At 45.9% G+C, this 102,077-nt stretch overlaps 2 protein-coding genes across 2 annotated transcripts in view; one reads left to right on the top strand and one right to left on the bottom strand.

The window, feature by feature from the left end:
- Nucleotides 1-34,970: 34,970 nt before the first annotated feature.
- Nucleotides 34,971-98,887, top strand: SMIM35 (small integral membrane protein 35). The gene is given in 7 exon segments (XM_038005148.2): nucleotides 34,971-36,009; nucleotides 36,011-36,054; nucleotides 36,056-36,092; nucleotides 69,486-69,633; nucleotides 86,535-86,651; nucleotides 87,578-87,611; nucleotides 88,387-98,887. Coding segments are annotated over 7 exon segments (513 nt in total). The 5' UTR covers nucleotides 34,971-35,976; the 3' UTR covers nucleotides 88,487-98,887.
- A 2,477-nt stretch (nucleotides 98,888-101,364) lies between these two features.
- The window catches only part of IL10RA (interleukin 10 receptor subunit alpha), a 15,345-nt gene continuing 14,632 nt past the window's right edge, over nucleotides 101,365-102,077 (bottom strand). The window contains exon 7 of the mRNA XM_008021031.3: nucleotides 101,365-102,077. This exon is cut by the window's right edge and continues 2,067 nt beyond it. The gene's annotated coding sequence lies outside the window, so the exon portion shown is untranslated.

The following is a 102,077-nucleotide window of genomic DNA, read 5'->3' as shown; positions in this document are numbered from 1 at the left end:
CTCGGGGAGGAGGCAGACACAGATGCCAGTCCAGCCAGGTGGAAGATAATATATGTTATAATAGAGACATCTTCAAAGGTAAACTGGTGAAAGCCTCCTCAGCAGGTGGCACTTAAGTGCAGGTTGGGAGGGAGGCACTGGCTCAGCTCAGTCAGAGGCATGGAGGGGGCTTGTAAGCTGCCTGGTGTGCCTGGCGTACCAGGGGAATAAAGGCAAGTTGGAAGGCAGGATGGGTGAAGGCAGCTGTGGAGACTCTTGAACACTATGCTAAGGAGTCTGGGTTTTATCCTGAAGGCAGTGAGGAGCCGTTGAAAGTTTTTGAACAGTGGAGAGACAGGATCAAATTAATTTTAGAAAGATGGATCTAGTTGGGTGTGGTGGCTCACGCCTGTAATCCCAGCACTTTGGGAGGCCAAGGTGGGTGGATCGCCTGAGGTCAGGAGTTCAAGACCAGCCTGACCAACATGGTGAAACCCTGGCTCTACTAAACACACAAAAATTAGCCAGGCATGGTGGTGCATGCCTGTAATCCCAGCTACTCGGAAGGCTGAGGCAGGAGAATCGCTTGAACCCAGGAGGTGGAGGTTGCAGTGAGCAGAGATCGTGCCATTGTACTCCAGCCTGGGCGACAAGAGCAAGACTCCATCTCCAAAAACGAAAAGAAAGATGGATCTTTCATCAGAGAGGAGATGGATTGGAACAAGAGAGTCTGGGGTTAGGGAGACCAGGTAGGAGTTGATCACTGCCTAGAACAGAGGTGATAATAACTACATTGTCAATTGCACATCATTATCCAAGAAGAAGGAACTTGAAAGGGAAAACGTAGACAAAATTAATATCAGTAAGTGTCAGAGATACATTCTTTTAAGTCCCCCTCTCCTTGTGGGAAATAAGCTGGGAAGGTGCCATGCGGACTTCTCCCCTGGGGGAGCTGGGGCAAGAATTCTGGAAACCCTGGAAAGCAATGGACTGGCTCTCCTGCCCTCACCTCCACATGGCTGGTTCCCTCTCCTCCTCCCAGTCTTTCTTCACTGTCACCTTCACAGTGAGGCCTACCTGGATTTCCCTATTTAAAAAGGAGCCTTCCAAACTTTCCTATCCTCCTTTCTTGCTTTCTTTTCTTCCAAAGCACGCATCGCCTCTAACATATGCTATATTTGACATATTTTCTGTCTCCTCCCACCCTTCCATGAAATGAAGACTCGTTGAAGACAGAACTTGTCTGTTTTGTTCACTGCTGAATCCCTGGTACCTAGAACAGTGCTTGGTCCATAGTAATTGCTCAACAAATATTTGTCACATGAACAGACGAATTTTTCTTGGCTCTGTTCTCTTAAGCACATCCCTTCTACTACCTACTTCTTTTCTTTTCTTTTTTCTTTTCCTCCCCTCCCCTCCCCTCCCCTTCTCTCTCTCTCTCTCTCTCTCTCTCTCTCTCTCTCATTCACGGAATCTGCTGCCCAGGCTGGAGTGCAGGGGCAATGGCATGATCTTGGCTCACTGCAACCTCTAACTCCTGGGCTCAAGCCATCCTTTTACCTCAGCCTCCTGAGTAGCTGGGACTACAGGCATGTGGTATCACACCCAGTTAGCATTCATATTTTTTGTAGAAATGGGGTTTTACCATGTTACCCGGACAGGTCTCAAACTCCTGGGCTCAAGCAATCCACCCACCTTGACCTCCCCAAGTACTAGGATTACTGGCATGAGCCACCATGCCCGGCCCCTTCTACCTTTCTTACAGGTCGCATTTTATTCTGCCTTGAATGATGGCTAATCACATGTCTGGCTCTATTTCTTTCCTCAGCTCTTCAAAAGCAGAGAATGGTATCCTGCCAGAGATTGGTACCCAGTGAATGCCAGTACTAATGAATCTGTTGACAAAGGAAAGCTTAGGACACTTTGTGTTTCCCCAAAAGAGAGTTTTAACTTCAGACACAGAAGCCAGGCAGTGGGGTGTGGACTGGAATGGTGTTGCCCATAAACTATGACCTGGCACAAAGTAGCTTATCAGTAATATTTGCTGATACTGTTTTTAAAGTTCCAGCAGCCAGTCTTCAGAATTGTCCTCTTTCCTGTGGCCATGACTATGATGACATTTTGTTCATGAATTCATGCATGATTTATTTATTGAGCACCTACCTCTGGGAACATGAGATTGGTTTGTTTTCTCCAAGAGTGAGTGACCCATGGGGAGTCCTGGGTTCCTGTGTCCAGGGCCAGATACTCTCGGGGAGCATCTGCTTCCCCCACTAGGAAGGAAAGAGCTTTCATACCTAGTTTAAGTTAACGAACACAGTGAGCTATGAACAGCCTCTTTGCCAGCTATTGTTCCTCCCTCCAGCCTGTCCTATCCACTGCAGCTAGACAGAGCTTCCTAAAAGCTTGCTTTCATCCTGTCGCTTCTTACTCGAGGGCCTACAAGAGACTTCCGCATCTGGATTATGTCTTTCAAAGCCAGTGTAATTTGGCCTCTCTCTCTGAGCCAAATGGACTTCCACTGCTAGTCTTCGCCAACCCCCAGTTCTGCATAGGCACGTTCACTTCCTGGTCCTCGAGCAAACTCAGCCTTGTTTTCTGGTTTGAGAGTTCTCAGGCTTGTTCAGGTGGTGGAGCAGCTGGCACCCTGGTGTTCTTTGGGGACACCATGGCCTACTCTTATACTAAATTCCAAAGTATCAACTAGGCACCATTTTACTTGCTAAAGATTACTTCGTCTGTGGTCATTGTTAACTCATGACCCAGAACTGGGAAATAAATAACCTGTCAAGCAGGATTGGCCATTTTCTCACTGATCTGTTCATATTAACGTGTTCCTTGCTCGTCTGTTTTGCTGATCTAGCAGGCTATCAGGAGTAGATATTAATGGTTTAAGAAAATGCAATGGAAGAAAAACACCTCCTTAAATTTGGGATCATTCTATTTTTTAACTTATTTTTCTTTCCCTGGAAATCAGGCAAGCACTGCCATTTTTCATGAAAATGCTTCTGGCCAGCTTGTTCCTTGGCAGCACAGTGGGACCGTGAACTCCATGAGACCAGGGACTTCGGCAGTCTTAATTACTGTGATAGGCCAGCGTCCAGCCCAGGGCCTGGCACTTGGCAGGTACTTACAGTTTTAGTGGAAGAATAAGAGTAACTGAATGAATGAATTGGAGAATCTTTGCTTTGGTGATTTTAGGTTCGTTGGTCTTGTTTCCCCAGAGACCAGGCCTCCTGCTTCTAGAATGAGTCCTGGAATGTTTGCTGAGTGATGGATAGACGGGTGGCTGGATGTCACCCATGGCACTTATCATTTTGGTAGTGAGGGCCAGGCGAGAGTGGCTTAGGATCTACTTGGTAGCTGAAACTCAGAGGCTAAGGTGGACAAACGAAAGCCGGACCTGAACTTACCGAGGCTGTTCAGAGGTTGATCACTGTCAGGATCCTGCAATTGAAGGAAAAACAGTCAGTGAGTTGAGGTGGGAGCCTCTCAGGCTGGGGCTAGCAGCCTAGGGGAGGTTCTTGGGTCTTGTCTATATTCCCTTCTCCCTGAGTCTAAGTAGGGGTCTCTGTGTTATCCAAATACCTGGTTCAACAGGAAACATTCAGTCATACACCTATTTGATCTATTTCAATTAGTTTACTTATTAATTTATTTAACCAGTAGCAACTGATTAGCAATTGTAGAAGCAACTGGCTGCTGGTTTGTTGTGTAAATTGCTGAACTCCTTAAGATGATTCTGCGCTACTCTCTGCTTTTGTCAAGGATTTGTCTATGTTTACAGATAGTATATTTCTATAAAAACTTGAATAGATGTTTTACAAAAGGGAACACCCAACTCGCCAACAAGTACCAAACAATGCTTAATGCCATTACTTATCCAGCAAATGCAGATTCAAACCACAATAAAATATCTCTACATAAACACCAAATGGCTAAAATGTAAAAGACTGACAATACTGTGTTGATGATGATGTGGGAAAACAGGAGCTCTCAGACCTTGTTGGTGGGAGTGTAAATTGGTACAAATACTTTGGAAAATGGTTTGGCTGAATCCACTAATGCTAAACACACAACTATTTTATGATTCTATGATCCAGCAATTCTGCTCCAGGAGATAGCCAAGAGAAACGAGTACAAACGTCTAGCAAAAACCCTGTGCATGAAGGTCTACAGTCACTTCATTTGTAATAGCTAAACATTGGAAAAACCCAAACGTCAGTCACTGGTAGAGTAGATAAACTGGTATTTTCATATAATAGAATATAATTCAGCAATAGACAAGAATAACCTAATTCAAAATGCAACGATATGGATGAATTCCACAGACATAATGATGAAGGGAAGAAAATAGTCACAAAAATTACGATTCCACTTATATAAAGTTTAAAAGGCAAGGTTAATCTATAGTGATAGAAGTCAGAACAGTGGTTACCACTGGGGAAGGGGGGCAGTTAGTTATTAGAAGGAGCACAGTGGAGTCTTCTGGAAAACTTCTAGATCTTATTCTTGACATTGGTTACAAGGGTGTTTATATGTGCAAAAATTCACTTTAGACTTGAATGCCTTACTACATATATGCTACCAACACTATGACATTTCTGAGCGTGGTCTTAGGCCACCATTGATGCATGTACACAAATACACGCAAAGGCATTTATACTTACTCACACCACTTCACGTGTGCACTCTTGGGTCTCGTCTATATTCCCTTCTCCCTGAGTCCACAGCCACATAGAGTCACATGGAGGAGCCACTGACACAAAGGCTCAGATACAAAATACATGCACACCCTTTCGGCCAGACAAATGTGAAAGGGAGGATGCTGTCTGGGTTTACGCCCTCTGAACCCTGTGGTCTAGGTCTCCACCCAGGGACTTGCCTGCCCTATTGTGCTGAAGTCATGACCTGCCTTGGTGGTGGTTGGAGGAGTCGCAGGACCTTGTACATTTCCGGCTGGAGATTTTTTCTGTTCCTCTTGGGAGTGAGAGGGCCCCTTTTCATCCCTGAGTGGGTGACCCTGATTAGATATGGAGGGAGGGTCCCTGGGTGTTGCCTGCTCCACGGCTAAGCATGGTGGACACAGCAGTTGGGAGGAGCTCTTCCTTTTCCTCCCAAACGAGCCTGTAGTCTGCTGGAAGGACATGCCTGGCCTTGCCCTTGGGTGACACTAGTCCATGGGTGGCCTTGTGGTGTAGCACACAGCTTGGTTCTGCAGTCTGCAGGGGTCGAGTCAGAATACAACCCTGGCCTCCTGTTAACTGTGTGCTTTCAGGAAAGATCCTTCACCTCTCTGAACTCCAGGCTTACCCTCTGTAGAGTGGGGACGATAAAACCTGCTTCAAAAGACTACTGTGAGGATTACATGAGTTGTCTGGTGGGAAATGCTGGGCTCTCACATGGGGACTCTCTTCCCTCTGCCCTCCCATTGAAACTGCCTTTGCAAAATGATGACTGAGACAGTGAAAGAGATCTAACCTAACCGACTCCATCTTACTTCTAACCTCCAAGCTGTCCTTGGTCATTCCTGGGCATAGGCTGAACTAACTTTGGGAGAAACTCAGCTTATAGTTTAAGCAAAGTTGGTAACAGCTCTTTCCCAAAGCAGACCTCCTTCTTGTCTGGGGACTAGATTAACATTAGCCCCGAGATTAGAAATTATGGTTTAGGAATCATACAGCTGGAGGTCACAAGACTCTGACCCTCCCCAAACTGCTTCTAAGATCAGTGCTTGAGATATTTTGCAGACCCTGCACTTGATGGATCAGCTGGCACCACCCAGATCGATAAACTGGCTTATCTGATCTGTGGCCCCCAACCCAGGAACTGACTCAGTGCAAGAAGTCAGCTCCAGCTCCATATGATTTCGTCCCTGACCAATCAACATTCCTGGCTCACTGGCTTCCCCCACCCACCAAGTTATTCTTAAAAACTCCGCCCCCTGAATGCTCAGGGAGACTGTTTTGAGTAATAATAAAACTCCGGTCTCCCGCATGGCTGGCTCTGTGTGAATTACTCTTTCTCTATTGCAATTCCCCCGTCTCGAAGAATCGGTTTTGTCTAGGCAGCAGGCAAGGTGAACCCCCTGGGCGGTTACATCATCCTCTGCATTTCTATAGCATTTGGTACAGGAGTTTATCATAGGACTTCTCTCGTAGGGTGGTCAGCGTTTCCTTTTGTTTTTTTTTTCTTTTTGGTTGATTTTTAAAATTTAAAATTTAATTTTTCAGTGGCCACTCTTTCTCATTGCGTTTGTACCCTTGGTGTTTAGCACCAGGCTGGTACTGAACTTTGAGTTCTGCATTGTAGTTCATTCCCAGCCGTCTCTCCTCCACTATCACTAGGGCTGGATACAGCAGACTGTTTCCAGGCTGAAGGTGAGACCCAATTGGGCAACTCTGCATTGTTGTGGCTGGAGTCAAGGTAGGATAATATCAACAGTAATTCACACCCAACTGGCATGTGACGGTTTACAAAGTCCTTTCATCTAACTCTTGTCTAGTCAAGTCGATATCAATTGTCTGCTAACCAGGATGGGCAGCATTAAAGAATTAATTATTAACTAAACAAATGCTTGTAAAGCATCTACATTGTACCAGGCACTACTCCAGGAGGATTCAGAGGCAGATTAAGAAACCACCCCAGCAAGATGGGGAAAATAGTGCCCAAACAAGACAGCCGAGAGTCTGTCCCTGAGAAGCTTGTTTCTTGGTGGAGAGGAGGGCTAGGGGAAAGGGGAGGACAGGCCATAAACAGATAAACCAGAAAAGGTCAGAGAGGGGTAGGTGCTATGCAGAGAGTAATCCAGGGTGAGAGGAGACAGTGCCTGGATGGAGACTGAGAATGGGAGCTCTAGGGAGAGGCTCAGGATGGTTGTGGAGGATCTCGCTGGTCTCCCTAGAGGAGATGACAAGAAGGAGCCAAGTGGCAAGGAACAAGCTTGGGGGGTTGGAGGAACTGAATAGAGATGGGCATGGCTGGGGCAAGGCAAGGGCCTAAGGAGAGAGGAGGTTGGTGGTAAAAAAACGCCATATGTGTTTGGAAGATACAGGCAATAGGCCTCGCCGATGGACTGGGTGTGCTTGGGTTTAGTTTCGTGGGTAAGAGGGTGCTTGCTGAGCTGTGGGAGGCTAGAGGAGCGGCTGGTGGAGCAGGGAAGTGGGCCCTTTCGTGTCGATTCATTCCCTTCCACTGAGTCTACTTGTGCATGCATGCCTGCATTCATTGAGGTAGGTAGGGCAAATTTCTTTTGTTTATTGTTAATTTGACAAATATTGACTATACACCTTTGATGGACCCGGAATTGTGCTAGAAGCTGATGCACAAAGGAAGCTTATATTCTGCACTTTCTGGGGCCTTGGATTCCTCATCACTGGACTGAACAGTGGCTAATTGTGTGTGTGTGTGTGTGTGTGTGTGTGTGTGAGAGAGAGAGAGAGAGAGAGAGAGAGAGAGAAAGGAAGAGAGAGTCTCATTCTTTCGCCCAGGCTGGAGTGCAATGTTGCGATCTCAGCTCACTGCAACAGCCACCTCCTGGGCTCAAGTGCTCCTCCCACCTCAGCCTCCCGAGTAGCTGGGACTACAGGCATGCACCACCACGCCCAGCTATTTTTTATTTTTTCGTAGAGATGAGGTCTCACTGTATTGCCCAGGCTGGTCTCGAACTCCTGGGCTCAAATGATCTGCCCACCTCAGCCTCCCAAAGTTTTGGGATTACAGGTGTGAGCCACCATGACTGGCCCTTAATTGTTTTCAATTGCTATTCACTGAGTAGTAGCTGTGGGAAAAAATTCTATACCTGTTTGAAACCAAAAGAGAGAAAGAAAAAATGAACTAAAGCAAAACTGTAAGCTAGAATGATAGGAACTGTGACTATCTTGTTAACCGTGGCATCCCTGATGTCTCCTACAATGTACAGTAGATAACGAGTGTTGAAAAAATATTTGTTGAATGAAAGAATTAGTGAAAATATCTCAGTTTGAGGACTCAATCTCAGGTCAGTCTTTACGAAGCTGACTGTGGTATATTCACACAATGACATATTAGGCTGCAGTCAAAACAAATGAACTATAGTGACACAAAATAATATGGATGGGGCCAGGTGTGGTGGCTCACACCTGTAATCCCAGAACTTTGGGAGGCCGAGGCGGGTAGATCATGAGGTCAGGAATTTGAGACCAGCCTGGCCAACATGGTGAAACCCTGTCTCTACTAAAAATACAAAAATTAGCCAGGCATGGTGGCAGGTGCCTGTAATCCCAGCTACTCAGAAGGCTGAGGCAGGAGAATCCCTTGAACCTGGGAGGCGGAGGTTGCAGTGAGCAAGATAGTGCCACTACACTCCAGCCTGCGGGACAGAGCGAGACTCCATCTCAAAATAATAATAATAATAATAATAATTATAAGGATGATATTAGAATGTAATATTAAGTGAAAAAGTTAGTCCCAAAAGATTACATATAGCACAGAATCTTTTCCATAGAGAAGCAAAGGAATGATGAATATGGGGTTTGGGAAGAACTTACCTGGGCAGGGAGCTTGTAGCATAGTCCCTGGCCTATCAAATATGTACAGCCAATATTTGTTGAATTAATAAAGGAAAGACACTTGCCCTACCCACCTCAGGAGGGGGATGGATATGTGTGTGCAGGAGTGGGACCTCATGGTTAGATGTAGGTTACTATTAAGTCCTAGCTTTTGCTGGGAATGGTGGATTTATGGAGGCTTATTACATTGTTAAAACCAACTAACTAGCAAGTTACAAATGGGCCCTGCATGGACCAATAGTGAAAAAAGTCATGAAGCAAAGATTCTAGTTCCCCCAATGCTATGCACCCAAGCCTCAAGGAAAACATACAAAAGCCATCACCTGGCTATACGGAGTGGCTTCAGGTCAAACTCGTGTCCTCACCATGCTCTGCCCTTACTGTTGTGCTGCCTGAGTTTCCCCATGAGCTCTTGGCAAACATCTCTGACACAGAGCGACTAGAGGTGATGGACAGATACACTTCTGGAAGAGGAGCTGCAGAAAGTCACGAGTACTGGGGCTGATGGGCAGAGAGGTAGGTGCATTTTAGGCCTGTGAGTGTCAACTGGGGTCCATCAATGTCGATGACATCCCTAAGCAGGATAGAAATAGGGACTTATGACCAGCTGCATCTCCTCTGAGCCCAGAAGCAACAATCCTGAGCTAAGGAAAGGAGAGAATGGGGCTGAGAGATGTGGGTACCAGGTAAAATTCAGAGATCCAGCCAGACTCCCTCACCATGGTGGGTCCCTGCCATGATCAGAAGATGCAAAGCTGAAACAAGGCAACTTCCTTATTTTCAGATGAGAAAACAGAGGTCAGATAGAATTGTCTTAACCTGGAGTTAATAGAGGGAAGGACGAAGTTGAGACGTCACCAAACAACACATGTGCTTCCTTCTGCTTTGCTGGAGATGTATTTATTTACACTCAACTTGAACTCAGCTTCTGGCTACAACTGTTGCAGCCCCGGCCCAGCCTGGACCAAGCCAAGGCACTGGCCTTTCCCTTTCTATTTGGGCCACTGGCTGGGCCAGGCCTGTCTGCTCTGTTGATTCAGCCTGCCGCAGAGCCCTGACTCACGGGTGCAGCCCAGCCAGTGTCTGACCTGGGGCTCATCCGGGAATGAAGCTCCTGCTGTCTGCAGTACAGTGGAAGGGCAAGAATGCCCAGGCCCCCAGGGCCCAGGTAGGGGGTGAGGTGGGGAGGTGGAAGTGGGTGGGTGTTCGATCTCTGGAAAACCTGCCATTGCCTGATCAACTCAGAGAATCTTCTTTTCCTGTTTCTCGGTTTGTCACCGGCAGCAGGAAGACATTAATCCAAGCCCCAAATATGGAGGCAGAACCATTAGTTATTGTAGTGGAGTATTATTATATAATTTACAATGTCTTTCTTTCATAAATGCTGCCCTCTATAATCCGTGGAACAACCCTGAGAAATTGTCCCCATTTTACGGAAGAGGCAGCTGTTCCGGCTTCAGAGCAAGTAAGGAACAGATCTAGTCCTTTAGGCCCGGTTTCTGGGCTTGGTGGACTGTTGGTTTCATTTCCTCGTGGTTTTAGGAACTCATCGGGGTAACAGTCATTAGCTGGTGCTGGGCCCTTTTGAATCACTCCTCCCTTGCAATGCAGCCTTGTTGGATATAATCAGCATGCAATCATCATGCAGAGATTGCCCCCAGCATCTCCCCAGCTCTTTCTTGGTCTGAAGGTAGAGTGACTTTGCTCAGTTCTGGGCTCTGCCATGTCATCTATGAATGGGGTCAAGATACTTCCCTCAAAGAGCATGTCGGGAAAGGGGCCTATTGTAGGGCTTGGTTCCTGGGAGGGGCTTTATTGATATTAGCCTTTGTTCTTCCCTTTCTTCCATTAAGTTCTCACCTTTTTCATCTGCCTCTTCTTCCTTTATTCCTACTCCTCACCCCTACCACTGTTTTAGATCATGGGGAACCTCCTGGTTGGGCTTAGCTCAGCTCCAAAAAGCAAATGGACATCTTAAGGTCCGCTTCCTTTCCAGCTCAGAGATGATGAACCCAGATACAAGGCAGCTCTTGTTTTTAAATAGAGTGAAGATTAAGTGGCTGCAGAGAAGCCACCAGCCTGGGGAGTATGAGTTCTCATCTTGCCTTGTCTTCTGACTTGCTGTGTGACTTTGGGCACGCTCCTCAATGTCTCTGAACCTCAAGGTCCCTTTGGGTAATTGGGAACTGTCTTTCAGAGATGGAATGAAAGGGTTAATAACCTCACAATGAAACAGGCAAGTCCACCAGGCTAATAAGGAGGGGAAGAAGAGGCGGCAGCTCAAGGAGGCCAAAGGAACAGAAAGTTCGGCCAGCTCCTGTCTGCTTCCCTTGCCAAGCAGCCTGTCCCTGGAGCCTTATTTCTGTCTTCCTCTCTGCAATGCTGACTTGGCATTGCCTTGCTCTGGAAAGAAGTCAGTAAGGGCAGAGCTGGGATGACTGGAGTGTGGACAAAGAAGGAAAAGTAGGGGCACATAGAAGGGGCCTCCTGTCCCTATTCCTGTCTACGGCAGCTTCAGTCTTCCCTGGAGTCCAAGGCCCTGGCTTCCCATGGTCTCATAGGAAAACCTAGAGCCAGAGATGCTGCTGTTGCTAGGTGATGGGATAAACAGGTCCTTTGAGGCTTGGGCAGGTGGCAGTAGGTTGCTGAGGTCAGTGACAAGCAGTGGGGAAAACCCAAGGGAGGGGGTGGGGAAAGTTCTTTGAGTAAGCCAAGAGACCCAGAGGTGCTCACCATCAGCTTGCAGAGTGGGGCCTGGCCACAACGCTCCTCTGAGGGCGCCTTACTCTGCTCTCTGATCCCGGAACCTGCATCCCTCCCCCAAACCAACGGTGAACAGCTGTGTCCTCGCCACTTACAGCTGGAATAGGCAGTTTGATGCCTTTGCTGCACTGGAAACAGGGCTCTCTCTCTTGGATGTCTCAGCCATGACAGGTAAGGGGAGGAGAGGGTCACTGAGGGCTGGAAGATCATAGGGCAGGAGAGGAGGGAGTGAGTTTCTTGAGATGAGCCTGGTGGTGATGCAGCAGCCCAGAGTGCATGGGAAGTCCTCAGAGATGATTGATCGTGCCTGCTTCCAAGTATCCTGGGATCTCACCTGTTACTCTGTCTCCAGGTGGGTCAACTACCAGCCCAGGCCATATGCAGCTGGGCATCTAAGCTCACGTGCAGAGATTCAGGGAGCATCCTCACAAACACTGCCTGGCATTGAGGCATTCTTAGAGCAGCACTTTTTGCTTTGGGTCTACCCTCAGCCCCCGCTGCTACATTAGAAACCATTTTGCCTTGTTCTAAGCCACATAGGTGCTGACCTGTGGGCAACTTGAGCCGAGCGCCTCAGCCCCTATCTTAGCACATAATGGCTCCAGGGCAGGGCCTGGGGCCGAAGGGAGGGGTCAGGCAGCCTGCCATTGTCCCCTGCCAGCCTGCTGTTCAGCTCCCATCGTTTAAGAATCAGCTTTTGTGTTTGGGCGTAGCTCTTAGGTTTAGTTAGGGCCGGGAGGCAAGGAAGATGTAACTATCCCTATTTCACAAATGGAGAAACTGAGGCACAGCAGTTCTGCTCCTTCCCCAGAGACAATGTGAAGGGCAGGAGTGAGGTATTTGTACATGCCCATTGGGCTGAATTAAACTGAAGACGGACCTGGCTCCCACTGGAGAACCCTTGCTTCCAGGCGATGCTGCTGTTGACTGCCATACTTAGGAATCCCTCTGCGGTCTTCTCTTTGTCCTAGGGGAAGCAGCTCATTCTCTCCCACCTTTCGGAACTCTCAACAATTCTACTTTGCTCAGCTTTCCCTCTGTTCTAGGGTGGTGGGTCCATCTGAGCCCACCTTCCCTTCCTGGAAGGGTCTGATAGGAAGGAAGGTGCCACCATCTTTGCACACCTGAGGACAATGCCTGGACAATGGCTGGAGTGGACTTGAGAGGGCCTTTCAGTTCAGCCTTTCAGCCTGACAGGGACCCTCCCGGGTTTGCCGTTGGGAAGGGCTGATGGATATTGAAGCTTAGAGGGGTTCTCTCAACTTTGCTATTTACCTGAACTGAGGAGCTGCTGTCCACGGAGCAGTCTGACGTTAATTTTAAAAAGTTCAAAGACAGTTTATACCACCTTTCAAGAATCGTACTTACTTTTGCTTGTCCTGAATTGTCCTTGAAACTTTAAGGGGAAGGGAAATGGCTGGGAGGGAAAAGGAATTGACTGGAACTGACTCCAGTCAGGAGTTTGAGACCAGCCTGGCCAATACAGTGAAACCCCGTCTCTACTAAAAATACAAAAAATTAGCTGGGCATGGTGGTGGGCGCCTGTAATCCCAGCTACTCGGGAGGCTGAGGCAGGAGACTCACTTGAACCCGGGAGGTGGAGGTTGCAGTGAGCCGAGATCTTGCCACTGCACTCCAGCGTGGGCAACAGTGTGAGACTCTGTCTCAAAAAAAAAAAAAAAAAAAGAAGAAGAAGAAGATCTGACTCCTCCATCTGTAGAAAAACTTTGAGCAAGTCACTCAACAGCTCCTGGACCCAGTTTCCTTCTTTGGAATGTGGGTACAATAAAAGTGACTTCACAAGATGGTAGGGAGTAGGGTTCTGTAAGGTGTACCACCTGTTCAGCACCATGCACTTTTCAGCACCTTTGCAAGGCCCCGGGAGCCCCATCTGGTCCTTGCATGATTTTACAGACTTGCTCATAGTCCCCTAAATTGGTCTTTGCAGTTTGAGGGGTCTCAGCTACCTTGATCAGAAGGGGGTTGTCCCTTGATCCTGCTCCTCCTGAACTCTGAGGCAGGCACACTGGCCTGAATCCAGCTCTACCTCTTCCCAGCCAGGTAGTCCTGGGCAAATTAATAAATTTTTCTGAGTCTCAGTTTTCTCATCTGTAAAATGGGGAGAATATGACTTACTTCACAGGGTTGTTGATGAGAATTAATGATGACACATGTGATGTGCCTGGCTTGGTGCTTGAAATATAGAGGAGTTTAGTAAGTGAAAATTAGTGCCCTCTGCCCCAGTCACCCTACAGGCATGGAGAGCAGAACTCCACACATGCTCAAGGAGGGCCTGCACTGTGGTTCCGTACAGGGGCAGGGTTGAGGATTCTCATTTGTTCTGGAGGCCCCAGTGATAACCAGCCTTGGTGGGCTGGTGTGGCTGCTGCAGTCAATCTCCTGGCACAGGTTTCAGTGACCCTAGGTCTGTTTCCTGTGAACTCTGAGCTCAGGATCCTATAAATAGTGCTTTAATAGTGCTTCAGTGTCTTCTCTGCATCTCCGACTTTGTAGTTGCATAACCTGAAGTTCCTTTACTGCTTTCCTGCCCGCTCACATAACTCGTTGAGTGCTTCATGAAGTTTTTCCTTGCTGAGATTTCATTTGCTAGGAGAGGCTGTGTTTTACAGTGCACAGAGCACAGGCCGTGGAATCCTGCAGCCTGGGTCTGAATCCTATTTGCTCATCGGCCTGAGGCTTTAGGCAAGTTATTGAACCACCAAGAGCCTCAATTTCATGTGTGTTGAACCACCAAGAGCCCCAATTTCATGTGTGTGTGAAAAAGAGGGAGAGAGAGACGCAGTAAATCTCCCTCCTAAGGAGCCCCAGATGTGCATAGCATATAGTACATTGCCTGGTGCATGGTAAGAATACAATAATTGTTTTTTTGTTTGTTTGTTTGTTTCATTTTGTTTTTTTTGAGACGGAGTCTCGCTCTGTTGCCCAGGCTGGAGTGCAGTGGTGCGGTCTCGGCTCACTGCAACCTCCACCTCACCTCCCAGGTTCAAGTGATTCTCTTGCCTCAGCCTCCCGAGTAACTAGGATTATAGGCACCTGCCACCACACCTAGCTAATTTTTTGTATTTTTAGTAGAGATGGGGTTTCACCATGTTGGCCAGACTGGTCTTGAACTCCTGATCTCAGGTGATCCACCCGCTTTGGCTTCCCAAAGTGGGATTACAGGTGTGAGCCACCACGCCCAGCCAAGAGTACAATAATTGTTAACTGTAATAATGATAATAATACCAATAATAATAGTTTAGTCATTGAGTAAGGCACCTTTCTGGGCCCTGGAGATCTAGCAGTGAATCAGAGGTAAAGCTCTTTTGCCCATGGAGTATATTCTATTATTTTTATTAATTATTACTAACAATATTAAAATAGAACCTGGGAAGTTCATGACATAGTAGATACTCATAGTCAAAAATTATTTACTGTTAATGGGAAGGAGATTCATAGAGAGCCTGTCATGTATGTAATGGGAACTGAACAAAGAAAGAGCTACTTTTATGATTTCATGGGCCCCGGGGCTTGGCTTCAGCAGGGTATTCTGTGGACTAAGTGCATCTGGGGAGAGTGACCAGGGCAGTCAGGGGACAGGAGGGGATGTCATGTGACCTATGTGAACCCTCTTGGAAGAGAGGGTGGGGGACGCAGTTCAGAGAAGCAAGGACCAGTGGAAGCAGGAAAGCTTCAAGTGTGTGTGGCCATCTGAGAAAGGCAAAAGACCATTCCAGGAGGAATGGGGGAAGTTACAGAAAGTCTTTTCTCCTGGCAAAGGAAAGATTGTTTTCAGCAATCGTAGCTTCTAGAAACAGATGTGTGAGCAAAAGCTGGACTGTGAAGGTTTCTGTGGCAGACAAGGGCCAGGGTCACGTAAGGGCTCTGAGCACTCCTGGAGGATTCGACCAAGCCCCCCAGCGGTGCGGCAGAGGAGCACTGAGGCAGGGCAGAAGTGGTGGGGGTGGGGGACAGTCCTTCCAAAACCTGCAGCTCTGTTTTTCCCTCTGTGTCCCGTATGGGAGTTCTGCATTTGATTTCAGTGGAGCAACCGGCTCTGAGGCCAAAGTACGCTTGGGGAACCCACTCGCCAAGAAGACCTCTAAAGTTTTTCCTTAGGGTCTGTGATTCTGAAGAGCTCACTCTCAGTCTGAAATTTCTCTTGTTTCCTCTCACCGCTAGGATTAGTCCTAGGCCTGATCCACTTATAATATTCTCTCTTTGTATCAATTTTCTATCCTTAATGGTCTCCTGGTAATTTGGGTTTTTTCCCTGAGCAGCATCGGGTATGAAACTTTAGTCTTCTTGAAAGTCTAAGTTAGTTATAGCTACTGGTTTTCCCTTTGCCCTTGGCTGAACGACCCTTTTCAAGTCATGAACCTCTTTGAGCCTCAATTTCTTTTTTTTTTTTTTTTTTTTTTTTTTTTTTTGAGATGGAGTCTCGCTCTGTCGCCCAGGCTGGAGTGCAGTGGCCGGATCTCAGCTCACTGCAAGCTCCGCCTCCTGGGTTTACGCCATTCTCCTGCCTCAGCCTCCCGAGTAGCTGGGATTACAGGTGCCCGCCAACTCACCCGGCTAGTTTTTTTTGTATTTTTAGTAGAGACGGGGTTTCGCCATATTAGCCAGGATGGTCTCGATCTCCTGACCTCGTGATCCACCCGTCTCGGCCTCCCAAAGTGCTGGGATTACAGGCTTGAGCCACCGCGCCCGGCCTTGAGCCTCAATTTCTTTCTTTCCTTTTCTTTTCTTTTTTTTTCCTTCCTTCTTTCCTTCGTTCCTTTTCTTTCTTTCTTTTTTTTTTTTTAACTGAGTCTTATTCTATTGCCCAGGGTGGAGTGGTGTGATCTGGGCTCACTGCAACCTCTGCCTCCTGGGTTCAAGTGATCCTCATGCCTCAGCCTCCCGAGTAGCTGGGATTACAGGCCTGAGTCACTGTGCTCGGCTAATGTTTGTATCTTTAGTAGAGATGGGATTTCACCATGTTGGCCAGGCTGGTCATGAACTTCTGACCTCAGGCGATCCTCCCACCAAAGTGCTGGGATTACAGGCATGAGCCATCACACCCAGCTGAGCCTTAATTTCTTCGTCTACAGAATGGGGATTACAATGTCTCAGAGAGTTGTATCAGACTGAAGGGAGATTTTGGATGTGAAAGTGCTTCTTGAAGCACAATATGGTGCCTTCGTTGCATTTGGATAGAGACATGATACTCTGCCGCTGTAGCTATCATTCTCTTTAAGACCACCAGTGACACCTATGTGTCCAGGTAGGTTCTCCTGGCAGCCTGGCAGGACCCTCCTCTCTGGGGACTGGACATGTGATGGTGGGTGAAGTCAGGGTGGAGATGGGAGGAAGGTGAGGGGCTGGCCTCGGCTCTATAGTTACCCTCTTCTTGTGGACATCAGTGAGTAAGTGAGTGTCAGGTTCTGCCTGGGGTGTGGGCAAGCGGTGTCCCCTGCTCCTGTTCCCTCTATGGAGTGCACAAAATTGAAGGCCTAGATTTTACATGGTCTCTGAATCTTCCATGGTATCTTGCCAGTACCTACCACAAAGTAGATGCTCAGGGAACACATGCTGAATGAATGAATGAATGAATGAATGAATACAGATTTAGAGGAAGAGACTGAGACAGCAGGATATGCTGAAAGCATTGGTTGGCTCAACTGCACCAGTGGGCAAAGGCCAGCCAGACTGATATGCAGGACATTTTGTGACAGGGGATGCCACTGCCACCCCTGGACAGGTGCCCACTCCTGGACAGGGGCCATCATGTCTCTCACCCTCTTCCTCAGTGTTCCTTTCATCTGCTACCCTTCGAGAGTTTCTGGTTGCGTGTGGATTACACGAGGAAGCTGGAGGGTGCTCTGGGGGCCATGGGCAGGGGAGGACTGTTGCGGTTTTCCGTCTCGTTTACACATGTCTCTGCTGCCGACGTGCTGGTTAGTCAGAGCAGCAAGCTGGGAGGTGGCGTTAGACGTGTCACAGGGGATTGCCACATTGGCTCTGCCCCACTTTTCCCCTTCCCTATCACCAGGGTATCCAGGCAGGCGCAGACCTGTGCCTCCCTCACACCCAACCGCCGCTGGGATAAAAATACTTTAGTAACCCCTCAGATAGAATCTGGCATGCTTTCCAGTTGGACTTGGGGTGAGCCTTGTTTTCAGTGTCAGATAAATCAGACATTGGTTATAGGGGATTCCGTCTTTGATCATTTATCTGTCATCCATCAGTCCACTCATTCATTCATTCACATTTACTAAGTGCCTAGTCCATGCCATGGATGACACGCCCTGTGCTAGGTTTACGGCTAAAAACAGAAAAGACACAGACCCTGTCCTCAAGAAGCTTCCCTTCTGGTGGCAACAGGTTTATAAGAAAATGTGGCAGATGAATGCACTTTAGGTTTGGAGGAGTTCACTATCCTGGGGAATCCTTGCTTGGGAACTTGAAGCGTTTTATTGAGGCTGTTGTTTTCACCTGAGCAGGAAGGAAGGCTGAGGGCAGAAAAGGCACCTGGGAAGGCTGAGGCCATGCAGATTTTCAGGCCTGAGAGCATTTGTCTCCTGCTGCCCTGGGGCTGTTCTGGGGCTTTGGGAAGCTTGTTAGCAGTTCCCCAGCCTTGTTTTCGGTCTGTTTTTCTCATCTGTCCCCCTGCCCACGGCCCCCCTGAACTAGTCTCTCCTCATTTCTTTCATTCAGTTTCTCAGATCTCTTGGGCTTTGGCATGGGTCTGGGCTAGGGGGGTGGCTGCTGGGTCCTCAGTTGCACTGAGTGAAGACTGAGAGGAGGAGAGGCCTGGGGGCACACAGGAGCCCTGACATCTAAACCCCTTCTCCAGGGAAGCACCCAGGCACAGAGCTTGACCCCCAGGGTCAGGCGGGAAGCACCTTGGGAGATGGACAGGGCCTGGGGATGCAGCTTCCACCTCGGCAGGTGCAGCTCCCACGGCCTGGAGTGCCAGCACCTTTGCTCCAGCCGCAGCACGAGACCCTCTTGTCCCTACACTCCCACTCTTTCTTGCTGTTCACACATGCAGTTCCCTGTGTCTGGAGCTCCTTCCTGCTTTCCCTGCCTGGAGAGAGCCTGCTCATCCTTCAAAGTCCATTGCAAATCGTTTCTCTTCCAGCACAATTTCCTAACTGCCCTAGAGAGAATCTGTTGCCTTGTCAGCTCCAGGGGTACCTTATAACCACTGCTGGTGTTATACTTGTCACACTCTGTGTTGAGCACCTGCAGGGTGAAACCTAGGTATTGTGTCCCCCAACCCCCAGCCCCATTTAGAGACTGGCCAATGACAGGGGCTGATTAAATGGTAGCTGGCTAGAGCTTCGGGGTGGGGAGTTACAGTAACACCAGGCCCCGTCACGCAGGTGGCGAGGGATCCAGGAGAGCAGGCAGAGCAAGCAGCCCCTCCTTGCCTGTCTTGCCTTTTAGGACCTTCCCACTGCCCAGCGCAGTTTACTACCTCAGAGCCTAGGATGGCACTGCCAGGGCCGAGTGGGCTTCTGGATTCTGTGCCCCAGTCAGGGGTGGACTCCACAGTGCTCCCAGCACCCCACTGCCCGCAGGCTGGCTCCTGACTGCCACATTTCTGAGCCCAGCCAAGCCCAGCCAAGCCCCTTGGGTCTGTACCAGGCTGGCACAGAAAACAGGAGGTGGGAGGGAGGATCAGCTTCCTCCAGAGCAGCTGGAAGCGTCAGGGGTTTGACCTCAGGTGTTAACACCCATGTCTGGTGGCTCAGGGTGCGTTTGGGTCTCCGAAACAGTAATGAGTCAAGGCCAGGAGAGCCAGTCCCAGGGTCCCTGACTTCCCTCCAGGCCTCAGCTACGGAGTAGTTAGCATGGGACACACTTCCTTCGGGGACAGGGCTTGGGTTCTGACCTCTGCCTGGGCCTGAGTCCCTGCTCCAGCTCTCCCTAGGAATACCCGGCTTAATGGGTTCCGGGGAGAGCAGTCGTTAAGACGCAGCAGCTCAAAGGACCCTGACTGTCACAGAGAGGGGCCTGTGGGGATGGAAGGAGGTAGGGAATGGAAGGGAAGGGAGGGCTGAGCCTGGGTGAGGAGATCTCATCCTCCCCTCAGGGCTGGGAGCTTTGGCTGTCTAGGGTTGTTAAGCACAGGCTTAATGATAGGGTTATTAAGCACAGGCGGTATAATGGCTAGCTCTGGGGCTAGAAACTTCCTTGACCATACCATGGAGATTGGCCATGCTGCTGCCTTGCCTTTGGGGCCCCAGGCCTGACCTGACCCCTCCATCAGTGTGCCCACCTGCCCTCCCCTGCTCCTGCAGCAATGCCCAGCTCCTTCCCTGGTGGCAAAGGGTCTGTGTTGGGTGTGCTACCCAGCTATCATTTCCTAGCGCAGACTCCTCTTTAGTCCTAAGTCCTTACATTTGTGTGGGGCTTCATGGTTTCCAGAACCCGCTCACATGTATTAGCCGTGTAATCTCTGCGGGTCCTGTGCGTGTGCGTGGAGGTGTTGTGGGTGATATCATTTCCATGGACAGGGGAGAAGGTGAGTCTCAAGAAGATGAATGACTCAAGACAGCACAGCTAATCAGGGAGCTGGCCTCAGCCTTCTGATTCTGTAGTTCGTGACCTGTCCTAGAAATGATTCCCTTCTCTGTTGCTCCCCCAAGAGACACCCCAGGTCTCCTCGGTGCGGTGCCTGCCACCCAGAAGCAGCTCACAGCTAGGTAGGCTCCACAGCTGCTCTCCTCTCCTGGGAGCCCCAGGGGATGCAGCGTCTCTGCACACAGGCCAAACTTTGGGGCACCTCCTTGGATGGGAAAGCAGGAAGCTTGTGCTTTGATCCTGGCTCAGAGGGAAGCCCCTTCCCTTTTCTGATCAGCAGCCACAACCGCACTAGGAATTGTTCTTGCCAGAATTTTCAGAAGAGTGTTGTGGGAAGTGCTCAGGTTGGGAATAGGAGCCAATCACTCGAGGGGCCCCTGCAGGTCACATCCTTCCCCCTTGGACAGTGGCTTCTCCTTTCCTCTCTTCCCTTCCCTTTCACGTTGGTATCCGGGCAATTGCTGCCTCTTGGCCAAGGACTGGAGAAGGAAGACCCCTGGACCCAGCGATGATCTCTTCCCCTCCCTGGCCCTCAGCTGTCCTCCTTGAAAGGTGGGGTTGATTCTCTTTGCCCCAAGACAGCGAAGACGCTCCAGGTGTTAAGAGGAGAAAGAGGAGAGAGGGTGAGGGCATGAAAAGAGATCAAGTAAAAGATCTCCACAAACACCCTAGATTGTTTGAAGGCATTTCTGCACTGTTTTCTTTTCTTTTTCTTTGTTGTGTTTTTTTTTTTTTTGAGACAGAGTTTCACTCTTGTTTCCCAGGTTGGAGTGCAATGCGTGATCTTGGCTCACTGCAACCTCCTCCTCCCGAGTTCAAGCAATTCTCCTGCCTCAGCCTCCCAAGTAGCTGGGATTACAGGCACCTGCCACCACGCCAGGCTAATTTTTTATATTTTTACTAGAGACGGGGTTTCACCACATTGGCCAGACTGGTCTCGAACTCCTGACCTCAGGTGATCCACCCACCTCAGCCTCCCAAAGTGCTGGGATTACAGGTGTGAGCCACCGTGCCCGGTCTGCACTTTTCTTTAAAAAGAAAAGGAATCAGTTTTCCCAGGGAGTGGCAGAGGGCCACCGTGGCATCAAAACAGCCCCCTGCCTTGGAAAAATAGTGCCAACCTCTAACCAACAGACCTGGAGACACTGGGCAAAAGAACATTCAGGATTCAGGAAAGAACAGTCAGGAAGGACAGCCCTGGCTCTGTGCCTGAGGACCATGGCAATGGTGGGAGAGAGGAAGGCGGGTGCGTATGAGATGTGTATGGGACTAGGGTGTGGGGGGATTTGGGTGTGGCCTCTTTTCTTAACCTAGAAGGTGTCACAAAATTCTCAGCTGATGAGCGCTTAGGCTGGTTGAAGGGCCTTTTTTGGGGAGACCCACCCTCCCCGTGTCTTGGGAGCAGAGGGCCCCCACACTCACCATGCTGGCTCTGTGATCCTCCCAGTCTCCCTGTAGCCTGGAGCTGAGATTGTCACCCCAAGGCAGCAGGAGGGCCTCCCCACACAGGTCCTGGGTGGCCAGCAGGTCAGAAGTCCCTGGTCAGCACTGGCTGGAGGAGGCCCGAGTGCAGGGCGGGCCTTGGGCCCTCACGCCCAGCATCCTTGTCCACTTAGCAAGCTGCTGCCTCTCACCGCTGTGTTCCAGGAGTGATTGGGGGACTGTGGGCAGCTTGATTAAAACAGCACTACAGGTGAAGTTGCCAAACTGGAATGATTATGTGTCTTGTAACCTGACCCCTGTCTTAGGGGCTGGAACAACACCTGAAGTCATTCATGGGCCCTTCGGCCTCAGAACAGGTGACACACCTATGTCACAGAAGCCTTCCTGCCTGAATGACTTCCACCCAACCGTGTGTTGGCTGAAGGTGATGCCAGGAGTTTCCACCCTTACTCCCCCTACCTTGTAGGTGCATGACTTCTCACTGTGTGAGTGCTTTGGTTTGGGGTTGTGGGAAGTTGGAGTGGTCTGGGAGTTGGGCGACAGAGTTTGCAGCTCAGTGCAAAGGGATCATTGACAGGTGTGGGGCAACAGGATTGGAAAGTTCACGGAGAAGGAGGGAGTTTCTTCTCTTAGGGAGATAAGATGTGCCCCCTTTCCCTGGATCCCAGAAGCGAGTCCACAGAGCCAATGTGCTTCCTGCCCCTGCCTCAGCGGCCATTCAAAATTCTGAAAATCACTATTGGTGCTCTGGCTAGAGCCCACGTCTCCTCGTCCACAGGGTCATTTCTTTCTTTCTTTCTTTTTTTTTTCTTTTTAAAGACAGGGTCTCTCTCTGTCCCCTAGGCTGGAGGGCAGGGGCGCAATCTCAGCTCACTGCAACCTCTGCCTCCCAGGTTCAAGTAATTCTCATGCTCCAGCTTCCCGAGTAGCTGGGACTACAGGCATCTGCTACCATGCCCAGCTAAGTTTTGTGTTTTTGTATTTTCTTTTCTTTTGAGACAGAGTCTCACTCTGTTGCCCAGGCTGAAGTGCAGTGGTGTGATCTTGGCTCACTGCAACCTCCACCTCCCAGGTTCAAGTGATTCTCCTGCCTCAGCCTCCCGAGTAGCTGTTGGAATTACAGGTGTTGTGCACCACCATGCCCGGCTAATCTGTATTTTTAGTAGAGATGGGGTTTCGCCGTGTTGGCCCCGCTGGTCTCAAACACCTGGCTTCAACTGATCCACCTGCCTCAGCCTCCCAAAGTGCTGGGATTATGGCATGAGCCACCACACCCGGGCCCACAGGATCATTTCCGATTCATGCTCTGCCACATCCTGATAGATGGAGCTGCCCCCCTGGCCAGGGGATGTGCAAGGTGAAATCTTACAGCCACAGACATTTTGCTGGGAGGGACTTGGATAATTGTCCACACTGTTCCTCCATTCTGTGGGTGACAAAACTGAATTCCAGAGAGGCAAAGTCAATGACCCAAAGTCACATAATGAATTAGTGTCTGGTTCCATATGAATCCAGATCTCCTTCCATTTCTGACCTGACCCTCCCAGGAGACCAGCCTGGGTTAGACGTGTGTATTAGTCCTTCTGTTGATAATGTGCTTCTATGTATCAGCCCTTTAATTCTCCAAAAACAACAACCCCAATATTTTGTTTCCATTTGTCAGCTGAGGAAACTATAGCTCATGGACATGAGGTAGTTTGGGGCAGAGTTGGGGCTGGAACCTGGTTCTCTTACTGGCTCACATTGCCAGCCTTGTGAACACGCTGAATGGAACACAAGTGTCTGAAAGCTCCGGGTTTGTGGTTTGGGATAATATGGCCCATGGAGGACCCCAGTGATGTCGAGCAGGAGGAATACCGGGTCAGTGTAACGGATTGTTGGCCAAATCTTGGCTGATGAATGCAGTGTAGCCTTGTACTTATCTCTGAGCAGCAGAAATCTGAAACTGGCCTGAAGGGCTCTGGAGCCAGCGCAGTCCCAGCCCTTCCTTACTCAAGGCTGGTGGCCTTTAGAGTTGGAAGTCTTGGGCAGAGGCAAGAGCCTGTGATCTCAGGTGACCTCAGGGTCAGGGCTGTGATGATCCAGGCAGGTACCTCCCCAGCAGCAGGGCAGTGAGAAGCCAGTGGGCCACTGGGAGCCACGTTTTCAGTTGTCTTGGTTCCTCTATGTGCCAGGCTAAACATCTGGTCCTCAGGTTTGCATTGCTTCACCTGGTGCTCAGGTGATGAACCAGGAAAGAGGCAGCTGTCTGGGCATGAAGGCTGCTGGGCATGGCTGGTTGGAGGGATGATGACTCAGCCTTCCTGGCTTCTGCTCCCCATTTGGTCTGGGAATTTGTGGAGAGGTCTGGGAAGAAGGTACACGAGCAAGACTGGGCAGGGTGGTTGTGATGCCTGCAGGTGGGGGTGAAGGTTTACAGAGGGAGGCACAGGGGCCTGGAGAGAGCAGAGGCCCCCCTCTCCCAGGTGCTGGGGAAAACCAGCTGGACCAGAGCCCACTTTCTTTTTTTTTTTTTTTTTTTTTCTGAGACAGGGTCCTACTCTGTTGCCCAGGCTGGAGTGCAGTGGTGCAATCTCAGCTCACTGCAACCTCCACCTCCTGAGCTCAAGGGATTCTCCTGCCTCAGTCCCCCAAGTAGCTGGGATTACAGACTTGAGCCACTATGCCCGGCTAATTTTTGCTCAAGCCACCATGCCTGGCTAATTTTTGTAGTTTTTTGAAGAGACAGGGTTTCACCATGTTGGCCAGGCTGGTCTCGAACCCCGTAGCTCAAGCAATCCACTCGCTTTGGTTTCCCAAAGTGCTGGGATTACAGGTGTGAGCCACCACACCCGGCCCAGAACCCCCATTCTCCCAGAGGAAGCCTCAGCTCCCTGTCAGCTCTGTCTTGCCTGCCTCTTTCTCTTGCCCATCCACCTCTTTAGATTCTCCTCCCATTTTTCCTCCCTTCTTTCCCTCCCATTACTACCCTTTTATCGCTTCTTCTTTATTTTTGACATTTTTTTCTCTTCCTTCTTCCCTTTCCTTATCTGTTTCCAGCGTGTGTGTCAAGATCAGAGGCAGAGTTATCATGAAACTCCTGAATCTGAAGCTTCAGAGCCCGTCAAATGCATGGCTCCTTCCAGGGCCCTGGGAAAGGGACCAGCAATATGTTCACACTATCATAGGTTTTTGCAAATTTTGCCGAATATTTCTTTGATATGCTTTTTTTTCAGGAAAGCCCCTCAAGAAGTGGCCTATCCCTGTGAGTGAAGGCCAGAGCCTTCCTCACCCAGGCTGGTCCCATATAGGTGACCTCAGTTTTAGGACCAAGAGGTCTTGTCCAGCTGAGAGCTCCATGCACACCAGATTCTGAGAGGTGTCAGCAGCGCTTCAAAAAACTTTGTTGTTTGTTTTCTGTGAGGTTTCTGGACCATGGACTGAGCTCAGACACATCCTGTAGGAGCATATTATTTCTGTAAAGATGGTTATTTAACCCTCCTCCACCCCATCATGGCGGCGCTGCTGAGGGCTGACCCAGAGGCCAGGGCAACTCGCTGGTGTCCATGGAGGAGGTCCAAGGCTATTGCCACAGCCCTCCAGCCTTGCACAGCACAGAGGCAGTCACCCCAAGGACAGGCAGGCACCCGGCTGCTCCTCTCGCCCTTCCTGGAGGAGGCGCTGCCTTCTGTCCCTGCAACTGCCTTCCTTATGGGCCAGCCTGACGCTCAGACTTGTTTGAAGCTGCACCGGTAGCTTTTTTGTCTCTTTTCAGCATTCACAACAGCCAGGGACTTGATCTGAATGTATTTTAAATCACATTAAGTAAAGAGTCTGTTGCTCTTTGAAAAAAACCCAAGCCCCTCAAAATGGATAAGCTTCAGGCCTCTTAAAACCTGGATCCTCCTTGGTCAAGAGCATGAGCTCTAGTGGCCTGGGGTCCTGCCTCCTAATCTCAGCCACGAATGATTTGTGTAACCATGGGCATTTTATCTAAACTTCCTACACGCCACCTTCTTCATCTGTAAAGTGGGGATAATCATAGTACTGACTTCATAGGGTTGTTATGAAGATTAAGAGATAATCCTGGCTGGGCGCAGTGGCTCATGCCTGTATTCCCAGCACTTTGGGAGGTCAAGGCAGGCAGATAACTTGAGGTCAGGAGTTTGAGACCAGCCTGGCCAACATGGTGAAACCCCTATTAAAAATACCAAACTACTCTACTAAAAATACCAAAAAAATTAGCTGGGCGTAATGGTGGGCACCTGTAATCCTAGCTACTCAGGAGGTTGAGGCAAGAGAATCGCTTGAACCCGGGAGGTGGAGGCTGCAGTGACCCAAGATTGTGCCACTGCACTCCAGCCTGGGTGACAGAGCAAGACTCTGTCTCACAAAACAAACAAACAAACAAACAAAAAAACAAAAAAAAACACAAAAACCAAAACAAAACCTTCACTTCCATGTGAAATGTTTGGTGCCTAAGAGAGAAGTTGTAAATGGCACTCTTATCCCCATTCATTTCACAAAACATGTGTTTATGTAGCTCATGCTAGGCCTACCTCTTGTGTTAGGGTCTGTGGATTAAGAGATAAAACACAGGCTCTGAATACACACACCCCACAGTCTACTGAAGGAGACAGGAGACATCCATACATCATAGTAAGCTTAAAAAGATGTTCTAGTAGAGATAAAAAGAGAACATTTGGGGGTTTAGAAACCCTTTTTCATTTTTACAGTTCTCTCTGCTCCCTTCCTCCTTCCTTTCCTCCCTGCCCGATTTCCTTCTTTCTTCCTGCCTTCATTTTTCCCCTAGATATTTTTACTTAGCTACAGTAATTTGTAGGATGGTATATCAATTGCCAGTTGTTTCTTTTTGAAGACGGAGTCTAGCTCTGTCACCCAGGCTGGAGTGCAATGGCATGATCTCGGCTCACTGTAACCTCTGCCTCCCAGGCTCAAGCATTTCTCCTGCCTCAGCCTCCCAAGTAGCTGGGATTACAAGTCCCTGCCACCACACCCGGCTAATTTTTGTATTTTAGTAGAGATGGGGTTTTGCCACATTGGCCAGGCTGGTCTTGAACTGCTGACCTCAGGTGATCCACCCACCTTGGCCTCCCAAAGTGCTGGGATTACAAGTGTGAGCCACGGTGCCTGGCTGCCAGTTTTTTTCTGATTGTACATTTGATCTCAGTATCAGCAGTCACCCACTCATCCATCTATATGTGCCTGGCCATCCATTCACCCATTCATCCAGCCAGCCAGCAAGTATTTTCTATGATGATACCAGACAATGTGATTAGACACTGTGGTTGGGGAAAGCAAAGTATCTCCTGCCTTGAAGAGCTCAGTCTGCCCATATACTGCACCTCCCTTCTAGGAGCTTCTGAGAGCAGCAAGCCCTGCAGATCCTTCCTGCTCAAGGTACGCGTGCCCATGGACCCAGCAACGCCACCAGTGCTGGAAGCTCGTTGGAAGCGCAGACTCTCAGCACACCCCACTCTTACTCAATCAGAGTCTTATTCAATCAGAACCAAGATCCCCAGGTGATTCGAATTTACCTGAAAGTTTGAGCAATGCTGTTCTAGGTCTCTTCCCATGCGCAGGAGTGGGTAGAGGCTGTTATTTCTGAAGTGAGCTGAATTCAGAGACTGGAGCTTGACATAGAAGAACCCCTGAGGTTCCTTCCAGCCAGCAGAGCCTATGGTTCTTCCCTTTGAACCCAAGTAAATTGAGATCAGTTTCAGTGACTGGCTCATTTGTTCACATCTCTTCCAAGAAAGTAGGTAGAGGAGGGTGCAGTGGGTGGGCATGAGCTGGCAACAGCCCAGGCTCACTCATACCAAGCAGCTCTGGAATGCGGCGTGGAGGGAACCCAGTGTCTCTTTTACAGAGGCCAACGGGGGCACCTTGGCTCACTGTGCAAGCAGGCTCCCTGTTGATTCACTGGTTTTCTAGAAAGGATTTTTACTGCTTAGCAATGCTTCTCCTGAGACATTGTTTAGGCTCAGAGGTGGTTGAATTGAGCCTCAATTATCTGTACCAAAGAACCGAGGCAATTGAGAATCCCAAACCTGGATCCCAACTCTGAGCACTAGTCACCTCTGTTTGGTGGGAGCTGACCTTCCTCTGGCCCCTGCCAGGATGAACAGGTGTTCCCTTCCACATGCCTGACTTAAGGCTGAGGGTGGGGGTGAGGGGAAGACAGGCATGAGCCTGACAGAATGGCAGGACACGTTTGCTTCAAATAAGCCACACACGGTAAGGAAACAGCTACCACATAATGTGCGCTCTCATGTGCCAGGCTCTGATGCCTGTGTGAAGTCTCGTTGTCTCATTTTGTCTTTGCAGCCACCCTATAATGTGGGTGCTGCTGTTACCTCCGTTTCACAAGAGAGTAAACTGAGGTTCAGGCAGGGTTGAGATCCAGGTCGCTGTAACCCAGGATGCCTAGGTCCTTTGCCCTAGACCATGCACTGTGGGCCCTGCACAGATCCTGGAGGGGTCCTACACTGGCTTCTGCAGCCCGCCAGGGACCTCTGGAAAGCACTCAGGTTCCTGTAGCACCAGAGTCCTGTCTGAGTTTGCGTCTGTTCCAGGGGACAGTTTCCATATTGTCCATGTAATTTGCTAGCAGTCTCCGTGAACATCTTGTTCACTCAGTCCTCTCCCCTTTTAATTAGGCAAGAAACTAATTTCAGATTTTTTGTGAGTCCATAGCGTTTCTTTTCATCTGTCTCTCCAGGATAGTCTTAATTTCATCCTGGGGCAGCCCAAGGGTTAGAAGACACAAGAGGGACAGTGGAGCTGGGACATACTGCTTTCCATCCTACATGCACTGTAAACTCCAGACCATGAACATACAGTGCTTTGACAGTGTTTTTAATAAGAATCTGGCTAGAGGCTGGGTGTGGTGGCTCATGGCTGTAATCCCGGCACTTTGGGAGGCGGAGACAGGTGGATCACCTGAGGTCAGGAATTTGAGACCAGCCTGGCCAACATGGTGAAACTCCATCTCTACTAAAAATACAAAAATTAGCTGGGCGCGGTGGCGGGTGCCTGCAATCCCAGCTACTGGGGAGCCTGAGGTAGGAGAATCGCTTGAACCTGGGAGGCAAAGGCTACAGTGAGCCAAGATCGTGCCACTGGACTCCAGCCTGGGTGACCTCTGTCTAAAAAAAAAAAAAAAAAAGAAAAGAAAAGAGAAGAATCTGGCTAGAGAGTAAACAGCATAGATTTGCTTTATCCCATTTATTTTTCTCAGGATCTGGATAATGAACAACATGTACATGGAATTACCTCCGTGCATAGCTTTAAATCTTAGCTCTGTTGCCTCCCAGCTATATTGCCTTGGTGAGTGGCATGATCTCGACTCATTGCAACCTTCGCCTCCCGGTTTTGTGCGATTCTCCTGCCTCAGCCTCCCGAGTAGCTGGGATTACAGGAGCCTGCCACCATGCCCAGCTAATTTTGTATTTATAGTAGAGACAGTGTTTTGCCATGTTGGCCAGGCTGGTCTCAAACTCCTGACCTCAGGTGATCCACCTGCCTCGGCCTCCCAAAGTGTTGGGATTATAGGCATGAGCCACCATGCCTGGTCTCATATGAACTTCTTTCTATCCTTTTATAAGAACCAGTTCCCAAGATAACAGCATGAATCCATTCACTGTGCCCTCATGGCCTAATACCCTCTCCTTAGGCCCTACCTCCCAACACTGTTGCATTGGGGATTAAGTTTCCAACACATTCTTTTGGGGAGAGACACTGAAACCACGGCAATATTCTAGCTAAAACTATCTCCAGAGCGTATATGGAGCCCCTGTGCTGAGCTCCTTGGGAGATCTCCCCTTTATATCTGTGGCACCAGCACAGTGCCTGGCAAACAAAAGGTGCGTAAATGCTGGTAGACTGAATTTGGTTTAAAACATAATTCCTGCCACAGAGGAAGATAATTCTGGCAGTGGTGTGGGGGCGAGACAGGGAGAGGGGATTAGAGACAGTGCCAATAGTTCAGGCGAGAGATGGAGAAGATCTTAATTAAGGCCTGATCCAACGGCATAAAGACGAAGAAAAGGAAGATGAATATTATTTACTGACATTCTACTCTGTGTTGTGCACATATAAGATATCTAATAACCTTGCAAATGAAGTCTTAATGTTCCCATCTTACAGATGAGGGAACTGAGGGGGTGGCCCGATACCTCACAGCCTGTACTTGGCAGGCAGACCCAGAGCACAGGTGCGGTGTGGGATGCTGGGGTGCTGGCATTCACAGATGCTGCTGATGCAGAATAGAGAGGACTGGCGGGGGGGAGGACCTGGGGATGATTTCGTTTTCTGTGAGGGTGATGAGTCGGTGGTGGTCCATTAACAAATGAGTTCTTTGGGTTGACCCTGTTGGAAGAGAGAATGCTTTTAGATCGTCGTGGTTGGACCTTGCCAAATCCCACGGATGATAATGTATTGATAATGCTGGTACCTCTGGCTCCACTGAGTGCTTTTGGCCATGGAGTGATGTGTGGGGAGAGACCATGGCTCCTGGATGCCGCAGGGCCTCTGTGGGGTGGCCGAGAATGCAGACACAGCGCCACCAGGTGGTGGAAGGTCACTCCGCTACCCCGGGTTTCTCCCTTTTCCCAATAGACCATCTGCAGCCTGAAAGGCCAGCAGGGAACAGCGCTGTGAGGTTCCATGTGCAGGTACCATCCTGGCTCACCCTCCCTGGCCTCCCTCCTTCATCCTCGCCCCAACTCATTTCCCAGGCTGCCTGCAGAGGGGTGGGTTCAGGCTGAGAATGAAAGTACTTGAAACTGAAATCCTTGGGCTCAGACTGTCCCTTGGCCTCACCCCTGTCTCTGTAAAAGCCTCTCATTCATCCAACGTTTACGAGCACCTCTAGTGTGCTGGACACTGAGGACACAAAGATGAATAAGGCGCTGTCCGGAGCTCTTTCACAGGCCGGGAGGGAGACTCGACACAGAGATCGTGCTGTCATCCTGCTGGCCAACTCTAAGAGGAAAGAGCACACAGAGTCGGAGGGCTCCTTCCCCAAGGAGAGAGCATTTGGATTGTACTTAGGGGAGGAGCAGGACTTTGTCAGGTGGAAAACCGGGGGTGCAATGGGAGGAAGAACATCCGGTCCAGAGAGGAGGCTGTGTGTGCTGGGGAAATGGTGACTGACCCACAGATACTGAGCATCCTTTCTGTGGCAGCTTGGCGCTGGGGCCAGGAACATGAATCATACATAGCTCCAATTATGAGAAACTCTTGCAATAGACATTTTCTTTTGAAGGATCTGTACACAAGTAAGGAATTTGGACACAGACCTTATGTACTGGAAGTCTGTGATACTATATATATATATATATTTTTTTTTTTGTGAGATGGAGTTTCACTCTTGTTGCCCAAGCTGGAGTGCAATGGCATGATCTCGGCTCACTGCAACATCCATCTCCCGGGTTCAAGCGATTCTCCCACCTCAGCCTCCTGAGAAGTTGAACTATAGGTGCGCCACCACACCTAGCTAATTTTTTGTATTTTTAGTAGAGACGGGGTTTCACCATCTTGGCCAGGCTGGTCTTGAACTCCTGACCTCAGGTGATTGGTCTGCCTTGGCCTCCCAAAGTGCTGGGATTACAGGCGTGAGCTACTGCGCCCAGCCAATTTTTTTAAAGAGACAGGGCTATGCTGCCCAGGCTGGAGTGCAGTGGCTATTCACAGGCACGATCCTACTACTGATCAGCATGGGAGTTTTGAGCCGCTCCATTTCCCACCTGGGCGAGTTCACCCTTCCTTAGGCAACCAGGCGGCCCCCTGCCCCTGGGAGGTCATCATATGGATGCCGAACTTAGTGTGGACACCTGATGAGCATAGCAAACCGAGGCCCAGAACTCAAGTGAGGACTCAAGCGATCCTCCTGCCTCAGCCTTCCAAGTAACTGTGACTACAGGCATGTGCCACCGCGCCTGGTGCATTTCTAATATTTAATGTACAGATTGGCCTCATGTCTGCACTTGGTCCCTGTTCAGTGGTCCACATGTGCGCATCTGTGAGGGTCTGAGGAGGTTAGCATATTGTGACATGTTTACACGTGGTCTGTGAGGTGGATTTATCGGTGATCTCATCTGGTTTTAACTAAATTAGTCCTCATACAATGGACAAGGTATTTAGCAAATTTCCCAAAAAGATATCAGGGATTAAGAGAAGGCCAGTAATGCGGGTAGGCACAGCAAATGGCCAGGCTCTTGCTCCCCTACTCAGAATGGGCTCTCATTATCTTTCTGTCTTGAGTATAAAATTGTAACAATCTCATTTTGCTTGATAGAAGCTGGCCAAAAGAAAAAAATCCAGAATTATCAAGATAATGTTTTGATTTTTTTTTTTTTTTTAAGTCAAGGTCTCACTCTGTCACCCAGGCTGGAGTGCAGTGGCAGGATCACGGCTCACTGCAGTCTTGATCTCCTGGGTTCAAGTGATCCTTTTGCCTCCTGAGTAGCTGGGACTCAGGCATGCCACCATGCCCGGCTAAGATAATTTGAAATATAGTCTCAAGTCTCCTGATGTTAGTACTACTCTGTCTCTCAGGGTGTATTATGCCTTCAGATATTGGCTAGTGATGTTAATGTACATAAATATAATTTATACATAAATAAACAGACATATATTAGAGATGTGTGCTAAAATTCTTTTGTTATTGACAGAGATCAAAGAACTTTGGAGACCACAGCTCTAGGCAATAAGGAGCCAGCAGGAGTTCTTTAAGCAGGCAGATGAATTGTTTTTATTTTATTCTGAAAGATCACTCTGGTAGCTGTGTGGATGGAGACCCTGGGGTAAAGAGAATAGTAGGGAACTCATGCAGAGGTCCAGGTGAGAGATGAGATCCCAAACCCATGCATGGTAGGGCAGCCAGGAGGGCAGAGCAATTTCACATGCACGTTGGACTTGGTGACTGACTAGATTTGGAAAATAAGGGCGAAGAGATCCGATCCCGGGGTACTTCCAGGTGTCTGGGTGATTAGGCAAATAATGGCACCACTTACCAAGGTGGCAGAGGTGGGTTTGGGGAGAAAGATGAAGAGTCTGGGACTGAAAGCTTGAGTCAGAGGTGCCAGGGAGAGCCCTGGGTGGAGGTCATACTTCCTGGGGTCCTGTGGCTGGTTTGGGGCTGCAGCCACCTCTTCCCCAGCAGGGTCCGGGTGAGGGAGCGGGCTGGGTCACGGTCATGATGAGTAAATCAGGCAGTAATGGTGTCCTCTGTCCAGACCTCCTGATTCTAGCCTGGTCACTGGGGGCTGCATCCCAGGTATCAGACCCTGATTGTTATCAGTGAGGGTGTCTAGGTTCTTGGCGCTTCGAACAAAGAATTGGACAAAACACACAAACAAAGCAAGAAAATAATGAAGCAACAAAAGCAGAGATTTAATGAAAACGAAAGCACACTCCACAGGGTGGGAGTGGGCCGAACAAGCGACTCAAGGGACTGGTTACAGAAGTTTCTGGGGCTTAAATACCCTCTAGAGGTTTCCCGTTGGTTACTTGGTGAACACCCTATGTAAATGAAGTAGAGGATCACAGTCAGTCTGATTGGTTGTGGAGAGGGATCAATCAGAGGTTGAAGTGCAGTTACAAAGTTACACCCTATGTGAATGTCTGATTGGTCGTGGAAAGTGACCAGAGGCTGAAGTGAAGTTACAAAGTTATACTCCTATGCAAATAAAAACTTGGCCAGCGACCAGCCTGATTGGTTGCAGGAGGGGACCAACTAGAGATACTTCACAGAAAAGGTAGGGTGGGGGGTCGTTACAAAGGGAGTAGCTTCTGGTCCTTTTGTTACTTGAGTGTGAAAGTTGAGGTTTTCCTTTTGATTTAGTTCTAGGAAGTCAGCATAAATTGGCCTTAGGTTCCCTGACTCCAGGCCCTATTCTCCTGCCTCATGATCACTCTGTATATTTCACTTCTGCAAAACCACTTAAATGCAGGTACCCTGTCTTCCTCCTCCTCTGAGCCATCATGGACGTGACAAAGTTACTTCTTCATGGTGCTCTAGGCCAAAGCATTGGGAAAGCCGGGTTAGGTTGGGAGTGTCCTTGCTGTCATCAGATCTGAGATAAGCAAAGTGAAATGCAGTGGAGAAGTGGGTGGGGCAGGGCAGGTTTGGGTGCTGTGCAGCTGTCTAGGTTGGGGAGGGACAGGTGTTTGACCACTTGTAGATCCAAGCTAATCAGTGTCCAGCAGCCCAGGTCGCAGGAAGGGCTGTGGGGAGCATGAGCAGGTTCTGCCTAACAGAGGTTGCCTCTGTGGAGGCCAGCGGGATCTGTGGGTTTTTCCCAGGGTTCAGGTGAAGTATCCTCCACCCCTCCCACTTCCTTTGATCCGACTGTGTTCATCTGGTAACCTAGTTACTGATTCTGCTTCTCAGGAGCACTAATGCCAAGAAGAAGGTAGCTCCAACTGGGGACCTGCCACTCTAGTCCCTGAAATAATTTACTACTTAAAAAATGCAATACATTGGCATAAAAGTAGCTAGAAATGCCACTTATTGAGGGAACACTTGCTAAATGCCTTCTGTGAATCGATCATCCAATCTTTTCAGTCTTGTGAGGTGGGCATTATTTTCTCCATTTCACCTACAGGGAAACGCACTCAGATCTGGGGTTTGCAGCTAAGTCTCTCTGCAGCTGAAGCCTGGGGTCTTAACCACTTCCCTTCTTGGAAGAGGCAGGGTTGAAAATGATGCTGGGCTTGCGTCTTGGCCTGTCTAGAGCCTCTCAGTCATTCCCACTGTGGGTGTCATGTGTCTGTCATGAGTGGCAGTGCTCCCGTCCTGGAACAAGCAGGGCCACGACCATATGCTAGAATGGGTGACTCAGCAGAAGCGGTGCCTCTGGGAGCCTCTGCTGGCCTGGATGCCTCCCACTAGAGTTCCTCAACCTGCAACCAGGACCCTGTGATGCGAGGCCACGGGGCTGGAGAGGGGCAGCATGGAAGTGCTTTCTCTGTCCCTCTCTTACTTATAGATCAAAAAAGGAAAATTAAAAGGGGGCCAGGGTGGGTGTCTGCCTGGGGATCCAAAGGATGAGGGCAGCCATGTGGGAGGGGTGATGGGAGGACCCATGTCTGGCTGGCTAAGAGAGACTTGGAAGCCAGACTGGAACTAGCATTCCAGAGAACCTGGAGCCGGCAGGGAATTAGAGGAAGGGGTGGGGAGGGGAACAGCCATAGGGATACCCTGGCTTCTGTAGAAGGGGGTCCCAGACAGCTGTTTGCAGTTGCTCTCCCAGACCCCCGGGGGGCCCAGAAGAACACAGGATGCTAAGCCTAGAAGGGAAAGGCTGCCAAGGGCAGTCTCCCAGGTGAGCATGGCAGCTGTCCCTGGGTTTCCACCACTAAGGCTTCCCGGGGCTGCCCTCCGCTCCCAGCCTGAGAAGAAAAAACTGCCTATAACATTGGCCGAATGGAAACAGACGACAGCAAAGCTCTGACTCATGCCTTCCAATGCCAATAGACCTGATTTTGTATTTCCCAGCGCTTTTATGAGCACCAAGAGCTATTAGAATTGCAAGAGGTGTGTGGGGAGATGGGAGTGGGGGCTCACACTCACAGCATGGGAAGCGGGGCTGAGACTCTTGTCGGGGGAGAAAGACCTCAGCCTCCCACCCCATCCCCATTCACCTGAGAGGTGGTGGGAAAGGGAGTGGTCTGGGCTCTGGGCAGAGGCTCTAGACAGGCCACACGGGTGGGGGACCTGGAGGAGAGGCGTGTGAGTGGATATGGTTTGAGGGAGCCCCTAGAGCATGGGAATTGGGTTGTGAAAAGAGGACTGGGCTTGGGTATAGCCCTGGCTGCCTCCTAGCACCCCACTCAGACTCCTCTCCTCCCTGGGCCCTCACAAGGGGGTCTGCAGGTGTGTCTGCTGGGTCAGTGCAGGCTCCACTCGCTCCCAGGCCCAAGGCTACGAGATAAAATGCGAATCATTCCCTGCCTGTAGGCTCCTAGCTTGCTTCAGTACTTATCTTCCCTGTCATGGAGGGAGTGGGAGGTCTCCAATCCCTAGGCCGGCGTGGGAGCCGGAATTCTAGACCAGTTTATCCAGTAGGATTGAGCAGCTCACTCTGCATCTCAGATATGGGGGGTTGTAGCAGCAGTTCGGGTTTCATCTGGGCGCAGAGTGAGGCAGAGCTCTGGGATTCCAGGCTGCTTTTCCAGGTGAGGTGGCAAACGAATGGAGGTAGAGCTACGTGGGAAGACCTGCCAAGACTGAAAGATCCTGACAGACCCCAGGGCACCCCAAGGCTTATCAGTTAGTTGCTTGCCTGGGCCCCATAGCCCCTGTTGCATGTTGCATGCTTTTGGGTTTTTAACAACAGCAGCCAACTTGTGTGTCATGCTTCACAGTTGGCAAAGACCTTTCACACATTCTGCACTCTGAGGTGTGTCTATGAGGCTGCTCATGTTCCACGTAAGAGGTGAGCCCTCAGTGAGTGGCAGAGCCCAGACCCCTGCAGGGCTGTGGGCTCCACGCTGGGTGCTCTTCCCTCCTCTCAGCGCCTGCATGAGGAGTGAGGGGCACCACTTTCCCTCCCAGACTGAGAACTGCCCCCGCCCCCATGCCTGGGCATCACAGGTGACAGCATTCTTCACGTGACCTCACCTCTTCTAGAGACTTCTCACGTCAGGGCAATGTCATGGGATGATATTTACTGTGAATAGGAAGTCCCACACCCCCCTGGGTTATAAATCCTCTACAGGATGGCCAGGGGCTTGAAGATGACACTCTGGCTTCTGCAGACCCTAATGCTGGATGGGGTAGGTGCCGGCAGTGCCTGGTGACTCAGACTGAGGCTGTGTGTAGACGCCAGCCTGCGACAAACCCAAGTGTGGAGGAACTGGGAAGGCCCCTTTCTCTGGACAAGACCCTGGCCTGGTGGGAGGCCTCCCCACCAGCTTTGCCACCGTGCTCTGGGGATGTTTCTGATGCATTTGTCGCTTGCCCCACTTACCCTTTTTGATCTGTCTCCTGCTTCTCTATAGTTACCAGCAAAGCCTCAGAAGCACTCACTGCTTTAGGGATAGGAAGGTGGGGAGAGGCTCCGAAGCTGCAGCTTCCTCTTCTGCAGAAAGACGACTCCCACCCCATTCCTTCTCCAGGTCCCCCGAGCTGGGCTCTTCGTCACCTCCCAGAGCAATTTGGCCTGGAGGCAGGATGTGTGCAGCACCACAGCCCTCTGGTCCTGGGTGGACTTAGATGGGTGCCCTGGATTTTTGGTTCCCAGTCTGCACTGCCTCTGCTTTGATAGAGATGCACCTGCCCTGAGTTCCCTGAGGATTTTTCTCTTGTGCTTACAACTGGATTTCTGGTTTTGCTTCTACTCCAAGCCTGGTCCCTGGCATTTGCCTCTCACCTGTGGTTTTGCATCGCATTCCTCGCCCCGTCATTTCTTCTTGTGCTGAGGCTGTAGCTGCTTGCTGGTCCCTCATCCATAGCTGCCCACCTGCCCAGGCGTGCGCCTCTCCCGCCTTGGATTCATGTGCAGCGCCTTCCCCACACTCCTGGCCCTGTGGTGAATACTGAACCTGAGACTGGGATAGGAGGAGAGAAAGCTCAGTGCAAGGAGGGGCGGGCCCAGGAAAAGGAGACAGAGATCACTTTGGGAGCTGCAGGGATGTCCTGAGAGGTACATGGCAGCCAATGCAAGCTCTGTTTCAGGGACCCTGCTCTCCTGGCCCAGCAGAACAGTCCCACAACAGGGTGACTGGCCCCCAGGCCACGGGGACCGGAGACAAATTTTTAACACAATTACAAAACTTGCTCTAATTAGGCAGGACAACTAATTAGCTGTCAGTATGACCCTATGTCAACTAGGTCACAGGGTCAGTAGAGTTTAATCCCCTGCCTGCGGTTACCCTACCCTGCAGCCAGGCTGGATGAACTGGAGATGAATGTCATCGTTTATTTTGAACAATAATGTCTGTCTGTGTTTCATTCCACAAAAATTGCCTCTTGGCATCATGAAGCTCAGTCTCTGGTCAGTCATCCTCCAGTCCTGCGCTGCCATCCTTCCAGCCTTCTCACCCTCATGCCTGCATTCTGCCTGCTGTCTGCCTCATAAAGAATCCCAGTTCCCAACCCGTCCAATTTCTCTCATTTCATCCGCTCCTTCCTGGCGTTGCTTTCAGCCCCCAAGGTGAATCCCCTCAACATACCATTCACTTGCAAATATAATACCTTCATCCTCGTGCTTCTCCCACACCTGGCCAGCAACACTGCAGTTCTGGGGCAGGCCCACCATCCACCGACACCACCCCTGCACCTGGGTGCTGAAAAGTCCTTCAGCCACGGGGCGGTGACCACAGCAATGGCACTGCCTCCAGCGCCCAGCGGAGTCTCCCACCCCCAGCAGTGTATCACCTGTGGTCCAGAGGAGCCTCCTGAGCTCTAAATCTAGATCTCCATTGCCCAGTGGACATCTCCTCATGGGGTCTGGCAGGTGCCTTGAGCTCAACAGGATGGTGGAACTGCCTTCCTGCATGTCCCCAGTTTGATCAGTGGCACTGCCCTCCACCCTGTTGCCTAATCAACACCCAGGTCTCCCTTCTCTCCCTAACTTATTACCTCCAATTGATCACCCAGTTCTGCTGACCCTCCCTTCCAGATGTCCCATCCTGCTCTCCCCTGTCCCTTGCCCTGGGTCAGGCTCCCACCATCTTTCCAGGATGACCCTTCTGACTGTCTGGAGGGCCGCCTTAGCCTGGGCTCGCTACTCCCAGCATGTCCCAACCCTGGCCGAAGTGAGCCTCTCAGGGGCCAATGGAATCCCGCCTCTCCTCGAGGAGCAGCAACGCCTCCATGACCTGCCCCGTCCACCACTTGATCCTCGGCCGCTACCTGGTCACATGGAACCTTCAGGGAACTGTGATCTCTCCTGCCTCTCTATCTTAAGCCCAGATCCTCTTCCTTCACCACATCCTCTGCTGGCAACTGACTACTGACTGTCCTTCACAATTCATCACAGACCTCACGTAGCCCAGGGGTGCTTCCTTGACATCACCCTCAAATCTGGGTTTTGGGCTGTCCCCCAGTGCTCTCCAAGCCCCCACGTTTACCTCTTACAGCACAGATTACTTGTCAGTGTGTGCTATCTCAGCTCCTCTTTCTCTCCACCAGAGGTCTGTGGCTGTTTCTCTCATTTCCAGATGCCTGGCCTATGTGGGAAAACAGTAGTATATGATTATCGAATCAATAATCAAGGAGGACTTCCTAGAAGAAGCAGCTATTAGGTGGTGTTTTGTAGGCAGACACAAACTGGTGTGAAGAGGAGGATGAGAATGACTTGCATAGAGTAGAGTCTCTGACTCAGAGTCCTTCAAGAGTCAGGGGAAACTGAGGGAAATGACTAGACATATTTGATAAGGAGTGGGGGACACCAGCAGAAAACATGCTCCACCAAAACACATCACATTCAGGTATGAATTCAGCACTGCAGAGGCCAAAAAAGCACAGACAAAACATGTCTTGGTTGGAGGTGGCAGGGCCAGGGTGGTGGCGGCAGGTGTGGCATAGAGTAAGGCTGCAGAAATGGAACAGCTGGTGGGGTCCTTAGGAAACCAGCAATAGGGCATGACTTCCTGCAAGATGGGATCTCTGTAGTTCATCCTGGCCCTGGCAGAAAATCCAGGTATCTTGGAGGCCCTGGAATTTGAGGGATCCACTCAGAGGCTGCCAAACTGGCCTTGGCAGCCACAAACAGGAATGTCATACCAGAGACATAGGAGGCAGGGATGGCCTTCCGTTTTTGGAGCTTATCATAATTCCAAAAGACACAATCCTGAATGTTGAAATCCTGAAAGTTCAAAATCCCAAAAAATAGGCCAGGCGCAGTGGCTCACGCCTGTAATCCCAGCACTTTGGGAGGCTAAGGCAGGTGTATCATTTGATACCTCACCTGAGGTCAGGAATTTGAGTCCAGCCTGATCAACATGGTGAGATCCTGCCTCTATCAAAAAATACAAAAATTAACCAGGTGTGGTGGTGCACACGTGTAATCCCAGCTTCTCAGGAGGCTGAGGCGGGAGAATCTCTTGAATCCCGGAGGTAGAGATTGCAGTGAACCAAGATCATGCCACTGCACTGCAGCCTGGGCAACAGAGCAAGACCCTGTCTCAAAAAACAAAATCCTGAAAATATAATTCTGGAAAAAATAATAAAAACATTCATTAAAACATATTTATTTATATTTAAAAGGGGATTTATATTGGAAACATAAAAACACAACAGAATACTTTATAATGTACATTACCCAATAAAATAGGCAGTGATAACATATATATTTTTGCAAGCATAAACACTCAGGTAATGACGGTTGCATGGTTATAAGAGTCATCAGCAGATGAACCATATTCAGAAAGAAATAGGTCAAAAAGAGCAAGACATAAATGCATGTCACCAAGGTTGGTACTTGTATGCACCCAGCTTTATAACTGTGGTCATCTGAAACAACAGGATGAGCAACCAAAGTCTTTCAATGAGTTTGATCAAAAACTTCAATGGATCACCACCAAAAATGCGGTTGTTTATGCATGGAGCTGCATTCCAAGCTACGAGGAGCTGAGATTCCAAGAAAGTTTAACTTCACAAAGGCAGATGTACAGAAAGGACATCTCTGTAACTACTGAGAAAATTTCAGTGTTTTTTTGTGCATACACAATGCATCCACAAAAGTTGACATTGTGATAATACACTTTCAGGGAGCCAAATTTGAAAACAAACAAACAAACAAGAACAAACAAACCAAAAATCAAAAACCAAACCAAACAAACAAAAAAGCCCAAAACCCTTCATAAAACAAATTAGAACTCTCTAAAAGTCTATACAACTTGGCCTCCAGTCTTGCAAATATCGCAAAGATGAAATACCTAGAATAGGGAACTGTGAAAAATAATGTTCAAAATTTAAAATAGTGAAAAAGAAAAGAAAAAAACAACAAAAAAACTATCCTGTGATTGTGATTTTGGGGATTTTAGATGTTAGGGGTTTTAGACTTTAGAGATTACGATCTTTCAGGATTTTAGCATTTGAGGTTAAGCGTTTGCGATTTTGTTTTGGTCCAGCTCCTCTTTTTCCTCTCTGAGACCTTATAGGCAGATGTGGAGACCACATCACTGTCAGGGGAGCAGGAGCTGGGGTGGAGGTCTTTGGGACCTTGAATGAGATGAGTTCTCAAAGCTCCTTCCAGGCTAAAGAATAACAGAAATTGTAGGACTTAAGCCTCCAAGTGAATAAAAGCCTCATAAACACATTGCTTTAGGAGGTTAAAGAGCTACGCTGGATAGCCCAGGAATGCCCCACCTGTTGCCTCTAGTTTTTGGGGTAAGACACCATTTCAGCCACCAGAGGGCGCTCAGGTTGCAGGAATGGTTTCTCAGGCCTGCTGCTTGGAGGAGTTGAATAAGGAATCTAAGGAAGGGTGGCTGGAGCATGGGAGCCATGCAGATGGGACTCCAAGACTGAGTCCGACCTTTTCAATCACTCTGCCATTGTCCCCAGCTAAGGCCATTAATTAATTCATTTATTCAAGGAACATTTGCTCTGTACCCGGGAGCCCTGAGCTAATAAGCTTTGTTTTTGTTTGTTTGAGACAGAGTCTTGCTCTGTCACCTAGGCTGGAGTGCAATGGCATGATCTTGGCTCACTGCAAGCTCTGCCTCCTGGGTTCAAGAGATTCTCCAGCCCAGCCTCCTGAGTAGCTGGGATTACAGGCGCTCTGCCACCATGCCTGGCTAATTTTTGCATTTTTAGTCAAGATGGGGTTTCGCCATGTTGGCCAGGCTGGTCTCGAACTCCTGACCTCAGGTGATCCACCCGCCTTAGCCTCCCTAAATGCTGGGATTCCAGGTGTGAGCCACTGCACCCGGCTGTGAGCTAGTAGGCTTTGGAGACACAGAATCAGATAGACCTGTCTGGACCCTGGAGGAACCACAGCCTGGGCTGGGAGGTGGACCTTCAACACTGCAGTCCCCTGCGGGGTATTTGTGCTATGACAGAGGGACATGCTGAGCATGGTGGCAGCGCCCAGGAGGAAGTGTTGATTCTATCTGGGACCTGGGGGAAGGCTTCATATTGTTGGAAGTATTTGCTGTGGGTCTCAGAGGGTGAGCAGGAGTGCCCCAGGCTGAGAATTCGGGGAGAGGCAGGCAGGGGCACATTATAAGCCAATGCCTGCCTAAATTTGGATAGATAGGGAAATGCCCAGGTGGGGCTCATGAGGTGCGGCTGGAAGGTGGGGAGCATAGGCGATCAGGTTAGGGAAGAGCTGGGGGCTTATCTCAGAAGAGAGAAACATTCTATGTGGGAGCCAGGGCAGACTCAGGTTCTGTGGGGACCTGAAGCTTACATAGTTTTCAGGCTTTCTTAGATGAAGAATACAAAATTATAAACACAAACTTAGGAAGAGGGGCTTGGAAGGGTCCGTGCAAGTGAGCAACTTGAGGCTTAGCTTCTTGGCCTCCTGGCGAATCCTCCTCTGCGTGGGAGACACATCTTCCACAATCTCCCTGCTTCCCTGCAGGGGCCCGGCCTGCCCTCAGCAGCTCCCTGCTGGCCGCAAACCACTTCCCTCTCACTCCTGCCTCTCGCCCTTCTTGGGACCCCTGGAGTCTTGAGTAGCAGTAGAAGGCCAGACGCAGAAAACTGGAGTCTGAGGTTTCGTCTGGGGAAAGGGAGGCAGAAGCTGCACAGCTGTTGCCTGAGGTGGTGGGTGGGAACGACCTTTCCTATGGTGTCTATGGAAATAGCACCCCCTACCCCCATTGTTCCAAGAGCTGCCTTTGAATCTGACCAGCAACTCTTATTCACGCTTTCAACAACGCAGTGTGGAAGAGTTTCCCCTCTTTGCCAGGCACTTTCACGCCTCTCATGTCATCTGCGCCATGTTCCAGGGAGGCAGGCAGTACTGTTCCCTCTGCAGAAGGTTCACGATTCAGACACCTGGCAGGTGGGACCTCACACCTAGCACTCTCCCTGCATCACCCGTGTCTCTTGTTCACAATCAACCCAAGAGTATTAGTATTAGTATTAGCATTAGCATTAGTATTAGCATTAGCATTAGTATTAGTATTAGCATTAGTATTAGTATTACTATCAACCTAAAGTAAGATTGCCCTGCTGGGGCACCAGTGCAGGAAAATGAGTCACCGTAGATGTGAAACCACAGATGACATGGCTGGCTTTGTTTTTCTCCCCTTCCTGTGGCGTGTTTTGATGGTAAAGGTGTGCACAGGTGGGGTGGAGCTGGCAGCCCTTGTTACATTGTCTGCACTGTAGTGAGAGTTCTCACCTTTACCCCCTTCTTGGGCTGTTGGGAGAGCTCTCGCCTGGGTTTAACCTCAATTTCAGGCTATCACCAGTGCAATGGATCGCTGAGACTCAGCACTGATTTGCAAGATTGCTGGGTGTTCAATTTGATGTCTCATCCAGGGCATGGGGAGCAGACAGGTGACTGCTAATTTCAGTAGCCTTTAATCAAATAAAGAGAACTGAGCATCCACCTGTGTTAGACTGTGCTAGGATAGTGCCCAATCAGGCATGGCCTTGTCCTCGTGGCTCACTTCAGCATCCATGAACCGCTCCTGTGTGCCAGGCAGTGAGCTGGCCTGTGTGAGACCCAGGGGTGGGTGAGCAAGCTGTGTGGCTGCGAGTGAGAAGTTCCCATCTGTTTCAGGATGTCAGCCTTTGTTATACATCCGCAGAGAACAATTCAAGGCATAGCATCGTCTGTACAAAACTGGATAGGATAGTTTCTTTGCTTCTTGTGCCACCAGTTAGAATGGAAGACAATGCCTCTGATATCCACTGGTCCTTTCTTGACTCTGCATACAGGCAAACATGAGCCTGCCTCTACCTCCCTCATACATCTTCACAAAAGCCCAGAGCAATCCCTTGTGTCTCTCCTGCTTCACTAAAGGATGAGAATCAGAAGTAGGGGAATGGAATGAGTCAAAGCATCTTCCCTGCCCCCAGAGAAGCTCTTTTGCAGATGGGGTGGGGATGGATTGGGGGAGGTCACTGGAGCCATCTTCTACAAAGGATGCTCAAAGGTTTGGAAGTCCTGGGTCTGGGATTCAAGAAGCATCCCAGTGGCAGAGGTGACAAAGGAGAGAGAAATCATCCAAATATTTAGGTGTTTCAATGCTTTGGGCAGATCTACAAAACCCCAAAGCTTCTGAACTTGCAACCAATCAAAGCAGCCCTGATTTATCTTATTTTCTGCAACATGCATGCATTGGCCGGCACTTACAGTGAGGAAGCAAGGACGGCGGCTAGAAGAGTGAGTGAAATAAGGCTTTGAGGCAGGAGGACTGCAGGGGTGCTCAGGATGGGTGACCGCTACTTTGTATGTGTCAGTTGTTTTTGCTCCTTGCCTTCCTGCCCAAGGTCTGGTGGGGATAAACGGAGAGCCAAAGCTGCCTTGGGTCTGCAGATGGCAGGGGCGGCTGACGGTTGGTGTCAGTGGCTGGGTGCTGGAGCCCAGCTCACCTGGGCTGTGCATGACTCTGGCCCACGTGAGCCTCTGCTTTGTCTGGGCAGGGCCCTTGGCCTAGGTTCCCCCAGCTGGGAGCCCGTCTTTGTAGACCTAGGAGCCCAGGAGGCCTGTGGGGCAACCTGTGCCTGGGATTCTGCCTGGGTGAAGGAAGATGTTCTACGATTCCCCAAAGGCCATTTCTTCTTCCATTACTTCATGTGACTCTCACAGCAATAGCACAAGGTATACACCACTCACCAGCCTCTTCATTTTATGGGAGACAACCTGGAAGGTCGGAGTGGCTCACCTGAGATTGGACAGCTGGTGTGTTCCAGGGCTGGGGCTGTAGCACATGCTCCTCTGAAGGCAAACCCTGTGCTCATTCCAGTACTGAGAGACTTCAAAGAGCCTCTCTATATCCGTTCCCCACAAGGATCCTGGGCCCCTTGGTACCTTTTAGGCTCCAGTGACTCCACCACAGCATGAGGTGGTTTGAACTCAGTGGCACAGGTCTCCACAACACCTCCCTGAGTATCCTCCCTCAGCGTCTAGTGTGGGAGGCACAGTTTGCAAGGCAGACACACTGACAGCAATCCAAGGCAGGAGTAGTTAGTGAGGAATGTGGACTTACCCTTGCCAAACTCTTTCGATCATGCCTCCCATCAATAAACAATTTTGCACGTGCACTCTGATATTTATGTATTTATAAGGTATATTTGTACTTATACTCGAACATATATGACCATTAAAAAGCACACATGCAAAAAAATAAATTAAAAACATTAAGGATGGGCCAGGTGCGGTGGCTCACCCCTGTAATTCCAGCACTTTGGGAGGCCGAGGTGGGTGGATCACCTGAGGTTGGGAGTTCAAGACCAGCCTGGCCCACATGGCGAAACCATGTCTCTACTAAAAATGCAAAAATTAGCCGGGCATGGTGGTGGGCACCTGTAATCCCAACTACTCAGGAGGCTGAGGCAGGAGAATGGCGTGAACCTGGGAGGCAGGGCTTGCAGTGAGTAGAGATCGCGCCACTGCACTCCAGCCTGGCTGACAAAGCGAGACTTCGTCTCAAACAAAACAACAAAAAAAAAAACAAAACAAAAAATTAAGGATGGAACAAACATGTGAGAATTGCAGCTTCCCTTCAAATCACTCCCAGACAGTTCTGGGGTCCTCAGCCAGTGTCCCAGATTCAATGTTTGGACCAGCCTCCCGGCCACTCTTGGCAGGGGCCATTGCCCCTCTCTGGCTCTGTGCAGCAGTGTCTCCTGTGGCCCCTGGTGCCAGGGCAGTGGCTACCCTGTGGAGGCCTGGAAAAGAGCCCTGGCCCCTGCCCACACCCGGTGTTGCTGCTAAAGCTCACGCTGGCAATGTCCCTGGGAAGTTTGGTGAAATAGCACTCTTACTTAAAAATATATGTTTTTGGTTGCGAAAGTAGCACATTATGATTATTGGCAAAATCATCATCATTTTCACTTGCTCTTTTACTTTATTTATTTATTTTTTTTTGCATTTCTTCAGCCTGTGCCATAGGCATGAGGCTGCAGGAGGAAGGAAAGCTGAAGGGCAGGCTTTCCCCTTCCCCATCCTGGCCCAAGACCTGTGACACTTCGTTCCTTTAGGTCATGTCCTTTCCAGAAGACACCTCCATCTCTTCCGGGATGGCCTGCTGTTTGGCTATTACTCATGTGTTTAATCTAGAGCCGTGGTTTTTTTTTTTTGGTTGTTGTTGTTATTGTTGTTGGTTTCCCATACTTTATGACTTTTGCCTCATTCCTGAGCCAGTTGTACCATTATTTACTTAATATTTTTCTTTCTTTCTTTTTTATTGAGATGGAGTCTCACTCTGTCGTCCAGGCTGGAGTGCCATGGCGCAATCTTGGCTTGCTGCAACTTCCGCTGCCCGGGTTCAAGTGATTTTCATGTCTCAGCCTCTCGAGTAGCTGGGACTACAGGAGCACACCAGCAGGCCCAGCTAATTTTTTTTGTATTTTTAGTAGAGACTGGGTTTTGCCACTTTGGACAGTCTGGACTCAAACTCCTGACCTCAGGTGATCCGCCCACCTCAGCCTCCCAAAGTGCTGGGATTGCAGGTGTGAGCCACTGTGCCCGGCCTGATATTTTTCTTAAATCTGACTCACTTTTTAAAATTAGTTACTTCCTTTAACCTTGTTCTGAGAAATAAAATCCACAAAATCAAGATTTGATATGCTAGTTAGGTCTCTTGTTAAATATGTGAAAATAAATGCATAGCTATTTAAACAATAAATGGCTCCTGGGTACCACTTCCCGTGTTACCAATGGAGGCACCCCCACTCTGGGGCCGGTGATGGGGAGGCATGCAGAGAGAGGCCTTGGTGAGATTCCATCTGAGCCCCAGAGGCACCTCCTAAGAGACTGTCGATAAGCCACTTGAAACACGCTGGGCTGCTACCTGCATCTGCTTCTTCCCAAGACACAGACCCTGCCTAGCAAAACTTAGGCACTCAAGCCAGTACCCTGGGACAAATGTGGAGGGTCACAGAGATCCCCAGCCCACAGAAGGCATTTGCTTAGGCCGCTGTAAAGGAAGCTTTGCCTTGACTCCCCTCAAGGTGAGTGGCCACAGTTTATACTCAAAGTCTCATTTTGGCTGCTGAAATAACTTATTTGCTTCTCTGTCCACGGGGCTTCTCCATCCACTAAATCCTTCAAACAGAAGCACTGTGTTCTCCATCTCTCCCAGCCCTCAGTCTCTGGACAGGACAGTCTAAGGTCTGGGGTATACATCACTCACCAGCCTCTTCATTTTATGAAAGACAACCTGGAAGGTCAGAGTGGCTCTGAGATGGCTGTGGCTGGCTGCGGGTGTATTGCCCATGCCTGCTCCTAGTTGACGTCTTGGCCGTCCTGAGCCACCATCAAGACTCTGTTTAGGAAAAGCCAGGACAGAGGAGCTGAGCTTCAGGGTGTCATCTGTCAAGAAGGCCCCAGAATGCCAAGCTCCAAAGCCCTGACTGGGGCCAGGGTTCATTCTTTGTATATTTTCTCTGTCTCTGTCTCTCTCCCTTTCTCTCTGTTGTCAGACACACAAGTGTGTGTATTCTAGAATCCTTGTTAATTGGTTAATTTAGTTAAAACCAGATGAGATCACCGATAAATCCACGTAACAGAACACATGTAAACATGTCACAAAATGTAACCCCCTCAGACCCTGGCAAGATGTGCACAACATGTGGGCCACTGACACAGGGACAAAGTGTGTGTCATTTCTCCCAAGGTCGCCGCATTGGGGTGGTGGCTGACTGTCAGCAGCCGGTTTACTCCTAAACTCAGTCAGTAGAAGGGAGGCTCACTTCTATTCCTTGACTTCATCTTGCTTAGGGAAGTAATAAAACTGAGTATTTTTGGGACTGGCTTCTACAAAGAAATTTAACATGTTTATTTATCTTAAACTCCTTGACTCAAAACAATACATTTTCAAATCTAAACATCCTTCTCTCTAAACTTAAGTATATTCAGTATGACTCTCACTTTCTTCCTCCTCAATGTGAGATAATCAGAACTAATTACTTTGGGAAACTCCCTATACCGACTCTCATATGAATGGACTTTGATGGACCCGTTCCTCTGTCCTCCAGACCCAAATGGTGTCAGTCTGGCTGTGAAAGAATCCCCTGGGGAGCTTACTGAAAATTACAGATTCCTGGGCCCACCTCTGGAGAGCTTCCTTGGATAGGTCTGGAGTGGGTCCCCGGTGCTCCATTCTTTGAAAGAACCGTAGGGAACTCTGAAGAATTTGGGAACAGCTGCTCTACACCTGCCCTGACTTGCCTTAATTGTAGGGACAACTTGGCTCAGACTCAAGGCAAGGTTCTTGATACCCAGGGGTCTGTTGAGATGGAGGGCTGAGCAGGCAGGAAACTACCTGATGTTAAGACTACATTTCTGACATAGCCAGGCACCAGGACTTACAGCTTCTTGAGGCTTCCTGGTTCTTCATAAACCCTATCATCAGTGCAAAGGTTGATGCCAATCTTCCTGTGTGCTTGGAAGGAGATCACACATCCATCTAATCTAATGTGGTATCAGACCAATGTGGCATCGTCACTTAAAGAGAAAGGGGCCCAACTCTGAGCCTTGTTTTATGTCACAGGAAATTGTGATCTGTCAGGGGCTGTTTCTATCCATCTCATTCTTGTATTAGAGATCAAAGGCAGACTTTTGGTTGTCAGTAGGTGGAGATCTCTATGGGCTCATGTAACTTGGTGCCTAACTGGTCTCTTTCCAGAGGAGGACAAAGGCTACTGATAAATTAATGAAGAGCTGCCAACACTCTTATGCTGTTCTAGAAAATTTCACTCTAAGTGAAGGAAAATAACTTATCGAATATCTACCACGTGTCAGGAACCATGTAACTCTCCTTTCACACACACGTCTCACTTAATCTTCACATTAACCTTGTGAAGTTAATATTTTAATTCCCATTTCAACATAGGAGAGGATTAAAACTCAATCTTGCCTGGAGTAATGATATTTTAGCTTCCAGATGGCCTGGCTCCAGGTCTCTTTCCATCATCACACACTGCTAAGGCACATATCCCAATGGTCAAGAGTTACAAAGATCTGCCTGAAATCTGCTGTCTGTTCATTCATTATACTGGGTTGAAAGATTCAGTGCTGTACATTATCAGAGAGAGAGAGTGAGGGTAAAGTTTAGAGAACAGTCAACAAACCAGTGGGTCCAGTTTCAAACAGGAGATACTCGATTTTGTATTGTTATTATGTGATTGGTTCCCTTTACTTCAGCAATATTCATCACACGAATATTTCTATTGAAAAAGACGAAAATCATACAAAATTGATGATACTTGTTTTGACCTTTAAAAATGGCAATTTTATATGGTTCAAGCTAATACTAAGGCAAAACTTGAAAGGCTCTTTTTACTTCTACTCCCTACCCCACTCCCCTGGTTCTTCATAAACCCTGTCATCACCTGCTTTACACCTGCCCTGTCTTACCTTAATCATAGGGAGAACCACAACTTGGTGAGACCCTCTCTCTCTCTCTCTCTCTGTGTGTGTGTGTATGTGTGTGTGTGTGCATGTGTGTATATCACAACTAGAATTATATGATATCTATTCTTCTGCGACTTGAACTGATCTTTAAAAAATGGAATTGATGAGCAACAAATGAGCAACAAAGGAAGGATTCTTGATTCCAGCTGAAGAAAAGTGTAGGCTCCATAAAACCTGATGTATTGAGGGTGAGGGGGCTTAGAAGCCAATGGAGATGAAAATGTTCCGTTTTTCTTGCCAAACCTGGACCTTGGGCAATATCATCTCCACATCTGCCTCCACCATTGATCCTAATAGTAAACCTAGGGCCTCCCACTAGGGTTTGTTGTACTCAGGTTTTGAGTTTTAGAACTTCCTTCTGGTTTTGTTTGATGTATTGCTAATCTTGCAGGGGATTGTGCTGCTCGCTTGTTCATTTTTTGTTTTGTTTTGTTTTGTTTTAAAGTTCCTTGTCAGTATGATCTAAAAGCTAGAGAGGTCCAATCACCTGCTGGAGGTTTCTTCTAAGTGATCAAACTAGGATTTTTAAATATTTTTTTGTTTTTTGTTGGTAGAATGACCTTTTTTTTTTTTTTTTTGGAGACCGAGTCTCACTCTTGCCCAAGTTAAGGAGCAGTGGTGCGATCTCAGCTCACTGCAACCCCTGCTTCATGGGTTCAAGCAATTCTCCTGCCTCAGCCTCCTGAGTAGGAATTACAGGTGCCTGCCACCACACCTGGCTAATTTTTGTGTTTTTAGTAGAGATGGGGTTTCACTGACCTCAAGTGATCTGCCCACCCTCAGCCTCCCAAAATGCTGGGATTACAGGCATGAGCCACTGCGCCCATCCTAGAATGAACTTTAAATGGGAGTTAGAGGGGCATTTGGAGAGAAATCATGATTTAGATGGGCAGCGGGATGACCACGTGCAAGATCTCCTGGCCTTAGGTCAGTTCATCCAAATGGCTTGGTAAATAGTAAGGTTCACAATGGCACCATTGCCTTCATGCTGCTTGGCATGTACTCATGGCTGTATTTTTTTTTTTTTTCCTTCAATTCTGCCAGACTTCTCAGTGACTAAGATTTGGTTTCTGGAATGTGAGTAGATGGATAGATAAGTACTATTAGGGTAGATTCTTACCCTAAGTGTAAGGATCTTGATACTTCTGCTTTTTGCATGGGTTTTGAGCATTATGTATCTGCAGAAAACCTGGATTATAGAAAATGCATTTCAATGCACTTCTTCAAGTTTAAGGATTTAGGAACTCCTCTGTCCACAGGATAATTTAGACAGAGATAATATAGGCTGACATTTTATCGCTTTTTTTAACAGCTTTGTTTAGATATAATTCACATAACATACAAGTCACCCATTTGTTTTTAATATAGTCACACATATCTGCAGCCACTATTACAGTCAATTTTAGAACATTTCCATCACCTGAAAAAAAAAAACCCATACCCTTTAGCTAAGATAACCCCCTCTTTTTCCCCCCACCTCCCCTGGGCCCCCATAATCTACTTTCTTTTTCTTTTTCTTTTCCTTTTTTTTTTTTTTTTTTTGAGATGGAGTCTTGCTTTGTCATCCAGGCTAGAATGCAGTAGCGCGATCTTGGCTCAATGCAACCTCCGCCTCCCAGGTTCAAGCGATTCTTCTGCCTCAGCCTCCTGAGTAGCTGAGACTACAGGCATGTGCCACCATGCCTGGCTAATTTTTTGTATTTTCAGTAGAGACAGGGTTTCACCGTGTTAGCCAGGATGGTCTTGAACTCTTCACCTTGTGATCCGTCGGCCTCGGCCTCCCAAAGTGCTGGAATTATAGGTGTGAGCCACTGCGCCCAGCCTCTACTTTCTTTCTCTATGGATTTTCCTCTATAGATTTTCTGGATATTTCATATAAATAGAATCATATAATATGTGGACTTTTGTGACTGGCTTTTCTCACTTAGCATAATGCTTTTGAGGTTAATTCAAGTAGCATGTATCAATACTTCATTTCTTTATATGACTGAATATTCTGTTATATGGATATACCACATTCTGTTTATACATTTGTCTGTGGATGCCTTAAGATTTTCTTTTCTAAAAAAAAAAAGAAAAAAAAAAAAAGAAAAAATCTTTTACCAAATACCCAGACTTCAAGGAGAAGGATTTTCCATGTATAAGACTGTGTTATCTGTGAATAGAGATATTTTCATTTCTTCTTTTCCAATCTGGATACCTTCTGTTTCTTTTTCTTGACTATTTCCCTGGCTAGAACCTCCAGTACAATGTTGAACAGAAGTGGTGAGACCAGACATCTTTGTCGTGTTACTGATCCTAGGAAGAAAACATCTGTCTTTTACCATTTAGTATGATTGCTGTGGGTTTCTCATAAAGGCTCTTTGTCAGGTTGAGGAAGTTCTCTTCTGTTTCTAGTTTGTTGAGCGTTTTTATCATGAAAGAGTGTTTGATTTTGTCAAATGCTTCTCCTGCATCTATTGAGATAATCATGCGATTTAAAAAATTCTACTGGTAAGATGTATTACAAGAATTGATTTTCAGATGCTAAACTAATCTTGCGCTCTAGGGAGAAATCCAGCTTGGTTATAATATACACTTATTTTTAGATACTGCTGGAATTGGTTTGCTAGTATTTTGTTGAGGATTCTTTTTTCTTTTTCCACATACAATCATTCCCAATTGTTGAGGATTTTTGCATCCATATTCATAAGATATATTTTTTCTCTGGTTTTCTTTTCTTGTGATGTCCTTGTCTGGTTTTGGCATCAGGGTAATATTTGCCTTATAAAATGAGTTGGGAAGTGTTTAGCCTCTTCTATTTTTTGGAAGAGTTTGTGAATAACTGATATTAATTCTTCTTTAAATGTTTGGCAGAATCAGTGGGAAAGCTAACTGGGCTTGAGTTTTTCTTTGTGGGCATTTTTTTTTAATTGCTAGTTCAGTCTCTTTATTTGTTATGCCTATTCAGACCGTCTGTTTCTTCTTGAGTCAGTTTTGGTAGTTTGTGTGTTTCTAGGAATCTGTCCATTTCATCTACGTTATCTATTTTGTTGGTGTACAATTGTTCATTGTATTTCTTTATTATTTTTGTTTCTGTGACATTGACAACAATGTCCCCTCTTTCATTTCTGATTCTAGTAATTTGAGTCTTTTTTTTTCCTTGTTTAACTTAGCTAAAGGTTTGTCAGTTTTGTTGATCTTATGCCAATTTTTTGTTTGTTAGTGTTCTCTATTGTTTATTTTATTAGTTTCCACTCTAAGCTTTATTATTTCCTTTCTTCTGCTCGCTGTAGTTGAATTTGTCTTTCTTTCTCTCTCTCTCTCTTTTTTTTTTTTTTTTTGGTGACAGAATCTCATTCTGTTGCCCAGGCTGGAGTGCAATGGCACGATCTTGGCTCACTGCAACCTCTGCCTCCCAGGTTCAAGCAATTCTCGTGCCTCAGCCTCCCAAGTAGCTGGGATTACAAGCATCTGCCACCATGCCCAGCTAATTTTTGTATTTTTAGTAGAGACAGGGTTGCACCATATTGGCCAGGCTGGTCTCGAACTCCCAACCTCAAGTGATCCACCCACCTCGGCCTCCCAAAGTGCTGGGATTACAGGCATGACCCACTGTGCCTGACCTGTCTTTCTTTTTCTAGTGTCTTAGAAGATCAGGTGGAAGGTTAGGCCATTGATTTGAGATCTTCCTTCATTCCTAAAGTAGGCATTTACAAATATAAATTTTTCTCTTATCATTGCACCCCACAAGTTTTGGTATACTGGGTCCTCATTTTCATTCATCTCCAAGTTTTCAAAAATTTTCCTTTTGATTTATTCCTTAATCCATTGGTTATAGGTTGTATTTAGGAGTGTGTTGTTTAATTTGCACATATTTGTAGAGTTATTCACATTTATTTTGCTTCTGGTTTCTAATTTTATTTCATTGTGGTCAGAGAATATACTTTGTATTATTTCTATCCTTTAAATTTTATTAAGGTTTGTTTTATGGCTTGGCCTATGGTCTATCCAGGGGGATGTTTTATGTGCACTTGAATGCGTATTTTGTTGTTGAGTGGAGTGTTTTACAGATGTCTGTTAGGTGTAGTTGGTATGTAGTGTTGTTCAAATCTTCTGTTTCCTTGATCTTCTACTGAGTTTTTCTATCCAATATTAAAAGTGGAATTTTGAAGCTTTCACTTATTATTGTTGATTTTTCTATTTCTTACTTCATTTCTGCCAGTTTTTGCTTCATGTGTTTTGGTGCTTAATGTTTTAATGCTTTTTTCATTATTTTAAAGCGGTTACTCTAGGATTTACCATATATATCTTAGCTTACCAGAGGTCACTTCAGATAGCTTAATACCAGTGATGTATAGAAATATTACTCCTATATAGCTCTACTCTCTTCTCCTCTTTTGTGTATTATTGTTATATATGGTATATATTATTATATTATACAAGATATTATTGTTATACATATGTCACATCTATTAATGTTACAAACTCAGCAATATATTGTTATAATTATTACTTTATCAACTACAGCCATGTCTTTTGCTCTATACTGCTTTGCTCCCATCCACCCCTTAGTGCTCTTATTGACAAAAATATTACATTTCTATATGTTATAGGCCTAACATTACATTATATATTTTATATATATACATAATTTTGTATGATTGCTTTTTAAATCAGTTATGAGGAGAGAAATATGCACTTATACATTTAAAAAATTGTTACTAGTCCCCTTTGTTTTTGTGTGTATATATTCAAATTAACACGAGGCCATTTGCTTTTAGCCTGATGGATATCCTTTGGTATTTCTTGTAAGGTGGGTCTGCTAGCAACAAATTCCATCAACTTTTGTTTATCTGGGAAAGTCTTTAGTTTGCCTTCATTTTTGAAAGATAGCTTTGCTAAACATAGGACTTTTGGTTGACACTTTTATTTCTTTGCGCATCAGTGCCTCTGCCCTATAATGTTTTTGCTGAAAAGTCAAGTGCTAATCTTACGAAGGTTCTCTTACAAGTTCCCAGTGAGTTCTTTTTCTCTTGCTGCTTTCAGGATAGTCTCCTTGTCTTTTACTTTCATCATTTTACTATTATATGTCTGTTTGTGAATCTCTTTTAGTTTTTCTTACTTGGAGATTATTTAGCTTCTGGATGTGTAGGTTATTTCTTTATTTTTTTTTCTGAGACAGAGTCTTGACCTGTCGCCGAGGCTGGAGTGCAGTGGCATGGTATCAGCTCACTGCAACCTCCGCCTCCTGAGTTTAAGTGATTCTCGTGCCTCAGCCTCTCAAGTAGCTGGGATTACAGGTGTGCACCATCATGCCTGGCTGATTTTTTTTTTTTTTTTTTGAGACAAGATCTTGCTTTGTTACCCAGGCTAGAATACAGTGGTGCCATCTTGGTGCACTGCAACCTCCATCTCCCTCGTTCAAGCAATCCTACCACCCCAGCCTCCCTAGTAGCTGGGATTACAAGCATGTGCCACCACACCTGGCTAATTTTTGTATTTTTAGTAGAGAAATTTACAAAAATTTTTGTAATTTTTGTAATTGTTGTATATTTAGTAGGGGTTTCACCATGTTGGCCGGGCTGGTCTCGAACTCCTGACCTCAAGTGATCTGCCTGCCTCAGCCTCCCAAATTGCTGGGATTACAGATGTGAGCCACTGTGCCTGGCCAGGTTATTGTTTTTCAACAAATTTGATAAGCTTTCTGCCATTATTATTATTGTTTTGAGACAGGTTATCGCTCTGTCACCCAGGCTGGAATGCAGTGATGTGATCATGGCTCACTGCATCCTTGACCTTCTGGGCTCAAGTAATCCTCCTGCCTTAGCCTCCCAAGTAGCTGGAGCCACATGTGTGCACCACCACACCTGGTTAATTTTTGTATTTTTTGTAGAGGTAGAGTTTCACAATGTTTCCCAGGCTGGTCTTGAACTCCTGGGCTCAAATGATCTACCCACCTCAGCCTTCCAAAGTGCTGGGATTACAGGAGTGAGCCACTGTGCCAGGCCACTAGCTCCTCTATTCTTGTACAGCCTTAAGGAGGCCATTACAGAACTCCTGGACTAGGCAATAAAATTCTGTGTTGGTCTGATCCAGTTTCCTAATTAACTGAATATAAGCCTTAATGTTATATGTTTCCCACCAAAGCTACCTGTTCAGATAACTGGGTATTTGGTACTTATTCCATGTATTCCATGGCAGAGACAATAATTCCTCAACGTTAAGTCACCACCTTCTCTTGCCTCCCAGTTGGTCTTCCTCCCTTCATTTTTGCTCTGCTCTAATTTATTCTACACATGGCAGCCAGAGTCATTTTAGAAAGGGCACATTTGGTCATGACGTTATACTGCTTAAATACTTGAGTGGTCTTCCATTTTTCTTATAATAGAGCCCCAGATCCCTAAAATGGATGATAAGACCCTGTTTATCTCTCCCGCTTCTTCTCATGCCCCTTTCTCTCTGTGCCCCACTCTCTGCTCCAGTCCCTCTCTTCACTCCACACCTTGCATGTACGCCAGCCACACACAAATCTTTCAAATTTTTATTGTCCAAGTATCATGCTCTACCCTGTTTTGAGCCCTTTGTGCATGTTGTTTGCTTTGCCTAAAATGTTGTTATTATTTTCTTTTCTGATTCCTATCATTTTTCAGGTCTTGCTTAAATGTCAGATTCAGGAAAGGCTTTCCTAACCTCCTGGAGTAGTTCAAGTCCCCCTGTTTTTTATTTTTATTTTTTGGCTTTCTGTTATGAAAACAAAACAAATGCCCCAGGAGAAGTGTCCATAATTACCAGAAACATCAAAGAGTGCTTTCTACTCTTTTTATTCTGTTGTGTTGAGGCCAGCATTGCGATAAACAAGCTAAAACTATTTACACTGGACTCATTTGCAGTAACTGACATTTACAGGAATATACTAGAAATGACACCAAAAAGTTTAAGAAAAGTGATGGTAAACTTGCACGTACATCATATAGAAAAGTAACATTTTAAATATAAAAAAGAAAAACTTCCTGGAATTGTTATGCCAGTATTAAAGAACAGTGCTGGACGTGACAAATTCTTTACGTGGGTGTTATTCTTTCCCAAAAGACTGTCAAAAGTGTGAGGGCTGCAAAAGAACAAAAATGAAAACAAACACAAAGGAAAACGTGTCTTACAGTTTATAAACAGGACGACACTGACCAGCACAAAGAGGGGTCTAGAGTCCAGTTCATGCCCGAAGCCTGCCCTGCCGGCCTCCAGGGGTCATTCAGAGCATTTTCAAATCCATTTCCGACACACAACTTGTCACAGCTCCTCTCCCCTTGAAAAAAGCATGTTAGAAGCTGCCTACAGGTCTGAGCAGTGGGACAATCTAATTGAATCACTGAGGCCTCCTAATACTTAAGAAATGGACATGACCATCACCCTCAGCCCCATGGCAAGGGTGTTGAGGAAGTCATCAGTCCTCCAAAACTCTGAAAAGAAACTAGAGTTGAAGTCTGGACAGAAAGCCTTAAAAAAGTGACAGCACCAATGCAGTCACTCAGTGTGCCCTAGGTGGGCTGTCAGGGTCAGCAGCTTCTTTCTAGATGAAAGGAGTGGAGGCGACAACGAAAGAGTACCCATTCTTCCTTTTGTTATTGGAGCAGGAGTACTAAGCAAACTAGGTACTGGCATTGGCGGTATTACAGCCTCTACTCAGTTCTACTACAAACTATCTCAAAAACTAAATGATGACATGGAACAGGTCGCCGACTCCCTGGTCACCTTGCAAGATCAATTTAACTCCCTAGCAACAGTAGTCCTTCAAAATCGAAGAGCTTTAAACTTGCTAACTGCCAAAAGAGGGGGAACTTGTTTATTTTTACGGGAAAAATGCTGTTATCGTGTCAATCAATATGGAATCGTCACCGAGAAAGTTAAAAAAATTCGAGATCGAATACAACATAGAGCAGAGGAGCTTCAAAACACCGGACCCTGGGCCCTCCTCATCCAATGGATGCCCTGGATTCTCCCCTTCTTATTATTAACAAAAAGTAATTAAAAGTTTAACAAACTGGCTGAAAACTCACCAAGTGTCAGACTCACCAGCAATCAGAAAAATGGTAATTTACCAGCATTTCCTCATCGGAGTTCTCTCTCTGGTAAGGGCATATCTAGATCTGTAAGGGTCAGTGGACTCTGAATCAATTTTATGGTTTTCAAAAAATCACCATGTATTGGCTGGGCATAGTGGCTCTCGCCTGTAATCCCAGCACTCTGGGAGGCCGAGGCGGGTGGATCACTTGAAGTCAGGAGTTTGAGACCAGCCTGGTCAACATGGTGAAACCCCATCTCTACTACAATATAAAAATTAGCCAGGCGTGGTGGTGGGCACCTGTAATCCCAGCTACTCGGGAGGCTGAGACAGGAGAATCAGTGGAACCCACGAGGCGGAGGTTGCAGTGAGCTGAGACTGCACCACTGCACTTCAGCCTGGGAGACAGAGCGAGACTCGACTCTTGTCTAGAAAAAAACAACAAACAAACAAAAGCCCACCACGTATTAGGACACTAATGATAGTCCCTATATCCATCCAGAAGTTCCAGAACTGCTGGCATAAAGCACTGACTACTCCACGGCTCCACACTTAGCGCCTGCCTGGAGGCTCCCAGACGCCGAGGTCCAGGAGAATGCCTGGTTTCAGTCATTTCTGGGCTGTGACAACACGTGAGCAGGGAGCACTGTGTGAGTCTCTGGGAGGGAGTCCTCCTGGGGCCCAGAGACTCCTCCACCCCTGAGGAGGGCAGACAGGTTGGGGAGAGCCTGGCCAGGGCCCTAGAGACTGGCAGGGGGCAGGCATGCCCCACCCACGCACGTCCTTCTGTTCTGATAGCACCTGGACCCCCTGTACTTTTTCGTAGAACGTAAGTTTTTGAGCAACTGATTATTAGGGTGCTGATCTGTTGAACATACCTCCTCACAGAACATGAGCTCTATGAAGACAGGGCTCCTATGTGCCTTGACCACTCTATGCCCAGTGTCTAGTACAGGGCCTGGCACATAGTAATAACTCCATAAATCCTTGCTGAGTATGGAAATTAATGCTCTTTGGGGCACAGAATTCAAGGGCTGGCATGGGAGGTGGGCAGGGAGAAAGTCCTGGGGCTGTACTTAGAGCTAATGTGGAACTGGTGGAAATGTTGTTTAAATTTCAGACGGGCAATTTGGGAGGCCGAGGCGGGTAGATCACTTGTGGTCAGGAGTTCAAAAACAGCCTGGTCAACATGGTGAAACTCTGTCTCTACTAAAAATACACAAATTAGCTGGATGTGATGGTGCGTGCCTATGGTCCCAGCTACTCAGGAGGCTGAGGCACCAGAATCGCTTGAACCCGGGAGTTGGAGGTTGCAGTGAGCTGAGATTGTGCCACTGCACTCCAGCCTGGGTGACAGAGTGAAACTCTGTCTCAGAAAAAAAAAAAAAAATTCAGAAGGAAACTCCTCACCACTTGTATCCATAACCACAATTTGGACTTACTAACTGACAAGTCTAATGGACACATATTCCAAGGGGAACTTTCCTGAGAGTTCCACCCTGGGCTAGTGTTACAATAAGGTAGTTGGCTTCTCGTTCCCCTTGTCATTCTTTGGGTGAATAGCTTGGTGCACATAGAAAGTAGCCATTTCCCTCCTACTTGCACCCTTCACATTGTGGACACTGAGCCTGTTTGTTTGTTTGTTTTGAGACAGGATCTCACTCTGTCACCCATGCTGGAGTGCAGTGGCACAATCTTAGCTCACTGCAACCTCTGCCTCCCAGGCAATTCTCCAAGTAGCTGGGACTACAGGTGTGAACCACCATGCCCAGCTAATTTTTGTGTTTTTTGTAGAGATGGGGGTCTTGCCATGTTGCCCAGGCTGGTCTTGAACTCCTGAGCTCAAGCAATCTGCCTGCCTCGGCCTCCCAAAGTGCTAGGATTACAGGCATGAGCCACTGGGCTGGGCCCCCTAAGCCTATTGTAACCCATAATGGGAATGGTGAGTTTGGGAATATACACTGAGACAGTGACAATTGTTTTAAAAAAGTAGTCAACAACTAATATTCATTAAGCGCTCTATTTGTAGCAGACATGTATTATTTTATTTTATTTCTTCTCTCTCTTTTTTTTTTAATATGGAGTCTCGCTGTTGTTGCCCAGTCTGGAGTGCAACGGCACGATCTCGGATCACTGCAACCTCCACCTACTGGTTTCAAGCGATTCTCCTGCCCCAGTCTCCTGAATAGCTGGGATTACAGGCGCTTGTCATCATGCCTGGGCTAATTTTTGTATTTTTAGTAGAGATGAGGTTTCACCATGTTGGCCAGGCTGGTCTTGAACTCCTGACTGTAGGGGCCTTTGAAAACAGTATGTTGAGAATAGATAGGGCTCAAGGACAGTATCTCCAACTGAACTTTTAATGAACTCCCATAGGTGCCAAGAAGGCGGGTAGATAAGAAAAAATATAGAAACAAGGTACTGAGTAGAAGGTTACATGTGGGAAAAGAAAGTTTGTTTTGCATTGCATTCTTTCTGCTGACCTGAGGTTTATGGAGTATAAATAAAGTGAGGCGGAGGCTCTGAGTGCGGCCGCCATGTTCTCTGTGTGTCTTTGTCTTTGTGTGTGTTCTTTCATTCTCCACCACCCCCGGTGCGGCCCCCAACAAGTGGCGCAGCGAGCAGGGTCAGCACGGGTGAGTAGGGGAGAACAAGAAGGGGAACCCCCTAGGAGCAGGTAAGGCTCAGATATTGTTAAGGGGAACCTTCTTAAGCTTTCATTATGGGAATTCCATCTCTCTGGCTTCAGAATATTTATGGCTGTTTCAAGGACTGTTGCTGTCTATGGGAGTAGAAGTGAAAGAAAAAGACTTTGAAGCGATTGTTTGCCCATGTTGAATAACATTGTTACTGGTTTCAGTATCAGACTAAAGTGCAGCTAAATCGGAAAAAATGGTTACAGGTAGTAAAAGCTTTGCTTAGAGCTCTCCAGTTAGGGGATATTATGCCTCTAAAATTGTGGACCTTGTGTAACTCTATCACTCAGACATTAGAGTTACTTGAGACTGATTCGGAGTGTGGTAATGTAGCCACAGGAGGAAAGGTATCTGAGGATTTGGAAAAATAAAATAAAATAAAATAAATCTGAAATGGAGCCCATTTGTGCCAGGGTAGCAAAAGGGGGAGAAGAGAAAAAGCCAGCTCTTCCTTCTTCTAAGGGAAATTCTGACATGCAGTGTATTATGGAAATGCTTCAACAAATATTACAGATACATTCTTCTAATTCACCTTTGTGAGCTTTCCCTGTTTCTTTTCCTTCTGCCCTGTTAAAAGAGAATTTTCCAGTGCCTCCAACCCCCGGGCTTCCTTATCTTTACCTTTGTTTGGCAAAGTTTTCTCAGTGCCCCCAACAGGCTGAGACGGCTGAGGGGGCTGAGGGGGCTGAGGGGCTGAGGCGCTGAGGGGCAGGCAGCCTGGCGGGTCCCTGCCGCAGGGTCAACCGCACGTCACGTGGCCAAATCCCCCGGGCTGCTTTCTCTCCAGCTGCTCAGCCACTTGTTTTCTTACCGTGAACCTCGGGCTCCTGCTCGGCGTCCTTTCTTGCTCTGTCTCTGTTTTTGCTGCATTCTATCGGCAAGTCTTTAATTTAGGATATTTCACTGATATAACTGAAGATGAACTGTGTTTTACAGCATTTTATTTTATTACGCGCTTTCTCCTAGATTTTGGTATCCTTTTTATACTGACTTGATTAAACATTTTGGAAACTTTCCTGGAACTGATAAAATAGCTTTGATATGATCTTTTTCTTAAGGTCATAAAATAATTTACTTTGAAATGTCTCAGCCTAACAACTTTTGGGCTTTTGTTGTTTTGTGCAGAGGTGGGAAGGCTCCTTTGCATTTTTGGTATAACTTCTGTGTTAATGATTTTGTTGTTTGCTTCACACAAAATCACTTAGTGATCCGTGTTTTCCAGCTTAGAGTTAACATGTATCATTTTGTGAATTAAAAAAAGTCTCGTAAAAAAAAAAAAAAAAAAAAAATTTAAGGAGCTGGATCTGTTTCCAATTATTTGTACTTCTTTTGCTCCTAATACTTAGTTTTCAAATGGTGACAATAATGTCCAATTTAATGCCTTACAAATTAAATTTTTTTAAAAAAATAAAAGCTGCCATTTCTAACTATAAACCCCTATCCTTGGTCTTCTTAATATTTTTTCATCAAAAAATTTGATAATTTCTATAGACTAGAAGACTTTGGGAAAGGTTTTTCTTAATCGTTCTCAGTGGTTACAATTACACAACTGGTAAATAAACAAGGCGCATGTACAGGCTAAAAAAAATGTTATATGTGATCCCCCAGAAGCCACTGAGGAACAACTCACAGGCACGGGCCAATATGCTACTCTTAGTACTCAGACTGGTCTAAAAAATGTTGCCCTTACTTAAATCAAGACTTTGTTTTTAAGGGCCTAAAATAAGGTAGAGATAACAAAAAAATCTTCCCTTTCCTCTGTAAAGATTTTACAGGGCACAAATAAACAATATTCAAATTTTGTAGCCCGTCTTCAAAATACTGTCTTAAAAATTGTGGGTACTGACCTTGCTTCAAAAATTTTGTTACAAACGTTGTCTTTTAAAAATACTTATACTGACTGTCAAAAATTGTTAAAATCATTAAAGGCCAATGGGGCCAATTTAGATAAATATATTAAAACTTGTGTTAGTGTTGAAGGGACTATTTATAATGCTCAATTATTTGCTGGAGCTTTGTCTAAAGCCTTAAAAGAAAATAACAAACAAAATGTTTACTTTCAGTGTGGTAAACCTAGACATTTCAAAAAAAAGTCATAAAAATTAAACACTTTTATCCCTCAAGGCAGAAAGCTGCCTTCAAAGGTGTACAAATGTTGTGGTAAAGGTCGACATTGGACAAATAAATGTCACTTCAAAACTAATAAAAGTGAAAATTTACTGTCTCCTCTCCTGGAAAATGGGAGCCGGGGCCCACAGGCTTGGGTCCCCAACAATTTATGTCACCAGGTCTAAAAGTGTAGTTGGTTTATCAGTCTTTACAAATAAAAAATATAAAAAAAAAAAAATACACAAACTAACTAGGTTTCTTGTAATAAATCACTAAACTAGTCCAAGAACCAAAAAATACAAAATCAACATAACTCTAAAAGATGTGAGATTATGGTTCTACACTTGTTACATTAAAAAACTAAAATTAATAAACGTAATATTAACAATAATAACAGTAATAATAGCCATAGTATACTAAGTACTTACTATGTGTCTACTACTGTAAAAAAATCTTCACTTACATTTAGTTCTTCCAACATCCCTTTAAGACTAACAAATTTTATAATTATTACCATTTTGTAAACAAAAAAACAGAGTTAAAACAGTTTTATAAATGTATCCAAGGTCATATAGCTATTATATTTTAAAAATATAACTTTCTGTCCCCAGAGCTTACATACTTAACCCTTTCCTCTAGACTACTCTATAAAATACAAAAATGGTAGTCACCCTCCTTAAAATAATCAGAAAAAAAAAAATCAATAACTAAGTAAAAGTTGTATCTCAGCACCAAATCCAATCCCAATTTCAAGTATCCATTTAGCCTTGGATAACATCATTGTGTTTTAAAAACCAAAATCCGTTAAGTATTTTGTGGTCCACCATCTTTTACAAAACAAATACTCTATTAAATAATAAACTACAAACTAAATTTCTATACCTGTAATCACCTTATTTGTTTACAAATATTTGTTATTGACTAAATCTACATACAATACCCAGTAAACAATGGCCTACAACATCAAAAAATAAATTCAAGTCCTCTTTAAGAATCCCACACCTTACCCCAGTTTTTCAGCTTTATGTGACAACTAAACAAAACGCCACTACTGACTTAGTTATTACTCAGCCTTATACTTTGTCTCCTAATAGAGGAGTATATAAATTAACTATTAACAAGTGTGGCCCTTTGCCAAAAGAACATAATGTTACTAATAAAAGTCTTATTATGGTTTAAGTCTCACAATTTATATGCCTAGAGGCAAAAAAATGTATTCTCAACAGAGAGGGTTTGGTAACACAAAAAAAACTGTTTTTTGGAAAACTTTAGTTTCTAATCAAAAGCCCTTATGTTCATTACACATTAATAAAATAGTTTTTAAAGGGTTAATTAATATGATGGTAAATATGTCTATTATTTGTTTAAATTAGAGGCCTATACAATAAAAAAAAAAAACAAGTTACAGTTATACTCACTGGCTTGGGTACTACTTCTGTGGTTTATCAAGACGTAAAACATTTAACCTGTGTCGGTCCTAAAGGTTAACAAGGTCAAGTGTTTTTTTTATTTTTATATTGTTCCTATCAATATTAATTTTTAAAAACAAGATCTTTCACAACAATTTACTACTTTTTTAAACATTCCTCATATTTCCTCAACTGCCAAAAATATAATGTTCAAAATGGGCTACAATCCTTTAAACTCATAGCCACCACTCCTATTTATGTAAAACAGTAACCATTATTTAAAAAAATACTTAAGACTCTAAAAGAGTAAGTCAAAAAACAAATGGCCAAAAAAAATATAAAGCCACGTATTTCTACATAAAATTCCCGTCTTTGTCTTGTCTTAAAACTATAAATATTTACATTAAACCTAAAAAAAGTTTACAGCCTGGTCTTCCTAATCCTGCCCTTATCCCACAAAGTTAAAAATTAATGGTCATAGATCTCAAAAATTGTTTTTTCTTTATTCAGTTACAACATCTTTTTTCTATTCTAAAACGAGACAGTCACTTAAACAACTCACGTCATTTAACTCCTTTGGCTTTACAGAAACTCCAACTTGTGAAAAAACAACTTCAAAAGGCTCATTTACATTATATCCTTCCCAATGTTCCCCTTTCCCTTTGTTTATTTCATACTTTACATTCTCCTACAAAAATAATTCATCAAACCAATCAGCCACTAAAATGGATCTTTTTGTCCAATAAAACATCTAAACACTTGACTACTTATATCAATCGTTTAACTAAACTGATCATCAAAGAATGACATCACTGTCAACAACTTTGGGGAGGAGATCCTTCCTTAATTATCTCTCAATTCACTCATAGTCAAATCATTTATCTTCTTACAACTTCTAATTCTTGACAAAAAACTTCATCAATCTTAAGTTACAGTTTATCCTTATCCCTCGGTACAACAGAAAAAATTGTTTACTATTCTCATAGTCTTACTTAATTTCCCTACTACTGGTTGTAATATTGTTAGTAATTCTCAATATGCCGTTTATGTTACTTCTTATATTTCTCAGGCCACTTTACCTCTTTGTACTACTTCTTCTCTTCAAAAACTCTTTTCCTTGTTATTTTCTACTTTGAGCCAACGTCGAGCTCCTTTATTCATCACTCATCTTCGTTCTCATTCTCAACTGCCTAAACCATTAGTTCATAAAAATACTCAAATTAATTCACTTCTAATTGGCCACTTACAAACTACAAAACAAAAACATACTCTACATCACACTAATAGTTCTGGCCTTCAATGACGGTTTCATTTAACTCATAAATAAACTTGTTCTCTTATTTAAGCTTGTCCTTTCTGTACTCCTTTGAGCATTCCATCCTTCCATCCTGAAGTTAACCTAAAAGGTACTCAAGTTAATCAAATTTAACAAATGGATGTTATACATATTCCTTCTTTTAAACAATTAAAGTATGTTCATCATACCATTAATACTTTTTCTCATTTTCAATGGGCCACTCCGTTGCCATCTAAAAAAGCTGATTCTGTTATTACACATCTCTTAACTTGTTTTACCATTATGGACATTCCTTTTATACTTAAAACTAATAGTGCCCCTGCCTATGTCTCTCATAAATTACAAGTTTTCTTACAACAATACAATATTCGACATATCACCAAAATCCCAAACAACAGTCAAGGTCAAGCCATCATTAAACACACAAATTTAACTTTAAAAACTCAACTATTAAAACAAAAAGGGGGAAATGAGCCCCCCCAAAAAACCACATTTTTTTGAAGGTTAGCCTTTCTACCTTAATTTTTTTGATTTTGAAGGTTCTTTTTACTTAAATTATTTTTTGAATCAATGGAGACAATTGCAAGACTCCGCTGTCGTAACTCATCTTTCCTCACCTCTCTCGGTGATAGTCCCCGCTGACAATTTAAAGATTTGGTATCCTAATAAAGAAGGTAAGTATGTTCAAGGGCAAGTTCTAAAACAGGAACGGGGCTATGCTCTTGTCCTTACAGGGAGCGGACCTAAGTGGTTTCCTATAAGATAATTGAAACCCTGTTGAAAAAAAAACTGGATTCAGCATGCATTTCTTCCTTTGTTGGATGTGCCTCAGCGGGGGACTTATTTCCCTTAGTGAAACTTTGTATGAATATTGCACTTATATTCCCTTTCCACCCTTGTATCTGGGAGTCGCCTGGGGAGAGGCGGAAATTAAGGTTTTCACCAATGACACTACTTAAATGCCGTCCCCCTATATAAACAAGGACAATATAAAACGGGAAACGGAAATTATAAACAACACATACCAATTTGGAGTGAAAAAACTTCCAATATACATGGGAAATAGTTCTCATTGTCTCCAAAAATCGTATAAAGCCTGGGTTGTTCACTATAATCATAGTTATGTGGCTACTAATACTGTTATTATAATCATACTGTATATAATAATAAAACTATTCCTAGTTCTTTACCTTTTTGTCCTATTCCAGAGGTTTCTCCTAATATTAAGGTGCTGAAGTGACAACTATGTCGGGAAAATAAAACCCGGATTTTATTAAAATACAGTGGGATACAAATAACTGATTGAAGTGTACACGGTGATTTTCAAATAAAATTTAGTCACATACCTTTAAAATGGCACTGGGTAAATAAAAGTATTGCTACTAACAATAATAAAACCTTGGTATGGTATGAAGGAGGCCTAAGTACAGAGTCATCTTTGGAAGTTGTTAGCTACAGGCGATGCCATTAGCACTTTTGTGGGGAATATGTCTCTTAATCTTTCTAACCCAACTAATTCCTTTCATATTCAGTTATATCGAAATACCTCTCGATATATTATTACTTGTGTCCGTAAGCTCTACCTATTATTAACAGGAAATTTGATATAGAATAATAATATGGAAATTAATTGTACAAATACGTGTACATTTTTGTCTTGCCTTAATCATTCTTGGTGGCACAACTTTACTGGGGATATTTATATCCTCAGGGCTCGTAAGGAAATTTGGCTACCTGTTAATCTTACACGACCGTGGGGGGCATCACCTCTTAAAACTTATATTTGGACTTCTCTTCAGCGAACCCTCTGTGCCCTTGGACTTATAATTGCCTCGGTGATGAGTCTTGTTGCCATTGCCTCCACTGCGGCTGTAACAGGACTCACTCTTCATCAAAGCATACAAAATGCTAAATTTGTGCAGCAATGGCATAAACAATCTCACCGGTTATGGCTTCAACAACAAAACATTGATTCTCAACTTACTAAAAAATTGGACAACGTGAAATAAGCATTAACATGGCTTGGAGATCAGCTCACTGTACTCAATACTCGGGTAACATTACAATGTGATTGGAATTCCACTCAATTTTGTGTAATGCCTGTGCCTTTTAACATCTCTCAAAATTGGACTGTAATCTAAAAATTATTAATTGGCCATAAAAATATTAGTTTGGACATTCAAAAGCTCACTCAAAACATTTCCAAAACATTTTAACAACAATTGCATGTGCTGTCTGGAACTGTAACCTTGCAGAAGCTGGGGCAGTGCCTTACTGCCTTTAACCCATGAACTCAAATAAAAACATGGATTTCTACAATCTCTGGAAGTATATTGCTTTGGACACTTGGTTTGGGTCTACTTCTTTTGGTGATTCGATGCTCCCTCCGTCGCCACCAAAAACAAAAAAAAACACAGAAACAAATATGGACTACCTTTTTAGGATTGAGGCAAAACAAAATTAAAAGGGGGGAAATGCAGGGGCCTTTGAAAACAGTATGCTGAGAATAGATAGGGCTCAAGGACAGTATCTCCAACTGAACTTTTAATGAACTCCCATAGGCGCCAAGAAGGCGGGTAGATAAGAAAAAATATAGAAACAAGGTACTGAGTAGAAGGTTACATGTGGGAAAAGAAAGTTTGTTTTGCATTGCATTCTTTCTGCTGACCTGAGGTTTATGGAGTATAAATAAAGTGAGGCGGAGGCTCTGAGCGCGGCCGCCATGTTCTCTGTGTGTCTTTGTCTTTGTGTGTGTTCTTTCATTCTCCACCACCCCCGGTGCGGCCCCCAACACCTGACCTCAGGTGATCCACCAGCCTCGGTCTCCCAGTGTTGGGATTACAGGCATGAGCCACCGCGTCTGGCCTATTTTAGATTAATTCATGGTAATTCCAGGTGTTAGATACTTTTATTATTTCCATTTCATAGATAAATGAACTGGGTTTTGAAGAAATTAAGTATCTTGCTCATGGACATATTGTAAGTAACTGGTAAAACTGAGATTCCAGTTCACGTCTGTCTGGCACAAGCACCCAAACACTTCACTTTTGTTCTATATTGCCAAAGGATTGTAGAATTCTATAAATGATTTCTTTTTGTCTGATGGTCTTTTGAAATTTCATTTACACCTTTCACCTGAAGTGCCTTTTGAAACTGTCATCTTGAAGTGCCCCCGAGGGAGGGAGGCACTTTTCTTTTGATATCAGATCACTGAAACCCAAAATCTGTGTTCACCGTTCCATGTTTGAGTCAGTGCAGGCCTTGCGCTAAACTTTCTTGATTTTACAAGGACATTTTCTGGAAGCCAAAGCAACAACGACAACAGAAAAAGTCCCTTGACTATACAGAGAAGGCAGTTTGTAAAGAAATAGGAAAGAAAATACACAGGAATTTATTAAATTTAAATTATATTTAAACAGATAATGTTCAAAGGCTCTAAGTCTGATGCTTGTCAAAGGACTTTGACCCAAACAGAAAGGTAGATTTTAAAAAGTATTCCACAGGGTAAAGTTTGGGTGAGAAAAAAGTCATTGAAACATAGACCTAAATTAATAAATGAGGCTTTTCTTAGCTACGTGGTCCTGACAAAACAGCTTTGAAGTCTGTCTATGTGTTCTAGAATCCTTGTTAATTGGTAACCAAGAACAATCCCTCATACAGCTCTTTCAATTAAAAAGCCTAAATTAAATAAAATACCAGGTAAAGACTTTCTGCTACCAAAATTGTTCAAAGCCTGACTTAATTGATGAGAGCTGATCCTTATTCACTTTTTGCCTTAACTATAGAGAAAAAAATAAAAATTTCAATATGTGTGCATGCAAATGTCTAACATTATTATGTATTAGTTTTTTGAATGTAAAAAAATTAGAAAAACAGAAATGACACATAATCTCATTCTCCAGAAAACTCCTTTTTTTGTTGTTGTTTTTTGTTTTGAGGCAGAGTCTCATTCTGTTGCCCAGGCTGAAGTGCAGTGGCATGATCTCGGCTCACTGCAACATCTGCCTCCTGAGTTCAAGTGATTCTCGTGCCTCAGCCTCCCGAGTAGGTGGGATTACAGTCTCCTGCCACCACGCCTGGATGCTTTTTGTATTTTTTGATAGAGAGGGGATTTCACCATGTTGGCCAGGCTAGTCTCAAACTCCTGACCGGAAGTGATTGCCACGCCTCAGTCTCCCAAAGGCTAGGATTACAGGTGTGAGCCACCATGCCTGGCCTCCCGTATTTGTTTTTATTAGAGTAATACATGTACCTGTTTTAAAAAAAATGAACTATGCAAGAAGATATAAAATGAAAAACCAAAGCTCTTTCCTACCACCACCCAGTTCCTCTCCCAGATCATCACATTAATTTTCTTCTGCATCTGTCCAGGAAAATAAGTTGTGTATATATATTAAAATGCATATCATGAAATATATAGTCTTTTAAAAGAATTTTACCATATCCATTTAACTTTGCTTTTTCATATATAATGTCTTGGAGATTTTATAAACCAGCAAATAGAGACCAATTGCATTTTAAAAGTTATTATTTTTCATTTTGAAATGATTACAAACCTGTAGAAATTTGGAACTACTGTGTATTAAACAACAACAACAACAAAAATGTTCTTGAGTGATTTGAAAGTTACTGACCTGATGCCCCATCACGCCTGAATACTCTAGAATGTATTTCCTACAAAGATGTTTCCCTACATAACCATGATACAGTGATCAATATCAGAAAATTAATAACAATACACTACTCCCATCTCATTCTCACATTATTCAAGTTTTGTCAGTTGCCCTGATAGTGGCTTTTATAGCAAAAGGATCCAGTTCAGAATCACAAGTTGCATTTAGTTGTTATGTCTTTTTATTCTGCTTCAGTCTGGAGCATTTTCTCAATCTTCTCTTGAATGATCTTTATACTCAGGCTGGAGTATAGTGGTGTGATCTTGGCTCACTGCAATCTCTGGTTTCTGGGCTCAAACCATCCTCCCACCTCAACCTCCCAAGTAGCTAGGACCATAGGTGCGCACCACCACACCCAGCTATTTTTTTATGTTTTTGGTATTTTTTTGGTAGAGACGGGGTTTTGCCATGTTACCCAGGCTGGTCTCGGACTCCTGGCCTCAAGCGATCCTCCTGTCTCAGACTCCCAAAGTACTAGGGTTGCTGGTATGAGCCACCGTGCCTGGCTGATGCTGGGTTCTTCTCCTCGCCTCCCCTCAGGTGGTATGCTGTTTCTGTTTCTCATTACTGATGAAGCTCACTGTGGTCACTTGATTAAGGTGGTGTTTGCCAAGTTTCCCATCCGTAAAGTTATTATTTTTTTCTCTTTGTAATTAATAAGTACCTTGTGGAGAGGAATTTGAAACTAAGCATGTCATTGTGCAGCAAACTTTTAATTAATTAATTAATTAATGTCTTTTGGACTCATGGTTTCTATTTTATTCAGTGGGTTGTTCCCACCATCACTTATTTGGATACTCAAATATCAAATCAAATTTTGATACTCTCGCCTTCCCTTCAAAACCCAACAGCCACTGCTTTGTCCAATAGAAGCTAGCTTATATGTCTTTTGACATGCCCCCATTGTTGTTTAGGACCTTCCTTATTGTTGCTGTTATTGTTTTGGCACAGAAAGATGATTCAAATTCATCTTTTACTTTCCCTGCTGGTACTGAAATCCACCATTTCTCCAAGGGACCCTGGTTTCTTTGAGTGGAAAATGGCATTTAGAAGCCAAGATCTTGGTGGTAGATGTGTCTATTGATATTGGGACATTGCTACCTCAAGCCCTCTTAGTGGACAGAGCTACATACATCCATACACGTCTACGTTCATTTCTATATCTATTTATATGAGGTCATGCCAATAACTTCAATTCCAATCTAACACCACAAGGTTTATTCTAGGTGTCTCTCTTTTTGTATTTGTAACTCTTGTTTCCAACAGTGTGAAGTCTGGCTTCCGTTAGTCTTAACATACTTACTTAATCCTTTGTATGTAATCAATATTGATATTGTTATTGATTGATCAGTATCAATCAATATCCAGTCTCTGCTGCCACGTCCCCTCTAGCAGTAATGCCTGTCTTCTTCTGTTTGGGCTCTGATACCTTATGCTGGGCTGCTCCATCATGGCCTTTCTTTTTGCCCTGTTGGGCTCTGACTCCACTTGCTGGGCCATAATCCCCAACACTGCCATGGATGTCCTCTTCATCCCATTCAGGCTCTGACTCCACATACCAGGCTATCCTCCACCTAGAATCCTCCTCACCCTGCTTTGGCTCTGATGCTCCAGGTTAGACTACCTCATTCCCTATGCCTTCCTCTTCCTGCTCAGCCCTGACTCCCCACACTAGGCTTCCCATCTTCATGGACACCCTCCTCCCCCAACTTGGGATCAGGCACCTTGTGCTGAGCAGCTCTCCTCCATGGACCCTGCTTCACACTGCTCAGGACCACCATGGTGCCACTCCAGCACCAATGGCTGCTGGGCCCGAGAAGAACATGTAGATGTTCTATTATTTAAGTTCTTTTATATTTGAAAATGTCTGTCTTTTATCTTTATATCTGAACATGTTGGGTTGTTAAAGTATTTTTGGATTTCATCTTTTTTCTCTTAGAACCTTGTAGATTGTGCTCCATTGTCTCCCAGCATTATGTTTCTGTGAAGAAGCCTGGGACCAACATAAATTATGGTGCAAGTCGGGCGCGGTGGCTCACACCTGTAATCCCAACACTTTAGGGGGCTGAGGCGGGTGGATCACTTGAGGTCAGGGGTTCAAGACCAGCCTGGCCAACATGGCGAAACCCCATCTCTACAAAATACAAAAATTAGCTGGGTGTGGTGATGCATGCCTGTAATCCCAGCTACTTGGGAGGCTGAGGTGGGAGAATCACTTGAACTGGGAGACAGAGGTTGCAGTGAGCTGAGATCATGCCACTGCATTCTAGCTTGGGCAACAGAATGAGACATTGTCCCCCCCCCCCCCAAAAAAAAAAGTTCTATCTCCCTGCCCATTCCCCAATATATTTTTATGTTTCTGCATGGATAATCAGGGTCTAGTTAGGAAACATAAGCCACAACAATCATTTTACCAGAGAGAATTTATTCTAGAGAACTGTTAACTAGGTAACTGAAAAGACAGAGAACACTTGGTGATGTGGAGGTAGCAATGCAAGAGGCAGCTGCTAGCATTAAGACTGGGGAAACAAAGGGAAGAACTTGGAAGTATCAAAACACAGAGCCTGGGGGAGGACCTCAGACCTCTGGGAAAGTGGGCTTTGGCAGTCTAGTGCTGGTGTTTCTGGGGCAGAAGGTAGCGAGACTGGTTCCATGAATTTGGAAAAACTGCGAACTAGACCCAACTGATACTAGAAGAACGTGCTGGGGTGAAAAAGAAACACTGGGTGATGCTGACAGTGATATGACAATAGGAAGCAGATAGGAGGTAAGTCCCCTCTTCATCCTCCAGCCTTGTAGCCTCTCTCTATTGCCTCCTATTGGCAGAACTTCCCCCAGCTGGCAAGAAGAAACTTGTAGAGTCCTCACTGTAACATCACAAAGCCAAATAGAGAGAGTGCGTTTGAAATTGAGAAACAATAGCTTAACTAGAACAACACTTTAACTAAACTATATCTTGGTCTTGAGTATTAAGCTAACCTCCCACCTCAGCCTCCTGAGTAGCTGGGGTTACATGCGTGTGCCACCATGCTTAGCTACTTTTTGTATTTTTGTAGAGATGGGGTTTCGTTGGCCAGGCTGGTCTTGAATTCTTGACCTCAAGTGATCAGCCTGCCTCGGCCTCCCAAAGTGCAGGGATTATAGGTGTGAGTCACTGCCCTGGCCTCTTAAGTAATATTTTATTGTATATCAGATTCTTTGTCCCTCTTTTGCATTTTATTTTATTTATTTATGCTATACTTCACATGTGTGGTTGCTATGTCCTTTATTTGAGTGATTAAGTCCAGACATTCTGTTTGTCTGACATTGATGACAGACTATTCTCCTGTATCTTTATTCTATTTTCAAAAAGTGAAATTACTATTTTTACCCCAAACAATGTAGCCACGAATTTCTCCTCCTCTTCCTCCTTTTTTCCCCTCTTCCTGTCCTCCTTCCCCTCCTCCTTCTTCTCCCCTACCTTTTTTTCTTCTTCTTCCTCCTCCTCTTTCTTCTCCTCTTTGCCTTCTACTTCTCCTCTTGTTCCTTCTTGTTTTTTCTCTTCCTCCTCCTCCTTTTGCTTCTCAGTTTCTCTTCTTCCATCTCCTTCCCCAACCTCCTAATTTACCCCTTGACCTTACTTTGTTTTTAGACTTTTTTTTCTCTCCACCTTCTCCTCTTTCTTCCTCATCATTCTAAGTAAATTTTATGCCAATTTTCTTCTTTACAAACTGAAAACCCAAGTTTCCCATGTCAACATTTTATATATGAATAAGCATAGTTTTATTTGTAAAATCAATTTGTAATTTTTTAAAAAGGGGTTTTTATAGAATTAAGATAGTATTTTGCTCAGACCCAGGAATACTGGAATCCTGTCATTGACTATACAAAATATGGCAGAGATACATAAAGAAACAGGAGATAAATGTCAAAGAAAAAATAACATATCATAGGACTCGTATCCCAAGTCCCCACAGGCCTGTCTTGTAAACTTGGCTGGAGCAATGACCAAGGTTAAAGAGCCTTAGGGCATGTTTTCTCCTCCTTAGCCCGATACCAAATCCTGGGTCTTACCATGCTTTGGTCTGCAGGGGCAGGGAACTGTCACAATGAGCGTGACTGCATGTAAATGCGGGGAGATGGTGGTGTCTACACTGGCTCCCTACTGCTCCAGTCATATGGAAGGAGGCGATGGAATAGAAGGGCCGTAGTTATGCCCTCTGAACATATGTTGATGCTGCCTGTCAGTAAACTTGGCCCAACTGGCATGACTTCAGACAGACAGTGAAGCAGGGAGGAAAAGTGGATGTAAAGGGTTGTCTTGAATGCATCTCTTGCCCTAGAGCCCCATGCTGCTTTCTGGGATCAGGACTAATAGAAGATCACAATTATATTGACTCTTCATGGGCCTTTGACTACATGGTTGGGGATCCACATGCAACACTTGCATCTTAATGGTAAGAGTGGAGGTTGGGAGAAATGGCTCCCCCTAGGCCAAATACTACTGTGAGTGACACAAGACAGGACTCTGGCCAGGCGCGGTGGCTCACGCCTGTAATCCCAGCACTTTGGGAGGCCGAGGCAGGCGGATCACAAGGTCAGGAGATCGAGACCACGGTAAAACCCTGTCTCTACTAAAAATACAAAAAAAAATTAGCCAGGCGCGGTGGCAGGCGCCTGTAGTCCCAGCTACTCAGGAGGCTGAGGCAGGAGAATGGCGTGAACCCAGGAGGTGGAGCTTGCAGTGAGCCGAGATCGCGCCACTGCACTCCAGCCTGGGCGACAGAGCGAGACTCCGTCTCAAAAAAAAAAAAAACAACAGGACTCTGTTTTGAAGAACCTCATTCTCTCAAACACCTTTGTGGTCTGAAACTGCTTTTGGATAATGTGGATATGTGCCTCCCTGCCACAGGTGTTGGAAGTGTGAGTCCTTATGTAGACTGATGGCAGTGGGTGGATTGGATGAGGGGACTCTTCAGGAATCAGTTGGTATGGTTATCTAACTGCTAACAAAAAGAAGCTCCACATAGGCTGCTCTAAAAGTCATAGCATAGTTCTGGAGATGTCTTCTAAAATTTATTTTATTTTATTCATTTTATTCCTGTCTAATTGCCTTATAGAACAAGTAATTTTAAGCAATAAAGAATAAAGAATAATGGAAAGGACATGGGTTTTGGCGACAGAAAGAACTGAGTTTTCACTGTGGCTTTGGCATATACAGCTCTGTGAGTTGGGTGATTACTTAACTACTAGGAGCTTTATTTACAGTTTCCTCAACTGCAAAATAATGAGCAATAATAATGTAGTCTAAAAAACTAAAAACTACCAAGCAAAATAAAAGTGGCGGTGGAGTTTTAAAAAATTCATATAGCTGACAGCCTGTTGGAGAAACATCTGAGAATTTTCACCTGTAGCAACATCTGTGGGGCAAAGGTTTATTGACCCTTTCTTAAATTTGGATTTTGTGGAGAGGAATATCAGTTTACTATAGATTCTTGGCTACCAAGACTTGCATAAGACCTGCATTTTATTTTGTTTATTTTATTTTTTTAAAAAAGAAACAGGGTCTCACTGTGTTGCTCAGGTTAGTCTCAAATTCCTGGGCTCAAGCAATTCTCCTGCCTCAGTCTCCCAAACTGCTGAGGATTACAGGCATGAGCCACCATGCCCAGCCTAAGACCTGCATCTTAATGAATGCAGAGTCAGTAGATACATTATTTCCCTCTGTTAAATCCTAGGTAAGGATTCATGTGCCCATCTGATGTCCCAATTATTTTGGCCAGTAATTAGAATATATTAATTAATCAAGCAAGAAATTTATTCTGGCAAGATCACCAAGAGTGATTTTTCTAAAGCCAGATGTTCTAGTGGGAGTCCCATGATAACACATCTGTTTGGAATATATTAACCCAAATAAATCATCTTTAATTATTCATATAGTAGAGATATCCTAGACATATTTCCGAGAAAAACTCTGGCTGTGTCTGAAGATTGGCCCACCTCAGTATAGGCATTGTCCAGGAGAGGAAAAGGGTCAGGCTTCTCCATTTCTATTGAGAAAATACCCCCTCATCCCCAACTTATTCATTTTCTATGTTTAGTTCTAAAATATTTGGCTTTACCACAGGCGTCACATTACCCAACTTCAAACTATACTACAAGGCTACAGTAACCAAAAGAGCATGGTACTGGTACAATGAGACACATTAGACCAATGGAACAGAATAGAGAACCCAGAAATAAAGCTGCAACCATTGGATCTTTGAAAAAGGCTACAATAATAAGAAATGGAGAAAGGAATCCCTATTCAAAAAATGGAGCTGGGATAGCTGGCTAATCATTTGCAGAAGATTGAAACTGGACCCCTAAGTTTCACTGTATACAAAAGTTAACTCAAGATGAATTAAAGACTTAAGTGTAAGACCTAAAACTGTAAAAATCCTAGAAGAAAAGCTAGAAAATACCATTCTGGACATTGGCCTTGGCGAATAATTTATGACTAAGTGCCCAAAAGCAGTTATGACAAAAACAAAAACTAACAAATGGGAACTAATTAAACTAAAGAACTTCTGCACAGCAAAAGAAACTATCAACAGAACAAACAGACAACCAATAGAATGGGAGAAAATATTCATAATCTATGCATCCAACAAGGGTCTAATATCTAGAATCTGTAAGGAACTTGGGCAATTTGACAAGCAAAGACCAAATAACCCCATTAAAAAGTGGGCAAAGGACACGAACAGACATTTCTCAAAAGAAGACATACAAGTGGCCAACACACACAAAAAAACGCTCAACATCAGTATCATTGGAAAAACGCAAATCAAAACCATAGTGAGACAGCATCTCATGCCAGCAAGAATAACTACTATTAAAAAGTCAAAAAATAACAGATGTTGGCAAGGCTACAGAGAAAAGGGAACGTTTATACACTGTTGGTCGAAATGTAAATTAAAATGTAAATGTAAAATGTAAAATTCAGCCACTGTGGAAAGCAGTTTGGAGATTTTTCAAGAAACTCAAAACAGAACTACCATTTGACTCCACAATCGTATTACTGGGTATATACCCAAAAGAAAATAAGCAGTTCTACCAAAAAGCTACATGCACTCATATGTTCATTGCAGCACTGTTCACAACAGCAAAGACATAGAATCAACCTAGGTGCCCATCAACAGTGGACTGGATGAAGAAAATGTGGTACATATACACCATGAAATACTACACAGCCATGAGAAAGAACAAAATCTTGTCCTTTGCAGGAAAATTGATGAAGCTAGAGGTCATTATCCTATGCAAATTAACACCGGAACAGAAAATCAGATACCACGTTTTCCCTTACAAGTGAAAGCTTAACACTGGGTACATATGGACAGGGAAAAATAGAAACTAGGGACCACTAGATGGGGGAGAGAGGGAGAGGAGCAAGGGTTGAAGAACTAACTATTGGTACTAAGCTCACTACCTGGGTAATGGGATCATTTGTACCCCAAACCTCAGCATCATTCAATATACTCATTTAACAAACCTGTACATCTACTCCCTGAATCTAAAATAAAAGTTGAGGTTGGGCGCAGTGGCTCATGCCTGTAGCCCAGCACTTTGAGAGGCTGAGGCGGGCAGATCACCTGAGGTCAGGCTGGTCAACATAGTGAAACCCCGCTTCTACTAAAAATACAAAAATTAGCCAAGCATGGTGGCAGGGACCTGTAATCCTAGCTACTTGGAAGGCTGAGACAGGAGAATTGCTTAAACCTGGGAGGCGGAGGTTGCGGTGAGCCAAGATCACACCATTGCACTCCAGCCTGGTGACAGAGCGAGATTCTGCCAAAAAAAAAAAAAAAAAATTGGCCTTACCCTTTATAAGCAATACAGTAAACATGCAGCCCAGGACCTTACCAGACACCATACCCTTGACATGTATATTTTCCAACCTATACTATGGTTTAGTTAAAAAGAATGATTCTTATGAAGGATTGGTTGAAAGGAAATGTAGTCTATTTGTTCCTGAGGATAGTTTAGGCCTTCCTTGATGTAATAAAAAAAGAGTTATGGTATCAACCATGGGCACTAGAATTCCTCATAGGAAAAGAAATGTCTTGTTTGAACAAATAACTTGACAGGTTCTTCAAAATTGGAAAATTATTGGCCATATTTCATCAATTTTTTTTTTTTCTGTTTTCCCTCGTTTTCTCCTTCAGGGAATCTAATTACACATACATTAGGTGGTTTGAAGTTGTCCTGAACCTCACTGATACTCTTTCCTCCCTCCCTCCCTCCCTCCCTCCCTCCCTCCCTCCCTCCCTCCCTCCCTCCCTTCCTTCCTTCCTTCCTTCCTTCCTTCCTTCCTTCCTTCCTTCCTTCCTTCCATCCTTCCTTTCTCCCTCTCTCTCTCTCTCTTTCTCTCTTTCTTTTGTGTCTCACTCTATCACCCAGGCTGGAGTGCAGCACAACCTCCAGCACCCATGTTCAAGCGATTCTCCTTCCTCAGCCTCCTGAGTTGCTGGTATTATAGGCACATGCCACCACATCTGGCTAACTTTTTAAATATTTTTGGTAGAGATGGTGTTTCACCATTTTGACCAGGCTGTTCTGGAACTCCTGACCTCAAGTGATCCATCCACCTTGGCCTCCCAAAGTGCTGGGATTACAGGCTTGAGCCACCACGCCCAGCTTTTTCATTTGTTTTATTACTCTTTTTTCCCCTCTATGTCTCATCTTGGATAGTTTCTATTGCTATGCCTTCAAGTGCACTATTTTTATCTTCTGTAATGCCTAGTCTGCTGTTAATTCCATTCAATTTAATTTTCATCTCAGATGTTGTAGTTTTCATCCCTGGAAATAATTTGGGTCTTAAAAAATTTGGGTCTTTTATAATTTGAGACTGATTGAATCTCTCTTTCTCCCTTTCCCTCTTTTTCACACACACATGAAACTGAGGCTCTTCGTGGTTAAATAACTTGCTGAAGGCTTCAGACTGATAAGTAAATAGGATTCAGACCCAGGCTGCAGGATTCCAAGGCCTGTGCTCTGTTGATTGCTCTGTTCATTATGAGTCATTTTGCTCTTCCTCTCTGAGTGCCTGGTAATATTTGATCGAATGAGGATATTGTGAATTTTTACTTTGCTGAGTGCTAGATATTTTCGTTTGCCTATAAATATATTGGGAAGCAGTTAAGTTACTTGGAAGCAGTTTGACCTTTTTGGGTCTTGGTTTTATGATTTGTTAGATGGGTTCAGAGCAGTAGACAAATCATAAAACCAAGACCCAAAGTGGTGGAAGTAATTAGCCTTAGGCTGAACAATCTAAGGCTAATTATTCTCACCACTAAGGAAAGAGCTTCCTGAGTTCCCTATCCAATACCCTGTGAATTATGAGTTTTTCTAGTCTGGCTTATGGGAATACGCACTGCTTCTAACGCTATTTGAATGCTAGACACTGTTTCCCATGAATGCTTTCAGATGATTCTCTGGCCTCAGGTAGCTCCTTTAACACACATGCACTCATTACTTATTGAATACTTGAGGGGGTCCCTCTGCACATCGCTAGATTTTTTACCCGATGCAGCTTTTTCCTCTGTCTTGTGAACTTTAGCTGCCTTGGACTGTCTCCTCAACTTACATTTTTGATATGTTGTGTTTTCAATATCATTCAGATCTAAGTATTTTCTAATTTCCCTTGTGGTATCTTCTTTTACCCAGAATGATTTTAAAAGTGTGTTGTTTAATTTCTGAATATTGAGATGTTTTCCAGATATCTTTTTGTTTTTATTTTCCAATATAATTCTGTGGTCAGGGAACATATTGTATATTATTTTAACTTCTAAAAATTTATTGAGATTTACTTACTTAGACTTATTATTGGGCCAGGCGCAGTGGCTCACGTCTGTAATCCCAGCACTTTGGGAGGCCAAGGCAGGCGGATCATGAGGTCAAGAGATCAAGACCATCCTTGCCAACATGGTGAAACCCCTTCTGTACTAAAAATACAAAAATTAGCAAGGTGTGGTGGCAGGCACCTGTAGTCCCAGCTACTCAGGAGGCTGAGGCAGGAGAATCACTTGAACCAGGGAGGTGGAGATTGCAGTAAGCTGAGATTGCGCCACTGTACTCCAGCCTGGCGACAGAGCAAGACTCAGTCACGAAAAAAAAACAAAAACAAAAAAGACTTATAGTTTTATGGTTTAGCATATGATCTGTCTTGATGAATGCTCCATATATACTTGAGAACAATGTGTATTCCACAGATGTTGGATGTAGTGTTCTGTAAATGTCTACAAGGTCAAGTTGGCTGACAGTGTTATTTGTGTCTTCTACATCCTTACCTGATTTCCTGTTCTACCAATTGCTGAGAGAGAAGAGTTGAAATCTCTAATAATAATTATGAATTTTTAAAGTTTGTCTTTCAGTTCTATTCATTTTTTCTTTTTGTATTTTAAAGCTATATAATGAAATGTCCTCTTGATGAATTGTCCCTGTTATCATTATGAAATGTCCTTCTTTATCCTTGGTAATATTTCTTGTTTTAAAATCTTTTTTGTCTGATATCAATATAGCCACTTCAGCTTTCCTTTGATTAGTTTTTATATGGAATATCTTTATTTTCCCTCTTATATGTGACCGTGATAAGTTAAAGATACATTTTACAAACCCTAGAACAACCAATAAAAAATATGGGAAAGAGGTATAGCAAATCATATAAAATTAGATATAATGGAAAATTTTAACAAATATTGGAAATTATAAAAAAAGTTAAAAGTTAAAATTATGGAAATGAAAAACAATAACAAATTAAAACACTAAGGATGATTAATAGCAGATTAGACACAGCTGAAGAGAGAATTAGTCAGGTAGAAGATAGGTCAGAAAAAATATCTAAGACTGAAGTTTAGAGTGACAAAAGTAAGTAAAAAAATTTTATTGTTAATGTCAAACTTTTAAACTGAATTTTCAGTAACATTCACAATAATTTCCAATGTTTTACCTCCTACAGAGTAAGCTTCTAAAAGCTTTACTTTGACTTCATGAGTTAGATGAAAACATTGAGCTACTATTAAAATTAAATTAACTGTTACTCTTTTCTTATACCAGCCATAACTCTTTAACTCATGTCCGTCTTAATAAATAGTAAAAAAAAAAAAACAAAACCTTACCCTGTGAATTCGGAAACTAAAAAGGCACTGCCAAATACCTCAAGGGTTAAAGAGGATATCCCAGTGGAAATTACAAAACATTTAGATCAGACAAAGGTAAAAATATTACATATCAAGTCTTATAAAATGAAGCTAAAGCGATGTTTAGGAGTACATTTAGAGCATCAAATACATATATCAAAGTACATTATACTGGAAATTCTAACGAATACAATTAGACAAGAAAAATAAATTCAGACACATAAGAACAGAAAGTAAGAAACCAAATGACCTTTATTTGTGGACAATATAATAGTCTACACATCCAAGGGAGACCAGAAGAAAATGATTAGAATGAGAGAATTCAGCAACACTATTACATGGAAGACCAATGTACACAAAACAAGCTCCCATTCACACTTACAACATTATAAAGTACTGAGGAATAAATCTAGTAAGAAGAGTACCAAGCGTTTAAGGGACAAATTATAAAACATATGATAGTCTATAAAAGATGACCCAAAATAAATGAAAACATTTGCCATACTTGTAAGTTTGAGGACTCAGTATCTCAAATATATAAGTTTTATGCAAATAAACCTATACATTTACTGCTACCTCAATCAAATTCTAATAGAGATTTTCACTGACCTTGAAAAACAAATTCCCAAATTCACAAGAAAGAGCAAAGTACTCAGAATAACTAACATGCTTATGAGGGAGGATAGAGTGGAGCGTTTATTTTACCAGTTATCAAGATTTATTTATTTATTTATTTATTTATTTATTTATTTATTTATGATTGAGTCTCATTTTCTTGCCCAGGCTGGAGTGCACTGCTGCTATCTCGGCTCACTGCAACCTCTGCTGCCCAGGTTCAAGCGATTCTCCTGCCTCAGCCTCCTGAGTAGCTGGGATTACATTTGCCCACTACCACACCTGGCTAATTTTTGTATTTTTAGTAGAGACAGGGTTTCACCATGTTGACCAGGTTGGTCGCCTTGAACTCCTGACCTCAGTTGATCCCACCATCTCGGCTTCCCAAAGTGCGGGGATTACAGGCGTAAGTCACCACGCCCAGCCAAGATTTATTATGAGGCCATAGTAATTAAGATAATGTAGCAGTGTTTGTCATTACATGTCTAGTGTCCAGTGACAGACATGTAGACAAATAGAAGACAGCTGAAAGTCCAGAAAAAGAAGCAGGCACATCTGTATAACTTGATATATGAAAGCAGCAGCAATGAAGGGGAAAAGGATAGAAAATTAATTTCCATATAAAAATTATGGAGAAAATGTAAACAAAATGAATTCCAGGTTGATTAAAGTCCTAAACTGTAAAAAACAAAATGTTAAAACTTTTAGAAAAAAATTAAGAAGTATGTCTTGGAGTAGAGATGGATGTCTTAAATAAGATTTTTAAAAAGCACACATATGGATAAATTTGATTAAAATATTAGTTAAAATTCTGCTCAAGAAAGACACTATAAGCAAACTTAAAAGGCAAGCCACAGCCAAAGACTTTGGGGGACCCCTTTGCAGAGCTCTGGGGGTCCTTGTCTCTGTCCAGCTCCCTTCTCTCTGGTGTTTTGTCCTATAAATTTTTGCTTCCTGGGCTTCCCAGAACTCTAAATTGACTCCTCCATTTGACTGCTGGGCTCGTTCTGGGTTTTCCCTCCAGTGCTGGAACTTAGGGAACTCACCCAGGCAATAAGCTAGGCAATCCTAGAGAGCTCTTCATTTTATTTCCTTCCTTCAGGGATCACTATTCTGTACTACTTTTGCCCATTGTTTTAGATGGTTTGTTGGTTTTCTAGTTACTAAAGTAGGAGAGTAAACCTGGTCCCTATTATTCCACCATGGCCAGAAGTGGAAGTGGTCCTAATACAATTTTCATGAAGTTTGAAAACATGTAAAACAATGCTATATATCTCTATATCTACATAGATATATAGAATTTATTAAAAATATGAAGTAATTTTATAAAAAAGGTGTATAGAAGAGATAAACACCAAATTTGGAATGGTATTTACTTGGAGAGAGAGACAGGAGAGGACTACTCTGAAATGGAGCTACTTTATAAGTAAGAATGGTAGCATTTTAGAATTCTTTGAAAAATTAGTAGTAGGCACATGGCTGGCTGTTCTTCATGCTATTTTATGTACTTCTTGTAGGCATGAAATATTTTATAATAAAAATGTAAAAGTATTAAAAAGAAGATTAAAGAATATTAGGTAAAGGAGCATCCCAGAAAGATCAAGAGGTAAAATAGAGTAATTGTTTCTGCAGGCTGCCTAAGTCAGAAGGCACTGTGTAGAGGGGACAAAAAAGTAACAATGGAGACATAGCATCTTCTTCCCTCACCTTGGGGTCTCTGGAAGGCCTGTGATTTCCCTGCTGGTGCTTTCCTACTGGTATTTCCTACTTTTGGACAGACTTTTCTTTGATGAAACCCTTCAAACCCCAACTTCCACAAACACCACCAGTATCACTATGATGCTGTGTTGTCATCTGTCCGTCCACCTGTGAGTCACTAACCCTTAGTTCTTGAAGATTTGAGCCCTTGGGTCACTGTTCCTCTCTCTGTCATCCACAGAGATGATCTTCTTTGACCTTGGCCTCTTAGTTCCTTGCACTGCTTTCCTGCAATTACCATCTCTTGCTTGGATATTGCAGTAGCCTCCTGACTGGTCCCCTTTCCCCAGCATCATTCCCTACCTCTTTAATTCTTAACACAGTAGCCAGTCAGAGACATCATTTTAAGGCATTGGGTCATGTCTTTCTCTGCTCCAAGTCCTCAAGTGACTCCCCATCTCACTCAGAGGAAAAGCCAAGCTCCCCTCATTGTCTTCAGAACACTACATTATTTGACTCCTGGACCTCCTCTCCTGCTGCCTTCCTGCTCATCACCCTGGACTCCTGGATGCTTCTGGAACCTGCTAGGCATGCTCCTGCCTCATTTGTACCCACTGCTCCCTCTGCTTAGACATTTTCACTCTAGATACCTCTAAGGCTTGTTTCTTCTCTCACCTCCTGATATGGTTTGGCTGTGTCCTCACCCAAATCTCATCTTGAATTGTAGTTCCCATAATCCCCACGTGTTGTGACCTCTCACATCAGGTGGGAAGTAATTTAATCATGAAGGTTGTTACCCTCATGCTGTTCTTCTGATAGTGAGTGAGTTCTCATGAGATTTGATGGTTTTATAAGGGACTTTCCCTGCTTTTGCTTGGCACTCTTCTCCTTCCTGTCATCATGTGAAGAAGGATGTGTTTGCTTCCCCTTCCACCCTGATTGTAAGTTTCCTGAGGCCTCCCCAGCCATGCTGAACTGTGAGTCAATTAAACCTCTTTCCTTTATAAATTATCCAGTCTCAGGTATGTTTTTATTAGTAGTGTGAGAATAAACTAATACACCTCCTTTAGGTCTTTGCTCTTCAATTGTTGCATTTGTCATAAGACCTTCCTTGACCACTTTATTTAAAACTGCTCTCTCCCTGTACGATGCTTTCTTTCTGCTTATTTTTTTTCTCTAGCATTTACCACCCTCTAATATGCTATATAATCAATTTCTTTATTTTGTTTATTGCCTGTCTCCCTTCACTGGAATGTAATCTCTATGAGGACAGGGGATTTCACATGTTTTATTGCTTTAATACAAGTGCCTGGAACAGTGCCTCGCACAGAGAAGATGCAGTTAAATACTTGCAGAAAGACTGGAAGCTACTTGGGCTTGCAAGAGGCTATTCCATTGTTCCCCTCCCCTTCCCAACCATCTGTAGCTGCCTCCCTTGAAGCACCTTCCAGTTCCCACGGCTACTGCCCACACACGCTTCTCTGCCAGCATTTAAGCTGTTCTTGTGTTCTGGGGTCCTGGGACAATAGCTCACTTCCATGCTGGACTCCAGGATTGGGGTCAATAATAAGCCTTTCTTTCCATAGCACAGGAGTGTGTCATCTCCTGCTTCTTCTTTTTACCTGGCTGTCTAGCTAAAAATGATTGCATAGAGTCAAATAAGATTAGTAATTACATTGGTCAAGCAGGCTAAACTGCTGTAACAAGCAGATCCAAACTAATTATGGCTGAAACACAACAGAAGCTTACTTAGACCTCCAGTCTAAATAGGTGTTCATGTCTCTGATGGCTGTCCTCCACATGGTGACTCAGGGATTCAATTTGATAGCAGCTTTGGCATCTTCAGCATGTGACTTCCACATTTGTCCAGGCTATTATCATTCCAGTTGGCACATAACTGCAAAAAAGCCTGAGGAGAGTGGATTTTGGTGGACAAGTAGTTGCCTCCACACAGTAATAATATTCGTCATCTTCATCATCGTGGTCTTAGTAGGAGGCATACATTTCAGTGGATAAACTCATGTATGCAAGAAATGTAACTTTGTTTTTTCTAAAATCTAACTTCTATTTTCAGTCTCAGCCTGTTAAGATAGCATAATTTTAATTTTAGTCACTGGGAGATCCCTGTTCCCCTCTTTTCTTGGGGAGGGGTTAAAGGGTGGGGGTAGGGAGAAGTGCATAGTTCCTGATGTCATCTGCTCACACCAGTACCCATAGGGATGGCCATCTTCTGGAATAGGCTTTGAGCGTCAGTCCTAAAGGATGCTGCAGAAGTGTCCCTAGATCCCAACTCTATGGCTCCTCCAGGTCTGGAGGGGCTCTCTATGACTTCCCTGCCTCTCTTGTGGATTCAGGAATCATTTGGTTACTCTCATGTCATGACAACAACTTTTCAAGGCTGCGTGAGGCTCCATTTGGCAAGGCACCCCCTGCAACTATTCTTATCTGGGCTCTTGCTGTCTTGGAGCTCAGCCCAGCTCTTGGATCCCCCACAACTCCATCTGGGAATTCTATTGCCTTCCCGGGGCTTGACTTTGAAGCAGGGAACAAGGTTGCTCTCTCTGGGACCCATCGGCATCTTTGTAACCTGGCCTTTTTCTTTATCTCTTTCATCTCTCTGGGTTGGGTATTTTTTCCTAGTATGATGAGGAGGGTAATTCTGGTTTTGGCTCACTTCTTGTCTATGCTGTGAATTCTTCCCCTCTCTCTAAGGGCATGGGTTTTTGGAACTTAAAACTGAAAGGAGAGACCGCTTCCCTCTGCATTTGGCTGTTACATTCTCTTCACTGAGTAGAGAATAACCTGGTTGCTAGTGAGAGGAAGGACCAAGGGGCATAGCATGGGCATACCATTTTTAACGGAAGAATTGTGAAATACTTAAAAAATACAATTGCACCATTTGATAATACTAATGACAACAACAATAATGATGTAATTTATATCTATTGAGCATTTAGTGTATGCCAGATCCTCTCCTAAGTGCTCTCTACATATGGTATGTCTTTTAATTGTCACAACAAATCTATGTGTATTTAATATTAGTCTTATTTTCCATCAGAGCAGTTGAAATTCAGAAAGGTAAAGGGACTTGCGTGTGTCAGGGTCTCACAGTTTGCAAATAAGCCAGTGGATCTAGGCTTCAGATGCTAGCCTTCACCTAAAGTCTGAGCTCAACCACTGCAACTCCTGGCCTCTTGGCAATATCCCTGGAACCTCAGGACACCAAATGGGGAATCATTTCATTCTTCCACCCTCCTGGCATCAGGCAGGAGTGGGGCTGGCCTTCCTGATTCCCTGCCCCAGCAGAGGTGGGTTGTCCCTAGGGTGCACCCACTGTCAGCCTCTTCCTCAGAACCGGCTGCCCTTTCTGCTTCGACCACGGCCTGTCTCATCTCCCTGCAGGTTTCCAACCTCTCTCTCTCTCTTTCTTGGTTTGGCTTTACAAATAAAATATAAATTTAGCTAAGAGCTCATACCACAAAAAGGGAAGAAGTGGTAAGTACAGGCAGCAAACAGAGCTCAAGGGTTAACACCCTGCTGCCACTGGGTGCATGAGCTTTGCAAAGGGGAGTGGGGACTGAGGCTCCTAGGTAGGTGTTCTTGGACCCTCCAGGTGGCCCCTCTGATCACCTGGCTCATGCTGAGGCAGGACGTCCCAGGCTCTCCCCCAGACAGGCAGAGCCTTTTCCAGGTAGAGTGCCTGTGGCTTCAAAAAGACCTCAAACAATCTCTACTATCAGATGACTATTCCTTTGGATTAATAAGCTCCAAATACTGGATAGGCTCACTCTAAAAATTCAGGTGTCAAACATTTTCATCTTAGTCTAGCTGGGCTGAATCCTCGGGCTCAGAGCAAGGCTCCGAGGGGAGTGATGTTGGTGGGCAGTGGGAAGGGAGGAAAGGAGCTTTGGAATGTGGTGCAGGTGGCTTGGTGCAGGGGGCTGTGGGAGGGTGCACAACTGTGTGTCTCTGCAGGTGAGGACTCCATCAGCACCTTGGGCCTGATCCTTGGCGTGGGACTGTTGCTGCTGCTCGTGTCCATCCTCGGCTACAGCCTGGCCAAGTGGTACCAGCGCGGGTACTGCTGGGAGGGTGAGTGTGCACTGGGCCCTGTCGCCCCAGTTCTGCCCAGCTCCTCCTCTCCCATAGCAATGCCTGGCAGGGCTGCAAACTCTTCAGCATGGTGGGATGCAAAAATATTTCCTGTGGTGGTTGCAGTGGTTGAAGACTTGAGTGGGTGGCTGAGCAGTTGAGGTGGTGATGTGGGGCAATGGCGCCTTTATCGAGGGAATGGGGGCTCCTCCCACCCCAGCAAGCAGCCAGCTTCCTCCTCCCTCAGTGTCCATGCCAGGGGTCTGTGTGGGCCCCCAAGGCCAAGAGCAACAGGCTAGAGAGGCCAAGCTCCGAGTGGTCTAACTCTGGCTCCTTTTGTGTCTCTGCCCCTGCCTATGGGTCTTGGGACCCTCTCCTAAGCTTGTGGAGGTATCAGCTTCTCTGGGAGTCTCCTGGAAATTGCTGTGGTGTTCCCAACTCTAGACATAGCTGCACTTTTCACTGGATTCTGGGAAAGCTGGAAGGGTGTGCTGGAATGCCAAGAGGTAGAGATTATTTCCTAGACCTGCAGTTAACTTTAACAGAGTCCATGGATATTTGTCATGCACTTTCATCTAATATGATTTTCTTTAAAATTCCACATGAGAAAGACATTATTATAGGCTTCATTTTTATAGATGGGGACATGAGGCTAAGGTCATAGAGTTAGAATGAGGTGGAGTCTGAATTCAAGCCCAGGTCTGGTTCTTTTGGGGTCCAGGCTAGGACTGCCTTCATCCCAGGATAATCAGGATCCTTAATGGGGGGCCCTGAAGGAGGCTGGGATGCTCCCACCCCATCCTGAGGTCCAGTCCAGCCACCTTCCTCCTCCAGACAAGGGGGAGGGAGCACCAGACGTTCTTAGAAGGGTGATGGACTGCTTCCCCTGGAGGTGCTAACCCTCTCTTTTTGGATTGTCCTCCTAGGGCCTAATTTTGTCTTCAACTTATACCAAATCCGGTGAGTAAATTCAGGGAAATCTGGGTGATGTGGGGGTTGGGGGTAGATATAATGGAAAAAGAATCAAAGATAGAGTAAGAACTGACTGGTTCCCTTTCCTGTCTTCTGTTCATGCCCCTAAGAAAAGAAAAGAAGGGCACGGGAATCTATTTAGAAAAGTCCCATGAATTAAAACTTGAACACACACAGGACTATGTGAAACCCTGATGACAATGATTTCCTTAACACTCACCCTTAGGCAGGGAATATCCATCCATCCTTCCATCCATCCATCCATTCATCCATCCATCCATCCATCCATCTATCCATCCATCTCTCCCCCAAGCAGGCAGAGCCTTCCTTCCTTCCTTCCTTCCTTTTCATTTATTCAAAAAGATTCTATCATAACCACCACCACTGCAGTATTAGTTTCAAGGAGTACAAAGATGACTGGGCATAGTCTCTGTCTTCAAGCATTTCATGTCTCTGCTGGAGACAGGTCTGATTACAGATAATGTAATCTCAGGCACAAGATGGTATCAAAAAGAGGAGCATATGAGAAAATCAGGGATTCAGGGAGTGCGAGCCAGAAGTCCTCTTGGCACTGGTCATCTCATCTACTTGCCACAGACAGGGCTGTACCTCCTTTGGCCCTGAGAGATGATTACAGTAATTGGCCCACTTGCTTTTCTGGAAGACAAGTCAGTGAGTTGGTGCCCTGGAGTCAAGGGAGATGGGGTCCCAGGGAGAGGCTAGGTTATCAGCTCCAGTAGCCTGATTGGATCATCTTTTTCAGGAACCTGAAGGATGTAGAGATGGGTCCGCCCTTCACCATCAGTGGTCACATCAGCAGCTCAGATGGTGGCTACATGAAGTTCTCCAACAGGCTAGTCTGATGCAGAGGCAGCAGCTTGTGGAGCCCTGGGGAGAGGAGTTGGAGTTGGGAGAGCTGCCAAGTGAGCCTGATGTCCAAGTAAGGTCTTAAGACGGTCCAGGCACCCAAGCCTCGCACCAAGGACCATTTGGAACCCAAAAAGATTATCTGGTTCATCCCCTGTCTTCTAGTGCTGATCTCAGGCTTGGGGTCATGTTTTCCCCCACCCGCTTCTGGCACTAGGCCTGCCCTGTTTCCTCCTGTCCACCCAATCCATGCCCAGCCTTTCCTTCCTGGGAAGGTTCTGTTTGTATTCAAGGTGGAAGCTTCTAGAGCAGAGCTTTTTATCTCAGCTCTTGCTCTGAGATGAAATTTCCAGATGGCCAATATCTCTGAGAAGCATCACTTCAGTTCTGAGCTTTCCACGCCCAGGAGCCTCCCCTGCTTCACGGCCCACCGATCCTTTGGCCACACCTTCCCTTAACTGCCTTCAAGCCAATCCCTTCCCCGCATCTCAGTTACTTTTTCCCATCCAAACCATTTCTCCCTCCGGCAGTTCTTGCCCCTCCCAGGCTCCCCTGGACTGCCCTCATCCCCTTGGATCTTCAAGGCCTGGCCTAGCCCCTCATTGTGGAGAATGAGGGGGTCTCCTCTGGATATGGCATCAGCCTATGGCATGGGAGTCCTGGGGAGTCAGGCCTCTGGGGATGGAGTCTGGCTGGGCAGCAGCGGCTTTCTCACAGAACTAAAAGAGGCCGCCATTCCTCAGGAGGGAGCTGGATCCCCGGAAGCCCCTGAGCCTGTAGGAGGGGTCAGAGATGTCCTGGAGAACCGGCCCTGCCCAGTGCAGTCCAGTGTGGGCGAGGCCTGCAGACACCAGTGGGGAGCTTCTTTATGGGGTATCTCCAGTCACCTCCCCTTGTACGGTTGACCAGGGGCCAGAAAGTCAGTCATAGCTTCAAATAGGCAAAGTTACACAGAGGTGATTCCAGACACGGTTTTAACATTCCCACCTGCGGCCAATTTCCCTGAAGCCTGAGCTGGGCCTCGACTCTGCCCCGCCCCACTCTGTACTTGGTTCCAGCACTTTCAACCCTCCCCTTGCCCCATCCCCAATCTGGGCCTGTTCTCTTACTGCTGAAGGCCTTAGTGCATCCCAAACATGACCAACTCCCAATTTTGATGTGCAGTGCTGAGAACAGTCTAGAAACATGTTCTTGTTGCCTAGGCTCCTGCAATGGGGTGGGTACGGGGGAGTGGGTGAGTGCCACCTTACGGTGTTCTGCATTTCTTGTGCAAAGCCTGCCCTGTGGCAAAAGGGGGCCGGAAATGGTGGGAGTGTGAAGAGGAACCCAGGCGAGGCTGAACAAACCAGATAATGCAGCAGGGAAACCAGGAATCCACTGTAGTTTGGTGGACAGTGGGGCAGTTCCCCTCGTGAATCATCATCCTTTTTCCGGTCTGTGCCCTGCTGGACTGGAGGTGGAGTGTGCACGGGACATCAGCTCAGAAGGTGCTTAGTGCAGACTTGTTCAAACCAGAGAGGCAGTGTCCTCAGGGCTCCTGTGGTTGGAGTAGGGCAAGAGAAGGGGGCCTGTCACTGCTGAAACCTGCAGTTAGAACAGCCATCCACCAGCCCCTCTGCTAGCAGCCCAGCAACAGATGCAGGAGCCCAGTACAGCAAGGGGGAGGAGGAGGGAAGCTGTGTGATTTCTCTTCCTATGCTCCCTTTCCTGAAGCCTCATTTCTCTTTTTGGGTTGTAGCAGATTGTAGAGGAAGGAAGGCGAGGAGCTTTACCAGCCCTTACCCCATTTTCTGCCAGGGTCTGGGGGCCATCCTCCCAGCATAGCCAGGCTTTGACTTAACTACCAAGTCTCTGGATTTGGAGGTCTTCAACTAAGTCTTCTGTCCCTGAGTAAGTGGGAGTGAGGAAGGCCCCTTAATGGTTCTGGGACCCCTCCCTTCCTTGAAGGCCTCTTGGAATAGCAGGGAGGGGAGATGGGTTGTCTTCAGCTTCCTTCCTTGGATTTCAGTTCTGAGGACTGGGGCCTGTTTCCTAATCCCTGAGGTTCGGGCCCCAGTAATCAATCCTTCCTTCCTTCCTTCCTCTTTCTTTCTTTCCTTCCTTCCTTCCTTCTTCCTTCCTTCCTTCCTTCCTTCCTTCCTTCCTTCCTTCCTTCCTTCCTTCCTTTCTCTCTCTCTCTCTCTCTCCCTTTCCTTTCTTTCCTTTCCTTCCTTTCTTTCCTTTCCTTCCTTTCCTTCCTTTCCTTCCTCCTTTCTTTCCTTCCTTTCCTTCCTTTCCTTCCCCTTCCTTCCTTCCTTCCTTCCTTCCTTCCTTCCTTCCTTCCTTCCTTCCTTCCTTTCTTTCTTTCTTTCTCTCTTTCTCTCTTTCTCTCTTTCTCTCTTTCTCTCTTTCTCTCTTTCTCTCTTTCTCTCTTTCTCTCTTTCTCTCTTTCTTTCTTTCTTTCTTTCTTGACAGAGTCTCACCCTGTTGCCCAGACTGGAGTGCAGTGGTGGGATCTTGCCTCACTGCAACCTCTGTCTCCCAGGTTCAAGGGATCCTCCTGCCTCAGCCTCCCAAGTCGCTGGGATTACAGGTGCATACCATCATGCCCAACTAACTTTTATATTTTTAATACAGATGGGGTTTCACCATGTGGCCAGGCTGGTCCCGAACTCCTAACCTCAAGTGATCCACCCACCTCGGTCTCCCAAAGTGCTGGGATTACAGGTGTGAGCCGCTGCACCTGGGCCAACCCCAATAAAACTCTCTACCCGCACCCTGCCTAGCAGGGATCCTGGGTCTGCAGTCCATGCCTGGCCTACGCCCCTGGAAGTGCTCAGAACTCAGTAGCCTTGGGGAAACTTGAAAGGGAGGATGGGCCCAGGAGCCAGGTGGCCCTGGCCTGAGGTCTGTGGCTTCAGGTGAGGAGACGGGGACAGCTGCCCAGGGCTGGGAGCATGGAGGGTATTTCCCATCCTCGGGAGCAGAACTGATACTGGGCGACTTCCTCTTTTAGGGCCCTCTGACGCACCCTCTGTCCCCTCAGACTCCCCCTCTTTTCCTTACTTCCGCAGGTCACTGGCGAACACAGCTTTCTTCACCCTTGAGGCCTAGGCCCCACCCCTGGACTCTGTGTGTTTCTGTTGAGAGCTCCAAAGGGCAGATTCCAGCTTGTTTAGAAACGATTGGGGAGCAGATGCCTGGAAACCCAGCCACAGGTTTGGCTGAGCCAGGCACTGGTTGGGCACCCAGACCATGGCTATGCCAGGGCCTCTCCCAGCACCTTCCTGCTACCTTTTTACAGTTCTTCTTTCCACTGGCCCTAAGAGCCCAGAGGTAGTCACAGGGGCCGAGGGCCCAGGGGCTAGCTGCTCCCAGTTCCCCTGCCACCCTTTGGTGCCTTCTCTGGGGCTATTCTCCAGCCTGGGTGCCCTTTTGTCCCCACAGCCCCTCCCCTCCTAGCCATACCTAGTCTCTGTGGGATGGCTCAAGTCCATCTTTGCTGTGACTTTGCTCAGGGTTCGAGACTTGATACCACTCATTTTGATCTGAATTGCAGGTGACCACATTTCCTCCATTTGTGCTGTTCCTCAACCAAGCTGAGCCCTCTGCAAGCAAGGTTATGTTCCGTAGGTCTTTAGTAGCTCCTAAAACTGGAGCGTGCTGGAGGAGGCCAGCAACTACTTGCCGAGTAGAGAAGAGACACCCGGTGTAGCCACAGAAGGCTTCTTTGTCCTAGAAAATCATTTAAAATCATGATGAGGTTGGGAGGTGAAGAGGGAGCTTCTCTCTCCTCTATGTTCTCCTTGAAGTCTTAATGATCTTCTCCCATGCCAGTGGCATTGGAGGGGGCCAGCTGACAGGAGCCGGAGGCCAGAGTCTATGGTGCCCCTCTCTCTGCTTCAGGAGTCTGAGAAACTCAAAGTAGGAGCAGATGGGAGGATCATTATTATATTTTTAAAAACTGCTTAGTGATCAAAAGGAGGAGCAGAGACTGTTTGCACAGTCCACAGTTCACAGAGCACAAAGCCTTTTCTCGCATGGTACTGCGTTTGAGCCTTATGTCAAGCTTGAGACACAGGGATTATTCTTGGTCCTGTTTTACATATACGGACACTTGGGTCAGAAAAGCAGCATGTTTTACCCAAGTTCCACAGCTGGCTACTGGCTGCACCAGAGCTGAGCAGAGTCTGCGCCCTCACGGATGCAGCTGACCTCAGGGCGTAAGGATGAGGACTGAATGTAATATAAGGTCTGGTTCTGACCCTGCTCTGACGTGCTGTGTGGTCATGGGCTACTTAGTCCACCTCTCTGGACATCTATTTCAGCATCTGGAAATCAAAAGTTTGGACTATTTTTCCAAGGTTTCTCCTGGTTCTTACTTGTAGAAGAGTAAAGACCTTATCTATTTTTTTTTTTAAAGCCTCTGCATTCTCAGTTCTTAGCATATAACCTGGTCCATAGTAGGTGCTCAGTAAACAATTAAAAGATGCAAGTACAAAGTGTCAATATATCTTTCTAATTTAGGAGATGGCAGTTGAAGGGTGACGGCTGCAGTTCCCTAATGGTCTAGGATTCTAAGCATTACTTAGCCTTTCCTTGACTCTGAATGTGTCTGACCAGGTTCCAAGTCTGGCCCATTCCCAGCCAAATTGTTCTTTACCTGTAGGGTGAAACGCTAATGTTTACTGAGCACGTATCAGTGCAGGCCAGAGGCTTATGAGGCACAGCCTGTCTTCATCCTCACAGCCTCACAGGTGAGGGAACAGAGGCTCAGAGCACTGTGAAGTGATTTGTTCAAGGCCAGGCAAGAATCTATTTTCTTTATAATCCTTTGTCACCCACTTCTAGCCTCAGTCCAAACTGGCAGCTATCCTGACATCCTTGGCCCCCAAGAACATACTCCTCCCTCTAGATGGTCTCTAATCTCTTTCTGGGGTCTCCTTGTGTGGTGAGAAGGGAGCTCAGGAGCTTCCCACTGACCTACTCCTCTTTCTTCCTTTTGTTTTTTTAGACCTTCCTTGACCTCCGAATCACCAAATTCTGCCCATTCTTCATGCCAGCTCAAATTTCCCTTCTCCAGGGAGCCTTCTGTAAGACCCATGGATCTTGTGCTCTGCTGATTTTAAATACAGATAGTCTCAGGCTCCCATAACTTTATTATTGATTATTTCTTTGCATTCATTTATTCACACTGCTTCCATAACATGCCAGGAACTATGCTAGGCACCATGGGGGCATCCAGTCTCCCTGAAATTAACCTTGTTTTCTCCTATTTGATGGGCATTTCTTGCAGGCAGAATCAGGTTTTAAACCTCTTTTGAGTTCTCCACGGTACTTTGCATGCCTCTGGCCATAGCCAGGAACTTCTCAGGAAATTGTGTTGAAATCTCTCTTCAGAACATCTTGAGCATTGCTTCATGCCTGGTGCAATCCCAGGTGCTCTGAAAACCAAAACTTTCTCTCTCTCCTCATCCTTGACGACATTCAACCTTGTGCTCATGATCAGTTACATTTCTGAGAGAGAGCACATAGATGACGATTTTTCTATCTTGAAGTATAACTAAGGAATGATCAAAACCATGACGACGCTGGCAGGTGAAGAGGGAGCTTTTCTCTCCTCTAGGTTCTTCTTCAAGTTTTAATGATCTTGTCCCATGCCAGTGGCATTGGAGGGTGCCTAGTGCCAGGGACCAGGAGCCCAGAGTCTATAGTGCCCCACTCTCTGCTCCAGGAGTCTGACAAACTCAAAGTGGAAGCAGATGGGAGGATCATTATTATATTTCTAAAAACTGCTTAGTGATCTAAAACCATCTAGAAGCTGTGATATTTAAACAGATCTGATACAAAACAGGAAGCTGGTGGCCTGGTGAATTCTCACACTTGGAGACCAGAAGTGAAAATGTTCTGCCTGCCTGGAGCAGCAGCAGGCCAGCAAAACAACAGGTGGGACCGGGCGCAGTGGCTCATGCCTGTAATCCTAGCACTTTGGGAAGCCAAGGTGGGAGGATCACTTGAGGTCAGGAGTTCAAGATCAGCCTGACCAACATGGTGAAAACCCGTCTCTGCTAAAACTACAAAAATTAGCCAAGCGTGGTGGCTCGTGCCTGTAATCCCAGCTACTAGGGAGGCTGAGGCAAGGGAATTGCTTGAACCCAGGAGGCAGATGTTGCAGTGGGCTGGGACTGTGCCACTGCACTCCAGCCTGGAAACAGTGAGACTCTCACTAAAAAAAAAAAAAAAAAAAAAAAAAACGAAAACAGGTTGGGCAGTGCTGGAGGTGAGTTTTTATCTGCAGAGCTATTGGGCTGGTCTCCTCCTCTCCAATCAGGAGGATGCAGTTTCTCACGATAAGCAGGGAGCCACTGGGGGAATGATGGTGGGCAGTATAAGAAGTCGCATCTTTAGCCGGGCACAGTGGCTCACGCCTATAATCTCAGCACTTTGGGAGGCCAAGGCCAGCAGATCACAAGGTCAAGATATTGAGACCATCCTGGCCAACATGGTGAAACCCTATCTCTACTAAAAATACAAAAATTCGCTGGGCATGGTGGCACGTTCCTGCAGCCCCAGGAGGCAGAGGTTGCAGTGAGCCAAGATCGCACCACTGCACTCCAGCCTGGCAACAGAGTGAGACTCAGTCTCAAAAAAAAAAAAAGAAGTCACATCTTCTATTCTAGTCCCATTTCCTCCCCTTGTAGCTGGTGAGCGCAAGCTTTGAGCCCCTGGTGCTGTGTTTGTATAAGGCTGCGATTGGACCTGAGGACTCTGAGGTCCCTTCCAGCTGGGAGGCTATTTCAGAGCTCAGGTAACTCTGAATAATCCTTTTTCACCCACTTCTACCCTCAGTCCAAGCTGGCATCTACCTTGACATCTTCGGCCCCCAAGAACCTACTTCTCCCTCCAGACGGTCTCTAATCAGTTCCACAGTGCTGGGCGGGGGTGGGGAGTGGAGAAGGAGGTGGGTGGAGACACCCCTGCGTATGCCTGTGTGTGTGTACTACACAACTGAGCCAAGAAGGAGAAGGATCATGTCAGATTGCCTTTTGTGTTTCCAGAGAGCACGCCCATGACAGAGGCTCAATGTTTGCCCAAAGAGTGAATGCATGTTGAATGTTTTCATGGTCCTTTGCCTTGTCTCTTGACCACATCCCCTTGCCTTAGTCTTCCTGTTTGGTCTGTAGCCCTGAGTTCCTACAACACCCAAGAGTTGTAGGGTGAAAATAGCAAGGAAGGAAATCAGCATGGTATAATATGCCTTGGCTAAGAAGATGGCAAGCCTGAGGATAAAATCTAAAATCATAGTTAGGTACAGCCTGCTTTTCTTTAGGCTCAGTCTAAATGCCTCCCAAGTGTCTGTTCAGCCACAAGCTACCATCACCACTGTTACCTTCTCACGTTTGGATACTATGCTTCTTCAAGTTCCTTCCCACGAATGGAAGAAATTCATTCATTCATGCATTCATTTATTCATCAAAATTTATTGAGCACCCATTGCAATGTGTTAGGCATTGATTGGGTGCAAAGGACACAGAGAGAAATCAGAGGGGTTTCTGCTGTCCGGGAGCCCACAGTCAGTACTGCATGTAGCACACTCAGGGATAGCAATGTGCCCAGGGCACTAATTAAAGAAGTCAGCTTGAAGACTACTCTGTCCATTTCACAGATGAGAAGACTGAGGTCCAGAACTGACATGATGGTTTCATGTGGAGAGAACAGATACTGGCTCAGCATTCTTTCTACTCCCTGGGGCTGTTGCCTCTTCCTGTTTGCCCTTGGAGCATTTTCAGACCAACAAGCTTGCTGTGGCAGTCCATCCGGCCATTTGCATATTATAGCATACCATAAGTGGGGTGTCCCTGGAGCTGTCAGTGCTGCAGAAGCAGTTGGAAGTGGAGTCAGTGAATCTTTCAATTATTTCAAAAAGTTGATTGTGAAGGATGGGAGAGAAGGTGGTGCTGGCCAGGAAGTTTTCAGAACCCTTGGCTTGTCTTCCGCAAGGAGGCCTTCCAGAAAGCACCAGCTAGGCCAAACGCCCGCTGTCCACACGCCGTTGATCCCTGTGCATGTCCCCATGACAGCCCGTACAGTCGGTGCCTCCTGTCCTCCTGGCCTGACAAAGTCTTGTCTCCAGTGCCCACGGCCTGCCATCTGCTTACTGCCTGGCTCCTCCAGTTCTGGGGGAGCCCATGCAGCCCTGTGCACTGCATCAGGAGGATTGAGGGATGGAGATTAGACTGAGGGAGCAGGGGTGGATGCAGAGGAGCAGGACAGAGCCTCATGGTGGTCCAGGGGAGCAGTGACAATGAATTTGACCAGATGACAGTGGGAGGTGGCAACAAGTGATCGGATCCACCATTTATCTGGAAGGTAGAGCTGATAGGACCTACTGAGGAGTTTGATGGGGCAGAAAGGGCTGACTCCTGGATTTTTGGCCTGAACTAGGGGAAGGGTGGTGCCATTTTTCAGGTGGGGAAGACTAGGGGAGGAAGGAGTGTCAGGGAAATCATGAGCTCTGTTGTAGACACTATCATTTTGAGATGCATGCTAGACATCCACATGGAGCTGCTGATGAGGCAGCTGGATAGAGTTCTGGAGAGAAACCCTGTTTGGACATTTGGAAGCCACCAGCATCCAGATGACACTTAAAGTTGTGGACTGGGTGATACCAAGTAGAGGGCAGTGGGGAGAAAAAGGACTGATTTTAACAGAACAAGCGGCAAATTATCAGGTTGTTCCTTAAAGGGGTGACTCAGTGTGTGCTGGAATCACCTGCAAGGTGGTTGCTGTAAGTTGTTTCCCTAGCAGGTCCTTGGGAACCGGCATTCAGAAATTCTGGGCCTTGGCGAGCAGCTTAGGAAGACAAATACTCCCAAGTAATTCTGACAGAGGCAATCGTCTGAGAAACTCTGCCTTAGGGGACAGGTAGAGGGGGTGTGGGGAGGTGGAGGGCAAGGAACACTTCCAGGGCTGGGGTGACCAGATAGTAGGATCCTGAAGAATGTTCCTGTTCTCTCCAGGGTCACTGCGAGGTCTTAATCTCCACCATGCCCTTCCGCCCCATGTGGGTAGAGGTAGACAGGTGTGGCACCCTACACCCAGGCCTTTGCTGATCATGTACTAGTCTGCACCCCTCCCCGAGCCTCTCAGTTCTACAGATTGGACAACTTACTAAAGGGAGCCCTCAGCTGCATCCTTGATGATGGGCTGTGATGGACCAAGGACCCCCAGTGAGGCTCCTGGCTGGGCTCTGCAAGACAGATGCCAAATACAGCCACGGCTCCTGTGACTCGATGAGTCGAAGGGATGGCAGCCTGCTTTTCCTCAAGGAAGGAAGTCATCACGTGAATATTCTAACTGCCTATTGGCTGCAGGGGTTTGGGGATCTTCTCCAAGCCGGTGTCCTTACCATCACACTAAGGGTTATGGGCTCACTCACTCTCACATGGGAATCCCCAGCCCTGAGCCTCACAGATCCAGGCCAGCCTTGCCAATTGCTGAAAGACCTTTTCTGCGATGGCTTGTCATTATTAAGCCAGAACTCATCATTTCCCCTCTCCCTCCACACGTGTGTCTCCCTTCCATGTCCGTATTTTGCTTTTCTCATCATTGGGTTCAAGTGTGACCAGCACTTCTGAGACCTTCTTTCACTCTGGCCTGTCGCTCCATCTTGATAACTCTTTCTTTACAATGTCTTTGAGTCTGTCCCTTTCTCTCTGTTCCCACTGCCCCTGCTCAGTACTCTCATTTGATTAGACTATTGTATAAGCCTCTCTTATGAACCGAATATTTTTGTCTTCCCCATATTCATGTTGAAGCTCTCACTCCCAGTGTGATGGTAGTTGGAGGTGGGGCCTCTGGGAGGTAATTGGTTGAGATGAGGTCATGAGGATGGGGCCTCCATGATGGGATTAATGCCCTTGTAAGAAAGTGGAAGAGAGGCCAGAGCTCTTTATCTCCACCATGTAAGGCCACAGCAAGGAGGAGGCCGTCTCCAAGCCAGGAAGAGAGCCCTCCCAGGAAACTCACTCAGCTGGCACCTTGATCCTGCACTTCCCCACCTCCAGAACTGTGAGAGATAAATGTCTGTTTTTTAAGCCACCCAGTCCATGGTGTTTTGTTGTAGTAGCCCAGTCTAAGACAGCCTCCTACCCTGTTTCTCTGCTTCCTGCCTCATCCTTCATGTGGAATTTTAGTTTCTTTCACACCACTTATCACTGACTGTAGTAATACATTTGTTGTGTTTATTTGTTTGGTGTTTATCTTCATAACCAGATGACAGGCTCCATGAAGTCATGCTTCTTTAGTTTACCACTCTGTACCCAGGGCTGAACACCATGTCCAAAACATAATACATGCTTCATAATATTTCTTGACAAAATGAAAAGCTGACTACAATAAAAGCCTCCAGCCAAGTCTCTCTGCCTCCTGCTCTATTCTTTCTGATTAATGTCTGATGTTTGGCCAGAGCCATGTTCTTAAAACACGGGTTTTAACCTACCCAACCCTTCCCTGGCAGAGTGTTTATTGGGTCCCACCACCCTTTATGGAGGTTTATGGGAAATTAAGTGAAGTTAGGATCGAGATGATAGCGGGAAAATGTGGTGTGGGTCATTAATAACAACGCATTTAATTGTAAATTGGGGTTTACTTCAAACCCAAAACTGTGGGTTTGCTTTTTTAACCCATGAGCACAACAGGAAATGAATGAGTCAAGCTTCCTAGTATCTAGGGTCCTCTAGGTTGAGGCTTGATCAAATCAGCCCTGACTGCCCGGACCTGCCACTTACGCAGCAGACTGCCAGTGGTCCCAGGTGGTCACGGCCTACAGCTTCCCTTGCTGTGCTGTTCACATGTGGGGCTCAGAGACATTCCCCCCAGAGAGCAGCGTGGGCTCAGGGGGTGGGGCCCAGCCTCCTAGGGACTGTGTGTCTTCTGTGAAAGTGTGGACACTGAGGCGGGGAGATGGATATATGTTGGGTAGACAAGGCACACCCTGACTATGGCTATTTACAAAGTTGGGAAAACACAGTTCTGTTGAATTTCCTCTTCAGTCAGTGGTGGCCCATTTACCCCCTCTCCTTACTAAGAGGAAGTTCCATTAGCTCACAGAAAGACAGCATCACGCATTCCTCAGCTTGGAAAAGCCCTTGAAGGAGATTGCTCAGTTGAAGAACAGCCGGGGCCTTCTGTTGGCGACTGTAATCTGAAGTCCCAGGAAACCTGCAAGTGTCTCATCAGCCCTAGCTGCTTGGAAGGACTCACTCAGTTTCTCCCAAGGGCCTAGTGTGAGTGGTTACAGAGCAGCCTCAAAGCAGAGGTGAACCAGCGCAAACTCCTACTCATTCCACAGAAACGGAGCAGGCAGGGTCCACACCATGGGTTGCATCTTCTGACTTCCTTCTGTCCTGCAAGCTGCTCCTTGATCTGTCATATCCAACCACACTGGCTGCAGTTCCTTGAATGCAATTCCTTTTACTCTCTGAATCTTTATATTTACACCTCAGGGGCCTTTTCCATACAGAAGAAGCCATCGCTAATACCTCATTTCCAGGAGAAAGTGACCAACGCTACTTTTCTTTCCAGTCTTGACAAGGAGGGCTCTAGGGCAAAAGCCTGAGCAGGTCTGAAATGGTGTGATATTAGTCAAGTTCTCTGAAGATGATAGGATCAGCACTTCCTCAGAACTAGTTATTTTCTCAGAATGAATGGGTTAAGGCAAGATTGGAGATGACACAGGGCAAAAGAGGTGAGGTGTCCCCATTTACCTGCTAGGGGATCCAGGTAGGACAAAGAGAAAAGCCACCCAGTGGCTGGGCGTGGTGGCTCATGCCTGTAATCCCAGCACTTTGGGAGGCCGAGGTGGGCGGATCAAGAGGTCAGGAGATCAAGACTATCTGGGCTAACACAGTGAAACCCCGTCTTTACTAAAAATACAAAAAAAAATTAGCCGGGCATGGTGGTGAGTGCCTGTAGTCCCAGCTACTTGGGAGGCTGAGGCAGGAGAATAGGGTGAACCCAGGAGGCGGAGCTTGTAGTGAGCCAAGAGCCACCACTGCACTCCAGCCTGGGCGACAGAGAGAGACTCCATTGAAAAGAAAAGAAAGAAGAAAAAAGAAAAGAAAAGAGCACACCCAGGAAGCTCAGGCCGCGGGCCTGGGTTTGTTCTACCCACTGGGCTGAGCATGGGGAGAAATTCAAACCCACGTGGGGTTTTTCATGGATGGAGCAGGCTGCTTCTAGAATAGAGTGCAGAAGGCTTCCACACGTAGGAGAACCACCACTGGGACACACCTCCTGGGTGACGGGAGCCAGGGACAGGGCTCCGGAGACAGAGCTCCGGGGAGGTCCGGTTTGCTGTCTTCCTGGAAAGGAGGGATTTCCAGGTTCTTCTCTCCACATCATCAGAACTCACATCCAAAACGTTGCATTGTGCTTTCCACCATTTCCTTTTCTGTCTTCTGAAAGAGCCCCGCTGCATACTCCTTATCGCTTTCATTTTCACCTGCTTCCAAGAAAAGCTGCCCATTTCTCTTTACAGCCTTAACAGCCAATGACAGCTATTTGCACATGGGGACCACCACATGCCTGGCACCATGTTAAACTTTTTATGTGCAATTTCATTTAAACCTCACAACATCCCCATGGGGAGTTGTCAACTCCACATGACGAGTGGGGAAATGAAAACCTGGAGGGGATAAGTAATGGGCCCAAGGTCACAATACAGGTAGCACAAGGACTCCCTGGGTCTGTCGGATTTGAGCCTGAGTCTTCGGCCCTGTTTCCTTAAAGTGACATCACACATCCCACCCATTATCACCCTCCTCATTATCAACAACCGAGTCCTCCATAAGCCACTGTGCCATCAGCAATCTGACTGGTTTCACACGATTCCTGTGGTCTTGACAATTTATTGGAATAAAAACCATGTATCACTCATTGACAGAGCTTTGTGTTCAAGGCACATTCATACCCATTTCCTCAGCAGAACCTCACATCCCTATGGATTAGACAAGTCAGTCATTATTTTGCAGATGAGGAAACTGAGGCTGCAAGAGGATAAGTGACTTCCCCAAGGTCACGTCCCTGGGAACAGCAGAGTCAGAGCTAGAACTTCAGGGCTCCTGAGATATCCAGAGTTCTTTCACTGTGCAATGCTGCCTCTCCAATAAATAAAGGAACAAAATAAATAAATAAAGCTTTCAAGGGAACCCTGAGGAATCCTCCCTCAAGCCTGTCTCCAGAGGGAGTTCAGTTGCCAGACTGGCACCTAAGAGCACTCTGGCAGAGGGGTAGGGGTCGTGGCTGGATTCCCTGGGCCAGAATGTCTGTTTTCAGAATGCTCCAGAGAACGGCAGGGCTCAGAGATGACTCTGGATGGCACGCACAGGCCTGTCCCCTCACAGCTTCCATGCCTGTGGACTGAACTGCCTTTGTTTGAAGACAGATTCCAAATGGCCTACGGGGAGGCAGGGCCCATAATGCCCCCTTCTGGGGCCGTGTCTGATACTGTCTTGGCATGACACCATGGACTCCCACTGGATCTGTTAGCCCCTGGCATGAGAAACAAGCCGGCTTGGTAGTCCATGGACAGTATCTACTTTTTCC

This window comes from Chlorocebus sabaeus, chromosome 1 (assembly GCF_047675955.1).
Source record: "Chlorocebus sabaeus isolate Y175 chromosome 1, mChlSab1.0.hap1, whole genome shotgun sequence".
Taxonomy (NCBI): domain Eukaryota; kingdom Metazoa; phylum Chordata; class Mammalia; order Primates; family Cercopithecidae; genus Chlorocebus; species Chlorocebus sabaeus.
The sequence above is the reverse complement of the archived record's forward strand: the minus strand, read 5'-3'. Positions and strand labels throughout refer to the sequence as shown.